The sequence below is a fragment of the Musa acuminata genome, chromosome BXJ3-4 (genome assembly GCF_036884655.1).
Source record: "Musa acuminata AAA Group cultivar baxijiao chromosome BXJ3-4, Cavendish_Baxijiao_AAA, whole genome shotgun sequence".
Taxonomy (NCBI): domain Eukaryota; kingdom Viridiplantae; phylum Streptophyta; class Magnoliopsida; order Zingiberales; family Musaceae; genus Musa; species Musa acuminata.
The window spans coordinates 3,067,802-3,209,208 of NC_088352.1; the positions used below are offsets into that span (position 1 = coordinate 3,067,802).

Sequence of the window (141,407 nt, forward strand, 5' to 3'; positions counted from 1 at the left end):
GCATCAGCCTAGAAAATGTTTATAATGCATTACTAAAATTAACTCGAACCTACAATGTACTAGAGATTAAAATAAAGGTTATAGAAGTCAAAAACCAATATGAACTTACAGCGCTCGTTATCAAGTGGCCGAAGGACCTCCCCAATAATCTGACCCACACTCTGAAGGGACTTCAAATCATCCTCCGTCTTCGTGAACTCTTTTCTGGCAGCCTTCAACTTATCCTTCACTGCACGTCCAACAAATCCCAAAAACGCCATCAATCACCGGAAAAATGATCAGAGAATTTCATGGAATCACGAACCCTAACGAGAACGGTATCACGGGACCAACCTGCGCGAATGCGGGACTCGATCTCCTTGCAGTTGAGCAGCTGCTTGCGGTACTCGCTCAAGGCGTTCCGCCGCCGGACAGCCTCTTCCGCCTCGCTCATTTTCGATTCCCCCTACTCCTCCTGTTGTCGGTCCTCTGCTTCGTGCACCTCGGATCGCCGCGATAGGCTCACGATCCGTACCCCACAAATAGTTTCTAGTCTATGGGCACAGGATGGAGGAGAAGCAGGAAGAAGAGGGACGGCGTCGCGAACCTAAGGCGATCGTCCGGTAGACTTTCCTCGCTTGCTTTCACTCCAAGAAAACCGATTAAATATACGTAAGAGAAGGGGAGGAAGGTGCAACTCGTCGGACTCGACCCGAGTTTCGACTCGGTGAGCACGACCCGCGTTACGATTTGTCAACACAGACTCTGATTTTTCGGTGGGAACCCGTTAGCACGACGTACCGAACCACCCAGGAAAACTTGAGAGGCCGACGTCAGCACCCGCGGGCACTGGGAGTGCGGCATGTATGCGGGTCCCACAAACCAGGGTGCCATATCGCCCGTGGAACTTTCACAAGGTGAATAATTCCCAAATCGATGAAAATTAACACCGAGAAGAGATCACATCAAAGAACTTAGCGAGTGAGATTCGATCAGGACCGTCTCTCACGCAACACCAGGTGGATCAGCTCGGTCAAAGCAGGACGAGTTCACCTGCTAAGAATCTGTCATCCTCATCCGAGTTAGATGTTTCGTAGGCTATTCAGAGGCATTAAGGGAGTCTTAATGCGTGTTTGAAGATAGATTATTCTCCTGGGAGTGGTAGGTACAGTGGAGGCAAATCTTGGAAGGACAAACATCATCTTCTGAGGCTTGTTTGTTGTCATTCATGTCTCCTTTCTTTGACCGCACATTCCCACATCTGACATGAACAGCGTTGCCGACGCACATCAACAACAGCCAACAAGAACGGTGACTCAAACGGAGGAAACAAGTTTGCCGTCTTGTCTCTCTTTCTCTCTCTTTGGAGTGTCTGGATTCTCCGGGAAGCATGTTTAGGACGAGAACGAAGTCTTTCCCAATTCTCTTCTTTTCCGTCGACCTCTCAAAAATGAAGTTTGACACCGATTGCCGTGTTCACATCTTTATAAGTCTAAGGTTGTCTTAATTAATGTTCATGAAAGGATAAAAATTACTGTGATTAGGATTCAAATTCATGGAAACAAAGTCATTGTACTTTTTTGCGAAAAATATCCTTTATTTTTAAAATTCTTAAATAATACTTTTTTTACTATCTGAAATACTTTTAGTTTTTTTTTTCTCTTCCTTTATCTTTTTTTTTTTATTATGAACTGAACCGATGAGTCGATCCGATTATAATATTTTTACATTACGTTATAGTTTTTTCAATAATACTAGTAAAATGCTATGTTATATTATTTCTATATTATGTTATAGTATTTTTCTAGTATTGTTGAAAATATTATAACATAGTCTAAAAGCATTATAAACATAATATTTTATTTTAAAAAAAAATACTATTTTTAAAATTCTCAAATAATATATTTTTTACTATCTGAAATACTTCTAGGCATTTTTTTATCTCTCCCTTTATTTTTTTATTAGTACGGACTGATCCGATGAGTCGATCCGATTATAATATTTTTTATATATTATATTATAGTTTTTCAATAATACTAATAAAATGCTATGTTATATTATTTTTATATTATGTTATAGTATTTTTCTAGTATTGTTGAAAATATTATAACATAGTGTAAAAGCATTATAAATATAATATTTTTTAAAAAAAATACTATATAACAGTAATTTTATACTATGTTTAATATATTACTGAAAATACTGTAACACAGTGTACAAATATTGAAACTAGCATATAGTTCACCTTATGGACATGTCTATAGAAAAAGAGAAAAAAAAAAAGAAAAGATGATTATGTTTGATAATTCTACAAATGGGTAAATTCAAAAAGAGAAGTTTTTTCTAAAAATTCACCATAAAGTCTATACATATTAATAAATAAAATAATATTACCTTAGGATGCTGACAAAATGTACTTTGTGAAATCATATAGAAAAGCAAACCTCTTCTACGTTTTATTACTATTTGGCAACCTGTAATGATCTTATGATATTTAGTTTATTGTAAGCCTTTTCTTTTTTTCTTTTTTTTCTTTTTGGTATTTTCGATAAGGTGCTATCTGATAAGGGTAATAAATGCGATAAAACTCGTGTGACATCAGTTGCCCAAATGACGCCTCACACCTCTGTTGACCTGACAAGACACCTGGTGAACGCGGACCGAAACGTCTGCCAAGGCATATTAAGCCCTTTTTTTTTTTAGGAGGTGGGGGTATTTTCGGTAAAGTACTCTCATCCTTTTATATATTTCTAACAACTCTCTCTTCTTTATATGATTCTGAACATACTCTTCCTTGTTGTCGATTGTCGTTGCTTTCATCATCACCAACCTTCATTTTTCTACCAATTCCCTTCTTGCTCACCTCCTCTCTCCTAATTCTCCTTTCTCTGTGTATCTTTTTTTCTGTTCTCTCTTCCTTTCTTTTTAAAGATTATGACGGGATGGAGAAAACAGAGGTGACGACGGGGAAAGATATAATCGAAAACAACCCAAAAAGAATTTTTATCGTGACTCCAATTATTTATTATACTCTCTTCATTGGATTTGAAATTACTTAATTTTAAATATCTGTTGTCACTTTCATCATTAATTTGAATCCTTGGTTTTGAATTTTACATTTAGGAAGATAATTATCAACAATATTATTTCAAAAGCAAATATATGTGTAATATTTTTAAAAGATATTAATGCCGCTATGCCAATAATCAACGGATCGACATACTTTATAGTGACATATATACATAAGATATATATATATATATATATATATAACTTAAATTTGAAGAGATAAATAAAAAATATTACCTTTTTTTGTTTTTTTATTTGTCTCCAAGTCAAAATGTGAGTCTACTTACTATTTGGGCCCGCGGAAATCGGAGACGGCAGTTTTCACTGTGTATGACAGCCAAGCAGTCGACATACAAAGCGGCGGTCACGCACGCACACACGCACGCACGCGCCGAGAGATGGAGGAGGAAACGCTGTTAACGAGGGAGAGCGGAGAAGGAGAGACGGACGAGGCGAGCAGACACGTGTGGGGCTACGCAGGCAGCGAACTCTTGGAGGAGGCGCGGCGGCTGGGCTGCGTCGCGGCCCCCATGGTGGCCGTGACTCTGTCGCAGTTCCTGGTGCAGGTGATCTCCAGCATGATGGTGGGCCACCTGGGCGAGGTTGAACTCGCCGGAGCCGCCATCGCCACTTCCCTCGCAAGCGTCACCGGCTTCAGCCTCCTCGTAAGTCCACTTCCTCCCCTCCCCCACCCACCTTTAGTTTTCCCTTCTGCCTGAAGTATATACGGTAAGTGCACCTCCCGGTAAAGCGGAGTGATGGGAAGACCGAACCCCTCTGTGGTCTTCAAAGTGCCGAGGGTTTGCTTCAGATTAGTCTCACGACCGGTGGAAACAAGTTATCTGCGATCTTATGGTAAATGCTTGATAAGGTGCATGAAGATCTCCATACAATTTTGGACGAACCGATTCCACTTTCTACAGGATGGCTGTATGCATGTTTCGTCTGTTTTCTTAATTGGCTTGCATGATGGAGTATGAGCAAAATGTGTCCTTCCGGTTGGACAACTAAAATGGTACACTCACTAATGTTTATTTAACGAAGGAGATTACGTTGCTACCAATGCCTACGGGTCAGTGGACGGGAAGTAATGTCATGGTTGGTTTTGTTGTAGCACAATTCTGTATTGTATTGCAGAAAATACTTTCATGGGAAGAAGGAAGAAGGATTCAATCTGGTTTCAGAATTTTATGCTTCTTGTGAGAGTGGAACTTGTGTAATGTCATCATGCAGCTATCAAATATTGTGTATCAAGGAAACATTTCAGGTTAGGAAGTACTAGGGTGGGTACCCAAGCATGGTTAGTAAACAAATTATGTGCAATTATTTGTTTACAATTGGGTTAAGGGTGATTGGATGTTAACGAGGGATGGTTTGCTGCAGTGTTTGGATTGATGGATTGAAGAGGTTGGATTTGTTATAAATTTCTCGGATTGTATTGTTGAAAAAGTTTACAGGTGATAGGACCTCATTCTTTTCCATTCAGTAAGAACATGCATCAAGAATTTGAAAGAGATTATAGTTTGGTGTTGGAATATATGCCTCTTGTTGCCAAGTTTTTGTCCATGATAAGAGTTGTTCATGGACAAACAGATGTTCATCCTCAACTCAGTGTGATTACTCGTTTCTAAATCATATAATGTGTCACAACCCTCAACTGGCAAGTGCATCATTATCTAAAGTGGTAACCATCTGTCAGAATGAAGAACTTCCTTTCCGAGAGAGGGGTAGATCAGAGGAAATAAAGTTTGTGGCACGCAAGAAGTCGCCAAAATCATGAATGCTAAAATATATTTAATCTTATTCTTCCTTAATGATTAAAAAGAAAATGCCATCTAGGGAGTGCACATAGGTTGGAACAGTTAGCTTTGCAGGATTTTTGGGTCATGATTGAACTTCTGTTAATTTTTTAGAAATTGAAAATAGTCAAATTGAACTGTAGCTAGAAACCTAAATGAATTTGTATGAAATTACTAACCTTGATTGGGTTTTTTTTCTTTTCCAGTTTGTATTGTATAAGGAACCTATATTGTAAAATATATAATAAATTCATGTGAAATATGTCACATTCATTAGGTTGATGTATATGATACTTACGTTGTATATTACGTCATATGTGATTGCAGAAAAATGTATATCATGTATTTTTGTGTATAATATATGTAGACTATGTACAGTTTCACAAATATAACTTTTTTTTTGCTTTTCTGTGACAAACAGAAATAATCATTAGTGAAAAATCAAACTGAAACATTCATTTAAGAATAAATTCAAACCAGACCAAACACATCAATTTGCTTTCGTTTCTTGGTTATTGCAACACTTCTACACTTGTAGTTCCAACCACTCAATGTGTTTTCTCTTGTTTTACATTGTTTTGGAAAAAAAATGATAAAACAATTAACAAGGTTCTACTGAGTTTTTAAAGGAGGCAAATATGGCAGAAAATTTTGGTGTAGCAAATGACTAAAAGATTTTTGTTTAGGCCTAAAAGATAAGGTGTACATTTTGGGTATTTTCAACTTTGCATTATGTTAAATATTCACAGTATCGATATTATCTTATAGTCTGAATTATGTTTTGTTCAATTATTTGAATATGTGGATGTTGTGCTTATCACCTCAGTATAGGCTTTCTATTTCAATTTACCTACAGGTAGGAATGGCAAGTGGTCTGGAAACCTTATGCGGCCAAGCCTATGGAGCAGAACAGTACCAGATGTTAGGAGTCCACACCTGGAGAGCCATACTCTCTCTTTTAGTGGTCTGCTTTCCAGTCTCTCTCATATGGGTGTCAATGGAAAAGCTTCTTCTCTTAATGGGTCAAGACCCCTTAATATCTCAAGTAGCTGGAAGATATGCTATGTGGATGATTCCTGGCCTGTTTGCCTATGCCTTTGCTCAACCTCTAATGAAGTTCCTTCAGTCTCAAAGCCTCCTTCTTCCTATGCTCCTAAGCTCTCTGCTGACATTGTGCCTTCATATCCCTCTATGCTGGATGCTTGTGTTCAAGTCAGGCTTACGTAATGTTGGAGCTGCACTCTCGATAAATATATCATACTGGTTGAATGTATTTATACTGGTGATGTACATAAGGTACTCGGCTTCCTGCAGAGCGACTCGCGCACCAATCTCAAAGGAGGCATTTCGAGGCATTAATGAGTTCTTACGTCTGGCACTACCATCAGCACTGATGATATGGTAATTAGTGCTGCTTGTTGCAATAGTATGTTTTCTTATTCCTTCTATCATCTTTGGTTAATGGTTTAACACTTTAACCAATGTTTATTGCAGTCTTGAGTGGTGGTCTTTTGAGATTCTTGTCTTGCTTTCGGGTCTCTTGCCAAATGCAAAGCTCGAAACTTCTGTCCTTTCCATTTGGTGAGGAGAATTCACAGCTCAGTTATTGATCTGGTACATAATCATTGTATTAATGTTGGCTTTTCATTTCCCAACAGCCTCAATAGCATCTCATTGCTTTACTGCATACCGTATGGGCTTAGTTGTGCTGCAAGGTATTTCTGAAACCCATACCAGAAAGATGCTTCTTCACAGTATCATATGTAGATCATGATGTGTTGATTGTCATATAGTACTCGAGTCTCGAATGAATTAGGAGCTTGGAATCCGAAAGGAGCTCAGTTAGCAGTATGTGTCTCAATGTTTCTTGCTGTTTCTGAGGCTGTGCTTGTGAGTGTGACTCTGCTAGCTGCACGCCACATCCTTGGTTATGCTTACAGCGAGGAGGAGGAGGTGGTAAATTATGTTACTGAAATGGTTCCTCTGTTTTGCTTCTCGGTAGTTTCTGACAATCTACAAGGGGTGCTCTCAGGTCATCTGTAACCCCCTCTTACTGTTCTTTCTATTTGGAATGAAGCTCAATTGTGGCACTACACAAAGCATGAAAGTTATCGTAATATGTTCGAACCATGTCCTGCTTCAGGCATTGCTAGAGGATGTGGATGGCAGCACTTGGGTGCTTATGTCAACCTTGGAGCCTTTTATTTGGTTGGTATTCCGGCAGCTGTTGTTTTGGGTTTCCTATTGCATGGAGGAGGAAAAGGCCTTTGGATTGGTATACTGTGCGGATCGACAACACAGACTGTCCTCCTTGTGCTGATAACATGCTTCACAAACTGGCGACGTCAGGTATGTTCTTTGCTGTGGCTTATGAACTGGCTTCAACCTACATGTCTTGCAATTTTTTTGATCTTGATGATGAAGAGCAGTAGTAGAAACTTCAATCTCTAATGTTTACATGAACTTGGATGATAAGTTCCATCAAGGAATTCGTCTAATCTGATCTTTCAGGCAATCATCGCGAGAGAGCGAATATTCTACGAAAGGTTACCCTTGCAGAATGGATTGCAGTGAGGCAGCTACCGAGTATTATTTCAACTTGTGAGGAAACAAATGACTGACTTAGCTACTCTGCACCTAACTTCATATGATTGCTGTAATCAATTTGTGAGGAAGCAATACACCTTTGGTCTGTTTGTATGATAAATGCACAGTGTTTGCTATTTAATCAAATAACTATTGCAACAGTAGAAGTTGAAGAGATCTTTATCAATAAAAGTTTTAGGTACCTTTCTCAAACTCTGTTTCAACATATGATACTCGTTCTACTTTTTGATTTATCTATTGACTTAAGCATTTAAGAGATCTTTATCGTCTCCGATGTAGTTCTTATCGGAGACCTTGTCAAAACAAAAGGTCAAACATATCACCTACTTTAACCTTGGATTAATTCAGAACCATCTATCAGATCACATATTGTAATCAATCTATGCTAACAATTCTAAACAGCCTAAATTAAGGAAAGCTTAAATAGAATATAGTTAAGATTCACTGTAAGACAGGAGGGCACATCTTGAAAGCTAACAGAAGAAGGTGAATTCTTCTTTACTTGGGTAAGCAACGTTAGCGGAAGCAGTATTTATTCTTACCATTTCATTTCCTATGGCATCACGGAAACTACACCACCAAAGAAGGACCAAAGCGCACGTATTAAGGCTCGGTTCTACAGGTTCTCAAGCATGATGAAGCTATCTTCTCCCACCATCATCTTTCTTGTCTTCGGACTTCTCTTCGCTTCCATGACCACCACGAGCCCCCGGGAGACACCCGCCGAAGGCGTAGGAGAGAGAGGTTGGTCTCTTTCTCAATCTGCAACATGCATTACTCATTATGGTTCTTTACATGCATATGGCTATATCCTCCACGTATTTGATGGAAGTCCGTTCTCCTCAAAACGTTGATGTTGTTCATGTGTTCAGGTAGAGATGGGGCTACGGTGCAACACGAAGGTGGTGTCTTCGGCCTTGCAAGGGTGTCTACTTTTGCACCGCCAGCACCAAAGGCCAATCATCACCCTGACCCTCCCTTCAATAATCCCTGAAGCCATGCTATGCTGCCCATCGATCCTGTTCTTCACCAATCAGTCAAGCCTTGTTGAAGACTACACCGTTCTCCTAATGCTTCTTCTGTCTCTCTCTCTCTCTCTCTCTCTCTCTCTCTCTCTCTCTCTCTCTCTCTAAAGTCTTTCAGGTTTACACATAAAAGGGTGTATTGATTGTAATGTTTTACGTTCAGTGATTCTAGTAATTGTTTAACTTACTCTAATATCACTTTGTCACATTCTTAGTTGAAATTACCTAATACGTGTGGTACCCAAGTGATAAGAACTTACACAGAGATGAGATACTTATAGCATCGTCGTGGTTGAAATGAGCAAGATAATTGGGATCACAAAGAAACTAACACCATAAGATACCAAGGCACATCTTAAAAGCTAACAGAAGAAGGTGAATTCTTTTTTATTAATTGGGTAAGCATGGTTAATAGAAGTAGTATTTATTCTTAACATTTCATTTCTAATGGCATCACGGAAACTACACCATAAAAGGGTCAATGCATTTGGATCACCAAAAGCACACAAATTAAGCTCGGTTCCACAAGTTCTGAATCATGAAGCTTTGCTCTCCCACCATCATCTTTCTTGTCCTTGGGCCTCTCTTCGGTTCCATGACCACCGGGAGCTCCCACGAGACGCTCGCCCATGGCGTGCAAGAGAAAGGTTGGTATTTTTCTACAACATGCATTACTCATTATATGCATATGCATGGTGATATCCTTCGTTAGTTTGGCAAGTCTCATAGTCCAACATCGGGAAAATCAGACTTATTGTCTCGTCTTGGAACTATAAATAAGGACTTAGACTTTGAAGTCAGATGCACCACATACATCACTAGTGGCACCACAAGAAAAACCTAAGTGTTTGTTTTGGTTTAAGTCCATACTCATTTAACTTATAGTTTGATTTTTCTTGTTTAGTATTTTCGGGTGTTTTATGACTTAGGAACATCTTCCTAAGGCATTTGTAATTGTCCCTCTTTTGCAGTAGTAATTTGTTCCTCTTTCGTCCGTGGATGTAGGTCAAAATCAATTGACCGAACCACGTATATCTGGTGTTCTTGTCTTCGACAGAAATGTCAACTTCGGCTTGTGGCAACTCAAGATGGAGGCCATTCTAGTTCAAGACGGAGTTGATTTGGTACTACAGGGAGCCGAGAGCATTCCAGATGATATGTCAAAAGAAGAGCTTGCGGGTATGGATAAGAAGGCCCGATCAAGCATCATTCTAAATCTCTCTGACGAGGTTTTACGGGAGGTAGCTATGGAGACTACGGCTAAGAGCATGTGGGACAAGCTTAAAGCCTTGTACATGAAGAGGACAGTGGAGAATCGTCTCTACTTGAAACAGAGTCTGTATATGCTTCGGATGATTGAAGGTACATCTATACTCTCGCATCTTGATAAGTTTGATTCTTTGGTTATGGATTTGGAGAATATAGATGCAAAAATTGATGATGAGGATAAGGCTTTATTACTCTTGTGTTCTGTTCCCAAATCTTTTAAGCATTTCCGTGATACTTTGATTTATGGAAAAGAAACAGTTTTGTATCAAAAAATTAAATATGCACTGAAATCTAAGGAGCAGATAGACAGGAATATCACTGGGGAAAATAGAGAGAATCAGGTTGAGGGTCTGGTTGTCAGGGGGAGAATGGATAAAAGAAAATTTGATAGTAGTAGATCTAAATCTAGATCTAAATCTAGATCTAAATCCAGACATCAAATATTGTCATAAAATGGGACACATTAAATCTGATTGCTTTAAATTGAAAAATAAATTAAAGCAAAAGGAAAAATTTGTTGAAAAAACTATTGAATTTGCTGAAGTTAGTGTAGCAACTGATGAGAATGTTGGAAATATTTTCTCTGCTATTGATGACAGGATGATGTCTAAAAATGAATGGATTTTAGATTCAGATTGTTCTTATCATATGTGTCCCAATAGGGATTTGTTTTCCACATATGAATCTTGTAATGGTGGAATTGTTTTGATGAGCAATAATACTTCATGTGATGTTGTTGGTAGAGGTACAATCCGAATTAAAATGCATGATGGTATTGTGAGGACGCTCACTAATGTTAGACATGTTCCTGATTTAAAAAAGAATCTCATCTCTTTAGGTACCCTAGAGGCCCTTAGGTGTAAATACACAACTGAAGGTGGAGTTATGAAAGTTTCTAGAAGTGCCCTTATTGTTATGAAAGCTTGTAGGTCTGGTAGTTTGTATATTCTGTAGGGAACTACTGTCACAGGTTCGGTTACAGTTTTGTCATCATCATTGTCTGATTCTGACATCACCAAATTATGACATATGCGTTTGGGTCATATGAGCGAAAAAGGTTTGAGCATATTGAGCAAAATGGGTCTACTTTACGGACAGAGTATTGGGCCACTTGATTTTTGTGAACACTGCATTTTTGGAAAGTAGAAAAGAGTCAGCTTCACTTCTCCGGCAGTTCACAAAACGAAAGGTACTCTTGACTATATTCATTCAGACCTTTGGGGTCCAGCTCATGTTCAATCTAAGAGTGGTGCCAGGTATATGTTGACTTTCATTGACGATTATTCCAGGAAAGTTTAGGTTTATTTTCTGAAGCATAAAAATGATGTTTTTCTAACATTTAAACAATGGAAGGCTTTGATTGAGAAGCAAACAGGTAAACAGATTAAGTGGCTTCAAACAGATAATGGCATGAAATTTTGTGAAGGTGATTTTGAAGAATTCTACAAAAATGAAGGAATCGTTCGGCATCGCACTGTTAGGATGACGCCTCAGCAAAATGGTGTGGCCGAACGTATGAACAGAACACTCTTGGAGAGAGCGAGGTGTATGATCTCAAATGCAGGGTTGACAAAGGACTTTTGAGCAGAGGCGATTAATATGGCCTGTTACGTTGTCAACCGCGCTCCTTCTGCAGCACTTAACTTTAAAACTCCGGAGGAAGTTTGGTCAGAAGCAGGTGGAGCTTGAGATTGTGAGTTCTAATTCTTTTAAGTCGAACTCTTCTACTCAAAGAATGCCAGTAGGTGGTCCCGAGTCTACTGACGCAGATGATCCAGAGGAAGAGCAATATTCCATAGCTAAGGATAGACCACGGAGAAATATTCGACCACCACAAAGATATACAAATTTGGTTGCATATGCTTTGTCTGTTGCAGAAGAGACAAGTGAAGTTGGTGAGCCTACTTCCTACTTAGATGCAGTTTCTTGTGATAATTCCGCTAAGTGGTTGATTGCGATGAATGAGGAAAGTGAATCTCTCCATCAGAATAGAACTTGGGATCTTGTGAAGCCGCCTTCGAGTAAGAAAATTGTTGGATGCAAATGGGATACCATTGTTGAGGGAAAGGTCATTGTTTAGAAAATTCATACGAAGGACAATCCAGCTAATATGCTTACGAAGTCTCTTCCGGTTTACAAGTTCAAGCAATGCTTAGACTTGGTTGGTGTTTATTGTTGGTGATTGCCCGTTAGGGCTTTTATGAAGAAGGTGGAGCAAGTTTTGTTGGAACATGCCAAGGTGGAGATTTGTTAGTTTGGCAAGTCCCATAGTCCCACATCGAGAAAATCAGACTTGTTGTCTCGTCTTGGAACTATAAATAAGGGTCTGGGCTTTGAAGTCAGATGTACCACATACACCACAAGTGGCACCACAAGAAAAACCTAAGTGTTTGCTTTGGTTTAAGTCCATACTCATTTAAATAGTTTGGACTTATAGTTTGGTTTTTCTTGTTTAGTATTTTCGGGTGTTTTATGGCCTAGGAACATCTTCCTAAGGCATTTGTAATTATCCCTCTTTTGCAGTAGTAATTTGTTTCTCTTTCATCCGTGGATGTAGGTCAAAGTCAATTGACCGAACCACGTATATCTGGTATTCTGGTGTTTTTGTCTCGCTTTTATTCTTTCCGTTTTATTGTCTTGTTGGGTTACCAAAATTACCTTATGGTAAATTTCCTAGGGCTAGCTCTAACAACACATTCGATGGAAGTCCTCAAAATGTTGATGTTATAGATCATAAATATGACTTGAAAAAAACAGAGATGCCTAAAATGATGCAATTGATGACATTAACAATACTAAAATAATATAGGAAGTGTTCTTATATTGTAAAAAGATTATTACTCACCCAAGGTAAGAAAATTCATCTTAGTGTAAGAAAATTTTTTATTCTTGATGTAATATTAATAGCAAAGTCTGTGCATTGATTATAGACAATAGAAGCTATGCTAATATTGTATCCAAAGCACTGGCAAAACATATAAAATTGCATATGAAAGCTTATCCAACACCGTAGTGAATTAAAGAAAGGTCAATTGCCATTGTAGCTAGATCTATAGAGTTCTTCTCTCAATTGGAAAAAATTATAATAAGAAAGTTATCTGTGAGATAGTTGATATGGATGCATGCGTGCTACTTAGAAAGTCATAAAAGTATGATATAAATAAAACCCATCTTGGACGAAAGAAGATTATCATTCTATCGACTAATAAAAAGGGAGATGAATCCAAAAACTTGAGAGGAAGTCTTTCTTATCCATTTCCAACTTTGAGCAAGAATTTATTTCTAACGATAAAAAAATAAGAGTATGCTATAATCTAATTGTGAAAGGAGAAAAGTCATCCAAAGTAAAGATTCTAAATGAATTAAAATCGATATTGGAAGAATTCATATAGATCACCCAATAAAAAATTACCAAATGATAGTGAAAGATTTCTTATAAGCACTTACAACAAATTAAAGCTAAAAATATATGGCCTCTGTAGGGTCTTAAATAAAATCGATAATAATACCTATGTGATTGATTTACCAAATAATTGGAGGATCTCAAAGACCTTAAATATTATAGACTTGTATGACTATTTTTCAAATGAGAATTCAATGTATCTAGACATAAACTCGAGAATGAGTTTTTCTCAAGAGGAGGGGATTAATGTGGAACAAGCAAAAAATAATAATTTTTAAAGATCCTATCCATTTATTAATTTTGTATTTCTTTTATCCCACATTGCTAGTTAACTAATTTTTAAGGTCTAAAACTAGTATAAATAAGGGCCCATCTAAGTCTATGATTCATGTCTTCTCCTCGTCCTCCCTTATAAGGTTAGTTTACTAGAATCCTTTTTAGTAATATTTTTTTAATTTTATTTTTATTTTACATCATATATAAATAAATAAATAATATATATACACACATATATATACATATATATATATACATATATATATATATATTATAATAGTAATAATAAATACTGATGAAACATGAACAACATGATCTTTAATTCAAATTGTCTTCTTTTTTGAAATTAAAAACCTAGTATTCGCTAGAGTTGCTTGCGTCCTATAAAATAACATCTTTCGGGTGCAACCTCAATAGTCCTTTCCCATCCATGCCAAGCACTCATTGATAGCCTATATTATTCCTAGACATTTTGTCATATTTTTTATAATTAAATATTTAGTAAATAATAAGTAAGTATATTTTTTTATTCTTCCTTTTTCTTATTTCTGAAACACTTGTTATTCTTAAATTTTCTCTCTTGTTCTAGATCCACAAATATAAATGTAAATTGTTGCACAAATATGTTTAATTCAATGTTTAAAGAGGGTGCTGAATATGTTTAATTGTCATATATTTTTATAAAATAGTAAATATATATGTTTTTTAAAACAAATTTTGAGAAAAAAAAACCTCATTGTTCTTTTTTTTTGGATTGGTATTCTCATTTTTATTTTTCCCCATCAATGCCCATCATTCGCTTCCAAAATGCCGATGGTAAGACTGACCAAAAAAACTTGTGTTTTTTATTGAATCAGTTCACTGCAATACTAGTTGTATTATTTTTTAATAATATTATAGTATTTTTTGGTATCTCCATCAAAAAATTAATGTTTTACATGCCATTGTTTATAAGAATACCTGTTTGAAACATTACAAATGTTGATAAAGTAGTTTGTATTGAATTTTATGTCTCTTATAGACTGGTTTTGCAAAAATTTATCATGTAGTCTGATATATCTTATTCATCGATCTAACCTGAGAAATTATTTTATTATCCTTTCAAGAGTATTTTGAAGGAGAAAATACATCAAAAAGTCCAAAAAGACATCTTTACCATTGAAGTAGATTTTGATTATAAATACTATAGTGGTAAGGAATAGAAGAGTGAAGGGATGAGAAGTTGGAGCATGATACTGTCCTTCATAAAATACCTTTTATAAGAATATATTCTTCTAAGGAAATGAGATTAGGGGACGATGTTTTTATGTAATTTATAAGCACATTGACTAATATTTTATAAGTAACATTGTATAAAATTTTTCATTATGATCCACCATTTAATATTAACAAGCTTAAAAAATTTTAAATTTAAAAAAAGAAGAAAAATATATTCCTTTCTTAATTATTTTATTTTATTTTATTTTATTTTGTATTGGAGTATCTATCACATGGATAATCTAATACCACATTTAAGTCACGTCGAATGTTTCATTGATCTAACATGTCAATCGACCATCATGTCTTACGAACATCAACAACAACTAGATGGGTTCCCAATCCAACACATGCTCCTGCACTTCACCTCATTAATGCAAGTCACATTAAGGATAACAATAGCACATTAATTTATCTATTGATTTAAACATTATATATTTTTTTTTATTATGTAGTTTTTGTCGAGCCACTTCAATCTTGACACTAGAGTTTTTTCTTTTTGTAGGTTCAAATATTGAACTCGGATTAATTTTGAACTGTCTTCTACCGCATCACATAATTATAATCTATCGTAACAATTCCGAACTTCCTTAATTTAGAAAAACATAAACAAAATAAAAGTTAAAATTCACCATTAGATCAGACACCAAGGCACAACTTCTTAAAAGCTAAAATAAGAAGGTAGATTCTTCTTTAATTGGGCAAGTAACGTTAGCAGAAGCAGTATTTAATCTTTCCATTTCATTTGCTGGGCGTTTCCATCACCAAAGCGCACAAACTAAGCTCGGTTCCACAGGTTCTCCAGAATGAAGCTTTCTTCTTCCACCATTATCTTTCTTGTCCTCGGGCTTCTCTTCGCTTCCATGGCCACCACGAGCTCCCGGGAGACGCCTGCCCATGGCGTGCTAGAGAAAGGTTGGTCTCTTTCGCAATACGTAACATGCATTGCTTATCATGGAAGTCCTCCTCAAAATGTTGATGTTGTTCATGTGTTCAGGTAGAGATAGGGCTATGGTGCAACCCGAAGGCGTCATCTACGGCCTTGCAAGGGTGTCTCCTTTGACACCGCCGGCGCCAGAGGCCAACCATCCCCCTGACCCTCCCTTCAACAATCCCTGAAGCCGTGCTGCTGCCCATCGATCATGTACTGCACCAATATATTTCATGCTTTGTTGAAGACTACACCGTCGTGTCGATGTTGCTTCTCTCTTTCTCCAAAAGGGTGTATCGATTGTAGTGTTTCATGTTCGGTGATCCTAATAAATGTTTCTTGATGTGTTATCATTTCTCAAAGGATGTTCCTCTAGGAAAATAAAAATGATTCTGCTAAATGAGTCGAGTGCATCAGATCATACATATATGGAACAGTTGAGTGCGTGCATTTCATTCCAAATACAAGGAGTTCCTCGATAGAGTCGCTTGAAAGCTAAGGCTATCATATATATATACAGATTGCTTGATGAAACATGAAGAACATGATCTTTTAATTTCAAATTAAAACCTAGCATTCACCAGAGTTGTTGAATGTCTCAATGGTCGTTGTCTATCGATACGAGGCACTCGTTGATAGCCTATATTATATGTAGATATTTTATCATATTATTTATTATTAAACATGTAGTAAATAATAAATAAGTATATATATATATATATATATATATATATTGTTTATTCTTCCTTTTTCGCTTTTGTATGCCACTTGTTTTCTTAAATATTTTTTCTCTTGTTCTTAGTACACATGTATGGAATATAAAAAGTCAATAATTGTTTCACAAATACATGTAATTCAATGTTTAAAGAGGGTGCTGAATTATGTTTAACTATCATTTATTTTATATAAAATATTAATCAATGCCCCATCATTCTCTGTGTTTCCAAAATATGCCCAACAGACCAAAAAACTTGTGCCTTTCTATTTGATCAGTTCATCAAGTGAACCAGTTTATATTATTTATGAATAGTATTACAGTATTTTTTTGGTACCTCTATCAAAACACCATAACCCTATTTAAAATATTATAACAGAGGTAGGTGAATTCTTCTTTAATTGGGCAAGCAACGTTAGCGAAAGTAGTATGTATATATTCGTAACATGTCAAATCCTGGGGCATCACCGAAACCATAGCGTTTCCAGTTTCTCAAGCATGAAGCTTTCTTCTCCCACCATCATCTTTCTTGTTCTCGGGCTTCTCTTCGCTTCCATGGCCACCACGAGCTCCCGGGAGACGCCCACCCATGGCGTGCGAGAGAAAGGTTGGTCTCTTTCTCAATCTGCAACATGCATCGCTCATCATGGTTCATTATATGCATGGGGATATCGATACTCCACGTATTCGATGGAAGTCCTGCTCAAAATGTTGATGTTGTTCATGTGTTCAGGCAGAGATGGGGCTACGGTGCAATCCCAAGGCGTCGTCTTCGGCCTTGCAAGGGCTTCTACTTTTACACCACCGGCGCCAAAAGCCAACCATCACCCTGACCCTCCCTTCAACAATCCCTGAAGCCATGCTGCTGCCCATCGATCATGTACTGCACCAATATATTTCATGCTTTGTTGAAGACTACACCGTCGTGTTGATGTTGCTTCTCTCTCTCTCCAAAAGGGTGTATCGATTGTAGTGTTTCATGTTCGGTGATCCTAATAAACGTTTCTTGATGTGTTATCATTTCTCAAAGGATGTTCCTCTAGGAAAATAAAAATGATTCTGCTAAATGAGTCGAGTGCATCAGATCATACATATATGGAACAGTTGAGTGCACGCATCTAATTCCAAATACAAGGAGTTCCTCGATACAGTCGCTTGAAAGCAAAGGCTATCAAAAGCTATCAATTTATGTACGTTTTAGTAATACCAGATTGCACTGCATGCAATATAATTTTCAATAAAACATTATATATTTATATATACGTAAAATTAAAAAAAAAAAAAAAGCTTGATGAAACATGAACAACATGATCTTCTAATTCAATTATCTTCTCCCTTCAAATTTAAAACCTAGCATTCGTCAGAATTGTCTATATGTCTTCGAAATAAATTGTATCTTTTGCCTATCACCTCAGTCCATTTATACCAAACACTCGTTGATAGTCTTTATTATACCTTGATATTTTTATCATTTTTTATTATTAAAAAATTTGTAAAATAATAAATAGGTATATATTTTTTATTCTTTCGTTTTCTTATTTATTTACCACTTGTTAGATTTTGATGACGAAACCAATTAATAAAGTTATGATCTAATCAGTATTTTGATTGATGTAGGACTAACCTCGATCAAGGAAAGATAAATTGATTGATGCAGGAAGAATCAAATGTTGGATCGGAGTGAAACATATCAGGAGATTGGACGTCGAGTTGAATGATTGGTCGATGTACCAGTAGAAGGATTTCGTGCCATAGGTTCGGACATCGGACCGAAGGATCGAACATTACGTCAAGGAGATTGGAAGTTGTAGGAGCTAATATATCGATTGGATAATACACTGAAGGAGAGGACGATGCACCGAAGGATCGAATGAAGCATCAGATGAACAAATAACATGTCGGACTATATAGGATTCGTGTTTGTAATCAATTGTGTCTAGATCGAGTTAGTTTATGTCTAATTGAGTCGGTATTGAGATGAAACAATTCTAACTACCCATTGGGCCTAAGTTGGGGCTATTTTGGGCCAAGTGAGGCCCATGCAGCAACCCTTAGTAGGCCTAGGCGATGGCATCGCCTAGGACTCGGCCTCCCAAGTTATCTCGACGGTGGTATTGCCCAAACAGTTTTCAAGACTATGCCAAACGATGGTATCATCAAACTGACAAGCGGTGGTACTACTAGTTGTCAATCTATCAGGAGGTGGTACCACCCAGTAATGATGGTGGTACCGTTAGGACCTAAGAAACCTAGGATGAGATCTTTTTTTGTTCTATTTTTAAAGTCATTTATGGTCTATAAATACCCCAGCTATTCCTGCATGGATAAGTAAAGAAATAGAGCAAAAATGTGTTGTTATTCTTAGTTGAAAAGTACTAAGTATCATCTCCTCTTTAAGTTTTAGGTTTAGTATACGAGAGGTGTGAGGCTTGTAAAGGTTATCTTCTAAACCTATGAAAAGGAGAAAAAGTTATAAGAGGGTAGTTGATCTTCGCCCGTTGAAAGAAGACCGTTAGTGAACGTCGGTGGCCTCAACAGAGGAGAAATCGAGAGTGGACGTAGGTCACGACGATTGAATCACTATAAATCCGGTTTGCACTTTTTTTCTATAATTCATTGCTATTACATTCTAAGTTAATTACTTAGTTCATTTACTCTAAGTCAATCATGCTTTCATTATTATTTTCATCGAACAAATATTTTCTAAAACCGATGTTTTTATCAAAAGTACTAATTTATCCATTTTAGTACCGACTTAATCCTAACATAAAAGTGGGTGCTGAATATATTTAATTATCATATTTTTTTTATAAAGTATGTTTTGAGACAATTTTTTGAGAAAAAAAAAGATACTTTTTCTAGATTGGTACCCTCAATTTTATTTTTCCCCATCAATGCCTCATCATTCCATGTGTTTCCAAAATGCCCATGATAAGATAAAGTGAACTAGTTTATTGCAATACAACTTATATTATTTTTGAATCGTATGAAAATATTTTTTGGTACCTCCATCAAAACACCATAACCTTATTTAAAATATTATAATGGTATAAAAATTAATTTTTTTACATGTCATTATTTGTAAAAATACCTGAAACTTCACCAAGGTTGGTAAGGTAGTTTGTGTTGGAACCTTTTTGGCAAAGATATGCCATGTAGACTGATACATACTATGCATCTATCTAATCCGAGAAATTCTTTTAGTATCTTATCAAGAGAATTTTGAAAAAAGAAAATCATAAAAGCCCAAAAAGACAAACCTTTCCCATGAAATTGATTCCATTATAAATAAATACTATGGTTGTAAGGAATAGTAAGAGTGAAGGTATGAGAAGTTCGAGTACTGAGAAATTTTATGAGTTATACCTTCTATAAGAATATATTATTCTAAGGCAATGAGACTAGGCAATAATGTTTTTATGTAATTTACAAGCACATTGACTAACATTTTATAAGTGATATTGCATAAAATATTTTCTCCTACACATAATAATCAACTTATTATAATATTTTCACATTACGATAACCTTCATTTATTTACTTAGTTTTGATGGTGATCCACTATTTAATATTAATCGGCCAAAAAAGGCTTGAAATTTGTTGTAAAATTAAGAAAGTTATATTTCTTCCTCGATCTGATAAGGTTGTCTAATATATTGATGATCTAGTATCATGTCGTGTCATGTTAGATACTTTGTTAGTATAATACGTTAATCGATCATCATGGTACCATCTCGAGTATCCAGTCCAATATCCGGATTGTATTCTCTATCTTATTAACGTAAGTCACAATGATGATAATCATAATGTCTAGCGGTTCATCGAACCTTCCCACATTTTAAATTATTACAAAAAAACCCACTTTAAAAGTTTGAAGTGTCATTCTCAATGTAGTTTTAACATACACACTCATTCTATTGACATACATTTCAGAGATTTTAATTTAGTTTTGTTGGAGAACTTGTTGAACCAATTTTATATTAACCCTTTGGTTTGCTATAGGTTCAAACATCCATATCAGACAATTATAATATATCATAACAATTCCAAATTTCCTTAATTAGAGATACAATCAAATTTCCCCATTAGACACCAAGGGACATCCTAAAAGCTCACAGAAGAAGGTGAATAATGGCAAGTAGAAGATCTCATAGATCCAAAATTTGATGGACAGTGATGCAAACTTTTATCTAGTATTGGATTGTTGAATATATTTCCTCATGTAACACCTTGGTTTACTCCCATGATAAAAGTGGATAAAAAGCGTAGACCCAAGCATTTTGGCCAAATAGCTTAATTAGTTAATTATCTTATCAAATTGGGTTATGATAATTAGTATCAGAGTGGACCAATGCAACAAATGAAATTAAAAATAAGTAATAATTAATTTACAATTATTTTTTTCAAGTGAAAATGTATTCATATTTTTGGTGAAAACTTTAACCTATATGCAGTAATATTTAAATGCTAAAAAATACTTTTAGCAAAGATCAATTACCCTTACAATTCCTTTTCCTTTTCACATGCTCATGAGAGAACTTCTACACCTTTCTCTTTTAGACCTCACTCCTCCCTTAGAAACCTTCTAACTCTAGGAGGAAGATACTCACTAACTTTAGATAGATTAAAACAATTTTTTTCTCAAGTATATTTTTCCATCTTTTCTACTTAAATTCGTTACTACTCCAAGAAAGAATAGTTGGAGTATTTATAGACCCTAAATGACTTAAAAAATGAAGCTAAAAAATATCTTATCTTGGGTTTTTCGAGTCCTGACAGTACCACTGCCTGCAGCACTGACACTATATAGTACCACCGCTCAGTCTGATTATACCACTGCCTGATATAGTCTGAGAGATTGTGTTTGGGCGGTACCATCGCCTAGTTTGGCGATACTACCGCCCGACAACTAGAAAAAGTGCGCTCTTAACTTTTCTAGCTCAGAGGTAGTTTCACATAATCTTGGATGACCGAATGAGCCTTCGACTTTGGCCCAAAACAATCTCAACTCAAGCCCAATGAGCCCCAATTGAGTTGGTATGGTTACACCCCAAAACTGACTCAATTAGACTCTAAACTAACTTGATTTAGACATAATTGATTACAAGCATGAATCCTATATTATTCGACATGTCATTGGTTCATCCGATGCTTTATCCGATCCTTCGACGTATTATCCAATTGGCATGTTGACCCCCGCAACTTCCGATCTCCTTGCCGCAATGTCCGATCCTTCGGCCCAATGCCCGAACTCACAACATGAAGTCCTTTTGTTGACACATCGATCGATCCTCCGATCGATGTCTAATCTTCTGACATGTTCACTCCGACGCAACGATAAATTCTTCCTACTTTAATCGATTTATGTTTTCTGATCGAAGATAGTCTTGTGTCACTTAAAACATAGATTATATCGTAAATTCATTAATTGATTTCATCATCAAAATCCAAGATTCTAATATATTTAAAAGACTTTCAAAAGTGTGTCATGAGATTCAGCATCAAACAACCACTGATCCTCGTATTCTCATAAACTTTTAAAAATTTTATTTTATATCATAATTTAATAATCAGAATACTAAGGTAAGGATAAAAGATCTCCTTATCTAGTCCATTCACTATTTTTTTTCATAAAAATCAAGGTTCCACATTAATAAAACAAACCATAACAATACAAGAAAGTATGTTATAAGCCTTTTCCAAACGTTCATATAAGGGTTTTTTATATTTAGAATCAAATAAAGACTCAGAAATCTCCTCAATTAGAGGATATTGTCCTTAATACTATTACCTTTTATAAGAATATATTATTCTAAGGTAATGAGACTTGCCAACAATTTTTTTATATAATTTACAAGCACCTTGACTAACATTTAATAATTAAGATTACATAATTTTTTTCCACGTACACATAATAATCAACTTATTATACTATTTCACGTTTTAAACTATCGTCTTGCTTTATTCATTTAGTTTTGATGGTCATCCCTCGTTTTAAACTTATTAGGTGTCTTTCTCGAGCTAATTTCAACATACAATAATCGTTTTACTTTTTAAAATTTTAGATTTATCTATCGATTTAAGCATCAGAATAATCTTTAAGTCTTTGCTGGAGACTTTATCGAACCACTTCATTCTTGACATTAGAGTTCTCTATCAGTTCAAAAATCGATATCTGATTAATTTCGAGCTGTCTAACATATCACACAATCATAACGTATAACTTCCTAAATTAGAAAAAGTGTAAACAGAATAAAGTTAAAATTCACCATTAGACACCAAAGCACATCTTAAAAGCTAATAGAAGAAGGTGAAGAATTCTTCTTCTTTAATTGGGCAGGAAAAGTAGTATTTATTCTTACCATTTCATTTCCTAGCGCATCACGGAAACCACACCACCAGAAAAAGGGCCAAAGCGTTTCCATCACCAAAGCACACAAATTAAGCGCGGTTCCACAGGTTCTCAAGCATGAAGCTTTCTTCTCCCACCATCTTATTTCTTGTCCTCGGGCTTCTCTTCGCTTCCATGACCACCACGACCTCCCGGGAGACGCCCACCCATGGCGTGCGAGAGAAAGGTTGGTATCTTTCTCAATCTGCAACATGCATCGCGTATCATGGTCCATCATATTCATGGCGATATCCTCCACGTATTCGATGGAAGTCCTGCTCAAAATGTTGATGTTGCTCATGTGTTCAGGTCGAGATGGGGCTACGGTGCAACCCGAAGGTGTCATCTACGGCCTTGCAAGGGTGTCTCCTTTTACACCGCCGGCGCCAGACGCCAACCATCACCCTGACCCTCCCTTCAACAATCCCTGAAGCCATGCTGCTGCCCATCGATCATGTACTGCACCAATATTTCATGCTTTGTTGAAGACTACACCGTCGTGTTGATGTTGCTTCTATCTCTCTAAAAGAGTGTATCGATTGTAGTGTTTCATGTTCGGTGATTCTAATAAATGTTTCCTGATGTGTTATCAATTCACAAAGGATGTTCTCCTAGGAAAATAAAAATGATTCTGCTAAATGAGTTGAGCGCATCAGATCATACATATATGGAACAGTTGAGTGCATGCTTTTGATTCCAAATACAAGGAGTTCCTCGATAGAGTCGCTTGAAACCTAAGGCTATCGAAAGCTTTTAATTAATGGCGTCCTGATTTAAGACTTCAAAAGCTCACAATTTATGTATGTTTTAGTAGAACCACATTTTAAGGCGGGCAATATAATGTAATATTTCAAAAAACACTTTATATATATATATATATATATATATATATATATATATATATATATATTCACTTGATTTTTAATATATATCTTTCTTAATTTTAAGTATAATTTAAGTCTCCTCTTCTTAAGTATACCTATTTTTATTTGCTCATTCACTCTCCTTCTGAGTATCCATTTCTGACTTTTACGGTTTCAATCTCTTCTCTTTTTTTCTTTTTCTCCTTTTCTTTCCCTTTTGTTCTCTCATTCTCTTGTTGTTGTAGTAGGGTTGCCACAACCAAGGTCTGTCATATCGAATCATACCGTCCGATATGAGTGGTACGTATCGATCCGATAGGTTATCAGTACATGGACCATCCACTACTGAACGGATTATACTACAGTATTATATCGGTACGGTACGTGTGATACCATATCATACCGAGTCAATCTCGAAACATCGATATAATATGATATTACATACCTTGGTCACAACTATGATGCAGAGAATAAACGATGATCGATGAGAGAAGGAAACAAAGATAATTAACAACAAGTGTTCTCTACTGCAGTTTGTCCACACTTCGTGATGTGAAAACTTCCGAGCAATCGTCTTTTTATTTGAACTTTTCATTTTAGATACTTTAAATTTACAATAAAAAATATATTAATTTTTTTTAAATTATGTTTATCATAGAAAAAAAATCATAATTCTTCCATCAGATTGTTGGATCATCGAACCTAAACTCCATACGAATTAATTAATATATAGTAAATAATATATAAATTTTTTAATTCTTTCTTTCTCTTATTTCTGTCCCACTTATTTTTTAAATTTTTTTTCTTGTTCTTGGTATGAAATGTAAAAGTAATTTCTTACATAAATATGTTTAATTGTGATGGAGGGTGCTGAATAAGTTTAATTATCAATTATTTTTAGAATTTTTAGTAAATAATAAATATATATTTATTAGATAAATTCTTAAGAAAAACCTCTCATTTTAGACTTTTCTCGATTGTTACTCTCATTTTTATTTTTCTCCACCAATGATTCATCTTTCCATGCGTTCCCAAAATCTCTTTATAAGATAGATCAAAAAATTTCTGTCTTGGTATTGGTCTTGATCCAGTCTATAAGGCCAACTGGTTGACTACTATATAAGTTATATTATTTTTTAATAAGATTATAATATGCTTAATACCTCCATAAAAATACTATTTGAAAATATTATAATGATACATAATTTAATTTTTGTATATCATTGTTCATAAGAATATTGTTTGAAATACGGTAAAAATATTAATAATATTAATATCATTGTTCAGAAGTTGGAGTACGGTAAAAATCAAATATTAATAATATTTGGATGGAAGGATTAATTAAAAAAATAAAAATAAATTCCTCATCTGGGCCGGCTTAGGGGGGAGTGTAGTGAGTGGTCGCCACCACCGTCGGGCGAGGGCGGAGGACGTGCGCACCGATCCCCACCGCCCATCGACGCGAGCGCCCACGCGCCGCTCCATGTCGCCCCCGCGGCACGGCACCCCGCAACACGTGGCGCGCTTCCAAAGGCCTCCTCCTCCGGTTGGGGCCCCCTGTCAATACCCAATGATCGACTACATTACACATTTCCCCCACCCCTTCTTCCTTATCTTTCATCACTACTTCTTCTCGACTCCATTTTTGACGTGAACGATGCGTGCCCATGACGTGAAGGGTGGGCAAAGGTGTATTAAAAGGGGCGACACCATACCATGCCATGCCATGCCATGCATGAGATTGTGGTGGTGGAGACCATCGAACAAGTTGGACTTGGTAAGAGGGATGTGTTGGATTTAACAAAGGGAGGGGGAGAATCTCTCAATTCGACCACTAGTCCAAGTCTTTTTGTCCTCAGATAGGGACTTATCCTTCCAGCCACAGTGCTACGGCTTGTATGCATACACTCCTAGGACTGCATGCTTTATGTGCAGAAGAGACCAGGGTGGGCCTCACAGTGAACATAAGATTGTATCTCTTGTCTTACATCTGTTTGATTAGATGCTGAATCTTTGGCCTTTTTCTTTTTTGTTTTCCTTTTCTTGCTTTTTGTTGCCTTGTTTAGCATTTAAATTTTCAGGATAAGGTCTTCTTGCATGGCAATTATGCAGAGTCCAGGTCACAAAATCTTACTGCATTTCTTCTCTTCTGCAAATAAGGTATATAATAATAGACACCGGAGTTGTCATGCAACTCTGAAGGGACAGTTGTGTGGCACTCACTCGAGTAGAATCTCAAGTTTCTCTGTCGTACTACTATAGCATCACATAATTAACAACTCATTGCCCATAATTACACTGGAGATTGTTCTGAAAGGGAAAAGGCAACTCATCGCCCGAGATTAGCTATCACCATACTGAGCCATGCATGAAGCAAATCAACAGCCTGAGCAGAATGGAAAGGTGGGTGAATCTTAGCTGTTCAGTCAACACAAGTCCCATTATGTCTTCCCTTTCATGGTTTAGTTTAGTTCCTTTTAAGATACTATTTCCCACATACATATGATCTCTCTCTCTCTCTCTCTCTCTCCTCTTCTACCAACGTGCTTTGGAAGCCGAGCAAGTGCGTTTGCATTCCCCACAGACATGCTCCCCACCCCCAACCCAAGAATCCTTAAAAATCCACACACTATGGTCCAAAACAAAGCCTAACACCATTCCTCTCTCTCTCTCATTCATTCCTTTATATATCTTCTTTACTTTGTCTCCTGCCTAACACCGTTCCTCCTCTTGCTCTTTAGCTGAACTTGAGCTGTGCTACTTCCTCCTCTTAGTTCAGCTGCCTCTCCTCCTCATGGAGGCTAAGGTTTACTGGCCAAAGTTTGGTGATCCTGGTGGTGGATACAGATGCTGCATAAAGCATCATCTCGTATCCATATGAAGAAATCAAGCTCGTGAAGACAAACGAAGTGGTGGTTCGAAAGCTGTGCAGCTGCCGTCTCCTTTGCTCTACTTCCCACCCTAGCAGGGCTCTTGGGAGATTCACGTTGCACTGTGGGGAATTGAGGTTCGTGGTCCGATATCTCTAGGTGGCATATATTTTCTGTGTGTTTCTATCTCTCAATGTCTGTAGTTTTCTTTCCCTCTGGGTGAAGATGGATGTAAGGGACGCATTCTAAGTCTAAAGGAAGGATTTGATGCTAAGAATGCATCACTTACACTCGTCATGTAGTAGCTAAGACTTCGATAACTGCTGTAACATTAGCAATGGCTGCCTTCGACAATTTGCATTGCTCTTAACTCTCCTCACAGGGGAGAATATTCACGAGTTGAGATGGATTTGCACCTGTCAAACTTAGAGCTCATTTGTGTCTTCCTTTATGTCGCTTTAAAGAAGAGAGCTACAGTTGGAGAGACCGTACCTTGACCTCGCAATAGGGGAGGATGTCTTATCCCTGTCTCCATGAGTCTGCGTCAGTTGTGGACTCTGACATGCAGTACTATTACTAGCAGATGGATTCATGTGCATGTTGAGAGCTTTGGTCTTGAGCTAGAATTGATGCTGATGATGATGATGATGATGGAAAACTTGCTCTAAAAAGTTACGCTTGCAGAATCTAAGATATAAGAATGGATGATCCATAGTTAAAGACAACAGAACTAACAAGTATCAGCAGCTCAGCAAACAGGTAGGTGCTTTGTGTTGTCCCTTTGAAGAACTAATCCCAAGCAAAGCTACCCTTCTGTGATGGAAACTGTGTCGTGAGAGAGAAAGAGATAATTTGGCTAGACAGCGAAACAAATAATTTCATGTTCTATGAAAAAGAAAGACATCATTGCCACAGTTCTTCTGCCTCCAATTACACTACTGTCATAACATTATATGGTAGCATTGTCATGTTGCAATTGATGATGACAATAAAAGGAGAAGATGAAAACATTGGATCTGTTCATCTTTAGACCACAAGAAACACCATGATTCGGTTCTGTTCCCTGCCTTTTTCATCCCAAGGATCCTCTGCACCGTGAAAGAAAAAAGAATCCTCTGTTCCCAAATCCAAGGGAACAACATTCCAAGAATTTTCAGATCTACACTAGATTTGGGGTTCCACTTAATCGGAAGACTTCTCAAGTCAACTCGTTGAATGGATCAAACCTCCATGACTTCCGCCCTGCTAGACAAGTTATTTGCGACCGTTGACTCTTTGAGAAAGAAGTAAAGGAAGAAGCTGAACCCAAGAGAAGAAGAAAACAATCGAGAATCTAGCAATCGTTGACACAAACGGAGATGGAGTTCAAAGATGGCCGCAGATTTTTTATTGGGAAGAAGCTGAACCCGAGTGAGGAAGAAAACAATCAAGAAAGCAAGCTATCGTTTCCACGAATGGAGATGGAGTTCAAAGAAGGCTGCAGATTTTTTATTGGACTCGGGTCCTACCAAAGACTTGAGTGCGCCACCGTGTGGCCACCGTTGCTTGATGGATATCCATCATCTTCCACTATGTCGACTCCCATCCATCCTTCGGAACACACCCAATTCAATTGAATCATATGTGCATGTTTTTTCCTCAAATTTCATACTTAAGATGGAGTTTTATAAGATAATAAGTGTATTTTAACCAACATATTCACTAAGAAAAAAAATAAAAAACCATTTGAGTAATGTAAATATGGTTATTTGAACTTGGAACACGTAATTATGTACAAGTTTCATTATCATTGCACAAACAATTCTGAAACACAGACAATTATTAGATATGTACACATATATACCATGAAGAAGAATACTGTTCTCAAAAGCTCGCCAAGTCAAAGAGTCTGGTCACCCCCGGCCCCCTTATCTGTGGCACAAAAGTATAACAGCAAATCACCCTTTAAAGGAGAACCAAACGCTTGCACTGCTCTCGCGCGATCATGGCGATCGGCGATCTCTTCCACACCATGTCGGCTCTCATGGAGACGTGCAAGAAGCAGGTGTCGCATGTGGCGAGGAGGCTTCGGTCGCACCCAAGCCTCTCGAAGCTAACCGCCGTCGGCACGAGGAAGGATGGTGGGCGTGGCGGTGCGCCCTTCCTCCACCGCGGAGTCAGCTTGATCCCCTTCCTCAGCAACAAGAGAATCACTGACGACAAGAAGAGACATGTCGGCGGCGAAGAGGAAGAGGAGGCGGGCGGCGTGTGGCAGAAGACGATACTCATGGGGGAGAAGTGTCAGCCGCTCGACTTCTCAGGGGCGATACACTACGACAGTTCCGGGAGGCAGCTGTCGTCGCCGCGGACGCCGCTCCGTACCCCGATGACTTCCTTCGCCTTCCACGAAGAAGAAGACGAAGAAGTCTCTCTTCCATGAACATCCAGATGCATCTCTTCTGATTCATCCCTCTATGTTATGCTGACTTCCTTTTTCTTTCGTCTCTGCTTGCGGTGTGATTGGTTCTTTGTTTGGAAGTATGTTTGACTGTGCAAATGATCGAAGGAGCGCGTAGGTTTTCATCGAGTTCGTCTTTTTGTGCCTTATTCTCTATTAGAGACTGTACCGCAGAGATAGCTGTAAGGAAGAAACCATGGTGAAGTGAAGAGAGGCGTGGTTGATGACCGATGGATTACAGCAATCGCGTGTACCTGTGAATATGAAAGGGTTGACCAAATCCCTTTGCAATGTTAGCATCGATGGGGACTTTATTCTTTATAATACAATGTCACATTGAGGTTGTGCTTAAACATTTAAATATATGTGCTTACATATACAAACATCAATTTGATTGCTCAAAATTAGATCATGAACATGAGTCATCAGGATGGATCTTCGATACTCCTCATTTTGATTAGAAAATAGTTCATGAAAACTTTACTTTTTCTGTTACAGGTGTCATTTAATAACATCAAAAAAGATATTTTATATTATTATTAGACAACTCGATTATAGAATTAGCGTGAAAGAAAAATGATTGAAAATAATATTTAAATGTACAATCAAATTACTCGATAAATATTCAGTAATAATTCAATTAGCTCAAACCGTTATTGTTACATGTCAGAAAAATAGTACACGTCCAGCTGCGATCGTCGTGGCAACGGTTTGTGTAACGGCTGTTATTTATAACCTAATTCCTTTTTCGAACCTCCGAGGAATCTCCCTCCTCCTCCTCCGTCCGTCTGCTCCGGCAGCGGCGACTACTCGGACGGTGACGATGGCCGTGGCTGAGCGAATGGAGCCAAACAGAATGACAGCTCCCCGTCGTTCACTACCTTCGAGCTGGAGGAGCTCGACGGCGACCCTTTTCACGCTCTCCTCTTGAACCCGTTGTTCTGCTTGAAGGTAAAGAAAGAGTTCGACTGCTAATTGCTTTTTCCTTCGCAGGATTAGCGTGATTGTTCATCATGGGTGCGCATTTTTTTGGTTGCCGTTCTTGTTAGGTTTTTCTTGTCCTTTGTTGTTTATCAGTTTGATTATTTACATTCTTCTATACATTATTGATGATTTATGCTTTTATTCGTTCGGCATAAGTGTTATTTGATATTTTATTGAGTTTAAATTTAGCGAAAACTATTAGCAGAAGTCTTTCGATCTAATGTATTGAGGGTTTGGAGAAATATTGCACATGAAGTTTTCATAGTGTCGATGAAGAAAATCTTATTATTAGGTAATTAAAACCTAAGGGACTAGACTGTAGAGTCTGGATGCTTTATGATTTGATCTTTCTTTCAAAAAGAGATATACCATTTACAGCTTCATATGTGATCTTCTTATTAGGTAGATTTGGTAGATTAAAGGAGAAGTAAAATGTCTCATACGAAAGAGAAAGATTATCTATTTTTAATTGTTAAATTAGTAGATCCACCTGTTGGCAACATATACATTATTCTGAAAAGAATTGAGAAAACCTTATATATTCTGTTGTATTTTCCAGCAGCAGATGCAGCACCCTTGATAAACTCTTACTTTTTTTGTTGTGAAAATGTGGGTTCTACATCACGTCCTGACCTCAGTGTTTAATTTGTAGTTTTGTCAGAAGGCCCCTTTGGAACCTTCAATATCAAAGGTAGAAACCCATTAAACATGGCTAATATAAAAATTCATATGGTGAAATTAATCTACATAATTCTTCTCCTAGTTACCTGTGTTTGATCTGAGACATTTGTCATTGTTTTTTGTTCCTTTGTCCATGATTTCACTTTTATCGGAGGAGATCGCTGCCTCTGTGTGCAGCAGTCTACAACCCTATAATGATTGTCTCTTGGATATTTCTCTTCTCCATGGAAGCTAGCGCTTCTTTTAAAATCCAATTTTCATTTGACCTGATCATGCAGCTCTTGTTTGTTCCTTAGTAAAAAGAAATGTAATGTCATCATCAAAATTCTTCTGCAAAATCATCCAAGAAATCTAGTGACCTGAAACAGCAAAGGTAAAACTAAAATTTCCATGCATCCTTTTCCATAGAACAGACGGGTCACAAGCAAAGAAAGAACCTTTTTAAAATTTAATACTGTCTATTGATCTATTCTACAGCTTTGGGATCAGTAAGTTGTGAGCAAAGATCGTATATCAAATGAGAAACTTATAGATAAATGAATATATTGCTTGATACAACGAACAAGAAATATCATTGTTATATGCTGATCACGAATGAATAGTCCTATGATTAGTGATACCAGGTAAATTACATTAACATATATAGACATGTTTAGGACATATATAAGGTACTGCATATTATACTGCATAATGGAAGATGCAGGCTCCACATCTGAGACCTATGATGAATGGGAGTATCCTTATTTACTCTTTAAGTGGAGAGATTTGGAGACAAGGCTACAAATTTAAAAAGTCCAATTTAACTCCCTTTAAGGAACCTTATCTTTATTTCCATTTGGAGGAAGCACATGTAGAGAGAGACAATAGCTCTCAAAATTAAGTGAGTAGCTTGGTTTATGGTACTCATGTAAGAAGGAAGGGAGATGCTCATGGCTAGTGGCTTTGGAAAAGATGGGTGAGGTCAACGCACCTTTCGTGGGTAGGTGGGACAATTCTTTTGGAATTGGCTTTGACCTTGAAATTCTCAGTCTGATTTTACTTTGAAAACAAATTTGGTGTCGGACCAAATCATCCGTAATTTTCTTTTTCAGTTATATATCTAATTCGTGGTTCATATGATATTATCTAGTTTGTTAGTTCATAGATGATATAAATATCAAGCATTTTGTTGATTCGTGATATGAATTAGTTGTCATAACCATTCTTGATTAATTGGGCAATGACGCAAAAATAATTGATCATTTTCTTACTTTTTTACTTTATGACTTTTTATCCAAACCATGCCTCCTTTTAGTACCAAATGCCATTTTTTTCTTGTATATTATGAATTTTAACTTATTATACAATGTTTCAAACATTTACAATTTTGAAAGAATCATATAAATTTGTTCAGATCTTTATCTTTATTATATGGCTATACTATGTCACAAGATTACATAACAAGTAGATAAAGCATGATATACAATTTGATGAATCAGAGTTTTGCCCACACAAACTAGAAAGGGGAAGAATCTGGGTAAACCAAATGATGCTTGCAATTTTAGGAAAAAATTAAATCGGATGTGCATTATAGTAATTTAGCCCTTTTAATTAGTAATTTAACCAAAACCACTGATATTTACGAACTGGGAATGTAAATCATTGTAATTAGTTTTTCTTCAGTCTTAGCTGTGTTACCTACCCGAAAATGAACCCTTTTAAACACCATTTGACTCGTATTTAGGACTTGCAAATTAAGATGGCAACTAATAACTTACAAGATTGAATTTGTCTGGGATCTGCAATGATATAAATATCAGCCAAGCTAAAGCCATCTATATATCCCTTTTTATCTTCTTGATCTCTCCTATGGCAGCACTGGCAATCTCCGTGTATCTGCCGAGCCACCACTTCTGTTCTTGATGACTTATTCTCACAGCTCCATCCAAGTTGGGACATGCAAAGGCTGGAACGATTATCTTGTTAAAGAATAGTTTTTTCTTTTCTTTTCTGTTTTAGATTCTCACATATAACAAAGGTTTCTTCCTTTTTTATTTTTCCCCTGCTTTGGCAAGTTCCTATTTGTGTTTTCTCTTTATGTTTTTGGTGTATCAAGTGTTGGCATAATATGGAACTAAGACAGTACTAACATAAGCAGACCAATATATGGTTCTGTAGAGATTTAATTACTTTCTATTTGTTTTTGAATAAGATAATTCTTGCAAGATGTTCCCAAAATTAACAACCACAACTTATCCAATTAAAACATTAAAAAGCAATTCAAACTGAATGTCATTATATAATTAACTTAGGACTTATAATCGATTTGAATCTAGACCCACACTTGACTCTGTTTTTGGTATTGCATTTACTTCCTTTCACCACATACAGACAACTTCAAAGACGGTGTTCATGATTCTGTCTTAAGGTGAAAATTTTCACTAAAACATATCAAGTCTAAGATTTGATGATGAAGCCTGATGATATATTATTTTGTTGCCTAGATCTGATTTCGCTAATCTTCTCATCTGTTGAATATGATGTTAAATAAGGGAAGCAAGTTCAGGAATATTGCTGAGGACTCGTTACTACTACTACTACTACCATGAACTTGATTTGGCTTGATTACTTTCTCACAGGTTGGTAAATATGAGAGAACCAAGTAAAGATGCTGGATTATCAAATATACAAACTTTCAGATTCATTAGACTGCAGAATGATAGCTTGACCAAAAATTAACATCTGGAGGCAATTCTCTGTTGATGTTGTGAACTTGAACATAACCATATGCAGTATTGAACTTTAAATGATTAGTGTCCTGAGACATGGGTTGTGAGCATTTTTATGTGGACTAATGATTCACACTTGTCTTGCAGGGACACAACTATTAGGATCCAGAAAGATTTTATTGGAGAAGTTATTGGCCTTCAACACTGTGATTGGGTAAATATGTTTCTGAGGTGATTTATATAGGAGGTGACATATTACTCCATCTGGGCCCAGTGGTAGACTTTTATAATCTGGAACATTTCTTAACAACTCATCTATCACTGTCATCTCTTGCAGAATTGATAAATATATTCCTATACCTCATGCCAACATAGTGGTGGCAAGGAAGTAGCAGTAGATAATTCCCCCTGTTAAAACATGGTTACCACTAATGCCATACATCAATGCCTATACTTGATATTGGTGTATAAGAAGCATAAGCCATAAATAATTAAACATCATATGTTACAGTTATACCATTCTCCCTAGAAATTCTAGTGGTGCTAACATCACATAAGTGACACAGTTTCCTCATTAGTTGCCCCATTAGGGTAAGGGCTAAAAATACGTTTTTCTTTATCAGGGCTACAAATTATTCAGCCAAAAATTAGATTACCTTCATGGATTGAAGTCAAGCAAATTTTAATATAACAGTAAGATTACTTCATTATGACCTATAGATGATTAAGTTCTAAATCATGAATCTTCTTAAATCTCATATTGACAGGAGACTTGTGTACTACATTCATGAGTGAATGTTTAAATATATACGCTTTATTTTTTTTTTTTTAATTTATAATTAAATGTATCAAAATGCAAAGTTTATTGTCTAATTTTCTAGAATCTTAAACACACAATCTTAACAACAAAATAACTTATTTTCAATCAATAAATTAGTTAGTTAATTAAATAAGCGTTAAAGTGATGCATACCATGTGTCAAATTTTTGAGATAAATGTAAAAAATGAGATTTTGGGGGAAATGCATGTGAAAGTTTCACGCCAAAATTCATCCACCCTTTACTTATTGGCGAGTAAGATTTAAGATTAAAAAATATAGAGAAAATTAATGAATGTAAAAGAAAATTCACGTCGGTATCAGCTATTCTGATGCCATGGAATGGGTTTTTGGAAAATGGAAGTGATCCAAACAAAAAAACTTTAACAATGTTAATTTTTGGCTTTCAATTAAGTAATATTTAAGCAAAGTCTCCAATTCCAATGAGTTTGTAAGTTTTTATGTATCCTCCTAAATTTTAGTTTAACATTCTTTAAAAACTCATCATAATGTTAGGATTTTAAAATTATTTTACATATTGTATATTTAACTTAACCAAATTACCATGGTTAGTATCGGTTAACTTGGGGTTTTCTATATATACGTTAATAAACTAAGGATAAATATCGTATTGAATATTTGTAAAAATAAATATGTTATTTACAGACTGCTCAAGGATAATATATATATATATATATATATATATATATATATATATATATATATATATATATATATATATATATATATATATATATATATATATATATATATATATATATATATATATATATATATATATATATATCACAGTGGAGGTGAGTAGTTGTAAGTTTCATGTCCTAGCGGTGGGATTTCTCGTCTTCTCTCGCCCGCGGGGGCGGGAGAGAGTAAAGCCGGCGATGCCGCGTTGGCCGCCCACGTTCCCTCGTACCAGCAGCTGCGGTACCGTCGCCTTTATATGGGGAGATGGCGCCCCGTGGATAGACTCCGTCGCTTGTTTACGCGCCATTTCCGCCGCGTCGTCAGTTTCTCATCTTTAACGAAAGAACGCGATCCGATAGTCGAGGAGGAGGAGCTGTTTGTAGGTAAGTAGGAGTTTGGGTTCTTTGGCCTCAGGTTCATCGTTGTTGCCCAGAGGAGAGAAGAAGTCGCCATGGAACCTCAAAGGAAGGTCTGTTAATTTGTCCCCTTTTCTAATTTAGCTGTAAAGTTAAAATCTTCTTCCATATAATCGATAACAAATTCGTTATTTTTTCTTAAGTAATTGCTTCTGTTCTTCAGTATACCGCCATCCATCTCCTTGTTTTTCAATGCACTTTTTTGAATGCAGATCTTCCCTTTTTCCGTTATTAAGAACATGAAGAAGTTTGGATTGAATTTTATTTAGTTTTCTATTGCTTTAGGTTCTCTCGTTCAAGAATATTTTCCTCTGTTACAGCTGAACATGTTTCTTTCAAGAATGTAGTTCTTGACCTGTTTGTGAAGATATTATAGGTGGGATGGATTGAACATTTTTGGGCTCTCTTTCTCTTTCCAGATTACTGTATTCACGAATATCTTATGTGTTTTCTATTACGATTCAATTAACCTGTAATTGTTTGACATCTGCCAAATGCCTTGCAAAGATTGATTTTGTTTTATATTCTTTCTTCGTTTTTTATTCAATTAACCTGTAAATTGTTTTATATTAACTTGTTGGCAGTTCACAACTAAACTGCCCTTTTCTTTTACAATCTTCTTTTGCAATTATTCTAGTTATGCCTTTTATCTCTCTTCATTCAATTTCTCTTATCAAGTTTAGCCTTTCAATCCATACGATTCATTTAGGGCATGCTAGAGAATGAATTCTTTACGGAGTATGGTGAAGCAAGCCGTTACCATATACAAGAGGTCATTGGAAAAGGAAGCTATGGGGTAGTCGGCGCTGCAATCGACACCCATACTGGAGAGAAGGTGGCAATAAAGAAGATCAACGATGTCTTTGAACATATTTCTGATGCCACTCGCATTTTAAGAGAGATCAAGCTGCTGAGGCTGCTCCGCCACCCTGACATTGTAGAAATCAAACATATAATGCTCCCTCCATCTCGAAGGGAATTCAAAGATATTTATGTCGTTTTCGAGTTGATGGAGTCAGACCTTCATCAGGTTATAAAGGCAAATGATGATCTCACACCTGAACATCATCAGTTCTTCTTATACCAACTTCTTCGAGCTCTTAAGTATATCCATGCAGGTTAAAACCATTGCTGATTTCATTTATTGTCACCCTACATTTGGGTTATAGTTCAAACATCATTCTTATCTTCTTTCTTCTTTTTTCTTAATATGCAGCAAATGTTTTTCATCGAGATCTGAAGCCAAAAAACATCCTTGCCAATGCAGATTGCAAGCTGAAAATATGTGATTTTGGCCTTGCCCGAGTAGCTTTCAATGATGCTCCATCTGCTATATTTTGGACTGTATGTACATTTTTTTTTTCTAATCCAAAACTGTCAGGGCGGTAATGTTGTTTAATCACTCTTGTTATGCTGATAATTTTGTTTCTTTCTTTTCCTTAGGACTATGTAGCAACAAGGTGGTATCGTGCTCCTGAATTATGTGGCTCATTTTTCTCTAAAGTATGATGTTTTGCTATTTCTGATCTCATATCTGAAATCTATGTTGTATTATTCTTTTCATCGAACCTATGATGCATAATGTGTAGCTTCCAGAGTTAGTCACTGAAAGCTTAAAGATGCGAAATGACTGTCCTCAATCAGACATGTTTTGTAGACAACTGATGCGTCAAGTTGATTCACTTTAACATCTGAGGACCACTAAATGTGAAGGCCCGCCAAGGAAAAAGTGACTTTATAATGTGTAAAGCCAATGCCACTTTGAAATCAAGAAAATACCAGAAGCGTCTGAAAAGATTTTGTTGTTCTGATGCGAAATTTTGTACTGCTATATGATTGATCCTATTCCATGTCATCTAAATCTGATATTAATTGTAAGAAGGCAAAGTTGATAATGTTGGTCTACTTAAAATTAAAAATATGTTCTCATTCTGCAAAAGTTTCAGTCTTTCAGAAATTTATGTTAACTTTGTTATATAAGCAGTTATAGTTTTTAAACCCTCTTGCTAAAGTGCAACCAAGTTTATGAGGTCTATTAACCCTCCTGCTACCTCGTTTAGTCGAAGAATTGAAATGAAAACTATCCAGATCAGCCATCAATCATAAAGCTGAGATTAAAATTTATCACTTATTAATCTGGAATTTTTGTTTGAGCTAACTTTCCATGGTTATTTCCACTTTATGCTAAAGCCTCTTTAGATGTCATCCGAACAATTGCTAGGTTTCTTCTACATATCCTTTTGCCGTTGGCTTTGAAGTTTTCTTTTACTAAAGCATGCCTTTGTCATCTGAAAACCTTTGATGGAACTTAAGTATATATGCTTTATTATTTAGATTTTAGAAAATATCATCCCGTTCAGAGCTGAGTCATCAAGACCTTGTAATTTGTGACAATGGATTAGATGACCTTGGTAGAACAAAGAATGCTGTGACATCCACCACAAGATGGACCTATCTAAGCAAAATAATTTAGTGGATATACTTACTAGTGAAGCTGGACATTGCTAGTACAGTGTTCATAATGTGCTTCTTGTACTTCAATCCACAAATATAAGGTTGGTGTTTAGTTATATTATATTTTAGGTTTAGTATGAAGGGATTTTCACCTTGTTTCTTAGCTGAAATTGAACTCAGCTTGTCGGTAAGTAACTTTTTGATTCCTGCAACATCACCTTCTTGGTTTGTAAAAAATATTTCACCACTACAAAGTGTTACTTTTATGATTATCCAAATGAATTATACTTTCTCGTTACTGATTATGATCTACAATTTTTAATATCTGCAGTACACACCCGCGATTGATATTTGGAGCATAGGATGCATATTTGCAGAAATGCTAACAGGGAAACCTATATTTCCAGGAAAGAATGTCGTGCATCAGTTGGATCTCATGACTGATTTGTTCGGCACACCTTCAGCTGAATCTATTGCGAGGGTTTGTCCTTTCTTTATCTTGGTGTTATCAGGCATCAACTAGATTTCCTGGAAAACCTACAATTCTTGCTTTTATTGTTACCATATTCTACATTATTCTTCTCCATCAGTTTCCTTTTCTTTAAGGATCCCATACCTTTGGTAGAAAATTTAAAGTATATAAGAAAATAGTTTGTTAACAAATTGGCTTGCAAAATAACTCATTCATCTAATAGAGACTAAATAAGAAAAATGTTTTATTCTCAGCATTTATATATTGTCAATGAAAGTAATGTACATGGAAATGTGGTGCGTATATATGTTGTGTAACTACTTTATTGCATTGCAGAGCTTCTTATTATATACTATCGTGCCCTTTCATTTTTATTGAATATGTTGATAAAGAGTTCATACAGTCTTATCATATTTTTTTCTTTCTAATGAAGCATACGGATATCTTAATAAGTAAGCTTCTGAAGATAGTGATCCTGCCTGACGTCTAGTCTACCGCATGTTAATAGTCTAAGCTCAAAGTGTCTTTCATGAACTTGGATTCCATAAACCAGCTACATGATTCCCTAATTCACTTCCTAGGCATGACATTGCTGTGAACTATCTAGTTGTATTACAAATAGGTCAGATGCTAGAGTCCCTGCCAATCTGAACTTTTTTAGACACATGTTCAGCACATTTTAGCCATTGAATGATCTTGGTGATCCCAAAGAGATGCATTTACTTCTGTAAATTGATTCGGAAGTCTTCTATTGATAGAATTACCTAATGGGATGTACTCCATATTTAAAATAAAGATGATAATTTAAAGTTCTTATGGTATTCAAGGAGTATTGCTACGCATGACAAGGTTATCTCATTTACCTTAATTCTGAAGAAGGAATTTGTTATATGCTTTTAAAATCATATTTAATATATTCTTTTTGTTATCTTCTTAAACCAAATTGGTTATCATCAGCTTGATATTTTCACCACTAACTTTATATGTTAATGTGATTCTATCTCAAAACATGTTCTTGTATGTGAATACGTGGATTATACTAATTATGAGGTTATTCTTGGTTCTTAAACATTCCAAATATTTATGGAACCACCTATTAGTCTAGTTGATCCTTGAACAAATATCAATTTGAAAGATAAGAGGAGCTCCATCTTCTTTGTGTTAAAAATAATTATGTGAACAAAGGATGTGTCTAGTAAATTTTCAGGTGGGGGGTACATAAACTTTGTTTGCTGGTTGTGATATATTTGTTCCAGGTATATATGAGATGAAGATCCAGGTAAGTTAAATCTAAGATGTAGATCAAATATATTTTGAAATGCTTATAGTATACGTCATAGAGGCATGTGGAAGTTGAATATTAACAAGCCTGCTACAATTAACAAGCCTGTTTGCTGCTTAGCTAGGAGTGAGCTAATAATTCATTAGGCTGAAATGATCTCATATAAGGTAAGCAGTTATGATGATTGTATGGATATGAACATATCTTTGTAAGGCTATAAGCCAGAGGAAATTGTTATGAACAAGCCTGTTTAATGATTAGCTAGGAGTCAGCTAATCAATTATGAGGCTGAAATGATCTGATATAAGGTAAACAGTTATGATGATTATATGGATATGAACATATTTTTTTATGGCTTTAAGCCAAAGCAAATTGTTATTAGTTATTTAATTTATAGTGGTCTGCTTTCAAATTTTAATTCCCAACAGAATTTTAGAACGATAGCAAATAAGGACCAAGACAAAATATGCTATTACTTTTTACGAGTATTGAAATTTATTACATTGCATTGACCCTATATAATCCAGCATTGACGGGATCCTTGTACACTTGGCCATCTGTTTTTAATCGTCCCAAATGAAATTAGCATTTTAAAACTTAAAGCCTTTCATATATAAGGGTTGCTCTTGCCCAGAATTCTATGTACACATTCTCATTCTGTGGGGAAAGATATAGATCTGCTTTTTGGATCTCTAATTGTTATTGTTGTTTAACAATGCAGATCCGAAATGAGAAGGCTAGAAGATATTTAAGTAATATGCGGAAGAAACCACCCATCCCGTTCACTCAGAAGTTTCCTGGTGTAGATCCTTTGGCTCTCCGTCTACTTGAGCGCCTACTTGCATTTGATCCTAAAGATCGGCCTACTGCTGAAGAGATAGGATTCAGTAACCTTGATGACCTATTTCCAAATAAGTTCACAATTGTTCTTATGGTTTGAATGGAACTTTATAGAAGTATTCTGATTCTTCTTTGTTTTAATCTATTCAGACACTAAGTGATCCTTATTTTCGAGGTTTGGCAAATGTTGACCGTGAACCTTCAACACAACCTATCTCAAAACTTGAGTTTGAGTTTGAAAGGAGGAAATTGACAAAAGATGATGTTCGAGAGTTAATTTATCGAGAGGTACAACTGCAAAAATGTAGCTCTGTTAGTGACATGAATTATTGTTCCACTAACAGTGAATTGTTTTTACATCAAACAGATCTTGGAGTATCATCCTCAGATGCTGCAGGAGTATTTACGTGGTGGAGATCAAGCTAGCTTTATGTATCCTAGGTTAGTTATTATGAATCTAAAATTTTACGAATTGCATATGCTGAATATATCTAATGATCATTATGATGCTCAAAGTAATTTTGTTGTTCCATGAAAAAAAAAACATTATTTAATGACAATGCTTCTCTACTCAATATGTTCTACGTTCAGATGGTTTCATTGTAGGTATGCTTTTTGTGCATCCATTATTAGATTTCTTGGAACAAGGATCTGGCACTTGGACATGCACACAAGGCTGCTACTGCACTAGTTTGCATTGTGATAGGAGAGGCAAGGATCTGTGGTTTCTTTTTTGATTTCAGCTTACACATATTTTACATTGGCCAAAGCAGTTAAGATATATTTCAATTTTGAATTTGCCTTCTTATATAACATCGAGTTCCAAGTGACAGATGCACATCCAAATGTGTGTTTGCATGCCTTATCAACAGTTGTTTGTGCCATGGTGTCCAAATTGTTGTGGTTTCTTTTTTTATTTCGCCTTTTACATATTTTAATTTGGCCGAAGCAGTTAAGATATATTCAATCTTAAATCTGCCTGTCTTATATAACATTGAGTTTTAAGTGACTGATGCACATTCAAATGTTTGTGTTCATGCGCTATCAACAGTTGTGTGTGCCATAGTGTCCGAATTTTGCCATGAGCATATCGGTGGTTTCCATGTAACATAAACTGTATGGTTATTGCTAGTTCTATATTTTAATTTGGAAAAACAAAACTCTAAATGTAGTCATGTAAGTATGTTTCACTGTTTTCAGATAAAACATTTTTTCCTTGAGAATACTCATGTCGTAACTAATAATGATGGAGATGTTTTGGATCATTTTGAATTTACCTAAACCAATTACTTTTCTATCAGTGGAGTTGACCGCTTCAAGCGCCAATTTGCTCATCTGGAAGAGCACTCTAGTAAAGGTGAGCGAAGCACTCCACTCCTACGGCAACATGCTTCTTTGCCAAGGTAACCAGGTTAAGAAAATCATTCTATTGGCTCTTCCTCTGAATTTCTTTGAAGTATAATAATATGGTGACATGTAAATTTTGACTTTTTTGCATGTTTTTTATGCATGCTTTTTCATTTTTCTAGGGAGAGGATTGGTGCAAATAAAGATAGCAATCCTGACCAACAGAATGAATTTGAAGGGCGTAGTGTTGAATCTCTTGTTCGCAGTGCCCTTGAAAGCCCTACTAGGTCACAGCAAGGTGAGGGGCCAGATCATGCATCGGTCACTGATGGACTAAGCAAGTCAAAATACAGTGCACGTAGCTTGTTGAAGAGTGAAAGCATCAGTGCTTCCAAGTGTGTTGTTGTCAAGCAGAAGAAGGATCAAGAAGTAAGTGCACAATGACATTTATTACTGCATCTACTTATTGGCAGAATTAGTAGAAGTCTTTAGATAACGTTTATTAAATGAATGTGGTTTTAGTTTCATCAGGGATTCTACTGTTCCAAACAGGTCTAACCAAACAACTTTTCCTAGTCAGTGCAGGAATAGAAATGCCTTTTTATTTTCTCCTGCTCATTAATTAGATATGTGATCCAAATATTTTACTTTATCTGAGGTTCACAAAAGGTCTCTTCTGCTCCCTAACCTCTTAAATGATATTATCTGATGGGTTGGAACAAATAGAGAGAGATGATGGCAAAGGGTTTGCATCATGAGGGAATTTTTTGACTGTCTACATTGTTACCGTGAAAATGAAAATACATGGATTGGTTGGAAGACTGGGCTTTCTCTAAGCCCACCTCCTCCATCGGATCAGGCAGTCATGACACTCGAAGGAGTCTGGCATCCTTAAATGTACTCGAGTAGCTTAGTGTTCATTTCTTAACAATATTAGGCTCTTTTCATGTTTTGACGACTTATCTTGTATTGTGTAGTTCCGTGGATCACATCCCTAAAACTACATACCATTATATATGTCACCAGACTGCATACTGGAGAGGTGGCTATTTAAATTTGATTGTCTTGTTTACTTCCAACAGCATCATTATGTTCATCTTAGAGTTTAGAGCTTTTAAATTTCATAAAGATGCTAGCAAAATTAGTGTTGACATGTGAGCTGGAAGCTAAATTTCTCAGAGAAAGCCGATTCAACATTTTTTTTTTTTGGGCAAGAAAGCTGATTCAACATTAACTGCATTCACTAGGAAGCTAGATTCATGTTGACATGTGCACCGAAAGAGAAGGCTTATTCAAGAGTAATGAGATTAGCATGTGGTTTACTGCTATTATAAGAAATTATTTGCATAATGAATCTACATTTTCAGGAGGAATCAGCTACTGAAACAATGGATCGGGCGGTTGATGGTTTGTCCCACAAATTCACCCAGTTACATTCTTGAAAAATCTTCTTTGGAGAATTGCAAGAATGCTGTCGACATGTGCCGCACAAGCTCAAAGTTCAGATCGGATCAGAGCACAGTGTTGATGACAAACACCCTGCTATTATCTCTTACAGGGCTGAGTCAGCCAGCCCAGAATCTGATTTTTCAACTGTATTCACCCACTTATTTTTTCAACTGTATTCTGTTAACATTATTGCTGGAAATCAGCATTTCTATTATGATCTAAACCGCTTGTAGCACTCAGAAAAAATATGTTATAAGGCTTTCAATTAATTTGATTTGATTGACTGGTCCGTTTGATTCCTCCTAAGCTCAGTAGTAGGCTGATTTAAATTTTTGATGCAATGTTGATTTGGAGGTTGTGATTCTCCAAAAATAAAGTTCTAAATAAAGCTGTGATGAGACCAATTATGGTTGTTTTATATTAATCACTCCAACCTTTTAATACATAGTTTGCTCGCTGTGAATTTCTTTACTTCTCATTTGTGACATCTGAGCTATTTCTTTTTTTTCCATTTTTGAAGTACCTTTTTTTTTAGTTCAAGACAGCGGCATCAGTTAACAGCAAATTTTTATTAGATTTAGGCACTATTTAGCTGACCAAATTGTATTAACCATGCAATAATACATCTGCTAAATGTCATCTCAAGAAAACTGCTTCTTGGATGACCAAACTGTTCATTAAGGAATTAATAATACTTATATAGAGTGATTAATTTCGCGTAAAACAGCTTCAAATCAGGATTAATGAACTGCACCATCTGTAGTTGACACACCCAAAAAAAATAAACATTTTCTAAAGATGGCTTCAAAACATATTTAGTACTCTCTCTTCATCAGTTCAAATCGCTGCAAGAGGTGTGTTAAGATAGATCATCGCTTATATGCTCTGAGATTGGCGCATTTGGCAATCCTAATAGTGTGTGCTAAAAGAGGCTTTTTCCTGTATTCAGTTAGAAATGGTAAATGATCAATAGAAATGGCAATTCTAGTTATGGTTATTGATCATTTACCATAAGTTGAACTTTATTTCTATTGATCAATAACCATAACTAGAATTCTTTATTAAATTTCTCTGCCGGAAGCGCCATGGATTCTTTCACTGCTTTCTTCGCAATCAATTTATGGGGATTATTATTGTTATTATGATGGGGGAGTTTCTACACACGCCGATCTCATCACACGGGAACCCTCCGCCGGCGGTGGTAGACGTCGGGAGTCCGACACTATTCTTTCTCGAGGTTTGCAAGGTCTTCGCCGACCACCGGTTTCGCTCGAGTCTCTCGTGGAGGAGCACGTCGGCATGCATGCGCACCTGCATGCCTCCTCTGCGACATGGGGCTCCCGCTCGAAAACGTCGACCTCAATGAGCTCGAAGCCTTCTTCTTCACCCTCGAGGATCATGCACCTGCTCTGTCGTCCGAGGAATCCCCGCCTCCTGGCCCACCGGCCGCACGTTCGAGCTGGGCACCTACTCCCTGTTCCCCTGTGCCACTTGTCCACCAAAGGCGTCATCTTTTCAGCCAAGACTGTGATCTAATTATATGGATTGATCGGTGAAGGAAAAATGGCTTCTCTTGAAAGATTTAATAAGATTTATAAAAAAAAATATAAATTTATTTAGTCAAAAATACTACCTTATATGAGCTCAATAATAAAAATTTCCTAGCCGTCAGATCTGTAGACCCCAACCCCATCCACCATTCGATGCAGGTAACCCCATCCATCCCCCTCACAAGAGCACGTGGCAAACAAACAAGGGTCGTTGTTATGACAGCGTGTCAAGATCATGGTCCTTCGTTGTGCTCGGACTCCCAAGATCGGACGGTACAGATGAGACGCTGCAAAAACGACTGCAAATCTAGACCGACGGTCCGCTCCTGGTAACGTATACCGCCGGTTTAACGTAAGCAAGGCGGGACACGATGGGCCCGTTCGGAACCCCGAGTCGCCCTCGCTCCTTTCTCTTAATCTGAGGCCCGACGATTTGGGAGTTTAGGGCATGGGATTCTCGTGGGTTGGATGTAGGAACGGTGAGGAGGTCTGTCCGATCCGGGTTGGGAGATGGGAGCAGTGTAGGCTGTGATCCGAGACATGGGTCTCGCGAGCTGGACGAAATTGGCAGGAGAAATGGAGATTTTGGAGTCGTACGTCCGATGGATTGCATCGATCTGCATGTTGCGGATTGGGTTTTTGGGATATTTGGGGTTTTAGAGCTCTGTTCTTGGGTAGTGAACGTTGGAAAGCCGGAAAGTTGAGATCTTTGGTGCTGAAAGCGTGGAAGCCTTGTGTAATAGTCGGTTAATTCTCTGCAATCATCTATAGGTTCACGGAAATAGTTTCCTTGACTGAGGTAACCGTTGTATCTGCTTCTGATAGATCTCATTATATAATCCTGATCATTCGATTCTGAATTTTGGATCTTTGATTCTTGGTTTTTTCCTGCATTTTTCCTACTTTGGCTTCTGTCATTTCGGTCTCAAGTTTTGTGAGCCTGTTGAACTATATGTTTCATTTTCAGGATGTTATGGTATCAATGAAGATTCTTTGAAAGGTCATTGAACTAGTAATGTTACAATTGTATTGGTCTTTAATGATGATGCTGCCTTGAAAGCCATATTCTCTGTTGTCCTATTCAATTCAAAAGTTTGCTCTATTAGATAACTCCCATCTAGGTTTTCTTAAACTTGTTATTTTGGGAAATGTACGATCTTGATGTCAAAAAAAAAAAGGCCTTCCTTGCTTTTGTTTTCTATCAGATTTGCTTTCTTAATCTTCTTCTAGTAAATTTAGAAACTTTCCGAATGCTGAACTTTATGTTGCAGTTTCGTTTGTTGTTTTTCTTTATAGGAAATGGCTATGCTGGTTGATCCTCCCAATGGTGTGGGAAATCAAGGAAAACACTACTTCTCAATGTGGCAAACCTTGTTTGAGATCGACACAAAGTATGTTCCCATCAAGCCCATTGGGAGAGGAGCATATGGGATTGTCTGCTCATCAATCAACCATGAGACAAATGAAAAGGTTGCTATAAAAAAAATTCACAATGTCTTTGGTAACCGTGTGGATGCGCTTAGAACTTTGCGTGAACTGAAGCTTCTTCGGCACATTCGACATGAAAATGTTGTTGCTTTGAAGGATGTTATGATGCCAGCCCAAAGGAGGACATTTAGGGATGTGTACCTTGTTTATGAACTTATGGATACTGATCTGCATCAGATTATCAAATCGTCACAAGCACTTTCCAATGACCACTGTCAGTACTTTCTTTTTCAGGTATAAGTAAAATTATACATACTACTAAAAAAGAATCAAGTGCACTATTTATTGTCCAATCTCTCATGACTTGGCTTGTTGGCAATAGCTTTTATTCCTAAGCCAGCCTCTCATTGTTTGGGTTCTCATGCCTGAGCCTCTTACTAAAAAAGAATCATTAGATTTTTTCCCCTCAACCATGATAGTATTATAAAGCCAATTTCTTATTGCTTGATGACTTTGCTTTTTATTCATGAGCTGTTGTGTTATGTCTTGGCTTCTTCTAGACTAAAAGTTTCTTGGCTTCTTCTCCACTAAAAGTGTCTTGGCTTCTCACGTATTCATATGCCAGTTACTTATGCTTAGCTTCCTCTTGAGAAAGCTCTTATGGTTCATCTTCCTCATAAATCAACCTCTTATGTCTCGACTTGATATCTTAGCTTTTTATGCATAAGTCAATCTCCTATGACTTGGATCCATAAATTGCCTCCTCCTCAACGAGTTGATTTTTTATAGTTTGTCTTTGTCATTAGAAAAAATTGTATTTGCTTCTTTATGCATAAGTCAACCTCTTCTGATTTGGATCTTTTATATCTTGGCTTTTTTTTCTCTAACAATAAAACCTGTATGGTACTATTCAGTATTCATAAGCTTCATGTTTATTACTTTTCTTCTTTTTTCTTGAACTGCCTTGAGAGTCTTTATTTTTTATTTTTGTGAGATAAAGTTACGGAAGTACTAATCACAAGCTAATATCTTCTGGCTTGGCTTCTTTCTTTGAATTGATATGGACCGATTGATTTTCTTTCTTTCCAGGACGACACTACCTGAAATCCAACTCCATGATGTTTTGACTGTTTTGGGGGATAATTAGGCGTATTTATTTATTATTCTCTTTTATAGGTTATTTAAGTCATGTATAGCCAATCTTGCTTGTAACTCCTAATAATATTTTAGTCCCACAAATATTGTACCAATTAATTGGGTGCTTTGATATTAGTGTTGTCTCGAGTATCGAAGAACTAAATGTGCCTATGCATTTTACTTTATCGTGAAGCGGAAATCTGAGTTGAAAAGAGTCCTTCGTGTTGTTATTCAGGTAGTTTTTAGTTTTAGAGGGATGTACAAGTAATTCCAACATTTTGTGGCATAACTCCACAATTACCCACTTTTTGAAGGATACAAGTTAAATTTTCCTAATGTATATGTATATATGCTTCATTGTTGTTTGGTTGGAGCTTTGGTGTAGAACCATAAACTAATCTACTGGCGATTAACCCAAGACAACTGGATGTTACTAGTTGGATTTAAGGGGATTTGGGCATGATTATAGAAGTTGCCTGAATGTATTTACTAGAGAGACCATGAACTAAGCATTCTTCCTTGCATTGAAATCTTTAATGTGATTCTAAGCTATGCATTGATATCATGATTGTTGTGTTATCCGAGATGATGGGACCATGATAGCTATTGGTTCTTGTAAGAAGGTTAATAAGATGGTAAGAAATATTTTCATTTTAGAGGTGACTTGGAAAATTTTTCTTTTCTTACAATTCTAAAATGAGGAAAGGAAGAGAGACCTAAGAAGACCTACTAGAAACAACAAATAATGATTTAGTTGATCTTAATTTAACTAAATGTATTGTTTTCTATGAACTCAATGATGACAAAAAATTCATGTAGCCAATCCCAAATAGTCGTGAGTCTCGTGACATTACCGATTGTTCAAAAATCTTGATAATGGATATTTTCTTTGTATTTTGCTAGCTCTGGCCATTGAACATTAGCAGCATTATATGTTTTTTTTCCTTTGCCTATTTAATTAGACTCGTGATCGTGTGATTTAAGAGATTTTTTGGTAAAATTTTATTGACTTTTTCTGAAGTTCCATGCCTGGTCATAGTTAAATTTTCTATACCCTTCAAATCATAATGGCCTTGCTATAGGAATTTTTATACTAGAGCGAATGATGATTTATTAGACAGTTTAAGTGACCACTAACAATACTTGTTTATGACGATCTACCTATTTATGGAATCTATCCAAGTTGATGATGGTATAGAATCAGCACAGAAATTCTCTTTTATAATTATTGGTGCAAGCTTGATAAATATCCCTCTTATAAACTTCATATACTGCTCTTTTACTTAAGTGAGATACTATTGAATTTCAAACATAAGGAAGATTTTTCGTTAATACTGATGAATTCCAACATTTTAGGTTCAAAAAAGAGGAATGTATAAGCTCAATCAAGCATTTTTTGTTGCTATTGAGTTGTTTATGTTTTGTTCAATTTTGACAGTCATTGTTGTGTACTTTTTTTAGTACATCACCTCAAACTTATAGCAGCAAAAGTATCTTTGTTATTTATGTCTGAGTAACAAAATTTAACATGAATGTGTCTACAACTAGAAAGTAGTTAAGAAACAAATGCTCACTATATATGCTCATTAATTTAAAGTTTTACTGAAGCAGCAAAATTGTTGCCTTGGAGAACACTGAGAGTCGTTGGAGTTCAACAGTCTTGGACTCTTGATATAATTATAATGTCAATTCTTTTGTGCAATGGTACATATAAAGAATTTATGGCTAGTTAAAGCCAATTCAAAGTTACAGGTTACTCATGATAAAATGTTTTAGGATTCTAATGATTGCTTATCTCTACTCTGGATTCTAGTTATCATCAAAATTATTATGGACAAAGATTAGACCTTATACCTGAAGATTTAGGTATTACTACTTTGAACCTTGTAATTATCACATGAACCTGTAATGTTATGGCCTTAGGTATAAAACAGCTGTGAAGGAAAAGAAATAACTAAAAGATAATGAAGATATACAAGAAGGATGAGAAGAAGAACCATAACAAGCTGCCTTAACAACATTATTGTCCTTATGCCCACAAGACTTATATACATAGTTTGAGCTTTGAGATCCAGAAAGAACATTGAGTATATTGCAACAAGTCCAATCGTTCTTGCATTCATACATTCCAATTAAGGTTAGGTCTAGAATTTTATCGATTTGTTTCATTTGTGGCTAGAGTCTCATTTATTTCATGATTGAAAAACTAAGCTGATTCTATTATAGGATCAGCTAAAGATATCAATGACCTGATTGAACATTTTGACTTGGCTGATGCAGCAGATAAGATTATCTCGAATTGGCTAAGATCAGACAATTTGAGGCAGATATTTGCCAACTTGACAGTTCCTGATATGTGTGTATATGTATTTATTGATAGAATTGGTGGTATGTATCATATAGGGAATGAGTAACTTTTCATTATGGAATTTCAAAAGGATCATTAATGAGATTAAATGATTAATATTGCTTGATTAGTGTTTTTTTTAGTTTTTTGTATTGTTACAGTCAATACTTTCCCCTTTGATACCACTGCTACTGAAATTTGAGATTGATAAAACCCTTTTGATTGGTCTAACTTCCAGATGAACAGGATTTTTTTATACTAAGTGATGTAGTAATGGAAATGGAGGTCAGAATATGGTGATTGAGAAGTAGGTCAAATACCAGATTTAGGAAATCATGGATGGACAACATTCTTCTAGTTCTTTTTTGTGTTTATAAATTACGGAAAAATATAATCAAGTAAAAGTTGGCAAAACATGGTATGTAGCTAGCTTTGCTGGGAATTATTTAATTAATCTAAAATGAAGGCACAATTGTCAAGTTATAGTTTAGTACATGCTTGTGAGTTCTAAGCAACTACTTTGTTTACAAAAGAAGAAAGGAGCAATATCAAGTATTGTCTCTTGCAGACTTGATTACTGGATAAGCTGAAGAAAGACTTTAAATGTTCATTGACTATAACCTAAACTTATAGACAGTTTTGAGTTTTAGATTATTAAGATTTGATTCTTCTGGCAGCTACCCTTTTCAACATCTTATCAGTATTGTTAATTCTGTAGATTCATTTTTTGGTACAATTTGTGCTCTAAATTCAGGTAGATACAGTCTTATGTTTGATGACAACAAAATATTTGTTTTCCCATTAAGAGAGCATCAGTTCTTTTCTGTTTCAACTTTTTTTGCCAACAAAGAAGTGCATTTGATATGCAGCCTGCATACTTTATCTCTATTTTATAAATGATGGATATGGTTGTCTTTTAATTGAATTGTCTCACTTGTTTATAGTTGCTACGTGGGTTGAAGTATATCCACTCTGCAAACATACTCCACAGAGACCTGAAACCTGGGAATCTTCTTGTTAATGCTAATTGTGATTTGAAGATTTGTGATTTTGGTCTGGCTCGTACAAGTAGTGGGAAGGGCCAGTTCATGACTGAGTATGTTGTTACCCGCTGGTATCGGGCCCCTGAGCTACTTCTCTGCTGTGACTATTATGGTACCTCCATAGATGTTTGGTCAGTTGGATGCATCTTTGCTGAGTTGCTTGGACGAAAACCCATCTTCCCAGGCACGGAATGCCTTAACCAGCTGAAGCTCATTATCAGTGTACTTGGCACCATGAGTGATGCTGATATTGGCTTCATTGATAACCCAAAGGCCCGCAAATATATCAAATTTCTGCCATACACTCCTGGCATCCCTCTTGCCCATCTTTACCCAAAGGCCAATCCTTTAGCCATTGATTTACTTCAGAAGATGCTTGTCTTTGATCCATCTAAGAGGATTAGTGTCACTGAGGCACTGGAGCACCCTTACATGTCATCTCTTTATGACCCCAGTGCCAACCCCCCGGCTGAGGTTCCTATCGATCTTGACATTGATGAAAATCTTGGAGAAGATATGATCAGGGAGATGATCTGGAAGGAGATGGTTTTCTATCATCCAGAAGCTTCTGCTAACTGATAAGAATTTGTGCTTGATCTCAGAGAAGACTCCAAGCTTTCTGAAAATTTATAAAGGCCTCCTATTATTTTGCTGCGGCTGCTCTCTTGTTATGAGACACGCTCAACAGTGTAAATATTAATGTACTGTCTGTTAGGTCTATGCAGTTTGATGTAGCTCATGATATTAATGCTTGTATGACTTGACCTTGTTAGGCATTGAGACTTTCTTGGTAGCTGTGGTTGCCAATCTTGATGATCTTTTTGTGTACACATTGGATGCACATATGCAGATACAAAGTGTCTACGCTTGGGTCAGAACTTACTTTGGATGACCTATGTGGCAGGAATAATACTCTAGTTAAATCAATCTCATACTTTGGCTCAATTTTGCATGACTAGGTTTAGCTTGGTGTTACTATCGGTAATACTTAATCCGATGGTAATGTTATCTAATTTGTGGCATCTTTGGCTGATCTTTTTCTATTCAGTGTCTATTAGGAATACTTGCAGGATTACAACTGGAGGCTTCAAAGGCTGGTTGATGATTCGTGGGTATAAACATGAAGGTAACTACTTTCTTTCTCAAGAGACCCATCTATATAAGTTTTTTCTTAAATAATTATGCACAGGGAATGTATATCATTGACTTCAAATTTATGTTCCTGAATCTATTTAAAGGAGTTGTTGGTTTAGTTAGTTTTCTCTAAATGGTGTCACTAATTTCTCAAGATGTACTATGCCTAAGCATCCAAGTGAAGCTTGATGTTTTCTCTAATTGGAAATCTAAGAGCAAAGACAATCTTAGATTCATGAGGCCATCATGTCTAAAGAGCAAAGACAGTTAAGTTGAATGACACTCTTTTCATTATGGAGTATATGATGAATGGAAATTAAAAGGATGAATGTTAGTATCTATGATTTTGTTTCTTTTCTGTGGCATTGAAAGCAAGGATATGATCAGAATGGTGATTCCAAACCATCATATGCTACATTGCTTCACATGTCCTCAGAAAACCTTCATCACTAAGGTTGTGGTCTCTTCTTCTTTTCTCCCTGGAAAAGGTGAATGGAACACTGTGGCTTCAGAACATATCATGCATGCATGCTTAGCTTCCTTTGGGAGTTGATTCTTGTAGGGTTGGGCAAAGGATAAAGCTGTGGCTGTCACTGCCCCATGCTCTTGCAATATCGGGCACATGATGGTCACTGCATGGAATGGAGTGGAAGATGAGGTGGAGATGGTAGTGGCTGATAAAAGGTAAAAGAAGGCATTGCCCAATGCCTTTAACAAAAGATATTTAGCGAGGTAGGAGATTGGAAGGCCCTTCTTCTTTGAGGTGTGACATCAAACCTTTCAGGTGACAAAGGTCAAGTGAGGAATGATGTTACATAATTGTTCCTTCTGGCCCTTAATGAACAAGTGGCCAAACTTCTCAAGGATTCGGATCATCACCATTGTTGCTAGGAATTGTCCAATCTGCAAAGTCTAGTTTCAATTAGATACCAGTTTGCTGTGGATTATACCACAATTTGTAGGAAAGAGGAATACTTAATTGTCTAAATAAGAGAAGTTTTCATTCACACATTGTCCTAGAAAGTGAAAAGTAAAAGATAGGTACCAGTGAAAGAGGAGAAACTTGTCCTCATCTTTCTCTCCTGGCTTGTTCCTTGTGACAGAAATAGTGGAAAGGATATTATCCCATTGGTCACATCTTTTGCCTTTAAGTTCCTTTGCAATAACAAGATTTTTTTGATCATATCAGACCATCAAATGGATGACCCACATAAAAGAAGATCCATGCTTGTGAGATGCAGGTGCATTGAGCTGGTGCTCATCATCTGTGTGCAGTCTTTTTTCATATGATCACTAGAAATGAACACCCACCAAACAAACAAGCAATTAAGTTCAAGTAAATGGTGATTTTTATGTCTGCCAAATCTTATTTCTTAATTTTATATTTCACATTCTATGGAGTCATAAGCTGTCATTAGTATTTTGTGAATGAGAGGGGTCCAAGGAGGAAGATATTAGTGCTGAATGAGAGGGGTCTAAAAGGCACATTTGGAATCTCTTAGAGGACTGACATATTATATGTTATTAAGCACCAGAAAAGCTGGCATTGCCGACAAGGTTACTCCCAAGAACATGGAACATATTCTCATGGATAATAATAAGGTTCACCAATCTTCCTTCATCAGTGATGATTTGCCAAAACAGTTCTTTTGCTTTAAGCGTAGGCACTAAGAGAACCATATTCTTTGATCAGAGCATCATGTGCTTGTCTTTGTAATAATTTTGTTAGGTGATGATCTTGGATGACTATCCTTGAAACTGTAATGGTTTGAATCTGATGATCAACTTAACCATCTCTCTCTCTCTCTCTCTCTCTCTCTCTCTCTCTCTCTCTAACACAATTTTCCTCCTGCAGCTAATTATCCAATTTTATCAGATTTCCTCCTGCTAAAAGATTACTAATCATTCTTTCCCAGTCTTATGGAAAGATGGAACTTGCTAATTCTATCTCCATATCACTTCTCATTCTGGGGTTCATCATCTTAGTTTGAGGTTGAAAAGGATCAATATTGTTGCACAATTCAGATGTGAGATGAGTAAAATGAGCTTAAGGTTCCAAATCTCCATACAGATAGGTAGGTGATGATTCTTAAATAATTAATATTACTTTGTACTTAAGAAAAAGACAGTAATCTTCTCTTTGGTCTCTAGCATCAGCAACTCATTACTCTTGATATGGTTGGTATCAATCTTCTTAGTCAAGATCTCATATGATGTCTTTACCATCCCAAGTGTCAAACAACTTAAATGATTGTTTTATTTGCAACTTCCATCTACAACATTTTGATGGACTTATCATAAAAAAAAAGATAAGAAGAGCATTTTGTTGGCATGTGTATGATTAATTTTTTTATTCTATCTTTCATGATATCCCCTTCCCTAGCTGTTCCCTTTAGTGGGTGATGTATGCTTTGCATCATGTAGGATAATTTAATGAAGGATTTTGTAATACCAAGGACCAAGGACAAAACTAGTGCAAGATTGCTGCAAATAATAATACTAATAATAAAACATCAAGAGCTGTCTTCTTAATGCTTGAGAAGAATTATTATTCAACATCAACAATTTCATAGGAAATTGTTTGTCTTTTGTTGCCATTGATGCTTTTATTGTCATATCAACAATAAAGGTGTCCTTGAAAATACTTTTCATAGTAACAGTAGTAGTTCTTCAAAAGCTGTCTTCTCAATGCTTGAGAAGAATTCTTCAGTACCAACAGTTTGATAGGAAATTATTTGTCTTTTATAGTCCTTAATGCCTTTATGTAACAATCATACTCTTGAAAGTTCATAATAGAAATTTATTGTGTTCATCACAATAAAATTTCTTGCTCTTAAAGGTCACAGAGTAGTAGTGCCATGGATCTGTAGGCAGCACTTCATCTTGCTTGACAAGAAAACAACAATCTTCTTATAGTAAAAGAACAAATAAAGCCTGTTAGAATCAGATCTCAGTAAAAAAAAAATGTTGCTACAGTTCTCACATGTATTTGCTCCTTAGTATATGATGACCAATTCAAAGAAGTGTGTCTTATGAAAAGATGTCCTTGAAAATACTGTGTTTTATAAAATTAAAAGGAAACTTCACCTCTGAGTTATCAGTATAATCAATAATTAGGATCATCTGATAGTATTTTCCATGATATACTGCAGTCAGCAGTCCACATGCTAAGCAGAAACATTGCCTTCTGCTGTTCATGGTATTCATAAGACTGCATGGCTATGTACTTAATACCTGTAAAAAACCCAGGCTTCAAAGAAATATAGAATGCAAAGAAGCTCCTGTCCTCATCCCAAGTGATACAAGTTGGCAACAGGCCATCCCCATGCCTCTGAGGCACAAGCACATGGTTGTCTTGTGGGGCATAGCCTGGTATCTTTTAACTTGGAAACACCTGACCTTCACACCATCAAGTTTAGATGGTTTGCAGTGAAAAAAGAAAAAATCATGATCAACATATAATTAGAAGATGATGCAGGCTCTCTTGTGAAAATAGAGCTTCAGAAAGGAAAAGAAAAATACCCTGTAAAGTATGCTTTGAAATGCAAAGATTGATAGCTTACATGCAAATTCCAAAGACATATGGATACAGAACCCCCACATGTGAGAGGTTTTTTGAGATGGATAATAAAACAATGTCATCAGCACATGCAAGCTTTTGACAGGTTCTGCACAAGATTAAAAGGATCAGTCTCCATTAATTTGGCTTCTCCAAAAATGTGAGCTTACTAATATTAGCAGTGTTGTCCAAGCACCTTTTTTTTTTTTCTTGTGACAGTGGAGACTTAACCCTTCAGTCTGAATGCTAAATTACATTGTAGATCTACCACTGACACTGCCAATGAACATGATATTGAGCAGCCATCAATCTTAATGCACAACTCAGGCCTCAAACTTGCCAAATCTATGATCATAAATACAAAGAAATGTCATTTAACTGGATCCAATGAAAGTTGAAACTTCTTTTATTTTTCTAGCTGATGTGGTATCTGATGGTTTTCAGACATAATCCAATCCTAATACAGATTAGTCAGCATGTAATGTCCTGATAAAAAAAAAAGGTCAACATGAATTACTCAAATTCACTGATAGAAAAGGATCATATGGTAATAGGTGGTGTACTATATGTTTTCTCAAAAATAATGGACTACTAATTTTCATCTTGCTAGAGCTACAACATAATTTACTTCATAAAATAGAGAAAATAACATATTAACTTTCATTTGTTTAATACCATCAAAAGTAAGGTCATAATTTATATATTTTTATCTTATAACTTGAGATCTTGTATTATTTAGCCAAGTTAAAGGTCTTCCTTCATGTTAGTCCCCCACCACACTACTGTGACTAACTCTATGTCCCCAGCTTTGTGTTTTCTTTTGCAAAGCACTAAATGAATGCATATATTGCTGTCCTTTTTCTCTTGCAAATAGTTGAAGCCAATGTGCAAAGCAACCATGAGCTAAAATTTAGTCTGATTCTGTTTCTGAACTTCCAGTTGTAGCTTTTGGCACATATACTGGGCTATGAAAGCCAAACATCCTTCCAATTACTCCTCTTGAATCCCACATAATCACTGGAACATCTTTAAGAAGCAAGAGTTTTAGTGGTGTAAGCAGGTGCAATTGTGATACCTGCTATGTTTTGAAGCTGTGGGGAATGACTGCAAAGCACCAAAGATGTAAATTAACCAAAAGAGTAAATAGCTACTCTTATATTGGCTTAAATCTACAGGGCAGAGATATTATTCCAACCTCCAACTCATGATCACCATACCATTAAAAATGTCAACAGTATCAGGGAGTAATTAATTCTATGGTCTGAAATGGAAGACAACCAAAGATCTGTCTCTGAATGAATATTTTAGGGGAGAAAGAATATACCAGAGGTTGCTTTATGATGCCTTTATGTGATGCCCACTTGCTTTCCCTGCTGCAAAAGGAGCTTTTGGTAAAAACTGAGGAATCTCACTATTTGTCTATATTGTTTCCCCTTTACCAAGATGTACTGTGGGAGAGGATGAGTCTTAGTGGACATTAACAATCATTTGATTGAAGGATTTGTCATCCTTCTGGTTAAAAGAAAACTATTATCCAGTATGCAGCACTGTTTAAAGCATTGCAAGCATATGGATGGGAGTCCTTTAATTCTATGAAACTCCATTTCTACCCTGTGATTGAATCAGATTGGAAGGACCACATCTCTCAACGACTGCACACAAGATTCCAATCTCTCTCTCTCTCTCTCTCTCTCTCTCTCTCTCTCTCTCTCTGTCTGTCTCTCTCACCAAGTTTTCTTATTGGATTTTTGTCTATATATTCTACCCTTCCCCTGAGCTCCAATTCCCTTTCCCCCTCTCCTCCTTTTCCTTGCTTGGCGATCTTGAGGTTCTGCTGCTCTGTTCTTCCGTGGCCTGCCTTCTTAAATTTCTCTTGGGTTCTCGATCCAAAATCGAAACTCCAAGAGCTGAATACTTTGTTCTTGCTGCTGTTCCACTTGTGTTGGGCAAAAGTCGAGTCCTTTGCGTCCACTTTGACTAATTTGCTGTCGTTTTGGGATATCTTCTGCTGTTAATTTCAGGGGAGACTCTGCCAAAATTCTCTTCAAAATCTGGCCTTTGGTTGATCCTCGGTGTAAAAATACGACCTTGCTGCTGAAATCTGCAGGGATTCTTCTTCCCAGTTGCAAGCTCTGATCTTTTTCTGTACTGAATCCTCCTCCTCCGCCTCTCCTTTTGTTTTCTTCACATGCAGCATCTGTTTCTCTTGATGTTTCTAATTGATGTCGCCTATCCTAAGTGAGATCCTTCTCTCTGGGTGTATGATAAACTCCACCATTCGACACAGAACCCATCTTGTTCAGTCCTTCTCCGTGGTCTTTCTCTACTGGTTCTACGTCTTCTCCGAGCTTGTTCTGAGATCCGAGCACTCGGGCCCTGTCCATTCTCTCATATAAGTACAATCTTCTTTTGCTAGCGTTGATCTTTCAGCATATCTCCACCCAAGATCTTGTCTTGCCTGAAGCAGCAGCACTTAAATCTATAAAAAAAGACTGCCGAGAAAGATCTCATTTTTACTGTAAAAGACGCAAAAAGCTTCCATGGCTTCTCCCAGTGGGACTTCTTCTGGGTCCAGCCTGCTGCTCCCGACCTCGGGCTCCGAAGAGGATCTGCATGCCCTGATGATGGACCAGAAGAAGCGAAAGCGGATGATATCGAACCGTGAGTCCGCGAGGCGGTCGAGGATGCGCAAGCAGAAGCATTTGGATGATCTGACGGCGCAGGTGAACCAGCTGAGGAAGGAGAACAGCCAGATCCTGTCATCCCTCACCCTCACCACGCAGCAGTGTTTCGCTGTGGAGGCCGACAACTCCGTTCTGCGCACCCAAACCATGGAGCTCACCAACAGGCTGCAATCCCTCAATGAGATCCTTCTCTTCTTGAACGGAAGCAACACCATCGCCCGCAATGGCTTCCTCATCAGTCCATGGAGCTCCACGTGCACGAACCAGCCCATCATGGCTTCAGCAGCAGACAACCTGCTTCAGCATTGATAGATAAGAAGCCATGGATTGCTGTCAAAGGCGGGCTGGTAGCTCTGCTGTTGCTAGCTGTGCTTCTCAGTGAGGACGACTTTTTGTCTATCTTGGTATCTATTGTACTTTTGTGTGTTTGGGTTGAATGCGGTCAAGATATTTAAGCCCTTTGGAGCTTCAAAGTGCCCAAAGTAATGTGACCTTTCGAGTGTCTTTTAACTATTAAGACTCTTAGTTTTATGCCAAGTGTGTCTGATCAGTAACTATAATATATGGTAGTGACTATGGTTTTACTAGATGTGACCATTGATGGCAGCATGAAGACTATAGAAAATGATTTGAATGGTTAGGCCCAGGGCGAAGAAGCTTCAAGAATTCCTTCATGAAGAGAGAGTAGACATCTCAATCAATGAGCTGAAAGAAAAGGTTTTCTTGCATTCCTACCGTGCACATTAATATCAGTCCATCATTGTTGCTCATGTCTGCCCTTCCCCACTCCCTCACTGCACACCTCCATGGTATCCGATGGTACGCTCACAAGCCCATGCACATCGACATGACAACAAATGCAGACAGTAACAGTCGAAATACATGCGGTGAAAGGCCTTTTCTACTGCTGCATAAAGAAGATCGATGCTTCTGCCTTGTTCTGAAAAAGAGAGCATTAGATAAGTGGTGTTTCAGAAAGAAGTAAGAATCTACGCAGCATATAAAACGAAGCAGATCTCATCCGCCATGCACTTTACTAAGATCTGAATGGTACTGTGGTGTTGTTCTTCGGTAGAAGCAAGGCAAAAAGGGTGGTGGATCGACGGGCAACCGTATGGTTGCAGTAGAGCGAGTCGACTGTGATCATATGAAAAGCTCGATGGCGACGATGACCGAGATCGGATGGGAGTCCACAGAACCCCACCACTTGTGGGTGGGCCATGTTCTAATCGAATACTATCGTCTTTCTGGACCGTCAGATCAATCAATTATTCGAGTTCACGCTAAGATCGTCGACGATAGAATTGTTTCAGGCAAGAAAGACGTCTTCGTCTTCCTCCTCGTTATCTAATTTTATATTCTATTCCTTCATTTCAAGCATAAATAATGAACGTATTTTTTGTTAGTATATTTATTTATTTTATCGTATCGATTTTTAAATATACGAATTTTTTATTTATAAGGAACCGTCTGAAATATATAATTAAACACGGCGTCTAGAATCTTCTCAACCATGCAATGCGTGGCCACGTGCCATGACCACTTTGCATGCGTATCCAGACATGGACGTCGTCACCCTCTCCATGCAGCCACCTCTCATACGTGTCAACATCCTGCACCCAACAACCCCGCTGACGCACGTGTGCCCTCGGCTGGTGATCCACGTCGCGCCCGCGGATCCATATATCCCCCGCCCCCGGACACAAGCGCACACGGAAGAAGAGGAACCGAAGCTTACGTCCGACGAGAGAAGATAGGCGAGGAAGGGAATGGAGTATACGAGGGACGAGTACGGCAACCCGATCCGCACGGACGAGTACGGCAACCCGCTGCCGGTGAACCAAGGGTATGGAATTGGCGCCGGCGCCGCCACCAAGGAGCAGCACCACTGTGGCGGCACCGGTGGTCTTCACCGCTCCGGCAGCTCCAGCTCGGTAAGCCCACCTCTTCTCTACATTGATTCTATCGAAGCGGCATGCACCTTTCATTCTAAGGCGGAGAAAGCAGAGTACAGATGAGAAGAATTCCTGCTGTACTTGCATGCATTGGTTGAGGCCGTGGATTAACATGATATTGGCAGTCTGAGGACGATGGGCAAGGGGGTCGGAGAAAGAAGAAGGGATTGAAGGAGAAGGTCGCGGAGAAGCTGCCGGGTGGGCACAAGAGCGAGAAGGGGCACAAGGAGCCGGAGACCGGCACTGGCACTGGAGAACAGCACGAGAAGAAGGGATTGATGGAGAAGATCAAGGAGAAGCTGCCCGGCCACCACAAGGAGTAGATCAGCTGACATTGTGGTCGTAAACTTAGCCGTTTATTCCTTGTGTTGTGTTTATGTTATTGTCTACATCTTGTAAGAAAGTAGAAACTGTTCGTCTCCTTCCTGTTCAGACGTTTGGTCCTCCTGAAGTTTAAATTTAGAGGTTACATCCGTTTCGGTATTAGCTAATGATTTCTCCCGTATAACTGTGTGACTAGGGAGATTGGATTATATCCAGCAAAGATTAATTCCATGTCTAATGACCACAAAGTCGGATCATATTTGTTGATGTTAGCGCATAACTTGAACAGCTTGAGTTGAATGGATAGCAGAGAAGTTGATGAGAGTAATACAACTGCCATATTTAGAAGAATCTGACAGATACTTGTAAGAATTAATGGTTTCTTTCATGAAAGAATTTGGAAGAACAAGTAGGACTTACATTGATCACTACCACTACATAGTCGCACGAAGACGAGTATCACACTTGTATTCTGGAGTCTCACGCCCAATTGATCCACATACTATGGCAGATCCAGATGCTGTTGCTGCTGCTCGAGCCTTCCCCATGTCCAAAGTTCTCTGAAGCATCCAACACACTGCTATGATCCAATAAACCTGAGTTGGCTAAACCTTCATTCTGTCCAAGTAGATTAAAAGTCTGGTGCAATTGGCCGTATATGTCAACGGTATTCCCTACTGAATCCAAGCAATGTCTGTGCTTCCATCAGTGGGAAGGAGTCGAAGACTGGCTTCAAAGGTAACTGCTCAAAAGCAGCACCAGCACACTGAGAAATGTGTTCTTCCGGCCACCGCCACTTGTGCTTCTTCACCTCACTCGGTGGCTTGTGGGTGTTCGGGTCGATTCCCCTTTATCTGAGTTTTGTCTTGAGACATGAGTTTCAAAAGTTCTTGATATCATTATATGTTCTTCCGGGCAATTGTGACGCAATTTTGGAGAACCAGCAATCACATAACATGAGAGAGTTCGGCACTACGAGTTGGTCAAGAGGTCCCCTTCAAGATCGGTAGTCACCCATTGCCCAAAACTTCATGCAGGTTTATAATTGACTCCTCTTCTTGCTGAGAGAAACTGCCTCTCTTGAGGTCTGGTCTCAGGTAATTGACCACCTGAACCTGCAACTCTTCCCACAGCACTCCAGTCCGGTAATAATTAAGAAAAGAAGGCTCTGAACTATATCGAGGAAATCCAAGTGTAGAGAAGGAAAAAGTTCAGCAATAAGGAAGAGCTGAAACAAGTCTGCTCATTTTGGCACAGAACTCCAACAGCCAACTCCACATCTATTGATATGATTATAAAGCTTCTCATCTTCTTCGGGAGACCACAAGCCTTTCCTTGGCTTCTGCTTGAGACTGCAATTAATGCCGTCTCAGTATCTCTGGATGAGCCCCTTGGATGTGGAGAGGTCTGAGGAGGTTGGAGGATTTAAAAGGCTGAAAGCAAAGGATTTAAGTTCATTATGAACACAATATACTTAAGTTTGAAGTTGGATGAAGAGGTGAGAGAGAGAGAGAGAGAGAGAGAGAGAGAGAGAGAGAGAGAATGGAGAACAGAGAGTCACAGGAAGATGAAGCAATCAAGTGACTCTTGTGCAAGTCTCTGATGCTCTTGCATCAAAGTTTATGACACCTTCAGTGGCAGGAACATGGAGAAAAGAAAATTTCAAGAGGCTAGCAAGAGTTAGGAGACTTGAAATAGGAGTGATGGTAGTAAAGACAAAGCTTTAGGCTAGCTGGGAAATGACATTTTCACTAGCTGGGATGATTATGAAGCTTCATTAAACTGTATCACTTTTTTTCAAACAAAAAAAGAAAAAATAATAATAAAGTTGCACCACAAGCTCCTCTGAATCAGTATTTGGTATTTCATTCAACTTAGAAAGTAAATGAACATTCTTTGACAGTCTTGTACAACAATTAGAATAGTATCAGTCTCCACACACTGAGTGCTACAACATCTTCTAGAAATGAAAGGTTCCCTTACCTAAGAATTTTTTCTGTGGATATGAACAGATGCCATGGTCTCAAACTGTCACCCTGTTCTAAACATAGTTGATCATGTCAGGAATGAATGACCTGATCTTGGTGTTTATCTAAGCTCTGGCTAACCACCATAAAATATTTTCTAGTAATTATTGTGCTGGCCTAGATATCATTCTCTAGATATTGTGTCACCTAGTTGCAATTAGTTGGATTTATGGTGGCATAAGAAATCAATGGAAGATTTCTTTGAAAACCACACCCACATACACAATTAAACTAGTTATATTTCCAAAAAAAATTAATTATATGCAAGATCAACATTTTTTATTCTCCACCTTGTTTCAGTACACATAATATGCCAATACCACATCAATTGGCAAATCTGGCTGAGCATGCCAAAGGACCATTTTGTGATTTGATCACATCAAACCTACAGATGTGCCAGAAACAGTTAGTACATATGCTAGTCCATTTTCCCTCAGAAAAGAAAAGTGAAAAAAATCATTATATAGCTGCTTTTGTATGTTCCTTCCTTGTGAGAAGGAACATCATATTAGCTAGCTCCTCTTTGGAGTTACAGAAACCAGAGCTAAAGGAAACTACCATATGAAAACAAAGGCAAGACATTGTTTTATATTGCCTTGGATAGGGCTTGTGGCCTATTTTGAGGTGAAGATATACTTGTCCTATTTCTAAGTTGCATGGTTGTCTACCAACTCACATTGTTAACATCTCATTGATCTTCTATAGCTACTTATGGCCATATCTATATATATGGATTTCTATATTTTTATCCATTGAAGCTGATCTGTTGTAATGCATGTATTCCTCCTGAGTTCAACACTTGCAATGACACTATGATCTAACTTAAGATTGAGACACATATAAGGACAAATACAGGGATGTTGCTAGTTAATGCCTCATGCAGTAGTGAGATCTGCAGCTCTGTTTGTTTGTTTCCTCACTAAGTCACCAAGTTTGAATTGGATTTCCACAAAGCTGTTGAACTCTTACTGTGCATTAAATGTCAACTGAATCATCCTTCATTATGCTGGCTAAGTAATTTTTTGATCTGTTAATCATGGCCAGCACTCTATTCCTTTGATTGCCTCAAGAAATTAATCATGCAGCTCAAGTGTCAAACAGTCAAAACAAGTCTTTCATGACTTATTCAGTCTAGGTCCTCACTGTAACCACTATAGCAGAAGGGAAATAAACATTGTAAACTGTGCTTAAGTGGTGTCTATCATTATTGTGAAGATACACATGGTTATAAGCAGATGGATTAGTTGTTGACCTTAGCTTGCCACCTTAAGATGCCTCTGCAAATCTTATCTTCCATGACCAGAAGTTATTACCATGAAAGAAAGCTGGAAGCTAAAACAAAGAGCAGGAATGATACCTTGATACAAGAGTCATTGAGATAAACAGATCAGGAAGATCTTGTTTGCTAGTTGTTATCCATTATTAACTTTCTACAAGCTTAGAGCATGATTGACTATATTCGAGCTTCGATTTTGCTTTAGTATAAGGATTCTTATTATCTTTTCACTACTTTATTTGATTATATCATACATGAAAGCATGGTTTTTATTGATAACAAAGAAAACTATTAAGCTAGACTAATATGATCATCATGTCATTATTGTTGCTGTTACTTTTGTTGTTTTTGTTATCAATCTAAAACTGATACAACAGTTATTTGTTAAACATGCTGACACTAACGTTTTTAGTGCCATGAACTTTACTAATAATTTGGTAGCAAGTCTTCATTCCTCTGCTGTGCTTAAAGTAGAAGAAGAATCTACGAACCTGCCTGTTGCCTTCCATTCCGTAGTAGTGTCGTCGTCGTCTAGTGGTCCCTGTGACCAACAAGGAGGAGGCTTCCTTTCCAAGAAGAAGAGATCATGATCTGAGAATGACAAGATTAAGTAGAGGCTCTGCTGTGCCACTTGTCTTCCTCCATCCATCAACCCCAGGTCAGTGGTTCTTTTCATGCCTTGTCCCCTTTGTCCCATGGAAAGAGATGCTCTTCTTTGGTCTTTCGTGCCTTCAGCTCCAGGTGGTCCATCACAAGCTGCAACCTCCATCACTGTGTTAATCATCAGAGAAGACCAAGTTGCCCATCCATATACTTGTTATGTAGCAGTGCTTTACTGGATGGAAATAAATAGAAATTTCAAATATGATCCTCATCCATGGCTTTCATTGCTAAAACAATACTATAATCAAGTTTTGTATGGATAGAGACTTGTCATGTTTAAGGCTTGCAGATACTCTTTGCAACTATGGATGCAAGTTCTCTTCAAGAAGTTCAACTCTCAAACATTATGTATTTACCTACCAACAACTGAGAGATAGATGTCATTCAGATCTTGATTAGTTTAACAAGATCACCATATGTAGATCCAATTCCAAGTTTTAAGCATTCAGCTCCTAGTTATATGTTGTGATTGTTGCCCATGGAACTCACACCAAATCCAAGAGAACCAGTATGGCTGACTTTATCACTATCTTATGCAATATTCCTGTGATCATAATGGGGATTACAACTGAATTCTCAGGCTGATGAACTTGGATCAGGAAATGACACTTTTATCAACAATTTAAAGGTTTGTTTAAAGTAGTACAAGAGCTGAAAGCGTACATGGTCAAATAAACAGTCTGCTACTGATCTGAAGTATAGGAAGCAGGGTATAAATTAGTCAATCGATCATGGATTTTTATTCATGTGATTCTGAAACTAAATTTCTTCCAAAATTTTTAGATTATTGGAATGGTGAGGATACACAGGACACCAAACTGTTTTAGATAACCCAAAAGCTTAGGAAGCTGAATCATAGCTTCAAAACACTTGGCACTAACAAGTAGTCAAATATATTTAACAGGTCAAACAGGGAAAAAACAGAGATGGTTCCACTATAGTAGAAACGGCATAATACCTGACAATATTGAGTTGTAATCAATGGGACAAAAAATGCTTAACACGAATACACTCTTCTCTGTATGCCAAAGAGAGCACAATTAGGCAGAAGTTTAGAATCCATTGGTTACATCTGGAAAATAATAATTACCTCTATTAAGGCATTAAGAGACACTATAATACTTTCATGTTCACTCTTGAGGAGTCAAACTAATCGATGAGGCAAATGTAGCCGTAGAGTGTATCTCTTTCTACCAAAATTTGCTTGGCATTCAGGTTTCTTCCAAGGGCTCAAGCTGATTCTGTCATTTATGAAGAGGTAAGACATTAGCTTAGTACAGATGTTATTCCCCTTTAAGCTAAAGTGGTCTTATTTGCAATCAAAAGGGACAGCCCCAATCCCAGATGGCTTCTTCAGGGTTTCGCTTGACCTGCTATTGAGGGCTTCACTAAAGCTATATTCACTGAAGCTACACCAGACTTCCATTAAGATCGCTTCTATATCTACCACATCCCAGTAACTTTTGCAGATTATATGCCCATCACTTGTTTGCTGTAAGTGTACCATAGGGATCATCACAAACAATCTGCAAAAGAACATGGAAGCAGTCAGTAAATGGAGCTCAAGCTGCATTTATAAAGGGTCAAAGCATTTGAACCAATGTCCTCTTGGCACCAAATGTTTTGAGAATCTACCAAAAGCCGGAATATCACCTTGATGCACAGGGCATTGGATTGCCCATGAGGAAGAAATATTTTTGCAGCAAGTACCACATTTCATATTTGATTGCATGCAAGTCACTTGTGGCATGTATATGAGCAACTAAACTCTTTTATGTTACAAGCAAATTTGTGATATAAAATGGTGTATGTCATACTTGCATAGTAGTTTGCAAGTTAAAATTTTGTGCTCAGGTACATCCTACCACTTCTTATACCTCTTCTTCCTTTCCAAGCACCTGCCATCAGCTCCTCTAGCTCCGTTTCAAATGCAAGTAGCAACTGTAATCAGATAGTCATACAACTTCACCTATAAGTGCTAAGTATTTGCCTTTGTCTTAACCGATATATACGGGCATCCAACTTCTAAAACACGGATATCAAGAAGAGATTTTTAATTCATATAGCTAAGAAGAATGAGATGGAGGAAAATAAAAATAATACAGTATGCACACCTAGAAAGGCATTACTTGTGAAATAGATATATTGGAAACCTCAAGAGCTTCAAAAGCAAAACATAGACACACACAAGCATACACGTCTGAGGAGATATCCTAGTGTTTAAGGTGTTTTGTGTGCAGTGAAGAGATCTATGTGTATTATGTAATATCTGAATTGAATGAGTGAGAAAAAAAGTCAGAACTATGATCAAGTACACCAAACTTGTGAGAACCTTTGAAGCCTTCATTATGGTTATGAGTTCATTACAGTCAGGACTTTTATCCATTGCAAGCAGATCAAGGACAGACTATGAATCTTCTAAAACTGGGAAGAATTCCAAGTTCCAACATACTTATCTCTCGGATCTAATAAGTCAATATTAGATTCAATCCTTATCAACCATTCATCTTATGCCTTATACAACACTATCTACACCAATACAGATGACACTGGATTTCTTAGTAGAATTATTTTCCAACAGATAATGCTTTAGAACAAACAATCACTGACATCTCAATCCCTCACTCCTCCAACAAAAGAACAACTGAAAATGACGATTCCGCATATCACATTATCAGCCAGCATAAAAATCCCAACTTTATAGTCTCCACAGGTTGTCTTCGATCCCATTGCCGCCACCATCAATTAAAAGTAGCATAGACATACTATCGACCGTGTCTTGCAATCAACCGATTCCAAAGAAATACGTCAAAGAAACTTCATTTTTCGGATACTTTTTAGTTCCAGATAAGGGCATCGCTGAACCATAAACATACAAAGATGCTAAACAAAAGAAAACGAATTAGAGAGAGGAGACAAACACGCACGCTGCCCACGCTCTGGTGGTTGAGCTCTGTTATGGCAGACAAGTTGGTTCCCTGTGGGGAACAGAAGACACGAAAAGTAAGGATTTTGATCAAGATATACTCAGAACGAAAAGGAAACCAGAAAAAAATCGTAGAGTGCTTCTGGGCAAGAATCCGACGAAAGGTCGAAGAATTCTTGCGGTGACAACAATTGCCTACCGATTCGCTGTGTTATGACGGATAGAGAGAGAGAGAGAGAGAGAGAGAGTATCCAGAGGTGCTTCAAGGGGGCTCGAGCTGTCGAACGAACGGGGTCAGAGACGGGAGAAAGAAACCCCATTTGCCTTTCGCCCCGGTCCGGTTGTCTTGTCTCGACCCGACCGGAAAATTAAGATCCGGTTTGATTCGACATAAATATATATATATATATATATAAGATCGGCTTCTTTTACGATAAGAAGGCCTTCTTTGATATATCTCACTCCTAAGAAAGCTCCCACATAGTTAGGCGAGACAAAACCAAGTTCTCCGTCCTGCAAAGAGGAAGGAGAATCGTCAATGTTAAGTTTAGTCCTGTCCTTCATTTTAGTGCATTTGCCTTGAGGTATAGCTAGTGTAAGGGCCTGAGCTAGATTGCTTCAGAATGACAACCAATAGGAGGGAAGCATAGGCGTTGTGGTAAATCAAACTGGCTTGAAGTAACAGCGGGCTATGAACCATAGACCGTGTGGTAAATAAAACTGGTGCAGTGGCAAGAAATGAGAGGTTTTCTTGTCATCTATCATTTTGTTGCAGACAGTGTGCCACAAAGAGTTTGGTGGAGAAGTTTGAATTAAGTGTAGTAAATAAATGTTGTAGGATCCATACTTGACTTCTCTACTACATGGATAAGGACATTTATTTGGTTTGGAATGGAAATGCAAGTCTAAATCACAAGGAAAAGAATTGAACTGGACGCAGTTGTTTTAAGTGCAGAACTGGTTGTATACTTTCACCTTAACCTTTCTCGGAATTTACAGGCATCTGATACACACTTGTACAGGTGAGAAGGTAAAGAAGAATCATTGGGAAGAAGATATGCTTTCTGGAAAGAACCTAAAAGTTGTAGGTTGACAAAGAGGAACAGCATCGACCCACTCAGGCAAAGAATAAGGAGATCGCTCAAGGGCATCTGATACTTCTTCCTGGTCCTCCAAAGTAAAAGTAGTTTCCCCAGGCGGTGTTGAGCCTCGCCTGCACGTCGTAGCAGTTTGGGTGATCGGCGAGGACTCTGAGGTTGGCCGCCGGGATCAAGCTGTTGTCCCAGTCCACCACCTGCAGGTTGCGGAAGTAAGCAGCTCGTCCGAATCCTTCTTGGGCGTAGTGGCCGCTGCCCATCTGGGTGGAGGAGTGGAACCCCGAAGCGTGGGTGTTAAAGATCTCTCCACCGAACTGCACCATGGTGGCCTGTCCGGCCAGGTGACTGAACAAGGAGGACGGCCAGTAGCCCACCAGCACGCCGGAGCCGAACTCCAGCCACCAGTTTCCATGTTTTGGATCCTGCAGTTTTTGTAGCATGCAAACGTTAAGTCGGAAAAAGAACATAGTATCTCCATGCCAGAAGCTACTCACAAGAATGCTTCGGTCAAAAAGAAGTCGATCATCGTTGAGTTCTGTCATCGAGTGTATTTTAATCTTCTACTTTGCTGAACACATTCAGTCTAATAATTCATGATTCTGCTACATGTTGTGGATGAAATCATTACAATAGAAATGATATGCTGCAGTGAAGATTGCTAGCTAATCTGATAGATACGAAGTCCTCAAAGCAAAAGAAGATTAAGTTTAATGCACGAACAAGTGACATCTGACAGCCACAGACCAATCCCTAAAGGTAAAGGTAGTCAGAAGTGGCTTGTGGAATCCAAAGAGTGCACCGAGGGATGGATCCTTTGTTCCCTCTCGAAGGTCCACCACAATCCCCTGACAGCAGTGTACACCACCAGCTCTCTCTAGAGAGTTAACTTCAAAGTCTTATGGGAAGGGAGATGACTGCAATTATGAGACTCATAAACAAGTGTGGGGATCCACTATTGAAAGTGAGTTCCAATTGGAACCACTTCCAACCTAAATATTCGCAGGATTAGCACATGGGATTGGGCTCCACAAATAATCATGAGCTCCATATTTTGGTAGCAAAATGCATGCATGGATGATGGCACTTCAAATTACTACAAGGTTAAATATTAAAGTAAAACAAAAGTACACCATATTTATTGACTACAATAAAGGACCATGTGTGGAGTTATTGTGTAAGAAAATGACAATTTCAAACATTCTCTATGCATATAAAACTTTTGGATTCTACACACAAAAAACACTTTTAAATTATTATATATATATATTTTTTTTTAAATTTTTGGTCTCGGTATAACGAAATATATATATATATATATATATATATATATATATATATATATATATATTCCATTCATAACCTCACGTTCAAAGTTATTAATCTTCGTATTTATCCCTTGAAGTTTAAATTTTATATATCCTAATGCAAAATTCAAAAACTTACTGTTATGGAATACTAGTTATTGTTCATCAAATAATGACATTAAATCTCATATCGACATTAATATTAGTTTAATTATTCTATGTATACATTCAAAGTTAGTAATCTTCGTATTTATCCCTTTAAGTTTAAATGTTATATATCCAATGCAAAATGCAAAAACTTATGGTTCTGGCATATTAGTTAATATTCATCAATTGATCGATCAAACAATGACATTAAAACTCATATTGACGTGAATATTAGTTTAATTTGGTTTTAAACTTCTTTTATAATGCATCCTATCAGATCTAAGTTTGTAACTTTTAAGATCTAATAATTCTTGGAATACCTTTTTGTTTTAGAGATGCAAACATGCAATGAAACAGAAAAAAGAAAAAGGAAAGGAAAATTCTAATGTAATGAAGGAAATAAGAAAATAAAATGAATGATAAGAATAATAAAAGATATTTTGAATATTTATTTTTTTTTGTAATTTTAACTCAAGTTAGCTATTGGTAACCACAGTTCTAGTAATTGATCAATTTACTGATAAATGTTAACAAGAGTTCCATATGAAAAAGGATCTAAACATCTGAAGAATGTAAATGTCATATTAAATTCTATAGGGACAAATATACTACTTCCAAGATATAAAAGGATAGATATGTAGAGAACCCTTACTTGAAAACCTAATAATCCCACCACCTTTGATGAGGTTTTCAAGAAGATAAAATGAATCATCTTAAGACACCATTTTCCAACAAAAATAAGTCAGAAAATTTCTTTTACAATGGAATAACACATTTATTACTAAATGTAAAGTCAATTGTAAGACTTGTAGAGATATTTCCTTGTCCACTGGGTTAGTCCTACAGTAATTATCTCATCCACCAAATCTTCTCAGCATTAAAGGGAGACAGCCCTTTAACTTTGCTAGTTTTGCATGTCTCTTGCCATGACAACATCGTCACCTTTTGTACTAGTGTGACCTAATCAACTCCCTCAAAAAGATCAGCTGCCATGTGGCTATCCAACTTGTGAGCTACACTCTATCCTTCATCTATACACTCAATCTATCATCTTTACTAAGGTTCCAAGAATTATACATCCAATGAAGGCCTAGCTAGCATATGTAGGACTATGTTTTGGTATAGGGTCTGAGTTCACGCAACATACCTTCCAAATTAGTAGACTGATATCGAACTGCATCCCATTATACCTCGAGGTGGGAGATATTGCAGCTCCAACAGCAATCCTGTTGCTGGTTTGGACGAAGCCCGAGCACAAGAGGTTGTAGCAGCCTGTTGCTTGATACGCATCGGTCTGTAGAACAGAATTCAACTCGTACTGCATAGTTTTGAGTCTAGTGTGTCTCATAGATTCATGGTCAGGAGTGCTTACCGTCCAATAAGTGAAGAATCTTGGAGAACTATCTCCATAGAGCTGCGGGCTGACCTGAGAGAAACAAGAAAAGAAAGAAAATGATGGAATAAAGAAAAAATAACGAGGAAAATAATAGTATATCCATGCAGAAAAAGGCTGTTAAAGCCGAACATCTTTTTGTTGGGTTTGTGGGTTCTTTTCAGTTCCTATGCATCGAAGTGGATGAAAGGGCAACACTTTGACTTGGATAGAAAAGATGGAAGAGTTTGACTCGTTAATAGTACCTGCCATCCAGCTTCGATGGTGTTCAGATCGCTGCCGAATGATCCGGAGATGACCCATATCTGTGATAAGCTGAACTCAGAAGAACTGGCCACCCGCGGTGCCCACACATTCAAGCTGGCTTTTGCACCATAATATTGATCTCCCGCGACATACCCTACAGCATGCTGCAACCACAACAGCCTGTAATCAGCTTGTGATCTCGTGTTGGTGGGTGTGTCATCTTAAGTCAATATCCACAGACAACTGCAGCCGATCCAGTTTCCTTGGTCAAGCTCGGACTGCAAACTGTAACGGCAGTAGAATAATGAACTCAAGTCAACTGGCTTTTCTCTAAACATGTTGGGCCGTGGAAGATGGACATCTAGATCTTATGTTGAGTCGTAGATCTTCTTCTTGTAGTTGTTATCGTTATGGAGGAGTTTGCAGAAATGGTGAAAGAAAATGTTAAGTACTCAGCTTTTAATCAAGTAGGTGAGCTCTTTTCAATGCTCATAAAAGCAAAAAAGAAAATGAAAAGGAGCTAATCGAAGGAGTTGTTGAGTTCATTAATATCTGATTTATGATGTGGCAGCGGATTGGTAGGGAGGACATGATGCGTGTTTGGCCGTCGGTCCGCCGGATGTCCATCTTAGTTGTATTGTTCTACTTCTATTGCTTTCCATCCTAGTAAAAAAGATGTTTACTTTTGAGCATCAAAAGTCCCAAACTCACCTCATGTCCACTGCCCTCGGAATCTCTCCGTGTTCTTGAGACTGGCTTTCTTCCGAATCTTCGTGCAGGGCTGGCTCGCAGGATGTCTTCTTCCTTGGTTCTTCGGATCGGAACCGTTCCTTCTGGGCATGTCTCTCCCGATGTTCTCCATAACTGGATGTTGTCGTCGGTCGGGACACCGGCTTTATGGCCTTTGGGTCTCTCCGGTGGATCCTGCAAACATTTGAACCTATGTATTGAGGAAAACATGATATGCAATCGCTGTGGAAGTGTTCAGAGATATGTATATGTTGGAGAAAATTGCTGGTACCAAAGGTTTCGATCCTTTCAGCATGGGATGATCGAATGCCGGTTGGAGGTGTGAGGGAACACAGTCTATAAGATCGCCATCCGGACTCTGTGCAGCCAGCAAAAGCCAAGCTTATTGTATCCCGCTAAGAAGAAGGAAAGAAGTAGTGGATCAGGGAGTGCCTGAATTGTCTTGAGAGACGGCCTGTTGAGCCTCTTAAGATGCGCTCTTATCCTCCGATACTTGGGAAGCTCTTCGCCAGGACGCAACGTGTTGTTCGCTGCTGACGCCGAGACGACAGGAGCACCGGCAGCAAGCAGCTGAAGGAGCACAAGAACGACGACCACCACATGGATTGAGAAAGGTCCGCGGCCGCTAGAAGCCATCTGTGTGGGATTTTGGAGCACTGAGATCCTTCTTCTATATCAGCTGTCCGTATCTAAGTGAGTTGGTGTGCTTGTCTTCTTCCTGCGCCGTCAGATTGGCCCCCTTCGTGTTGTATCCCCATAGAAACACAGCTTGCACCTCTCCCTCTCCCTCTCCCCCCCCCCCTTCTCTCTCTGAGAGACCAGATTAGGTATTCGCGGAATTTACTACACTGTCTCTGAACAGCTCTCCCTTATTTATATCCTGTCTCCCTCCCCTCTCTTCTGCCGAGCTTCAGGGTGTGGAATGGCCAAGTTCTGATGGGCATATTTCTCCAGCTTGAAGTAATAACAAGGACGGGTTGGTATGCAGCTGTTATTATAGAACTCCATCCATGTGGGTGTAGGCTGGAAGAGTAGTAATCAATAGGTCTGTTCTTTTTCTCTCTCTTTGGTTTTCCTTTGCATCTGACATGATGGATTTTATAGGTGGGCAGAGAAAAGGAGGCCAAGCATTCAATCTTTAGCCCTTCTACTCTTCTTTTCACCCTCGTTTGTGCACCTGTGGTTCCTCTCATTCATTCTGCTGTTCCAGGAGGAGCCAATTCCTTATCTCTCATTCTCCATGTCTCAGTTTCCCAGGTGTTGTGCTTTGATTCCTGATCATTCTCAACAGTAAACTAAAGCCACTTCACTGCAGATGCCCACCATCCTCTATTTACTTTTTGCTCAGAGGAGATTTGAACAAATCAGTTTACAATGTTTTACATATAGATTTGACTGAGCCCATCAGAAATGAATGGAAGAACATGATGTTGGCTAACAGTCGACTGTTGTGAGTGCATCAACTGGGGGACCTCAGCTTGCTGTAGTGGATCCCAGCAATGGAGAGTGCTACTTCCATGAACCCCTCCTTTTTATCTTTGTCTTGAGAATTTCCTTTCGATCATGTGCATGACCCATAAACCACCAATGCAGCATACGAAAAGGTGCATAGATGACTGGAAAAATGGTCCTCACTCATTAGAGGCACAAGTACAAGATTTCATTGCAGTCGCTGCACCTCTCCTCTGTAACATTAGATTCTATACCCACCGAACAGTGAACAAAAAATATTTTATTCTTTTACTTCAGCTTGGAATAGTTGACCAAACAGTCAATTATTATGACCCAGAAATGCTACAACTTGGTAGGATTCTAAGCTATATTGTCCCCTCCTTTTCCTTTCTTTTCGCGCCACACCATACCTGTGATTCACCTGCAAGTATTGCCATTCACAAAGCTTAATAATAGAACAAGTCTTAGTGCATGCAATAGGGATTTTTTTTTTGTTTAAGATAAAAAATCTCAATAATACTGAGAAAACATATTTCTATAGCACTTGCTATATAAATTGCCCTCGACTCTTTGTAGATTGATGTGTTGACATACGGATATCAACCTAGTCAAAATAAATCTTATCGTAAAACTGGACAAAAGGGTTGGGCCGAAGACATATGTGATAACGATCTTTCCGATATTTAAGTTAGTAAAAAAAATTTATTTGAATAAAAAAAATATCCCTACGTAAATAAGGTTTTTATAGATGATTTAGATAATTATTGACATTTACTCGATAGTTATGTCTTAGAGGACAGCTTCATGAAATTATCGGTTGATGATCTGAGTCATCGAGCTTTGTAGACGGTAGTATGGGTTGATGATAAAAAAATTAGAATTGCTTTAATGAGATAACGCATTTATTACTGTAGTATATTCATGATCTGCTTGTATTAGACCAAAGCAAATGCAACAAAGACCACCATTATTCCACACAAAGACACAGGCACAACCATCGGAGAAGAAAGCAGTAGATGAGAAAGGAGTTGCTCCGGTTGCTCAAGGACACACATCGCTCCTTCCCGGGCCTCCAAAGTAGAAGGACATCCCCCAGTCACTGTTGACGCCTTTGGTTATGTTGTAGCAGTTGGGCTTTTCGGCAGTGAGGTTGAGGCTCTGCACCGGGACGAGGGTGTTGGTGGCGTCCACCACTTGTAGGTTACGAATGTAAGCAGCTCTGCCGAAGCCTTCCTCTGGGAAGTAGCCGCTGCCCATCTGGGTGGCGGTGTGGACGCCGGAAGGGCCGTTGTTGACGATCGAGCCGCCGAACTGCACCGTGGTTGCGTTGTCCGCGAGGTGGCTGAACAAGGACGACGGCCAGTAGCCGACCGTGGTGGAGTTCAAATCCAGCCACCAGTTCCCATCATTTTGATCCTATTGCACCATCATCGGGTTTTTTTCTTAATAGCGCTTAACTTAAACCGAAGCCCACATGCATTTTCGTCCATAGCGAACGAATAAACACTGATTTAATCGTCGAAGGGGTTTTATGCGATAAATCTCAGATATAATCTTCGTCTTCAAAAACTTTTCCCTCGTTGAATTTTCAAATACTCAATGATCTTTCTACCTCCGATCAATTTCATCGAAATAAATTTATAATCGTGAGACGAGCCAATATAATTTAATTACCTTATAAACGGATATCTCCACTTCAAATTGATCTCCATCGTAAGTTGATGTTGGAGCGATGGAACTTCCGAGTGTTGGGCTGATGGCCCATATTCAGCCCATGTGGGTTTTATCAGCCCACAGCTCACACCCCCTCTTAACCTAACCCTAATTAAGATTAGGGGGGTGTGGTGGCTGCGTTTTAGAGGCAGATTAAAGCTATAAAAATGCAGCAACGAGGCAGATCTTTGTAGCGACGAGATTCCAAAGAGAAGAAGGAGAACAAGGCAGAAGAGGAAAAGAAAGAAAGGGAAGAAGACAAGGACAACGCAGAGAGACTGTTCACAATCATCTAGCAGTGTTCTCATCTCAGGTTAGATCAAATCTACAGTAGGCTCTTGTTGTGATTACTTGGGAGGTTTTAGATATTGTGGGCAGTAACGTGATCCTTGTATCCCAGTTATTCTCTTGTGGTTGTTGCTTGGGTTTTGGGCAAGAGATTGAGATTTGTATATTCATTATTCTCATAGTGGATTATCTCTAGTTTGCCCCGTGGTTTTTACCCTTCACATTGAAGGGGTTTTCCACGTATATCTTGGTGTTCTGTTTGATTGTGTTTCCATTTTATTCCGCTGCGTATTTTGGTCTTCTAGTATTTGTTCCTATACAAAGGTTATTCCTGTTTATATCCCCATCAACTGGTATCAGAGCGGGGTTTTGGTGATTTAATTTTTGTATTTGAACATGGAGGCCAGTAATATTTCTCGCATGATTAGTTTGAATGGAAATAATTGGATGATATGGAAACCAAGAATGGAAGATCTCTTGTATTGCAAAGATTTGTATGGACCTTTGCAAGGGGATAGTGCAAAACCTACAACTATGATAGATGATGAGTGGAAGAGGTTAGATCGAAAAACAATTGGATTTATTAGACAGTGGCTTGATGATAGTGTATTTCACCATGTTTCTACTGAAATTTCTGCATATTCTCTTTGGAAAAAATTGGAAAGTCTCTATGAAAGAAAAACAGCTGGCAACAAAGCTTTTTTGATCAGAAAACTTGTGAACCTAAAATATAGAGAGGGTGCTTCTATTGCTGAGCATTTGAATGAAATGCAGAGTATTACTAACCAGTTATCCTCTATGAGAATGTCTCTTGATGATGAGTTGCAGGCATTGTTACTTCTCAATTCATTACCAGAAAGTTGGGAGACACTGGTGGTTTCCCTTAGTAATTCTGCGCCAGATGGTATTGTCACTATGAGTCAAGTAACAAGCAGTTTGTTGAATGAGGAGTTGAGAAAAAAGAGTTCGGCAACATCTCAGAATGATTCACAGGCACTTATCTCAGAGAACAGAGGAATGTCAAAGTCTAGAAGCAGTTCACGTATGGGTAGGAGCAAGTCAAGATCAAGAAAAGATATTGTTTGCTATAACTGTGGTGAGAAAGGACATTACAAGAACCAATGTAAGCAACCTAAGAAGAACAAGAAAAAGGGAAAAGAAGTGGAGTCTACAGAGTCAAAGGATAATACTACAGCTACAGTGCAGGGTGGTGATTATTTGATTTTGTCTCCTTCTGATGATATTTTTTCTTGTGTGTGTCAGGATCTTGAGTGGGTGATTGACACAGGTGCTTCTTATCATGCTACACCACGGAGGGAGTTTTTTGCTACATACAGGTCTGGAAACTTTGGTGTTGTCAAGATGGGCAACTATGGCACAGCAGACATCATTGGCATGGGTGATATCCATTTAAAGACCAACCTTGGCTGTAAGTTGGTACTTAAGGATGTGAGGCATGTGGTTGACTTGAGGCTAAATTTAATTTCAGTTGGAAGACTAGATGATGAAGAGTATGAAAGCAGATTTCACAGAGGGCAATGGAAGCTCAGTAAGGGTTCTCTTGTTATAGCTAATGGAAAGAAATGTCATACTTTGTACAGGTTGCAGGCTAAAGCTTATGGTGAGCAGTTAAATGCTACAGAGAAAGACTTCAGTATGGAGTTGTGGCATAGGCGATTGGGACACATGAGCGAGAAGGGGCTGCAAGCTCTTTCCAAGAGAGAGGTATTACCAGATCTCAGAGGTATACATCTGAACCCTTGTATTGATTGTTTGGCTGGTAAACAACATAGAGTTTCATTTGCTAGTGCTGCTTTGTCTAGAAAAATGCATGCCTTAGACCGTGTTTATACAGATGTATGTGGTCCTTTGAGGACAAAAACTCCTGGTGGATCTGTTGATGTTCTTGGTATAAGTGGTGCACTTTATTTTGTCACTTTTATAGATGATTTTTCCAGGAAAGTTTGGGCTTATGCTTTGAAGACCAAAGATCAGGTTATTAATGTCTTCAAAGAGTTTCATGCCAGGGTTGAAAGGGAGACAGAAAGGAAATTGAAATGCATAAGATCAGATAATGGTGGTGAGTATATGGGATTGTTTAATGACTATTGCAGGTCGCATGGGATCCAACATGAGATGACAGTTCCTTGTACACCTCAGCATAATGCAATTGCAGAGAGGATGAACCGCACCATCATGAAAAAGATCAGATGTATGCTTTCACAGGACAAGCTACCCAAAAGGTTTTGGGATGAGGCTTTGAGGACTGCAGTTGATGTGATCAACTTATCACCATGTACAGCCCTAGATGGTGATGTTGCAGAGCATGTATGGTCAGGGAAAGATGTTTCCTACAGGCATTTGAGAGTGTTTGGTTGTCGTGCATTTGCACATGTTCCAGATAATGAGAGGTCCAAGCTAGATGGTAAGTCTAAAGAATGTATTTTTCTTGGTTACTCACATGATCAGTTTGGTTACAGGCTTTGGGATCCAGAAAAGCAGAAGGTGTTCAGGAGTAGAGATGTGGTCTTCTTTGAGGATCAAACCTTTGAGGATTTGAAGAAGAAGGCACCAGCCAAGACTTCTGTAGAAGGATTAGCAGATTGTGACCCAGTTATTCCTCCAGTATATCAGGGTGATGGGGGAGATGTGCAGGAAAATAGTGTAGAGCCTGATATTGATTTACCTGCAGGACATGTTGAGCAAGAAGAAGTAGGAGAGCAAGTTCCCGCAGAACCTCAATTGAGAAGATCTTCTAGACAACGTCAACCTTCCAGAAGATGCTCTACAGATGAGTATGTGATGCTTACTGATGCAGGTGAACCAGAGAGTTACCAGGAAGCAGTTGAGAGTGAGCAGAAAGAGAAGTGGTTAGTTGCTATGCAGGAAGAGATGGATGCTGTTCAGAAGAACCACACTTATGATTTGGTGCTGCTACCAAATGGAATGAAGGCCTTGAAGAACAAGTGGGTTTTTAGGTTGAAGACTCAAGAATATTGTTCTCAACCAAAGTACAAAGCTAGATTGGTTGTGAAAGGCTTTGGTCAAAAGAAAGGTATTGACTTTGAAGAGATATTTTCTCCTGTTGTTAAAATGTCTTCTATTCGTATTGCTCTTGGTATTGCTGCTAGCCAGGACTTGGAGGTTGAGCAGCTAAATGTGAAGATAGCTTTCCTTCATGGTGATTTGGAGGAGGAAATTTATATGGAGCAACCAGAAGGCTTCAAAGTCAAAGGTAAAGATAATTTTGTCTGCAAGTTGAAGAAGAGCTTGTATGGGCTAAAGCAAGCTCCAAGACAGTGGTACAGAAAGTTTGATTCATTTATGACAGAAAATGGATACAAAAGAACGGCTTCAGATCATTGTGTGTACATCAAATGGTTTGGTGAGAATTTTATTATTCTCTTACTTTATGTTGATGACATACTTATTCTTGGAAAAGATATGTCTAAAATTAACAGGTTGAAGAAGGAACTGAGTGAGTCTTTTGCAATGAAGGACATGGGGCCAGCAAAGCAAATACTAGGCATGCAGATTTCTCGTGACAGGAAAAACAAGAAGATTTGGTTGTCACAGGAGAAATACATCGAGAAGGTATTAGAAAGATTTAGTATGAGCAATGCTAAGCCAGTTGGTTCTCCTCTTGCAGGTCACTTCAAGTTGTGCTCAGAATAGAGTCCGTCAAGTGATGAGGAGAAGGAGAAAATGCAAAAGGTTCCTTATGCTTCAGCAGTTGGAAGTTTAATGTATGCAATGGTATGTACGAGGCCGGACATCGCATATGCAGTGGGTGTTACTAGCAGATTTCTTGCAAATCCAGGCAAAGAGCACTGGGCAGCAGTGAAGTGGATTTTTAGATATCTCAGAGGGAGCTCTAAGGTTTGTTTAAGCTTTGGAGGTGGACCACCTGCGTTAACAGGTTACACAGATGCATATATGGCAAGAGATATAGATACGAGGAAGTCTACTTCAGGTTATGTACTTACTTTTGCAGGGGGAGCTGTGTCATGGCAATCCAGGTTACAAAGGTGTATTGCTCTCTCCACCACAGAAGCAGAATATATTGTTGCTACAGAGGTATGCAAAGAAATGTTATGGATGAAAGAATTCTTACAAGAATTGGGGCTGAAACAGGAAAATTATGTGATGCATTGTGACAGCCAGAGTGCCATCCATTTGTGTAAGAACCCAATGTTTCATTCCAAGTCAAAGCATATAGATGTCAGATACCACTGGATTCGAAATGTATTTGAAGAGAAGCAGTTGCAGCTTCAGAAAATTCATACAGATAACAACGGAGCAGACATGTTGACGAAGACCTTAACAAAAGAAAGACAGGAGATATGCCGACAGTTGGTCGGTATGGCTTCACATTGAGGAGTCATGGGACAGCCTCCCTTATGGGCTGAAGGGGGAGGTTGTTGGGCTGATGGCCCATATTCAGCCCATGTGGGCTTTATCAGCCCACAGCTCACACCCCCTCTTAACTTAACCCTAATTAAGATTAGGGGGTGTGGTGGCTGCGTTTTAGAGGCAGATTAAAGCTATAAAAAGGCAGCAACGAGGCAGATCTTTGTAGTGACGAGATTCCAAAGAGAAGAAGGAGAACAAGGCAGAAGAGGAAGAGAAAGAAAGGGAAGAAGACAAGGACAACGCAGAGAGACCGTTCACAATCATCTAGCAGTGTTCTCATCTCAGGTTAGATCAAATCTACAGTAGGCTCTTGTTGTGATTACTTGGGAGGTTTTAGATATTGTGGGCAGTAACGTGATCCTTGTATCCCAGTTATTCTCTTGTGGTTGTTGCTTGGGTTTTGGGCAAGAGATTGAGATTTGTATATTCATTATTCTCATAGTGGATTATCTCTAGTTTGCCCCGTGGTTTTTACCCTTCACATTGAAGGGGTTTTCCACGTATATCTTGGTGTTCTATTTGATTGTGTTTCCATTTTATTCCGCTGCGTATTTTGGTCTTCTAGTATTTGTTCCTATACAAAGGTTATTCCTGTTTATATCCCCATCACTGAGAACGATATCGTTGTTGGTTTGGACGAAACCAGGGCATGTTAGGTCATAGCAACTGGTGGACTGATACGCATCGGCCTACGATATTTGAGGATATAAGGAATCTCTAATTCACTTGGAGGGCAAAGAGGAGGAGGAGGCCATACCGTCCGGTAAATGAAGATTCTTGGATAGCTATTTCCGTATAGAACCTGAGAAAAATTATATGTTGCATCACAAGAATGGATCGAAGAAGACACTACGAATGTAACAATTTTCTTTTCTCATGAAATCCAATACTAAAGTAACATAATAACGTTTACTCTATAGTTTATTTTAACTCTTTTCTAAAACGTTTTTGTTTGTGTGTTTACTCTAAAGCGTCTAATTAAATCTTTTTGTCGTATACAAATAACAAAAAAGATATTAAACTGAAATATTTTATTCATCATCACTCGATCTTTCTCACACAATCTCACCTTATGATCTCTATGCATCACCAGTTCTATGATATACTATATTTGCAAAGCATCATCAAATTTGATTTCACGAGACTTATTTTTATTAAAACGTCTGAAAGTTTAATTTTTTTTATTAATTATCATATTATCCAAAAATATTATATATATATATATGGTTTTTTTTTCAGATGATACCACTTTTCAAAATTCCCAAGCCGTTTAAATATTCTAAAAATACTCTTTAAAAAATGAATCTTTTTTTGTTTAAATCCAAAAAAAAATCACCAATTTTTTACAGTGTTTTGTGGGTTGATTTTTATCCGCAAAATACTTTATAATATTTAAAAAATACTATCTAGTATTTTTTTAAAACAAGATATGGTGTTTTGTTTAAAGAAAAATACTATATAAGGTTTTTGATGTCACGGTATTTTTGAAACAAAAACACTATATTGAAATAATACTTTGTAGTAGTTTTAAAACACTAAATAGTCTTTTATGGATAAAAAATAATTCATAAAATATTGTAAACAGCTTTTGGAGACGTTTTAAAGATTTTTAAAATATATGTGATAGTTTGAGAATTTAGAAAAGGGATTTCATCTGAAATATATATATATATATATATATTTCGAACAATCGCCCTATATATATCATCTAAATTTCTTTAGTGGTGTCAATTCATTTAAATATATGTATATATAGAAGTGGTTTGGCGAAAGTAGGTTACCTGCCACCCGGCTTCGATGGCGTTGAGGTTGGTGGCGTAAGTGCCAGAAGTGAGCCAAAACTGTGATACGCTGAACTCGCCTTCGTTGGCCACCGTAGGCGCCCACACGTTGTAGGTGGCTTCTGCACCGTAGTACAAGTTTTCATCTTCCACCGTTCCAATTGCAAACTGTCACACACACACCCCCACACATAGTAAAGGAATAATAAACATCATGTACAAGTAACCAAATAGTGTGTGTGTATATATATATATATGATTCCTGGAAGATTCCTCCTAATATTAGTTTTTGATAAACGACCAATACACCAACCATTCTAACCTCATGATTAGGGAAGGGATTTTCTGCTGCACCCTCTTCAAGCTTCCTCGCATACTTCCTCACTCGCAGAGCCTCTTCTTCCGTGGTTCTTCTAATCGGAACTGTTCCCTGTGGGCACGTCGCCCCGGAGGCTCTCCACAACTGGGTGATGCCACCAGCCATGGACTTGGCCTTACGGCCTTTGGGTCTCTCCGGCGGCTCCTGTGTAAACGTTCGAGAAGCAGGTAGAGTTGATGAAACCCTAAGGTGCATGCATGTGATTACTATTTACGTGCTTGAATATGCGTGTCGGTTACCAAGGGTTTCAGTCCTTTGAGCTTGGGATGATCGAATGCCGGTTGGAGATGAGAGGGAACGCAGTCGATGATGTCGCCATCTGGACTCTGTGAGAACAGCAGAAACAGGCTTTACTATGCTCCCTACCAAACAAGAAGAAGACGAAGGACAAGAGAATTAAGCACCTGCACTGTCTTCAGAGAAGGTTTGTTCGACTGCTTTGGGTTGTCTGCTGCTGAAGCCGGGAGACAGGAAGCAGCGGCAGCAAGCAGCAGAAGCACGAGAGAGACGATGGCATGGATGGAAAGAGAGGGCCTGCATCCGTTAGAAGCCATGACAGCGCTCGGGTTGCTTATCTTCCTCCTATGGCCATGTTCTTATATAAGAACTGATCACCAAGGCTGCGTCCTTTCTTTCTACTCGTTTTCCACGGCAGATTCATCATTTCTATTCGGACCATGTCAATGCCATTTTCTATTTGGATCACCACTTGAAATAAGTGGTGATCCCTTTTGTATTCTTCTGCAAAATCTACACAAAAGATAGGGTTTCACATGGCCTTCTTTGGCATTTCCAATCACGTAAGTGTCACTTGAAAGGATAAGCCATTACATGCAATGTTGTCGCTAGCAAACCCCTTAGGAGTAGCGCAAGCTATTTGGATCAGCGGTGAGAGATCTCCTTTCTCAGCCGCTACTTTAGAAAGAAAATAAAGATATTTTTTTGGTCTGTATAACTCCTCCCGTATTTTCTCCCTCTAAGACGATGCAATCCTTGCAAGAATCCCTAATCAAAGTTATAATATACTTTAGACGAAGCATCTGATGTCCATCATATTTCTCTCTCTTTTCCTTTTTCCCCTTATAAGTCACTGATTTCGAAATAAAGTTCAAGTCTCTGCAAAACCGATCTTTCACCAGCTGAAGGTTTACTCGTAATGTTTGTTTCTGAAGTATATAACGGAGGGAAAGATTCTAAAGAGCCAGTTAAGTTTGCCTGGTGGCAAGAAAACACAAGCGCTAGGCAAGGCCTCGATGGTTGGTTGAAGGATCTAATCTAGTCGATTCATTCATCTTTCAGAAACAGAGGAGGCTCGTGAGCTGAAAGATGGTCGGTGTGAGATGGTGCATGGAGTTCTTCGACCGTTGTCGATCAAGATTCGACAAGAGTGATGACTAGATCAGATGAATTAGGGACCGTGTTGACCTTTCAAATCTGACTGAATCCAACCAGCCACACTCTCTAAGTATCCATCTAAAAGATCAGGGAAGATAAATTGGGGTCAGTTTGACACAAATTTCTTTTCTGAATAAAAACTTGAGTTTTTAATAAGAAGAAAAAAGTGATGATATAAAGAACGAGAGAAAACTAATATATATTCTCTCAAACACAAAATCAAATACCATGATATTTTTCTTCTTGTGAGTTATACACAAAGAAATAAGTCCAACGATCTAATCACTTGCTCCTCCACGGCAGATGGATCATTTCTTCTTGACCAACACAATTTCCAATTTCTTGTGTGAAAAAGACTAAAGAAGTCATAATTTATTACAGCATATGTGATCAACTCTCCCTCTCTCCCTCCTAATATCTCTTCCATCTCTTTCTTTGTTTTTCTATAGATAGTTGGAGACCCCTCCTTCTACTAAATTTAAATAAAGGCTATATTTCATATGGCTTTCGTTAGCATCTTTTATCACAACAATGGAGAAGAAAGAAGTGATGATGTAAAAAACTGACAGAAAACCAATATATGATCTCTCAAACATAAAATCAGATATCATGACCTCTTATGTCTCATGAGTTTCACATAAAGAAATAAATACAACGAGGATCACCATGGCTATGTTATCTCTCTCAACATGCTCTCGATGGCAAATTGATCATTTCTATATATACCAAGACAATACCAATTCTATATGTGAAAAGACTAGATATGTTATAATTTATTGACTTCTCCATCGTAATATCTTCTTACTTTTCATTGACTCTTGATCAGCTTAAAATCCGATGCCAAGGCCCATACTAGATTCACATAAGAATTTTATAAATAGGTGGAGACTCCTTATGCAATCTTTTGCTAAGCCTAAAGAAAGGCTATGTTTCACATAGTCTTTGTTAGTATCACTAACCATATTAGAGAATAAGAAAAAATGATGATGTAATAAAAGGAAAAAATAATATGTGATCTCCTAAGGACAAAACTAGATACCATGATATTTTCCATCTTATGAGTTTCACACAGAAACAAACACAATAGGACCACCGATGATGCATCCTCTCTCTCTATATATGGACACCATGACATATTGACCATTTCTACTTGGATCAAAACAATACTAATTCCTCAAGTGAAAAGACTAGAGAATTATTAATTTATTGTAGCATATGTGATTATCTCTCTCTCCTAATATATTCTTCCCCTTCATCAACTTTCGATCAACTCAAAATGCGATGATACAGCTCTTCTTGGGTTCACACGGGAATTCTTTAGATGGGTGGAGACCCATTATACATCCTTCTGCTAAACCTAAGCAAAGGCTATGTTCTATATTACCTTCATTAGCATCTCTAACCATATTAATAAACAAGAGAGAAGTGATAATATAAAAAAATGAGAAAAAACCAATATGTGATATCTTAAACACAAAACTAGATATCATGATATTTTTCATCTTGTAAGTTCCACACAAAGAAACAAATACAATAAGGACCATTGAGGATTTGTCCTCTCTTTCTACGTTCACTCCATGACATTTCTACTTAGACTACAATAACGACGATACCATCGATGCTCCTCCACTGTTTAAAATTCTTACACCTATTATTTGAGGAGGAGAATGAGAGAAGATAATAGGATGTGACAACCAAGAAAACTACTAGTTTATGAGCTTTTGGTTTTCACATATTTATAGAGATCTTCTATCAATCCAACCATAATGGATCCTGTCATATTGGGTATTAGGTCTCCATTCAACTATATAAACCTCTTAGATTAGTACATCTCTATCCAATAATCTCCCGTTGGCTCTTATTTGATTTCATCAATAGGATACAATAATTCATAGGCTTATTAGATATCCAATAAGATAGGGGCTTCAATGAATATCTCATATATGAACCTTTACTCATCGCAATACCTACCATATGTGTATGACCCTCTAGGTCCGATATCGAGCTGACCGTGAGTCACACCTATTAGAACTCCTTCTGACTCAGTAAATTATTATCTCCATAATAATTCACTCGACTCATTGACTATGAACGTACTATGCCATAACATTGTAGTTCCTAGACAATACAAAGGAATCTAATCCATTGGACTTATCTATCCTCAATTACTGTGTATTTATAGTCCCTTATCCATTTAATACCATAGAGATCTTATACCAAGCATAGTATTGTCAAGCTCATACAGTTTATACTCGAGTCTCGCTCTAATCATATTGTCCTAAAGAATTTTTTTTCTTTTAATCCAAATGACCATGACTAGGGATTTATCTGAGTAATAATACATGAGATATCCTCTCATGACAACGAGATTGGATGATCCTCTATCGACACTCAATTATCCTCATAAGATTGGATACCACTAATAATAACTGTTGTGCTAGATGTGAAACTTATAGACCTATAAGTCCGGTATTAGAGAGCAAATTACTCATACAAGACATCATTGGTGTCTCAAGTCTAAGAATCAAATACACCATAGAGACAACAGAATTATTATCTAACAATAAGGCATCATCAACAATCCAACATTCTGTGAGCGGATCAATTAGTGAACTTATTCTCCAATGAGCACTTACACTATATCCCTAATATCCCCACATGAGTAATTATGAGACCAACTACCTCTATTTTATGGATGGGTATACAACATACCAATATATCTGGTTATCTCAATATCTCTCTTGAATAACATATGACTAGAATTATTTAAGATCTATGTTTAAAAGTGAATCGGTCTCGTTATCGTAATCTCATCACGATTTGATTTTCATTGCACGTATCACTATATATATATATATATATATATATATATATATATAAAGTGATAAAATATCAAATAATATAATAAGAAAAAAAAAGTATATCATGCCACACGTGTCATCACTCACTTGCATGACACCTATGCCTAATAGATATTGGGCTTAGAGTGTCATATGAGTAGGTGTTGCGACAAGTAGATTTTCGGATATAAGATATCTGCTGTAGTCCTTATCTTATTGGATATCCAATAAGCCATTGAATTATTGGATTCTACGTAAGAGATCCAATAAGAGCTAATGAGAGATTATTGAATAGAGACCCACTAATCTAAGAGGCTTAAATAGTTAGATAAAAATCCAATACATAATATGGCAAGATTCATCAAGGTTAATTTGATAGGGAGCCTCTATAAATAGGAGGAAACCAAATAGCCATAGGCTAGGCTTTTTGTCTGTCACCTTCTATTCTCTTCTCTCCCTCTCCTTCTCAACCTACAGCCCATATTTGGGATGTGTGGACAACAAGAAGGAGAAGCCCCTTCTTAATTGCTTGGTACACCCTGCGGGGAGGATTGTCTAGCGATTTGATGAGTGTCTTTATAGCCCCTACCATATAGATCATCGCTAGAGAGAAGGACATTTGACCTCCTTTATACTCTCCCATAGATCTATAGGAATTCAGGGATATACGATCACTCTAGGTAACACAACTATTTCACACGTAGTTTTCAATTTCACATATTTTTTTGCACCAATATTCGCAAGATAATGAAACTTTTTTATGAAAATCAAAGATTCTTTTTTTATAAAAATCTATTTTGCACCGATATTCGCTCCTAGATTTTTTGCACCAATATTCGCTCCTAGATTTTTCCTATATTTACTTGCACTCCATTGCGACTATGCATGTTGACTATTTCTACCTGACTAGAGCAATGCCAATTCCAAGTAAAAAGACAAGAGAATTCATAATTTATTGTAGCATGTGTGATTAGCTCTCTCGCCTAATATCTTCTTCCCCTTTCTTGACTTCTAGTCAGCTTAGAATGCAATGTCATGTCTCTTATTGGGTTCACACAAGAATTCTATAAATAGGTGGAGACTCCTTCTGCATCCTTCTGCTAAACCTAAACAAAGGCTATGCTCTACATTGCCTTCGTTAGCATCTCCAACCATATTAATAAATAAGAAGTGATGATTAAAAAAAGAGAGGAAATCAATATGTGATTTCTCAAACAGAAAATTAGATATCATGACCTTTTCCTTCCTTTGAGTTCCACACAGAAATAAATACACTGAGGACCACCAAGGATGCATCCAATCTCTTTACATCCACTCCATCATATTTTGACCATTTCTACTTGGACCAAAACAATGCCAATTCCTCGAGTGAAAAGACTAGAGAATTCATAATTTACAACAACATATGTGATCAGCTCTCCCCCTGATATCTTCTTCCCCTTCATTGGCTTCTGGTCAGCTTAGAATGCGATGCTATGATTCTTATTAAGTTTACATAGGAATTTTATAGATAGGTGGAGACCCCTTATGCATCCCTAAACCTACATAAAGGATGTGTTCCACATGATCGTCGTTGGTGTCGCCTAACACATTAATGAAGAAGAAAGAAGTGATGGTGTAAAAAATGGGAAGAAATCAAAATATGATCTCACAAACACAAAACCATATACCATGACCTTTTACTTCTCATGAGTTCTACACAAAGAGACAAATATAATGAGAACCATCAAGGCTGTGTCCTTTCTCTCTCTACATGCTTTTCATGACAGATTGATAATTCTTACTTTGTACTGAGACAATGCTAATTCCTCGAGTGAAAAGAGTAGAAAAGTCATAATTTATTATAGCATACGTGATCAACTCCCTCTCTTAATATCTTTTTCCCCTTCGATGACTTCTAGTCAGTTCAGAATGCGATGTCATGGCTCTTACTAGGTTTATACATAAATTCTATAGATAGGTGGAGACCCCTTATGCATCCTTCTGCTAAACCTAAACAAAAGCTATGTTCCACATAGGGTTCGTTAGTGTCTCCAACTACATTAACGAAGAAAAAAGATGTGATGATGTAAAAAATTTAATCTCTCAAACATAAAACTAGATACAATGATCTTTTCCTTCTTATGAGTTCCACACAAAGAAACAAATACAATGAGGACCACCGAGGCTACGTCCTTTGTCTTTACATGCATTATACGTCAGATTGACCATTTCTACTTAGACCAAGATAATGTCAATTCTTCGTGTGAAAAGACTAGAAAAATCATAATTTATTGCAGTGTACATGATTAGCTCTCCCTCCTAACATATTCTTCCCCTCCAAATGTGATGCCAAGGCTCTTACTGGATTCACACAGGAATTCTATAGATAGGTAGAGACCCCTTTTTTAAACTTCTACTAAACCTAAACAAAGATTGTGTTCCACATGGTCTTCGTTAGCTTCTCCAATCACATTATTAAAGAAGAAAGAATTGATGATGTAAAGAATGAGAGGAGACTCATATGTGATCTCCTAAACACAATCATATACCATGACCTTTTCCTTCTTGTGAGTTCCACACAAAGAAACAAATATAATGAGGACCATCGAGTATATGTCCTCTCTCTCTCTCTCTACATGCACTCCATGATATATCGACCATTTCTACTTGGACCAAAATAATGCCAATTCCTCGAGTGAAAAGACTAGATAATTTGTAATTTATTGCAGCATATGTGATCATATCTCCCTCCTAATATCTTCTTCTTCCCCTTCATCCACTTCCGATCAGAATGCGATTCCATGACTCTTATTGGGTTCACACATGAATTCTGTAGATAGGTGAAGACCCCTTATGCATCTTTCTGCTAAACATAACCAAAGGTTGTGTTCTACGTTGTCTTCCTTAGCTCTTTCTACCTCCGATCAATTTCATCGAAATAAATTTATAATCGTGAGACTGTTGGGCTGGCAGCCCAAAGTGGGTTCAGCCCATGGTGGGCTTTATCAGCCCACAACCCACACCCCTTTGACCTAACCCTAGATCAATATAAGGGGGGTGTGGGGGCTGCGTTTTAGAAGCAGAAAAGAGGCAGAAAAAGACATCCTCGTAGCAACAAAGAGAGAAGAACAAGGCAGAAGAGGAAGAGAAAGAAAGGAAAGAAGACAAGGACAACGCAGAGAGACTGTTCACAATCATCTAGCAGTGTTCTCATCTCAGGTTAGATCAAATCTACAGTAGGCTCTTGTTGTGATTACTTGGGAGGTTTTAGATATTGTGGGCAGTAACGTGATCCTTGTATCCCAGTTATTCTCTTGTGGTTGTTGCTTGGGTTTTGGGCAAGAGATTGAGATTTGTATATTCATTATTCTCATAGTGGATTATCTCTAGTTTGCCCCGTGGTTTTTACCCTTCACATTGAAGGGGTTTTCCACGTATATCTTGGTGTTCTGTTTGATTGTGTTTCCATTTTATTCCGCTGCGTATTTTGGTCTTCTAGTATTTGTTCCTATACAAAGGTTATTCCTCTTTATATCCCCATCAACTGGTATCAGAGCGGGGTTTTGGTGATTTAATTTTTGTATTTGAACATGGAGGCCAGTAATATTTCTCGCATGATTAGTTTGAATGGAAATAATTGGATGATATGGAAACCAAGAATGGAAGATCTCTTGTATTGCAAAGATTTGTATGGACCTTTGCAAGGGGATAGTGCAAAACCTACAACTATGATAGATGATGAGTGGAAGAGGTTAGATCGAAAAACAATTGGATTTATTAGACAGTGGCTTGATGATAGTGTATTTCACCATGTTTCTACTGAAATTTCTGCATATTCTCTTTGGAAAAAATTGGAAAGTCTCTATGAAAGAAAAACAGCTGGCAACAAAGCTTTTTTGATCAGAAAACTTGTGAACCTAAAATATAGAGAGGGTGCTTCTATTGCTGAGCATTTGAATGAAATGCAGAGTATTACTAACCAGTTATCCTCTATGAGAATGTCTCTTGATGATGAGTTGCAGGCATTGTTACTTCTCAGTTCATTACCAGAAAGTTGGGAGACACTGGTGGTTTCCCTTAGTAATTCTGCGCCAGATGGTATTGTCACTATGAGTCAAGTAACAAGCAGTTTGTTGAATGAGGAGTTGAGAAAAAAGAGTTCGGCAACATCTCAGAATGATTCACAGGCACTTATCTCAGAGAACAGAGGAAGGTCAAAGTCTAGAAGCAGTTCACGTATGGGTAGGAGCAAGTCAAGATCAAGAAAAGATATTGTTTGCTATAACTGTGGTGAGAAAGGACATTACAAGAACCAATGTAAGCAACCTAAGAAGAACAAGAAAAAGGGAAAAGAAGTGGAGTCTACAGAGTCAAAGGATAATACTACAGCTACAGTGCAGGGTGGTGATTATTTGATTTTGTCTCCTTCTGATGATATTTTTTCTTGTGTGTGTCAGGATCTTGAGTGGGTGATTGACATAGGTGCTTCTTATCATGCTACACCACGGAGGGAGTTTTTTGCTACATACAAGTCTGGAAACTTTGGTGTTGTCAAGATGGGCAACTATGGCACAGCAGACATCATTGGCATGGGTGATATCCATTTAAAGACCAACCTTGGCTGTAAGTTGGTACTTAAGGATGTGAGGCATGTGGTTGACTTGAGGCTAAATTTAATTTCAGTTGGAAGACTAGATGATGAAGAGTATGAAAGCAGATTTCACAGAGGGCAATGGAAGCTCAGTAAGGGTTCTCTTGTTATAACTAGTGGAAAGAAATGTCATACTTTGTACAGGTTGCAGGCTAAAACTTATGGTGAGCAGTTAAATGCTACAGAGAAAGACTTCAGTATGGAGTTGTGGCATAGGCGATTGGGACACATGAGCGAGAAGAGGCTGCAAGCTCTTTCCAAGAGAGAGGTATTGCCAGATCTCAGAGGTATACATCTGAACCCTTGTATTGATTGTTTGGCTGGTAAACAATATAGAGTTTCATTTGCTAGTGCTGCTTTGTCTAGAAAAATGCATACCTTAGACCCTGTTTATACAGATGTATGTGGTCCTTTGAGGACAAAAACTCCTGGTGGATCTGTTGATGTTCTTGGTATAAGTGGTGTACTTTATTTTGTCACTTTTATAGATGGTTTTTTCAGGAAAGTTTGGGCTTATGCTTTGAAGACCAAAGATCAGGTTATTAATGTCTTCAAAGAGTTTCATGCCAGGGTTGAAAGGGAGACAGAAAGGAAATTGAAATGCATAAGATCAGATAATGGTGGTGAGTATACGGGATTGTTTAATGACTATTGCAGGTCACATGAGATCCAACATGAGATGACAGTTCCTGGTACACCTCAGCATAATGCAATTGCAGAGAGGATGAACCGCACCATCATGGAAAAGATCAGATGTATGCTTTCACAGGCCAAGCTACCCAAAAGGTTTTGGGATGAGGCTTTGAGGACTGCAGTTGATGTGATCAACTTATCACCATGTACAGCCCTAGATGGTGATGTTGCAGAGCATGTATGGTCAGGGAAAGATGTTTCTTACAGGCATTTGAGAGTGTTTGGTTGTCGTGCATTTGCACATGTTCCAGATAATGAGAGGTCCAAGCTAGATGATAAGTCTAAAGAATGTATTTTTCTTGGTTACTCACATAATCAGTTTGGTTACAGGCTTTGGGATCCAGAAAAGCAGAAGGTGTTCAGGAGCAGAGATGTGGTCTTCTTTGAGAATCAAACCTTTGAGGATTTGAAGAAGAAGGCACCAGCCAAAACTTTTGTAGAAGGATTAGCAGATTGTGACCCAGTTATTCCTCCAGTATATCAGGGTGATGGGGGAGATGTGCAGGAAAATAGTGTAGAGCCTGATGTTGATTTACCTGCATGATATGTTGAGCAAGAAGAAGTAGGAGAGTAAGTTCCCGCAGAACCTCAGTTAAGATGATCTTCTAGACAACGTCAACCTTCCAGAAGATACTCTACAGATGAGTATGTGATGCTTACTGATGCAGGTGAACCAGAGAGTTACCAGGAAGCAGTTGAGAGTGAGCAGAAATAGAAGTGGTTAGTTGCTATACAGGAAGAGATGGATGCTCTTCAGAAGAACTACACTTATGATTTGGTGCTGCTACCAAATGGAATGAAGGCCTTGAAGAACAAGTGGGTTTTTAGGTTGAAGACTCAAGAATATTGTTCTAAACCAAAGTACAAAGCTAGATTGGTTGTGAAAGGCTTTGGTCAAAAGAAAGGTATTGACTTTGAAGAGATATTTTCTCATGTTGTTAAAATGTCTTCTATTCGTGTTGCTCTTGGTATTGCTGCTAGTCAGGACTTGGAGGTTGAACAGTTAGATGTGAAGACAGCTTTCCTTCATGGTGATTTGGAGAAGGAAATTTATATGGAGCAACCAGAAGGCTTCAAAGTCAAAGGTAAAGATAATTTTGTCTGCAAATTGAAGAAGAGCTTGTATGGGCTAAAGCAAGCTCCAAGACAGTGGTACAGAAAGTTTGATTCATTTATGATAGAAAATGGATACAAAAGAATGGCTTCAGATCATTGTGTACAATGAACATCAAATGGTTTTGTGAGGATTTTATTATTCTCTTACTTTATGTTGATGACATGCTTATTCTTGGGAAAGATATGTCTAAAATTGACAGGTTGAAGAAGGAACTGAGTGAGTCTTTTGCAATGAAGGACATGGGGCCAGCAAAGCAAATACTAGGCATGCAGATTTCTCGTGACAGGAAAAACAAGAAGATTTGGTTATCACAGAAGAAATACATCGAGAAGGTATTGGAAAGATTCAGTATGAGCAATGCAAAACCAGTTGGTTCTCCTCTTGCAGGTCACTTCAAGTTGTGCTCAGAATAGAGTCCGTCAAGTGATGAGGAGAAGGAGAAAATGCAAAAGGTTCCTTATGCTTCAGCAGTTGGAAGTTTAATGTATGCAATGGTATGTACGAGGCCAGACATCGCATATGCAGTGGGTGTTACTAGCAGATTTCTTGCAAATCCAGGCAAAGAGCACTGGGCAGCAGTGAAGTGGATTTTTAGATATCTCAGAGGGAGTTCTAAGGTTTGTTTAAGCTTTGGAGGTGGACCACCTATGTTGACAGGTTACACAGCTGCAGATATGGCAAGAGATATAGATACGAGGAAGTCCACTTCAGGTTATGTACTTACTTTTGCAGGGGGAGCTGTGTCATGGCAATCCAGGTTACAAAGGTGTATTGCTCTTTCCACCACAGAAGCAGAATATATTGCTGCTACAGAGGTATGCAGAGAAATGTTATGGATGAAAGAATTCTTACAAGAATTACGGCTGAAACAGGAAAATTATATGGTGCATTATGACAGCCAGAGTGTCATCCATTTGTGTAAGAACCCAATGTTTCATTCCAAGTCAAAGCATATAGATGTCAGATACCACTGGATTCGAAATGTATTTGAAGAGAAGCAGTTGTAGCTTCAGAAAATTCATACAGATGACAACGGAGCAGACATGTTGACGAAGACCTTACCAAAAGAAAGACAGGAGATAAGCCAATAGTTGGTCGACATGACTTCACATTGAGGAGTTATGGGACAGCCTCCCTTATGGGCTGAAGGGGGAGGTTGTTGGGCTGGCAGCCCAAAGTGGGTTCAGCCCACAACCCACACCCCTTTGACCTAACCCTAGATCAATATAAGGGGGGTGTGGGGGCTGCGTTTTAGAAGCAGAAAAAGGCAGCAACGTGGGCAGCAACATTGACATCCTCGTAGTAACAAAGAGAGAAGAACAAGGTAGAAAAACAAGAGAAAGAAAGGGAAGAAGACAAGGACAACGCAGAGAGACTGTTCTCAATCATCTAGCAGTGTTCTCATCTCAGGTTAGATCAAATCTACAGTAGACTCTTACTATGATTACTTGGGGAGGTTTTAGATATTGTGGGCAGTGACGTAATCCTTATATCCCAGTTATTCTCTCGTGGTTGTTGCTAGGGTTTTGGGCAAGAGATTGAGATTTGTATATTCATTATTCTTATAGTGGATTATCTCTAGTTTGCCCCGTGGTTTTTACCCTTTACATTGAAGGAGTTTTCCACGTATATCTTGATATTTTGTTTGATTGTGTTTCCATTTTATTCCGCTGCGTATTATGGTCTTCTAGTATTTGTTCATATACAAAGGTTATTCCTCTTTATATCCCCGTCAAAGACGAGTCAATATAATTTAATTACCTTCCGAACTAGTATCTCCACTTCCATTTGCTTTCCGTTGTAAGTTGATGATGGATTGATAGAGCCTCCGAGAACGATATTGGTGTCGGTTTGGACGAAACCAGCGCACTCTATGTTATAGCAACCCGTGGACTTATATGCATCGGCCTACAATATTTGAGGACATGGCATACACAATAAGACATCTCTAAATTGATCTCAGTTTCACTTGGGAGGGCATGGAGGAGTTCATACCGTCCAATAAATGAGAATCTTGGATAGCTCTGTCCGTATAGAACCTGAGAAAAATAAAACGAGGGAAATATTATAGGTTGCGTCACAAAATGGATCGAAGAAGAAGACACAATTAATATAACAATTTCTTTTCTCATGAAATCCAACATTAAAGTAACAAAATAACATTTATTTTAACTCGTACGTTTTCTCTAAAGCACTTTTGTCTGTGTGTTTACTCGACCAAAGTGTATTCTAATTAAACTGAAAAGAGAGCATTAAATTGAAATATTTTTATTCATCATCACTCGACCTTATGATCTCTATATCTCACCATCTTCTATGATACATTACCTGCCACCCGGCTTCGATGGTGTTGAGGTTGGTGGCGTAAGTGCCAGAAGTGAGCCAAAACTGTGATAAGCTGAACTCGCCGTTGTTGGCCACTGCCGGCGCCCACACGTTGTAGGTGGCTTCTGCACCGTAGTACAGGTTTTCATCTTTCACCGTCCCAATTGCATACTGTCACACAAATATAGTATATGAATAATAAACACCATATATATATATATATATATATGTTTTTGATTCCTCAAAGATTCCTCCTAATATTAGTTTTTGATTAACGACCAACACACCAACCATCCTAACCTCATGATTAGGGAAGGGACTTTCTGCTGCACCCTCTAAAAGCTTCCTCTCATACTTCCTCACTCGCAGAGCCTCTTCTTCCGTGGTTCTTCTAATCGGAACTGTTCCCTGTGGGCACGTCTCCCGTGAGGCTCTCCACAACTCGGTGATGCCACCGGCCATGGACTTGCCTTGCGGCCTTTGGGTCTCTCCGGCGTCTCCTGTGTAAACGTTTGAGAAGCAGGAAGAGTTGATGAAACCCAAAGGTGCATGCATGTGATTGTTGATGTTAATAAGAAGAGAAGATAGAGATATCAAATAGAGGAAGAGTATGACAAGCTTTCAATCTTCTATATTCTTCTCTCAAAAAAACATTTTTACAATTTCAGAAACTCTATTACCCTCATGACCCAATATATGGGGTTTATATAGTCCCCAAAGATACATTATAATAATTATATTTAAGATGAATCATTCTCTTTCAAGAAATCCTTTCAAGAACCAATAACCAATTTGACTTATTCTTCTATAGACTTTTAATCCATTTTTTCTTCTTCATGTAATGAATCTCCCTCTTGATGCAATGAACCTCTTTATGACATTTGAACAAGTTTAATTCCAGCATTCTCCCCCCTTAAACTTGTTTCATCTAGCATGCCAAGTTTTTCTTCGAAGTTGTTGAATATATGCCTCTTCTTCAAGAACTCCATTAAGAAATACTGATTTGATATCCATTTGTAAAATCTTCCATTTCATTTGAGCTGCTAGAGAGATAAGTAATCTTACTGTCTCTAATCGAGCAACTGGCGTAAATACTTCTTCATAATCAATCCCATAATGTTGTTTATATCCCTTCACGACCAATCTAGCCTTGTATTTCTCCACCTCTCCTTTTGCATTTCTTTTTGTTTTGAAGATCCACTTAACACCGATAGCTTGGTGGTCTTCTGGAAGTGTAGTAAGCTCCCATGTATTATTTTTGTTAATTGCATGAATCTCTTCATTCATAATTTGTCGCCATTTTTCATCTCTATAAGCTTCTTCAAAGGTTAATGGATCATATCCTGCAAAAAGACAAAATAAAGAAAGTTCATCATTGTTAGTATCAATCCTTCGAGTCACATCATATAGGTCCTGAATCGGTCTTGTCCTTCTTATAATTGGACTTCTTGAATCATGTAACCTAGCTGATCTAGGTGATGATTCCGGCACAGCCACTTCGGTGCTTGCTTGTATTATATCATCTTCTTCTGAAGCTACAGCTTTCTTATGCTGCTCATCACTTTTCCAGTTCCAAATCTGTTGTTCATCAAACTAACATATCTTGACATCACAACTTTATTTGTGATAGGATTGTAGAGTTTGTAACCACTGGAATTTTCTGGATAACCTAGCAAAATACATTTTTGACTTTTATCCTCCAATTTTGTTCTCTTCTCTTCTGGTATCTTGGCAAATGCAACACTTCCAAAAATCCTCAAATGATCAACTCTTGGTTTTTGTAAGCTCCATGCTTCTTCTGGTGTAACATTACCAATTCGCTTTGTCGGAAACCTGTTAAGCAAATAAACTGCACAAGCAACAGCATCACCCCAAAATTCTTTCGGAATTTTTCTTTCCTTTAACATACATCGGACCATATTAAGGATAGTCCTATTTTTTCTTTCTGAGACACCATTTTGTTGAGGTGTGTATGACATAGTGAATTGATGTAGAATTCCATTATTTCTACAAAAACTTTCAAATTCATTTGATATATATTCACCACCTCTATTTGTTCTTAAACATTTAATCTTACAACAACTTTGTCTTTCAACCAAATTCTTAAATTCTTTGAATTTGCTTAAAACTTCTTTCTTTTCTTTTAACATGTAAACCCAAGTTTTGCCACTATGATCATCAGTAAATGTAAGAAAATACCTGCTTCCTCCAAGTGTTACTGGATTGATAGGGCCACAAACATCCGAGTGCACCAGATCGAGTCGATGCCATGCTCTTTTTGTTCTTCTCACTTTGAAAGGCTTTCTTTCTTGTTTACCCATGACACATACTTCACACAATTTTGTTGGGCGATCAATTTTTGGCATTCCTGTCACCATATTATACTTTTCTAGAAGTTTCAAAGCCTCAAAATTTAAATGAGCATATCTAAGATGCCAAAGTGTAGAAATATCCTCAATATCAGCTTTAAAATAATTTGATTGATCAAAAATACTCAAATGTAGAGGAAACATTCTATTCCTTGCCATTTTCATATGTGATATCAATGTTTTATTCTTGTCACGAATTGAGAGAGCCATATCTTTCATCTCAATATCATAACCTTTTTAAAGTAATTGTCCCAAGCTTAGAATATTATTTTTCATATCAGGAACATAATAAACATCTGAAATGCATAATTCCTTGCCATTATTAAGTTCAAGGAGAATTTTACCTTTGCCTCTTACTGGTCTTTGAGACAAATCACCAAATGTAATATTCCCGAAATAACTTGTATCCATTTCTGAAAATAGCTCTTTGATGCCACACATGTGATTTGAGGCTCCTGTATCTAGATACCATGTCATAGACTGATCATTTTTCAAATTTTCATAACTCATTAGCAAAACTTGATTTTCCTTCTTTTCTTCCTCAACAAAATTTGCCTTATCACCTTGATTATTAGGATTATAATAACATTCATAAGAGTAATGTCCATACCTTTTGCAAACATAGCATTGTATTTCAGACCTTTTAGAGTTTCTGCCATGTCCATGGCCTCGGCCACGTCCTCGACCATAACCTCGGCCTCTTTGGTTATAATTTTCTCCAACATCTTCACTGTTTGGAGATTCTTGATTGGTCTGATTTCTGCCTCCTCTTCCTCTTTGTCCTCGTCCTCTTCCTCTTTGAGAATTTGATTCTCTTTTATTTTCAAGAGCAAACTTAGCTTGTAGTGCTTGCTCCATAGTTTTCTCTTCTCCTCTTTTTGTAATCCTTTGTTCATGAACTTGAAGGGAACCCATAAGTTCTTCTAAAGACATTTTTTCCAAATCTTTAGATTCTTCAATCGCAACAGCAATAAAATCAAATTTCGGATCTAGAGATCTCAATATTTTTTCTATTACTCTCTGATCATTTACTTGTTCACCATTTCGTCTCATTTGATGAACAATAGAAATGATTTTTGAGAAGTAATCAAAAATAGTTTCAGAAGTACCTTGTTGTAATTTCTCAAACTCGGCTCGTAAAACTTGTAGACGAAGTTTCTTTACCTTATCAACACCACCGAATGCTCTTTGAAGCATTTCCCAAGCCTCCTTTGAAGTATTTGCTGGAGCGATGATCTCGAACATTGTATCATCAAGGCCTTGGTAGATTGTGAACAAAGCCTTTTTCTCCTTCTTCCTTCTTTCTTTGAGTTGTTTTCTTCCTTCTGCATTCATTGCTCCTTCTTCTGCTGGACTTGGTTCAGCAAATCCATCTTCTACAAACTCCCATACATCTTGGGAGCCTAGAAGAACCTTCATTTGGATGCACCATATGTCATAATTTTCTTTTGTCAATCTGGGGATCTGGAGTTGGATGGCACTTGAGGAAGAAGACATAGCTTAACCTATGCTCTGATACCAAATGTTGATGTTGATAGGAAGAGAAGATAGAGATATCAAATAGAGGAAGAGTATGACAAGCTTTCAATCTTCTATATTCTTCTCTCAAAAAAATACTTTTACAATTTCAGAAACTCTATTACCCTCATGACCCAACATATGAGGTTTATATAGTCCCCAAAGATACATTATAATAATTGTATTCAAGATGAATCATTCTCTTTCAAGAAATCCTTTCAAAAACCAATAACCAATCTGACTTATTCTTCTATAGACTTTTAATCCATTTTTTCTTCTTCATGTAATGAATCTCCCTCTTGATGCAATGAATCTCTTTATGACATTTGAACAAGTTTAATTCCAGCAGTGATTACTATTTACGTGCTTGAATATGCGTGTCGATTACCAAGGGTTTCAGTCCTTTGAGCTTGGGATGATCGAATGCCGGTTGGAGATGAGAGGGAACGCAGTCGATGATATCGCCATCTGGACTCTGTGAGAACAGAAGAAACAGGCTTTACTACGCTCCCTACCAAACAAGAAGAAGAAGAAGACGAAGACGAAGGACGAGAGGACTAAGTACCTGCACTGTCTTCAGAGAAGGCCTGTTCGACTGCTTTGGGCTGTTTGCTGCTGAAGCCGGGAGACAGGTAGCAGCGGCAGCAAGCATCAGAAGCACGAGAGAGACGATGGCATGGATGGGAAGAGAGGGCCTGCATCCGTTAGAAGCCATGACAGCTCTCGGGTTGCTCGTCTTCCTCCTGTGGCCATGTTCTTATATAAGAACCGATCACCAAGGCTGCCTCCTCTCTTTCTACACGTTTTCCACAGCAGATTCACCATTTCTATTTGGACGATGTCAATGCCAATTTCTATTTGGCCCACGACTTCAGCTAAGTGGAGATCCTTCTTGCATTCTTCTGCTAAATCTACACAAAGGTTGTGAATCACATGGCCTTCTTTGGCATTTCCAATCGCTCAAGTGTCACTTGAAAGGATAAGCCATTACATATAATGTTGTCGCTATCAAAACCACTAAGAGTAGCGCATGTTATTTGGTTAGGCGGTGATACATCTCCTTTCTCATCTGCTACTTTAGAAAGAAAATAAAGATCTTAGCGTGTTCGTGAAAGGTTGACGCCAGAGAAAATTTTCTAACCTACGCTTTTAGGCTCATGCTTCCTTTTCTGTCTGTTTAGCTGCTCCCGTATTTTCTCGCTCTAAGACGATGCATCCTTGTAAGAATCCCTAAACAAAGTTATAATACATAATCTTTCTTTGTTTTACTTTTTTATTTTCTTCCTCTTTATATTTTTTTAGATTTTTTTGGTTAAAAATCACATAGTTTTAGGACCTCGATCTCACAATCTGCTTGTCGGGAAGGTTACGTATCCGATACCGTCGACCGATTATTCTTGGCCACTTCCCCTGCTTCCTCTCCGCCCCCCTCCCCCTGCCGCCGACGACAGTTTTCCAACGTCTATCCATGCCCGAAACCAGCATGTTGCGCTTCTGTGGTATCTTCCTACTGCTGAGCCAAATAAAGGTGAAAAACGTCAGCTCACCACGGTTCTCACTTGTTGCTTTTTCTGCAATGAACACTCAGCTACCGACGATTACGAACATGGCATCTGATGTCCATCTTGTGACGGAAGATTCTTCGATCCATTCTTATGCAAACTGATCATGTTTCTCTCTCTTTTTCTTTTCTTTTCCTTTTAAGTCATTGATTTCGAAATAAAGTTCAAGTCTCTGCAAAACCGATCGTTCAACAGCTGAAGGGTTACTCGTAATATTTGTTCCTGAAGTATATATAACAGAGGGAAAGATTCTAAAGAACCAGTTAGATAATGCATTTATTACTGTAGTATACGCATGATCTGCGTGTATTAGACCAAAGCAAATACAACAAAGACCACCATTATTCCACACAAAGACACAGGCGCAACCATCGGAGAAGAGAGCAGTAGATGAGAGAGGAGATGCTCCGATTGCTCAAGGGCACACATCGCTCCTTCCCGGGCCTCCAAAGAAGAAGTGCGTTCCCCAGTCACTGTTGACGCCTTTGGTTATGTTGTAGCAGTTGGGCTTTCCGGCAGTGAGGCTGAGGCTCTGCACCGGGAAGAGGGTGTTGGTGGCGTCCACCACTTGTAGGTTACGAGTGTAAGCAGCTCTGCGGTAGCCTTCCTCCGGGAAGTATCCGCTGCCCATCTGGGTGGCGGTGTGGACGCCGGAAGGGCCGTTGTTGACGATCTCGCCGCCGAACTGCACCGAGGTTGCGTTGTCCGCGAGGTGGCTGAACAAGGACGACGGCCAGTAGCCGACCACGGTGGAGTCCCACTCCAGCCACCAGTTCCCATCCTTGTGATCCTGTTGCACCATCAAAGCATATACGATTTTCTTCTTAATAGCGATTAAGCCTGAACCCTCATGCATTTCGTCTATAGCGAACGAATAAACACTGATTTGATCGGCGAAGGGGGGTTCATGCGACGAGTCAATATAATTCAATTACCTTCCAAACCAGTAGCTTCATTTCGGATTGCTGGCCATCGTAAGTCGATGTTGGATTGATGGAACCTCCGACAACGATATCGTTGTTGGTTTGGACGAAACCAGCGCACTCTAGGTCATAGCAACCCGTGTTCTGATACCCATCGGCCTACGATATTCGAGGATATAAGGAATCTCTAATTCACTTGGAGGGCAAAGAGGAGGAGGAGGCCATACCGTCCAGTAAATGAAGAATCTTGGATAGCTATTCCCGTATAGAACCTGAGAAAAATTATATGTTGCATCACAAAAATGGATCGAAGAAGACACACTACGAGTGTAACAATCACCCTATATATATCATCTACTTTTTTTTAGTGGTGTCAATTCATTTAAATATATGTATACATAGAAGTGGTTTGGAGGAAATAGTTACCTGCCACCCGGCTTCGATGGTGTTGAGGTTGGTGGCGTAAGTGCCAGACGTGAGCCAAAACTGTGATAAGCTGAACTCGCCGTTGTTGGCCACCGCCGGCGCCCACACGTTGTAGGTGGCTTCTGCACCGTAGTACAAGTTTTCATCTTCCACCGTCCCAATTGCATACTGTCACACACACATTGTATATGAATAATAAACACCACATCTATACATACATATATATATATATATATATATATATATATATATATATATATATATATATATATATATATATATATATATATATATATATACATGTTTTTGATTCCTCAAAGATTCCTCCTAATATTAGTTTTTGATGAACGACCAATACAGCAACCATTCTAACCTCATGATTAGTGGAGGGACTTTCTCCTGCACCCTCTACAAGCTTCCTCTCATACTTCCTCACTCGCAGAGCCTCTTCTTCCGTGGTTCTTCTAATCGGAACTGTTCCCTGTGGGCACGTCTCCCCGGAGGCTCTCCACAACTGGGTTATGCCACCGGCCATGGACTTGGCCTTGCGGCCTTGGGGTCTCATAGGCGGTTCCTGTGTAAACGTTTGAGAAGAAGGAAGAGTTGATGAAACCCTAAGGTGAATGCATGTGATTACTATTTACGTGCTTGAATATGCGTGTCGGTTACCAAGGGTTTCAGTCCTTTGAGCTTGGGATGATCGAATGCCGGTTGGAGATGAGAGGGAACGCAGTCGATGATGTCGCCATCTGGACTCTGTGAGAACAGCAGAAACAGGCTTACTATGCTCCCTACCAAACGAAGAAGAAGAAGAAGAAGACGAAGGACGAGAGAACTAAGTACCTGCACTGTCTTCAGAGAAGGCTTGTTCGACTGCTTTGGGCTGTTTGCTGCTGAAGCCGGGAGACAGGTAGCAGCGGCAGCAAGCAACATAAGCACGAGAGAGACGATGGCGTGGATGGAAAGAGAGTGCCTGCATCCATTAGAAGCCATGACAACTCTCGGGTTGCTTGTCTTCCTCCTGTGGCCATGTTCTTATATAAAAACTGATCGCCGAGGCTGCGTCCTCTCTCTCTCGACATGCTCTCCACGGCAGATTGACCATTTCTACTTGGACCAAGACAATGTCAATTCCTGTTGTGAAAAGACTCGAGAAGTCGTAATTTATTGCAGCGTACGTGATCAGCGCTCCCTCCTAATACTTTCTTCCCCTTCGGAGACGTCCTGGTCAGCTCAGAATATGGGATGCCACGACTCTTACTGGGTTCACACCGGAATTCTATAGATGGGTGGAAACCCCTTCTGCTAAACCTAAACAAAGGCTGTGTTCGACATGGCCTTCGTTAGCATCTCCAATCACATTAAGTGTACGTGAAAGATAAATTGTCAACAAACAATACTCGATGTTATCACAACATCAAGACCATTTATTAGTATTAGCGCAAGTTGTTTGGGCCAACTCAGCTACTAATTAATTCAACCGGCAAAAAGAAAGAAAAGAAAGATCTTAGCGTTGTCGTGGAAGGAAGATGTCATGACCGTCAATGATAATTTCGGTCAACGGTGGGAACTCCCCTTTCTCAACAACTGATTTAGTCAGCAAACTTCTCGGAATATTCATCTTTTCCTGTGTCTTGTAAAGATCTTAGTGCTTTCGTTCAAATTTCGTAGCAACTGTCTCCTGATTAATTTAAGCTCGTTATTTCTGAATTAGTGAACGAAGAATCGATTCAAATATGTTTTATGACCTCGTAGAGGAAAGAGGATTCGGACTTTAACAGACTATCGAGATGCGAGGAATTGGAATTCAACATGCCAAAGAACTCAAAAGAACATCGCAGAGGCGCGTATTTTCCCAGCAACGCATAAAGAAACTTGCGATGGTAAAAAGACAATCCCTTGCACGAGAAATGTGTTCCTCGAAAGATGAAGACACCATTAATAGTCCATGCGTAATAGCAAGGGCGTTTTACATTACCTAGGGCCACCTTCGACATCCTAGGTGTTGGTAGCTTCGTTACTGGTTGGTCACAAGTTACATGTCACTGCCATTGCCATCGTGTTGGTAAACCAAAGGCTACAGCGTGCAACCATTCAGTCGTCCTCGTATCTTTCTCTGCAATTGACAGCCATGTCATTGTTGTAATTAGCTTCGTGCTGGTTCCCGCCGTTCTTCCGGTTCATTCTCGATCACGGTCGACGGGTTGGCCATGTGAGAACTGGTGCTTGGCCTCTTCTGCAAAACAAGATGCCGCAATGGGGCTCAAAGCAGTAATGTAACCAGCATCAATCTACTTTGTTATCAACCTTTAGAAAGCTTTAAAGATGCACAGAGGAAATATGATTAACCTGTAAAATAAAATTGGACTTTTGACATGTTCAGAATCACATGGAAAATTGAACAGAAGGATGGAATTGAGAATTTACCTCTCACAATCAGATGCATCTACTAGCCTTGCAATTGCATCCATCAATGCCTGTTCGTGCTCCTGCACGCAAACGAAATGCCTTGATTAGTTTTTCATGAGACAGATAACTGCTCATTACTAGTAAAGTTCTCTTTTATAATTATAACCACATACTTTCAACATTTTCTTGGCTTTGTCAATCTCGAGAGTATCAATATGACTTTCACCAAGAAGTTTCTCTACCTGGGATGCACAAGAATGACATGAAGAAAAATATATCAGATGTGTTCTCCCTGACAAGATCAACAATCCCAGTCAGTTTCTAAGCACATACTTCCTTTATTAGAGTTTCAGTGTGGAGTATTTCAATATCACCAGTGCTCTTCTTCGCATTGCCATTTTGGGATGGGGGAAAATCTCTCTTCGTCTGACTCTTCAGGGATCCTCTTCCCCTTCCTGCACCTGGAATTCCACCACCGTGGCCTGTGGTCCTCTTAACCCCATGATGTGGTGGACCTTGACCAGACTGATGAGTGATACCTGGATCCTCACCCTCCCATCTTACATCTTCTGGACAAATCTGCAACAATCAAAACTGTCATTATCTGTGTTAATATCATAAACTATGGTAATACGATTACTAGCTCACCTCTTTGAGATTGACCCATTTCCATGTCTCATTGTCCGTGCCAATATCATAAACTAAAGCATGCAGACCCTGGCAACAATCCCGAAAAAAGATGAGGACGACTATTACAATATCATATAAAACAAAATGTATACAACTAATAAACACACCTCAAGTGGATTATAATCAGTTATAACAGCTTCATAAAAATTATCATCTTCGGGCCATCTAGTCATGACTTTCCGCCCAATTAGTGGATCAAGTGATGCTGGCTCAGGAGTTTCACCTGCTGCAAAAGCAACAGAATATTTCCTATTGGAAATTTGGACCCTTCCACTAGGACCTGCAGAAGGGTACTGCATGGATTTCACCGAAGATGCACCAGATAATGTCCAACCCTAAAACTTAGAGATTATTAATAGAAGAACATTGAAACAAAAAAAGATGATTAAAGAAATAACTTACTATTACAACTCAAAAACTTACTGATTTAGGCTTCTTGGATTTGGTTCCTGCAGCAGCTCCCCTTTTTGCAATTGATGATGAAGGCTGCATGGAAGCAGCAAGTTGTGAGTGCAGTGCAGGAGATGGTGCACCTACTGAGACAGTAGATATAGGCTGAGATATCTTCTGCCTCTTTTGAGATGCTGAAACATCAGGCGCTGCTACATCTGGTTGAGCATTACCAAGCATTCCAGTTTTGAGTCCACCTGCCTGCCTCCATTCTCTAGTCGAAGTTGGCAAACAACATGCACAAGAAATGAGGATGGCATAAAGAAAGTTAAAAACATGTTTTAATTAGATAGTTGTAAATATAGACTCAGAACACATTCAGTTACAGACCTTATTCTCTGAATAATGTCATCAGCATTAACCCTGCTTAATAGTTCTCTGTGTTCCTCATCTGATACTCTCAGCTCCTTTCTGAGCTCAGTTATAAGATCTTCCTTCTCCTGAACACATACTTTTCATGACACATCAATAAAAAAGAAACAAGAGTAAATTAATGGGCAGCAACAGAGTTACATTAATGTGGAATCTAGGTTATCTACTACCCAAGTAATGGCATCAGATTGAGCCTTAAACGCTCGAAGAACTGAACTATATGCATCTTGCTCAAGCCGATGTATTTGAACTTCCATATCATTTGGTATGTTAGCATATGGAATAGCACCAATCATCGCTCTTCCATTCCCATTCACACATACTCCTCTTGCACTCCTATTATAATGAGATGGTGGAAGATCATCATCAGTTCCTGCAGTCAATGGAGCACTAATAAAATCAATAACCATATTGAGAATTCAACAAAAGAAAATTTAAAGGAAGCATGACAATTAGCTTTATTTATAGATAAGGTGCTTGGTCATGGAAAAATGGCCTCTATAGATTTGCACGACTGTGTAGAAAGCACAGATATTATTGCAACTTATGCAATAATGTCAACTTCCAAAGGACTTAAGAAAGTATCTACAGATTTCATCTAAGCTCTTCTACGATACTAAGGATGAGCACACTTCTTAGTTAAGTATTTTATCTTGGTTAATCAACATTCTATTCACTTATGCCACTCTAAATGTTCTTAATGCCTATTAATATTAAGTTGAACTACTCTTCATATTGTTGGAGTCCTACTTAACAGCCATCTTCCAACACTTGAAAGGACCAGTTTGCTATGTAACACATTGTTTGATGTTATAGCCTCATTGTCATCAACACCAAGCTCGACCCATTTTACCTCCTGAAATACTATATGTGCTTCCTCTATATAATTATACTTGACCTCATGATTCAAGATTTCAAGTTAAATAAGAACCGATGAAAACATAATTTGGTTTAAGGGACTAAACCGAAGCTAGAATTTTTTATAATTTTCTCTCCTAGGATAAAATCAGGTCAAGATCAAATATATGTCCATAATCATATCTATTATAGGGACTGACTTCCACTTTGGAAATGTTCTAAAACTTGGATAAATTGGATGGCCAACCATCCTACAATTCACTTATCATTTCTTTCACTCAGGCATATACCCAAAAATGAAGAAAAAAATAATTTGTGATAAATGATTGTGAAACCTAATCTCTTGCCTCCTTTCTTGTTTTATAATTATTCGCTAAACAGTTGAGCTTCACTATTCTTATCATTATAAAAAACTTGTACAACAGTGAACTAAATTATCATATTGGATCAGAACATAAACATTGGAAGTTTTTAAACAAAGATATCGTGGAAGCTTATTGCAAATTTAGGAAAGTTTTAAAAAATATTCTTTTAGATTTCGATGCCTTTGGAGTGCAACATGCTTGGGTGAAGAAACAGCTTTAACATGATGATTTAATAGTCTGCACAGCTTATTATTCAGAGGCCTAACTCCCTAATGACGATACATCCAAACAACTTCAATTGTTCAACGTCCACGAAGAACTTGAATTTACTCCACACCAAGGGGAAGTTGGATCCTCATTCAGCATAAGAGGCACAGAAATATACGGAAGCTAAGTGCCAACCTTATCCCATTCGAAGATGAAGCCTACTCCATTCTGGCTTCACAACGAAGCATTTAAACTAGCAGAGACACATAAAAAACAGAACTTCCATGTGAAACGAAAGAATTCAATCTATAATGCGGTTAATCAAGCTAGAAACCTAATTTCTCAATCTTGTATCACTTACTAACTATCCGAGCTAATCAAGCAAGCCTCCACACCCAACTCCCCCAAGTAATGAACACCTTTATAAGAAGATGGATCCAAATTACACTAAAAACCGAGAATCAGCATAAGAAATCGCCATCGCAAGATGAGCAACCTCAATGCCACTTACCGCTACTATCATAAGGGCCATACTCCATGGATCACCTTTCTCAGGCAAGAAAATGCTCTCACGAAATGAAATATGTTCGGACGCACTGAAACCACCTCAAAGGTAAAGAGAGACTCTTTTCGCCAGCTAGAACAAATCCAGGCCGAAAACGAGAGATCCGCCACTTCCACGCCCACTTTGGTCGAACCATTGAAGAAAGCGATCCATCTTGGGACGGAAGACCAAATTGGACCGAGAAATCGAGTCGCGCCGGAGGAAATCGGTGAGTGCTCGGAAGATCCGGAGGGAGGGAGAGGAGGGAAGACGAAGGGGAAAGGGGGGTACCCGTCGGACGCCAAATGCGATTTAAAAAGGAGCTTTTTACAGTAAAATCCGTTTTGAGTTCCGACCGCATCGAGTGGGCTGCGGGAGTCTCAGCGCGTTATCGGATCATATCTAAGTGGGGCTCCGAAAGGCCAAAAATCCGATAATTTCGGACTCGGGCCGGCGTTGCTTAGCCCGTACCCGCAATAGAATAAATTAATTGATAAGTATGGGCGAATCATTCATTGTTCTCATTATCAACACATTTACGTATGACTTCTTTTTTAGGTACACGAGACTGTGAGATTAATCAGTGAATCCAAATTTTTTATGAAAGCCTTCATGATATGGAAAGGAGACTGTGGAATGCAGCTATTCTTCTGTACCAAAAGAAATAAAGTGAGGTGTGTGTGCTGATGTTTCTTTCAGTCAGGTCAGGTGAGCTCTTCTTCTTCATGCATGGAATTTGGCACCTTCTCCACATGCAGATACAGGTGAGGGAGGCGGCTTTGGTCCACAGCTGACATTGCCCAAGCTTTGTGCAAGCTTTCCATGGAAGCTGATGCCCTCCTTGGATTTCTCTTCTGCCCATGTGAACTCGGAAACATCTCCATCAAACTAAATTAACACTGTTGTTCCTGCTGCTGAATACAAATCACAGAGTTGTCACAAAGATGAAGAGCTTCACATAATGCCAAGGCTACAAACAAGTTACTTAACTTGCCTCTCAAGAGAAGCAAAAGCTTAGTACAGAAGGACTTCTATCAGTGCTCAGAAATCAGTCTTTTTTCTCACCAGAATATGCAGGTGGTGACCAATATAAGTTGATTTGATGGAGAAGATGTTTATCTAACTCAAATGAATCAACCACTTTGAATCAATCCTTCGATATTCATGGCAAAAAGAGAGATTTCTTGAGACCAGGAATAGTAGTCTCTTCAGGGTTGAGAATGTGAAATTTTGGATTGGATACTGAAACTTGACTATAAATAATAGACATGTATCTACAGAGTATGAATGAGAATAGTAAAATGGATACACTACTTTGGCATTGATCCTTCTTTAGTCACACTTAAAAGAGAATTCTTGAGATGAGGGAGTGCTCTTTTCAGGTGTTTACTACTGCTCACATACATGTGTTATTAGTGTTTCCTATACAAACTTCAAATCTCATAAAATTTGCATATAGATTTGGGTATTAATAATAGAACTTAAAGAGATAATGTCAAATCTCATAAACTTCAAATCTCATAAACTTCAAATCTCAAGTTGGTGGTTTTGCATGGGCATTGATGCAACACAAAAAATTAACAAGAAAAAATTTTCTTCTGGGACGCAAATACAGGACAAGTTCATTAAGATTAACAAGAAAAAAATTACTTTTGTCAAACACAAATAGTTGCAATTTTCATTGGCAACTTTCTAAGTCTTCTCCGTTATTGGTCTAAATCAAATTAAATTAAGAAAAAATTGATTTAGTATGCTCTGAATTTTAAGATAAAACAATTTGTCTTAATACATTAAAAAGAAAAATAGAGTTATCTATTTTTACATTTGATGTCTACAGTGAACCAAATAATCCCAATAATAAAAATAAGATGTACCTTCTTAAGATATGGAGAAATATGGAGAAGCTTCCGATTCACCGGGTAGAAGAAGATCCTGATAAAGAATATTTTGGTTACACCCCATAGCGACAACCGACAATCAACTCAGAATCAACATAGTGTCTCAAAGTCGACGTGGCATATACACATGATAAGATCTCGAAGGGAAGCAGGACTATGTCCAAGATCGTACAAAGCAGGCCCACACGGTGCAGAACTGAAATAATTGGCTTGTGTCATCCGGAGTAGATTAACCGATCGCCTGGAGTACGACGGTCATTGACAACTTGCGTATAATCGACCCTTGGGGAGAGGTATAAATGTCGACCCACCGACAACGAATCTAGGACACTTAACGCTACCAAAAAAATTAATTTAAGTTTTGATAGGGTCAAGCCAAAAATCTTCCTCCCGAGATATCGATCTATTGTGTAAGGGCTCCCAATATCGATCTATTGTTTAAGGGCTCAACGTCAGAGACAATCCCATCTTCCGGGATTGGCCTAGGAGACACCCATCATCGCCCTTACCTCGCACTCATCGGAACCAAACCATATTGTCTCCCGAGCATGGCATAAATCCAAAAATGATTCTGTATTGTGGCCTCCTCGGTGTCATCTTGTATTTGCGTGAGGTTGGAAATTGCGGATCATTTATAAGTCAACAACATCCATCCTCACCGAGCACCACAAACCCCATGAAGTCGTTCCATTGCAGCTCACCTTCCAAGATTTAGCTGAATCCAGACCAGTATCATCGATCGATTGATCGATTATAAATTTGATTATAAATTTGATTTCTTTTAACAAAACGAAAGAAAAAATATTGCATTAAGCTATTGGCATTCAAGATGCCAAAGAATACATTGGAGTCCTAATAGTTCAAAGAATTGAAAACATTGTGGATTATAGCATAATGAGCATCCTTGTTTTGGGTTCAATATAAAAAAAAACATAGTTTTACATTGTTTATTTGATTGTCAACCAACAAACTATTAAAAGGATAGTGTCTTCACGTTTGTTCAAAAATTTGATAGCTTTAAATAATCAACCCATAAATTACAATATCCAATCCTAGTTGTCATTTTAAGTCCGAACAATATTACTTGAAATTCTCCTTCAAGAGCTACTCTGCATCATGCCTAAAGAATTTTTCCATCTACATCTCTTAAAATGAAACTCTCTATTTGTCATTATAATTAAATATTTCCGAGATGTTGCAAGTATAAACACTTTGGGTTACAATAATACATAAAGGATGAAAAGATCAAATCCAAAGATCATAATTAGTTCTTAAAAGGAATATATATTTTTAATCAAGTTAATAATGTTGAATTGAAACCAATTGATATGTGTTTATGTTTTAATCTACGTTTTGAGTGACGCATGATACTTCGATCAAGATGAGACAATTAAAACAGGAAAAATCATGTTGGGCCGGAGGAACATGTCAGAAGATTGAACGTCGGGCCGGTGAATCGACTGACGTATCGATAAAAGGCTTTGGGTCATAGATTCGAGAATCGGGCCAAGAAGAGTGGATATTACGCTAAGGATATCAGAGTTGCGGAGTCAACTGGTCGATTGGACAATAGGCCGCAAGAGAGGACGATGCACCGAAGAATCGAACAAAGCGTCGAGGGACCAATGACATGCCGGACAATTTGATTAATGCTTAGTATTAATTATCTAAATCAAAGTATGTTTTTACGTGTGCAGGATTAACTACGAGAGCAAAGCATGAAGCAAAATGAAGTCTCGGAGTCAAGGACGTGACATCGTTGGGAGTTTGAGAGTTTGTCGGAAGTCCGAACTTCGTCAGAAGTTCTAGCGGAACCAACCGAGAAGTCGTGGAGCTTGCCAAGAAGTTCGTTGGAACTTGCCAAGAAGATCGTCGTGAAGTCTAGGAGCTTGCCGAGAGTTCGTTGGAACATTGTCGAGAGATCATCGAAAGTTCGTCGGAAGATCGCTAGAAGAACCAAGACTTACGGACGTGTTTAGCTTAGAATATGTCTTAGGAATCGTAGTTTGCACGTAATTAGACTTGGATTTGGGCCAACCCAATTAAGGGTCAGCTAGGCCCATATAAGAACTGTGTTGGGCCTAATAAGAAGCCCAAATAGTGTCCCAAGAATTCTCATCGTGGCATAGTCTTCGAGACTATGTCAAGCGGTGGTACCGCTAGTCTGGACGGTTGTACCGCCACTAACAGGGTGCCAGGCGATGGTATGCCAGTCTGGGCAGTGGTACCACCCAGCACAGCCTCCCAGGCGATGGTACCGCCAGACTAGGACAATGTCAACTAAATTGACACTAGGTGGTGGTACCGCCCATGCCCGGGGAACCCGGGATGAGATTTTTAGGCTCCAAGTTTGATTAAAGCCTATAAATACCCCTCTCATCAATGGTTAAAAACTACAAGTATTGAGAGTAAAAAAGTATAGAAACGCTGCTGTAATCTTGTGTGAGCTCCTCTCATAGTTCTAAGTGTTAGAATAATTTGAAAGAGGAGTGAATGGGGTGTAAGGGTTATCTCCTAAACCCGGTAAAAGAAGAATTGAGTTGTAAAAGGTGCTTAGCCTTTGCCTATTGAAGGAAGGCCTTTAGTGGATGCCAGTGGTCTCGATGGAAGAGAAATCGGAGGAGTGGATGTAGGTCACGATTGATCGAACCACTATAAATTGTCGTCTTCTCTAGTTTGCATTTATTCTTGCTATTACCTTACTACAAACCTCTTTAAGTGCTTACTGCATTCTAGCTATCTTTATGAATACACTTTCAAAATTATTATCTTTACGAAATGACTTTTCGTCGGAAACAGTTATTATCGTACGAAAGTTTTTAAACTGACGTTATTTTACCACTGCACTAATTCACCCCCCCTCTTAGTGCCGATTGTTTTCCTAACAAATAAGTGAAGGATGAAAAAGGTTCAAGGAACTCAAAGATTCCAATGACCCTTCCAAAAGCTCAGATAGTATCTCGTATTCCATTATATCATACACATTTATAAAGATTGACCATTTATCGAGGAATATATGTAAACAAATGATTATTCTAAATATTAATATGAAAGCTGGACTCTACTAGTTTTTTGAAACCTCAATTGAGAGCTTTAAAGACAAATATAATACTTCTCAACTACCAAGATGATGATCGAGAAGGATGAGGAGAATACAATAATACCAAGGATAAATATTATCACATTTAGCTTGCAAACGCTTAGCCTAAAGAATCTTAGAATTGCCAAGGATGGATAGAACCCTTTTACAATTACTATGTAACTAACACGATAAAATCTCTAATACCTAAGCCTGTATAAGATTTGGGTCTAGTGCTGCACTCACAAGCTTTATTAATACCGTTGATAAATTTGATGTTGACTATTATGGTTTTGGTTTTGAAACGAATGAAAATTTCTAAGCTACTTTTATTTAAAATTTTGTTGCTAGGAGCTGAAACAGACGTTTTTTTAAAAATGTTATGTAATATGTATCTAAGAAAGAGAAAAGAGAAAGGACCAAGAGTATATATATATATATATATATATATATATATATATAGAGAGAGAGAGATAGAGAGAGAGAGAGAGAGAGAGAGAGAGAGAGAGTTCTATGATATCCATCCCTCCAAACAAAAAACACACACAAAAAACATAAAATGGATGGGGCGGTGGTCAGAAAGCAGATATGAAAGGTCAATGATAAAGGCTGTTTGGTCTAAAAGAGTATCAACAACATCATGACAGAGAGAATCCTCCTCTTTGCCTGCACACCATCCTCCTCCCACTCAGTTTCTTTTCTCCACCTTTTAATGTCTCATTCTGTGTGAATGAACTGAGGGTTGTTTCATGGCAGCTTTCCCTCTTTCACTTCTACCACTCAGTGACCCCAATGACACAGACAAGATTCCTCCCCATGCAGCTGTGAACATGGTGAGAGCAGCCTGGTCAGCATTGACCATGTGCTATATTGTATTGATACTACTAATTTGATTCTTAACGTAGGGTAACTTACTACCTATTTGCTTCTTAACGTAGGGTAACTCCGTCTTCGGACGAAACCCTATAACTACCATGCGACCGTAAAGCATAACCACTAATTATTCAAGTCAAAACAATCATTCTGCAAGTGGAACCATTCCTTCTTAGAGCAACCATGCGCCAAACCCACTCGTTCTAGAGCTAGAGCAATGTTGATTAGGGTCAACGTCGACGTCAATGAACGTAAACACACCTACCACGGCAAGTCGAACAACAACGAACAAGTAACGTATAATGTGACGCGGTAGTCCCATTTATTTAATTATTCTTAGTAATAGTGTTGGTTTCAAAGCAAGCAGTGTCAGGCTTATAAGCAAGTAAAGCAAGGCTAGAAGCAAGGTATAGCATACTTTGAGTTAGTAATCAAAGAACGAGACCAAGGAAGCAAGAAAGCAGTACAAGAGTTTTTACCATTTTACGTATTAGTGTTATTATACCTATGGAAATATTAGCCAAGAATTAAAATCAGTTTGACTGAATTTGACTACATAAGAAAAATTTCTACAGTGACAAGTTTCTACGCAAACCGGATGACTCAGCTTTAAACAGGTTGTGCATCCGACTTATGAAGCAACTCCAAGATCCAAACGGGTGTGTTGTATGGTATAGAATAATTCTGATCAAGTTTCGATCTAGTTGCATTTTATTTCATGAAAGCGAGAAGCATCTGATCAAGATGATTGTGGATGATTGGTGGTTGAAAGGATCTGAGACAAATTTTGGGTCACAAAAAAATGAACTATTAATTTAGGGAAAGATTAAGGTCTTACTGGATCCTAGTGACGAATAGTTGAAGTTCGATAAAAACCAATTGTTTGAGGAGCCAACGATAAAATGGTTTCTAGATGGTTTCTAGATGTTTGAGGAGCAAAGCAGAAACAGCACACAGGCCAAAAAACAGAATTTATAATCAATTCAAAAGCTGTGTTGCCTTAAAACTATGACGAGATATGTGGTATATGCACTATTCTCTCATCTCATTTATACTTCTTCAACCTCACATTTTGTTAATTTTGTGATCAGACAATGTCCCTTTATTAGACCAAAAGATTTATAGATCAAGCTGATCAAGAGTCCAATTCTTGATTCTTATAGAACCAACCAACCAATTTGGCCTAAATTTTATAAGTATGAATTTGATATGTTTATAAATGATGATGATTTAATAAGTAAATTGATTCGGTCAAAAGTAATTTTTTCGTCCGGCCACGCAATCCCTATGATTTTTAAACTAACATTGTAACATGTTTTTTTATCACTATTTCAGCATGAAAAAACTCCTAACATGTTGATGGTGAACATAAGGTAAACAATAGTTACCAAGGATTTTTTCAGCAAAATCCACAAAACAAAAAAGTTTTAAACCGACAAGTAAATAATAATACTCGCACCAAACTTTTCAAAAAGTTGTCATCACAACATTCCTAAAAAAGAAAAAACACGGGAAAAAGCACATGTAAATAGAGAACAAGAATAGTAGATATCAATCAGGCATGAAATGGGTAAAGGTAAAAGAAAGAACAATTAAACAATTACAAATGGGAGGCTCGGATTAATCTTGTCAACCGTAAAAAGAAAGGTTAATCATACTCGGATAACTTTAGAGTTTGGTTTTTTTTGGGGTGATAGTGGAAAAGTTAACAAATAAGGTAATCAATTTCCAAGAATTTCATATAAACTTCCATCCCCCGCAAACAACAGACCAACGACAATGTGCAAGATCAAGCCGATGCTCATATCTCTTCTAAAACGCCACCCTTGCGCACCTCTAACTGTATTGCGGACGACAGACCAATGATGACATCGATGGGCCGTGGGGCTGACACCTGGATCTCTCTAGAACGCTAGCCTTGCGCGCCTACAGGCGACCAACCAACGATGGTATCAATGGTGCATAAGACTAATGCTTGGATCTCTTCTAGAATGCCACCCTCGTGCATCACCAACACCACCATTGGTCTGCCATCCACAACACAACCAGAAGCACACGACATGGCATTCCAAAGGAGATCCGAGCATCGACCTCATACGCCACCGACATTGTCGTTAGTGTGTCGTCTGCTGCGCAACTGAAGGCACACGAGAGTAGCATTTCAAAGGAGATTCAGACATTAGACTCTCATGCCACCAACGTCGTCGACCTCACACCCCACCGATGCCACTGCTATCCATATGGAGGAAAGCTTAAATGAAAATTTCCTTTTACCCTTTCCATTCACGACAAAATTGATGACATAAAGAGAATTAAGGTTTAAATGTTTTACTTTCATAAGTAAAAATCTCAATGTTATTATTTAAAATATAAAGATCGAGATGCTAATCTTAATCAACTAAAGGGGATAATATGCAATTATCCGTGACAAATCTAAGACTCCCCACACCACCTTTCATCCAAATAACTGTTATTATTTAAAGTTATCTAGGCTCTTTCATCCAAATAACATTTCATTCAATACTATAGTCAATGCGTAACTTCTATATAAGGCCAAATCAATATCAAAGTATAGCACACAACAAACTCCATACTAAGTTCTAACAGTATTAGGGTAGCACAAAAATTCTCACCGAGAAATTGACGAGCCCGACTAATATCAAACATGTGCACATAACATAACTAATTGTAAAATAAGACCTCTATTGTCACACAATATGCCCAGACGTCATTTCAACAAAATGCACAAAATAATATTTCTTGAGATCCTAAGTACAACCAGTAGCACAATGGCAAACAAAAGAAACAAAATATCTAAAATAGCAATAACAATCCCAACATCTACATGCGCTCTCCATTAAATGCCTCTTTGCTTCAAACAATAATGATGTACTAAACATGATTTTTAAGTACAACCTCAGTGCTATTTTTTTTTCTCAAAATGATTTTTAATAGTGTGATCATAATCCTTAAAAGTATTAAAATTAACATAAAGTAGAAGATAACATGTAAACTTCTCATACAAGCTTAAAGTGATGCAAATCTCAGAGAACAAAAAAAACTGGAAACAAAATTATGAAAGCACACAAAACATGTAAACATTTAAGAATGTCATATGAATACTGAAACAAAAATCAAATTAACATAACATTTTGGTTAACAAATAACTTTTTTTTTCTATATTGACTCCATCCAATCCTCATAAAAAATAACACAACTTAACAAATATGCCATGAATACGTTAAAAATAATTGATCCTAGAAAAGAAAGAAATGGAGAAAACAAGTGTAGTAAACCTTGATCAGGCATTAAATGATTTTAAACATTCAAATGGTCAAAATAATCAAAAGAATCATTACGAAATAAGAAATAGGAAGCTCAGATTTATCTTTGTCAATCACAAGAACAGACCACAGATATTCCCTCTTTTTGCCCAAATCCCATCCTAAGATATAGGCATGGCTGCAGCGGTTGCCATGAAGGCCATCCAAACTGCCCTGCCATTATCCTCTTAAAGATTAAAAAAGTGAGCATTGAAGAGAGATGCTTGGTCTACATGGTGATTGCTCAATCCATTATTGACTTTTATTTATCATCATAGCCTTTCATAATTCAAAAACAAGATAGTGAGAAGCAAAGAAGAAAATAATACAGCAAAATTTTTGAAAAAAAGAGTAAATCATCAAAACTATGAAAGAAGAAAAAAAAAGGTTGGGAGAAAAGAAGGAATCCTCTTGAATGTATTATTTCTTTCCCCACAGAAAATGAACTGTATATCCCCTAAATGCCTCAATTAAATAAGAACCCTAAATTGGAATAAAAAACTAAAGAATGATTTGATGTTTCATCAGACAATGATCATTTTATATCCTCAAGCTTAACCGATGCTTAACCAATGGAAGGGCAACAATGTCATCAATACAATAGCATTCCCTACTACCTAAATAAGCATTTGTATAAATAGTACAAAGAATCATTTGTTGCATAGGACATAGCATTTAAGTTCTGAATAACAAACAAGTACAAACAGTAGCTCGACAATAAAAAAAAGAAATAAACTATCTGAAATAACAAGAATAACTACAAAACCACATAGTTCACCCTCAGATGTCTCGTTGCTTCAAACAATAAAGATGTACCCCAGGACAATGTGAGTAAAAAGGACTTCCCATGGCAGGTTCATTTTAAAAAGAAAACCGAAAAAAGAGCTGATAACGCACCCCAAAATTGTACCCACACTAAGTTCTCACCATAGATGGTTTGCTGAATGTAAACTCAGACTTACTCTTATCGGATCAACTGTCTGATTGCCATTTTTTTCCTCAAATGATTTTTAACAGTGTGATAATAATTCTTAAAATACCAAATATTAAAATAGTGTGAAAGATAACATGTAAACGTCTCATAAAAGAGTGATTCAAATAAGAGGTAACAATTTATCTGACATGGCAAGAACAACCCCAATAACCACATACGCACTCCCCTAGATGCTTCATTGCTTCAAACAATAATGATTTACCTAGACATGAAAGTGTTTTGCAAGCATAAATCCATGACAATGTGAGCAAATAGGATCTGTTCATTTTAAAAAGAAAACCTTCTAAGTTTTGAACCCCCAATTGTACCCATACAAAGTTCCCAACAAATACAGTTTGCTGTAGCAAAACTCAAAGACTTTCTTTAACTGGACCAATTATCACATTGCCATATTTTTTTCCTCAATTGATTTTTAACATCTGATAATAATTCTTAAAAGTACCAAAATTAACATAAGGTTGAAGATAACATGTAAACTTCTCGTAGAAGCTTAAAGTGATCCAAATCTCAGATGAACAAAAATAAACTTTGAAACAAAATTATGAAAGCACACCAAACTTGTTAATATTTAAAAATATCATTTTGGTTGAAAAATCATTTTTCTATGATGTCTACATCAAAACAATTCTCAGAAAAATTAACACCACTTAAGCAAATATACCATGAGTACATTTAAAATAATTGAAACAAGAAAAGAGAAAAAAGGAGAAACATATATAAGATCAGGCATGAAATGATTTTAAACATTTAAATAGTAAATATAATCAAAAGATCCTTTACAAAATAAGATATAGGAGGCTCAGATTCATCTTTTGTCAATCACAAGAACAGACCATAGGTCTTCCCTCTTCTTGCCCAAATCCCATCCTAAGAGATAGACATGGCTGCAGTGGTAGCCATGAAGGCCATCCAAACTGCCTCGCCATCATCCTATTAAGATTGGAAAACTGAGCATTGAAAGAGACCATAAAGCCTTTATGTTTCATACTAATGCATAAGAATCTGTGACTTGCCAACACCATGGAAAAATAATCTTGCGTTTAAAAGCCCAAATGGTGATTGGTCAAATTGACTTTTATTTATCATCATAGCCTCTTCGTAATTCAAAAGCAAGATAACGAGAAGCAAACATGAAAACAATACAGTGAAATTTACACAAAAAAAAATATATAAATCATCAAAGCTATGAAAGGATAAAAAGAAAAAGGTTGGAAGAAAAGAAGCAATCCTCTTTAATGTATTATTTCTTTTCCCACACCAAAACAAGCTCCATATCCCCTAAATACCTCAGATAAATAAGAACCCCAATTGAGAATAAAAAACTAACTATTTGTTGTTTGCAGCGACAATGATCATTTATGATCATTTTACATCATCTAGCTTAATCAATGCTTAACCAATGCAGGGCAACAATGTCATCAACACAATTGCAACCCCTACTACCTGAACAAACAATTGCAGAAACGGTACAAAGAATCATACGTATTATAGGGCATAAGATTTAAGCCCGGAATAACAAACAAGTACAAGCAATAGTACGACAACAAACATAGGAAAAAATTTATTTGACATAGCAAGAACAGCCCCAATAACCACATACGCACTCCCCTAGATGCTTCATTGCTTCAAACAATAACGATTTACCTAGACATGTAAGTGTTTTGCAAGCATAAATCCATGACAATGGGAGCAAAAAGGATCTGTTCATTTAAAAAAGAAAACCTTCTAAGTTTCAAACCCCAAATTGTACCCATACAAAGTTCCCAACAAATACAATTTGCTGTAGCAAAACTCAATGACTTTCTTTAATTGGACCAATTATCACATTGCCATATTTTTTTCCTCAATTGATTTTTAACATCTGATAATAATTCTTAAAAGTACTAAAATTAACATAATGTTGAAGATAACATGTAAGCTTCTCAGAGAAGCTTAAAGTGAACCAAATCTCAGATGAATAAAAAAAAACTTGAAACAAATTTATGAAAGCACACCAAACTTGTAAAGATTTAAAAATGTCATTTTGGTTGAAAAATAATTTTTCTGTAATGTCTACATCAAAACAATTCTCAGAAAAATTAACATCACTTAAGCAAATATACCATTAGTACATTTAAAATAATTGAACCAAGAAAAGAGAAAAAAGGAGAAACATGTATAGTAACCCTAGATCAGGCATGAAATGATTTTAAACATTTAAATAGTAAAAATAATCAAAATTTCCTTTACAAAATAAGAAATAGGAGGCTCAGATTTATCTTTTGTCAATCACAAGAACAGACCATAGGTCTTCCCTCTTCTTGCCCAAATCCCATCCTAAGAGATAGACAATAGCTGCAGTGGTTGCCATGAAGGCCATCCAAACTGCCTCGCCATCATCCTATTAGGATTGGAAAACCGAACATTGAAAGAGACCATAAAGCCTTTATGCTTCATACAAATGCATAAGAATCTGTGACTTGCCAACACCATGGAGAAACAATCTTGCGTTTAAAGGCCCAAATGGTGATTGGTCAAATCCATCATTGACTTTTATTTATCATCATAGCCTCTTTGTAATTGAAAAGCAAAATACCGAGAAACAAAAATGAAAACAATACAATGAAATTTATATAAATAAATCATCAAAGCTATTAAAGGATAAAAAGAAAAAGGTTGGAAGAAAAGAAGCAATCATCTTGAATGTATTATTTCTTTCCCCACACCGAAACAAGCTCCATATCCCCTAAATACCTCAGTTAAATTAGAAACCTAATTGAGAAAAAAAAACTAGAGAACTATTTGTTGTTTGCGACAGACAATGATCATTTATGATTATTTTACATCATCTAGCTTAATCAATGCTTAACCAATGCAGGGGCAACAATGTCATCAACACAATTGCAACCCCTACTACCTGAACAAGCATTTGCACAAACGGTACAAAGAATCATATGCATTATGGGGCATAGGATTTAAGCCCTGAATAACAAACAAGTACATACAATAGCACGACAACAAACATAGGAAACCATTTATTTGACATGGCATGAACAGCCCCAATAACCACATGTGCACTCCCCTAGATGCTTCAATACTTCAAACAATAACAATTTACCTGGACATGAAAGTGTTTTGCAAGCATAAATCCATGACAAAGTGAGCAAAAAGGTTCTGTTCATTTAAAAAATAAATCCTTCCAAGTTTCTAACCCCAAATTGCACCCATACAAAGTTCCCACCAAATACAGTTTGTTGTAGCAAAACTCAAAGACTTTTTTTAACAGGACCAATTATCACATTGCCATATTTTTTCCTCAATTGATTTTTAACATCCGAAAAATAATTTTTCAAAGTACTAAAATTAACATAATGTTGAAGATAACATGCAAACTTCTCATAGAAGCTTAAAGTGATCCAAATCTCAGATGAACAAAAAATAAACTTGAAACAAAATTATGAAAGCATACCAAATTTATAAATATTTAAAAATATCATTTTGGTTGAAAAATAATTTTTCTGTAATGTCTACATCAAAACAATTCTCAGAAAAAGTGAACCAAATCTTAGATGAATAAAAAAAAACTTGAAACAAAATTATGAAAGCAGACCAAACTTGTAAAGATTTAAAAATGTCATTTTGGTTGAAAAATAATTTTTTTGTAATGTCTACATCAAAACAATTCTCAGAAAAATTAACACCACTTAAGCAAATATACCATGAGTACATTTAAAATAATTGAAACGAGAAAAGAGAAAAAAGGAGAAACATATATAATAACCCTTGATCATGCATGAAATGATTTTAAACATTTAAATAGTAAATATAATCAAAAGATCCTTTACAAAATAAGATATAGGAGGCTCAGATTCATCTTTTGTCAATCACAAGAACAGACCATAGGTCTTTCCTCTTCTTGCCCAAATCCCATCCTAAGAGATAGACATGGCTGTAGTGGTTGCCATGAAGGCCATCCAAACTGCCTCGCCATCATCCTATTAAGATTGGAAAACCGAGCATTGAAAGAGACCATAAAGCCTTTATGCTTCATACTAATGCATAAGAATCTGTGACTTGCCAACACCATGGAGAAATAATCTTGCGTTTAAAAGCCCAAATGGTGATTGGTCAAATCCATCATTGACTTTTATTTATCATCATAGCCTCTTCGTAATTCAAAAGCAAGATAACGAGAAGCAAAGATGAAAACAATACAGTGAAATTGACAAAAAAAAATATATAAATCATCAAAGCTATGAAAGGATAAAAAGAAAAAGGTTGGAAGAAATGAAGCAATCCTCTTGAATGTATTATTTCTTTCCCCACACCAAACCAAGCTCCATATCCCCTAAATACCTCAGTTAAATAAGAACCCTAATTGAGAATAAAAAACTAAGAACTATTTGTTGTTTGCAGCAGACAATGATCATTTATGATCAGTTTACATAATCTAGCTTAATCAATGCTTAACAAATGTAGGGGCAACAATATCATCAACACAATTGCAACACCTACTACCTGAACAAGCATTTGCACAAACGGTACAAAGAATCATATGCATAATCGGGCATAGGATTTAAGCCCTGAATAACAAACCATTACAAACAATAGCACGACAACAAGCATAGGAAACAATTTATCTGACATGGCAACAACAGCCCCAATAACCACATGTGAACTCCCCTAGATGCTTAATTGCTTCAAACAATAACGATTTACCTGAACATGAAAGTGTTTCGCAAGCATAAATCCATGACAATGTGAGCAAAAAAGGATCTTATTTAAAAAAGAAAACCTTCCAAGTTTCTAACCCCAAATTGTAACCATACAAAGTTACCACCAAATATAATTTGTTGTAGCAAAACTTAAAGACTTTCTTTAACGACCAATTATCACATTGCCATATTTTTTCCTCAATTAAATTTTAACATCCTGATAATAATTATTAAAAGTATTAAAATTAACAAAATGCAGAAGATAACATGTAAACTTCTCATCGAAGTTTAAAATGATCCAAATCTCATATGAACAAAAAAAAAGCTTGAAACAAAATTATGAAAGCACACCAATCTTGTAAATATCTAAAAATATCATTTTGGGTGTAAAATATTTTTTCTGTAATGTCTACATCAAAACAATTCTCAGAAAAATTAACGCCACTTATGCAAATATACCATGAGTACATTTAAAATAATTGAACCAAGAAAATAGAAAAATGGAGAAACATTTATAGTAACCCTTGATTAGTCATGAAATGATTTTAAACATTAAAATAGTAAAAATAAACATAAGATCCTTTAAAATATAAGAAATAGGAGGCTCAGATTCATCTTTTGTCAATCACAAGAACAGACCATAGGACTTCCCTCTTCTTGCCCAAATCCCATCCTAAGAGAGAGACATGGCTGCAGTGGTTGCCATGAAGGCCATCCAAACTGCCTCGCCATCATCCTATTAAGATTGGAAAACCGAGCATTGAAAGAGACTATAAAGCCTTTATGCTTCATACTAATGCATAAGAATCTGTGACTTGCCAACACCATGGAGAAACAATCTTGCGTTTAAAAGCCCAAATGGTGATTGGTCAAATCCATCATTGACTTTTATTTATCATCATAGCCTCTTCGTAATTCAAAAGCAAGATACCAAGAAGCAAAGATGAAACCAATAAAGTGAAATTGACAAAAAAAAATATATAAATCATCAAAGCTATGAAAGGATAAAAAGAAAAAAGTTGGAAGAAAAGAAGCAATCCTCTTGAATGTATTATTTCTTTCCCCACACCAAAACAAGCTCCATATCCCCTAAACACCTCAGTTAAATAAGAACCCTAATTGAAAATAAAAAACTAAGAACTATTTGTTGTTTAGAAAATGATCATTTATGATCAGTTTACATCATCTAGCTTAATCAATGCTAAACAAATGCAGGGGCAACAATATCATCAACACAATTGCAACCCCTACTACCTGAACAAGCATTTGCACAAACGGTACAAAGAATCATATGCATAACCGGGCATAGGATTTAAACCCTGAATAACAAACCATTACAAACAATAGCACGACAACAAACATAGGAAACAATTTATCTGACATGACAACAACAGCCCCAATAATCACATGTGAACTCCCCTAGATGCTTAATTGCTTCAAACAATAACGATTTACCTGGACATGAAAGTGTTTTGCAAGCATAAATCCATGACAATGTGAGCAAAAAGGATCTGTTCATTTTAAAAAGAAAACCTTCTAAGTTTCGAACCCCAAATTGTACCCATACAAAGTTCCAACAAATACAGTTTGTTGTAGCAAAACTCAAAGACTTTCTTTAACTGGACCAATTATCACATTGCCATATTTTTTTCCTCAATTGATTTTTAACATCTGATAATAATTCTTAAAAGTACCAAAATTAACATAATGTTGAAGATAACATGTAAACTTCTCATAGAAGCTGAAAGTGATCCAAATCAACAAAAAAAAAACTTGAAACAAAATTATGAATGCACACCAAACTTGTTAATATTTAAAAATGTCATTTTGTTTGAAAAATAATTTTTCTGTGATGTCTACATCAAAACAATTCTCAGAAAAATTAACACCACTTAAGCAAATACAGCATGAGTACATTTAAAATATTTGAAAAAAGAAAAGAGAAAAAAGGAGAAACATATATAATAACCCTTGATCAGGCATGAAATGATTTTAAACATTTAAATAGTAAATATAATCAAAAGATCTTTTACAAAATAAGATATAGGAGGCTCAGATTCATCTTTTGTCAATAACAAGAACAGACCATAGGTCTTCCCTCTTCTTGCCCAAATCCCATCCTAAGAGATAGATATGGCTGCAGTGGTTGCCATGAAGGCCATCCAAATTGCCTCGCCATCATCCTATTAAGATTGGAAAACCGAGCATTAAAAGAGACCATAAAGCCTTTATGCTTCATACTAATGCATAAGAATCTGTGACTTGCCAACACCACGGAGAAATAATCTTGCGTTTAAAAGCCCAAATGGTGATTGGTCAAATCCATCATTGACTTTTATTTATCATCATAGCCTCTTCGTAATTCAAAAGCAAGATAACGAGAAGCTAAGATGAAAACAATACAGTGAAATTGACAAAAAAAAAAAATATCATCAAAGCTGTGAAAGGATAAAAAGAAAAAGGTTGGAAGAAAAGAAGCAATCCTCTTGAATGCATTATTTCTTACCCCACACCAAAACAAGCTCTATATCCCCTAAATACCACAGTTAAATAAGAACCCTAATTGAAAATAAAAAACTAAGAACTATTTGTTGTTTACAGCAAACAATGATCATTTATGATCAGTTTACCTGGACAATATACCTCAGTTAAACGGTACAAAGAATCATATGCATAATCGAGCATAGGATTTAAGCCCTGAATAACAAACCATTACAAACAATAGCACGATAACAACCATAGGAAACAATTTTTCTGATATGGCAACAACAGCCCCAATAACCACATGTGAACTCCCCTAGATGCTTAATTACTTCAAACAATAACGATTTACCTGGACATGAAAATGTTTCGCAAGCATAAATCCATGACAATGTGAGCAAAAAAGGATCTTATTTAAAAAAGTAAACCTTCTAAATTTCTAACCCCAAATTGTACCCATACAAAGTTACCACCAAATACAGTTTGTTGTAGCAAAACTTAAAGACTTTCTTTAACGACCAATTATCACATTGCCATATTTTTTCCTCAATTAATTTTTAACATCCTGTTAATAATTATTAAAAGTACTAAAATTAACATAATGCAGAAGATAACATGTAAACATCTCATCGAAGTTTAAAATGATCCAAATCTTATATGAACAAAAAAAAAGCTTGAAACAAAATTATGAAAGCACACCAATCTTTTAAATATTTAAAAATATCATTTTGGTTGAAAAATAATTTTTATGTAATGTCTACATCAAAACAATTCTCAGAAAAATTAACACCACTTATGCAAATATACCATGATTACATTTAAAATAATTGAACCACGAAAAGAGAAAAAAGGAGAAAAATTTATAGTAACCCTTGATCAGGCATGAAATGATTTTAAACATTAAAATAGTAAAAATAATCATAAGATCCTTTAAAAAATAAGAAATAGGAGGCTCAGATTCATCTTTTGTCAATCACAAGAACAGACCATAGGACTTCCCTCTTCTTGCCCAAATCCCATCCTAAGAGAGAGACATGGCTGCAGTGGTTGCCATGAAGGCCATCCAAACTGCCTCGCCATCATCCTATTAAGATTGAAAACCGAGCATTAAAAGAGACCATAAAGCCTTTATGCTTCATACTAATGCACAAGAATCTGGGACTTGCCAACACCATGGAGAAACAATCTTGCGTTTAAAAGCCCAAATGGTGATTGGTCAAATCCATCATTGACTTTTATTTATCATCATAGCCTCTTCGTAATTCAAAAGCAAGATACCAAGAAGCAAAGATGAAACCAATAAAGTGAAATTGACAAAAAAAAATATATAAATCATCAAAGCTATGAAAGGATAAAAAGAAAAAGGTTGGAAGAAAAGAAGCAATCCTTTTGAATGTATTATTTCTTTCCCCACACCAAAACAAGCTCCATATCCCCTAAATACCTCAGTTAAATAAGAACCCTAATTGAAAATAAAAAACTAAGAACTATTTGTTGTTTACAGCAGACAATGATCATTTATGATCAGTTTACATCATCTAGCTTAATCAATGCTAAACAAATGCAGGGGCAACAATATCATCAACACAATTGCAACCCCTACTACCTGAACAAGCATTTGCACAAACGGTACAAAGAATCATATGCATAACCGGGCATAGGATTTAAACCCTGAATAACAAACCATTACAAACAATAGCACGACAACAAACATAGGAAACAATTTATCTGACATGGCAACAACAGCCCCAATAATCACATGTGAACTCCCCTAGATGCTTAATTGCTTCAAACAATAACGATTTACCTGGACATGAAAGTGTTTTGCAAGCATAAATCCATGACAATGTGAGCAAAAAGGATCTGTTCATTTTAAAAAGAAAACCTTCTAAGTTTCGAACCCCAAATTGTACCCATAAAAAGTTCCCAACAAATACAGTTTGCTGTAGCAAAACTCAAAGACTTTCTTTAACTAGACCAATTATCACATTGCCATATTTTTTTCCTCAATTGATTTTTAACATCTGATAATAATTCTTAAAAGTACCAAAATTAACATAATGTTGAAGATAACATGTAAACTTCTCATAGAAGCTTAAAGTGATCCAAATCAACAAAAAATAAACTTGAAACAAAATTATGAAAGCACACCAAACTTGTTAATATTTAAAAATGTCATTTTGTTTGAAAAATAATTTTTTTGTGATGTCTACATCAAAACAATTCTCAGAAAAATTAACACCACTTAAGCAAATATACCATGAGTACATTTAAAATAATTGAAACTAGAAAAGAGAAAAAAGGAGAAACATATATAATAACCCTTGATCAGGCATGAAATGATTTTAAACATTTAAATAGTAAATACAATCAAAATATCCTTGACAAAATAAGATATAGGAGGCTCAGATTCATCTTTTGTCAATCACAAGAACAGACCATAGGTCTTCCCTCTTCTTGCCCAAATCTCATCCTAAGAGATAGACATGGCTGCAGTGGTTGCCATGAAGGCCATCCAAACTGCCTCGCCATCATCCTATTAAGATTGGAAAACCGAGCATTGAAAGAGACCATAAAGCCTTTATGCTTCATACTAATGCATAAGAATCTGTGACTTGCCAACACCATGGAGAAATAATCTTGTGTTTAAAAGCCCAAATGGTGATTGGTCAAATCCATCATTGACTTTTATTTATCATCATAGCCTCTTCGTAATTCAAAAGCAAGATAACGAGAAGCAAAGATGAAAACAATACAGTGAAATTTACAACAACAAAAAATATAAATCATCAAAGCTATAAAAGGATAAAAAGAAAAAGGTTGGAAGAAAAGAAGCAATCCTCTTGAATGTATTATTTCTTTCCCCACACCAAAACAAGCTCCATATCCCTAAATACCTCAGTTAAATACGAACCCCAATTGAGAATAAAAAACTAACTATTTGTTGTTTGCAGCAAACAATGATCATTTATGATCATTTTACATCATCTAGCTTAATCAATGCTTAACCAATGCAGGGGCAACAATGTCATCAACACAATTGCAACCCCTACTATCTAAACAAGCATTTGCACAAACGGTACAAAGAATCATACGCATTATGGGGCATAGGATTTAAGCCCGGAATAAGAAACAAGTACAAGCAATAGTACGACAACAAACATAGGAAACAATTTATCTGACATGGCAAGAACAGCCCCAATAACGACATACGCACTCCCCTAGATGCTTATGCTTCAAACAATATCGATTTACCTAGACATGAAAGTGTTTTGCAAGCATAAATCCATGACAATGTGAGCAAAAAGGATCTGTTCATTTAAAAAAGAAAACCTTCTAAGTTTCGAACCCCAAATTGTACCAATACAAATCCCCAACAAATAAAGTTTGCTGTAGCAAAACTCAATGACTTTCTTTAACTGGACCAATTATCACATTACCATATTTTTTTCCTCAATTGATTTTTAACATATGATAATAATTCTTAAAAGTACTAAAATTAACATAATGTTGAAGATAACATGTAAGCTTCTCATAAAAGCATAAAGGGAACCAAATCTCAGATGAATAAAAAAAAACTTGAAACAAAATTATGAAAGTAGACCAAACTTGTAAAGATTTAAAAATGTCATTTTGGTTGAAAAATAATTTTTATGTAATGTCTACATCAAAACAATTCTCAGAAAAATTAACACCACTTATGCAAATATACCATGAGTACACATAAAATAATTGAAACAAGAAAAGAGAAAAAAGGAGAAACATATTTAATAACCCTTGATCAGGCATGAAATGATTTTAAACATTTAAACAGTAAATATAATCAAAAGATCCTTTACAAAATAAGATATGGGAGGCTCAGATTCATCTTTTGTCAATCACAAGAACAGACCATAGGTCTTCCCTCTTCTTGCCCAAATCCCATCCTAAGAGATAGACATGGCTGCAGTGGTTGCCATGAAGGCCATCCAAACTGCCTCGCCATCATCTTATTAAGATTGGAAAACCGAGCATTGAAAGAGACCATAAAGCCTTTATGCTTCATACAAATGCATAAGAATCTGTGACTTGCCAACACCATGGAGAAATAATCTTGCGTTTAAAAGCCCAAATGGTGATTGGTCAAATCCATCATTGGCTTTTATTTATCATCATAGCCTCTTCGTAATTCAAAAGCAAGATAACGAGAAGCAAAGATGAAAACAATACATTGAAATTTATAACAAAAAAAAATATAAATCATCAAAGCTATGAAAGGATAAAAAGAAAAAGGTTGGAAGAAAAGAAGCAATCCTCTTGAATGTATTATTTCTTTCCACACACCAAAACAAGCTCTATATCCCTAAATACCTCGGTTAAATAAGAACCCCGATTGAGAATAAAAAACTAACTATTTGTTGTTTGCAGCAAACAATGATCATTTGTGATCATTTTACATCATCTAGCTTAATCAATGCTTAACCAATGCAGAGGCAACAATGTCATCAATACAATTGCAACCCCTACTACCTGAACAAGCATTTGCACAAACGGTACAAAGAATCATACGCATTATGGGGCATAGGATTTAAGCCCGGAATAACAAACAAGTACAAGCAATAGTACGACAACAAACATAGGAAACAATTTATCTGACATGGCAAAAACAGCCCCAATAACGACATACGCACTCCCCTAGATGCTTCATTGCTTCAAAAAATAACGATTTACCTAGACATGAAAGTGTTTTGCAAGCATAAATCCATGACAATGTGAGCAAAAAGGATCTATTCATTTAAAAAAGAAAACCTTCCAAGTTTTGAACCCCAAATTGTACCCATACAAAGTTCCCAACAAATACAGTTTGCTGTAGCAAAACTCAATGACTTTCTTTAACTGGACCAATTATCACATTGCCATATTTTTTTCCTCAATTGATTTTTAACATCTGATAATAATTCTTAAAAGTACTAAAATTAACATAATGTTGAAGATAACATGTAAGCTTCTCATAGAAGCTTAAAGTGAAACAAATCTCAAATGAATAAAAAAAAACTTGAAACAAAATTATGAAAGCAGACCAAACTTGTAAAGATTTAAAAATGTCATTTTGGTTGAAAAATAATTTTTCTGTAATGTCTACATCAAAACATTTCTCAGAAAAATTAACACCACTTAAGCAAATATACCATTAGTACATTTAAAATAATTGAACCAAGAAAAGAGAAAAAAGGAGAAACATGTATAGTAACCCTGGATAAGGCATGAAATGATTTTAAACATTTAAATAGTAAAAATAATCAAAAGTTCCTTTACGAAATAAGAAATAGGAGGCTCAGATTCATCTTTTGTCAATCACAAGAACAGACCATAGGTCTTCCCTCTTCTTGCCCAAATCCCATCCTAAGAGATAGACAATGGCTGCAGTGGTTGCCATGAAGGCCATCCAAACTGCCTCGCCATCATCCTATTAAGATTGGAAAACCGAGCATTGAAAGAGACCATAAAGCCTTTATGCTTCATACAAATGCATAAGAATCTGTGACTTGCCAACACCATGGAGAAACAATCTTGCGTTTAAAGGCCCAAATGGTGATTGGTCAAATCCATCATTGACTTTTATTTATCATCATAGCCTCTTCGTAATTGAAAAGCAAGATACCGAGAAACAAAGATGAAAACAATACAGTGAAATTTATATAAATAAATCATCAAAGCTATTAAAGGATAAAAAGAAAAAGGTTGGAAGAAAAGAAGCAATCATCTTGAATGTATTATTTCTTTCCCCGCACCGAAACAAGCTCCATATCCCCTAAATACCTTAGTTAAATTAGAAACCTAATTGAGAATAAAAAACTAGAGAACTATTTGTTGTTTGCGGCAGACAATGATCATTTATGATTATTTTACATCATCTAGCTTAATCAATGCTTAACCAATGCAGGGGCAACAATGTCATCAACACAATTGCAACCCCTACTACCTAAACAAGCATTTGCACAAACGGTACAAAGAATCATATGCATTATGGGGTATAGAATTTAAGCCCTGAATAACAAACAAGTACAAACAATAGCACGACAACAAACATAGGAAACCATTTATTTGACATGGCATGAACAGCCCCAATAACCACATGTGCACTCCCCTAGATGCTTCAATGCTTCAAACAATAACAATTTACCTGGACATGAAAATGTTTTGCAAGCATAAATCCATGACAATGTGAGCAAAAAGGATCTGTTCATTTAAAAAAGAAATCCTTCCAAGTTTCTAACCCCAAATTGCACCCATACAAAGTTCCCACCAAATACAGTTTATTGTAGCAAAACTCAAAGACTTTCTTTAACTGGACCAATTATCACATTGCCATATTTTTTTCCTCAATTGATTTTTAACATCTGATAATATTTCTTAAAAGTACTAAAATTAACATAATGTTGAAGATAACATGTAAGCTTCTCATAGAAGCATAAAGTGAACCAAATCTCAGATGAATAAAAAAAAACTTGAAACAAAATTATGAAAGTAGACCAAACTTGTAAAGATTTAAAAATGACATTTTGGTTGAAAAATAATTTTTCTGTAATGTCTACATCAAAACAATTCTCAGAAAAAATAACACCACTTAAGCAAATATACCATGAGTACATTTAAAATAATTGAAACAAGAAAAGAGAAAAAAGGAGAAACATATATAATAACCCTTGATCAGGCATGAAATGATTTTAAACATTTAAATAGTAAATATAATCAAAAGATCCTTTACAAAATAAGATATAGGAGGCTCAGATTCATCTTTTGTCAATCACAAGAACAGACCATAGGTCTTCCCTCTTCTTGCCCAAATCCCATCCTAAGAGATAGACATGGCTGTAGTGGTTGCCATGAAGGCCATCCAAACTGCCTCGCCATCATCCTATTAAGATTGGAAAACCGAGCATTGAAAGAGACCATAAAGCCTTTATGCTTCATACAAATGCATAAGAATCTGTGACTTGCCAACACCATGGAGAAATAATCTTGCATTTAAAAGCCCAAATGGTGATTGGTCAAATCCATCATTGACTTTTATTTATCATCATAGCCTCTTCGTAATTCAAAAGCAAGATAACGAGAAGCAAAGATGAAAACAATACAGTGAAATTGACAAAAAAATATATATAAATCATCAAAGCTATGAAAGGATAAAAAGAAAAAGGTTGGAAGAAATGAAGCAATCCTCTTGAATGTATTATTTCTTTCCCCACCCCAAAACAAACTTCATATCCCCTAAATACCTCTATCAAATAAAAACCCTGAATGCGAATAAAAAAAACTAGAGAACGATTTGTTGTTAGCAGCAGACATTGATCATTTCACATCATCTAGCTTAATGGATGCTTAATAAATGGATTAAAGAGGGCTACAACATCATCAACACAAGCACAATCCCGACTACCTGAAAAAGCAATTATGCAAACGGTACAAAGAATCATTTGCTATATGGGACATATAATTCAAACAAGTATAAGCAGTAGCATGACAGTGAACAACTATCATGCATTCTCCCCTGGATGTCTCATTGTTTCAAACATTAACAATGTACTTGGACATGGAAGTGCATCGCAAGCATAACTCCATGATAACATGAGAAAAAAGGACCTCTCAAGGTAGGTTCATTCAAACAAGAAATCCTACTAAAGAGCTTATAATGAGCCCCAAATTCTAGAACTATCCCTTTATGGATGAGGCAAATGCAAAAGACAATAAATACTGTAAAACATCCAAACTTAACACGGTGATAGTTTGTACCATCTTTGATGCAGCATAACTGTACATGAACTTTCAAACAAAAAACATTCCTAGAGAATATCCATAAAAATGTCAAAATCTTACACAGCAAGAGATCACCATTTTAACGTAGACACAAACCTTTAGAATATGTTATACAACATTGCAAGCCTTAAGTACAGCAAGTGACAACCTCATATATGCTCAAAACAAATAATGATGATTGTTCAATGAAAAATGAACAAATAATTAGAAAATAAACATGGATAATAATAAAAATCTACAAAGAAATAATAAATTACAAAATCTATACCTATATTATTCATTTTTAACTTGCAGCAGACCATACAAATCTAAAATCTGGAATCCAAATTATTTTAGTTTCCTATAAAAGCAAGCAACTAAATGCTTTGGAAAAGTATACACAACACTACAAAGTCCATATTTCCAGCAACTAGTACACCTTTTGCAAACAGATTCTTGGAACACACAGTCTTCCGCTATTGTCATCATTCTGTTTAGGATTGCAATATCAGACAACAAAGAGTCGGATGACACCGCAACATCAAGACATGGGAATAAGGTTATGAAGAAAATAAGATGTAACTACATTCAGATACACCTGCTAAGGGTATGAGTATAATCTCTACTAAGAATTTTCCAGATCACGTCACTCAAAATTACAGGTACATGAATGTAAAAAAAAATGAATGCTAATCAAAACCAAGAAACTAATAACATTGTGACCTGAGATCATTTAAGGTATTAATGACGAACATCATTATTTCTAACTAGGGTTTCATTCAGGATTAATTACTGCAATATATACATTGCAATCTCCGCCAACAAGATAGAATGCACGCCCCCAAGAATCGTGATATCAGTGACTCGGGAAGTATACGATATGCTACTCCGAAACTTACCTTCAGATGAGCTCCACATCTGTAAATACTATACTCAAATACATCTTCCAAAGGAATACTGGAAAATGCCCGACATCACCATTTAGAATTGGTAAAGCGAGCCTCGAAGAAAGTAGAAGGAGTTTAGGGTTAGGATCAAGGTTATACATATGCATTGATAATCTGCGATTCGCCGTCACCATGATCGATCCAAACGCGCCAAAATGACAGACGATCTAATCCGTCAATAAGCTTCATGTCGCATCATCGCCGCCTCTTAGATCGAAGGCAAGAGAGAAAAGTGAAAACAAAGAAGTAGAAATGCGAGGTAGATCAGGAAAAACAAATCATCGGCATTGGAGAGGAGAAAGAGAGAAGGGAGAGGAGGCGTACCTATCTCGTTCCCCCCATTGTGCCTCGAACTAACTGGGACGGAAGTCTCTCGATCCCGGGAATTTATAGGCGAGCCGCACCAATTTTAAACGACTTGGGTCGGGTTTAAAGGCCCTCGACTTGTCTTGGTCCGTTTACCTGGCCCGGTCTATTTGCCTGCCCGTTAGCCTGTTATACTATTCGTTTTGCTGATGTGGATGTCTTTTAGTTTTATATTTTAAAAATTACAACATTATCTCTACCCACCACCCCATCCCCATCGGGTGGGTCCCACGTGTTCCCTTGCCTCGCTACCATCTCTGCACGGGTGTGATGGACGGCAAGGCTGAGGACTTCCCTTTCTTTTTCTTCATCCCTCCTCTCGAATAATTCGTTTTCCCTTTTTATCCCCATCTTATTAACGGCCTTTGATACATCTGCTTTTATTAAGCATTTATCATAACAAAAGTTTCAGTTTTACGGCACAGTTTTTATTTGATTTCTGCAAATCTACAATTTGATGCTTTAAAATTAACTCAAAGTTAATTTCTTTTTTACTTCCATTTAGGACCAGTTTCTGATTTAGTGTTTGATTTTCTACTTATCTGTCATCCAGAAAAAAAAAAAAAAAAAAAAAAAAAAAAAAAAAAAACTAATTTCTCACCAAAATATCAGTCAAGATGGAGGTATAAGAATCCCACCCCAAAAATAATTTGGCTACTAGTGGTAGAAGCTACCATATTTTGTTTCTGAAAACAAGAATTCTCACCCTCAAACTAGGTGACAAGTTGAATAAGATGCCATCCTATAGACTCTTCTGAAATGTCAATTCATTCTGAAACCGCAAAAAGGAGGTTAATACAGTTCAAATATTGATTTATAATTGCGCTGAAAGAGAGTGTAGGAAAAATTTTGTTGAATGAGAGGATCAAGACAAACAACTGTGTGCACAGTTCTTTTCTGTCCAATAGTCACTACAAATAGGCCATCAAGCAGATGGCTCAAAATTATTAGTGATTATGTCATCCAGCCAGGTCAACTTGTTGAAGTCTTGATACCAACCCTACCTGTAGTAAGCCTGTTGATAGCCTGGTGCCACTCCATTGTTGTATCCTCCCAAGGGATTGTAATTTCCATAGACTGGATAACTCATAGGTGGTGAGTGGTATGGCGCACCAAGTGCGACAGGGCCTACTTCGGCTGGATATCCATAGGAGTCCCTGAGGGCTCTTGCTACCATAGACACCGTGTCCTGCTGGACTATCATAAGGATAAGGTGCTGCCGCAGGGTATGTGGTATGGGCAGATGGTGACCGTACAAAGGCAGGAGCAGCAGGGGAGGAGACGTGCACAGTGTTTGTTAGCCGACCAGCCTTGGCAGGAGGCATTGGTCCCCCATTATTAGCTCGTGTTCGCTTGTTGGCAGGAGCTTCAGGACCACCACCAGAAGGTTTTTTCTTCTCCACCTTGGCCTTCTCCAATTGTTCAAGTCGCTTCTGAAGGCTCCCTAATGGAAACTCGGCTTCAAGCTTGTGTTCTTGAATACATTTTATAGCAGCCCGAATAATTAATTGACTGTTCCTCGCGGCACGTGTAATTCTGCAATAGAACAGAATGAGCACCATCGACTTCTACATACATGTCAAACATTAGACAAACTACAGAATCACATGAAGCATTTCAAATCATTACCAAGATTAGGGATCCAAAAATGTCAGTGTAAGTTATACGATGTGACAAATTAAAAAGTAAAAAAAATCAGGAATGAGTAGGTTACCGTGGTTTGCCCACCACCGTTGTGATCCTCAAAGGTTGAAGTTGCTTTATTTGAGTCTTTCAGGAAGGATTTTAGCAGTGAAACAGGAGTAAACTTGTCCTGAAGGCCAGCCTCATAGGCAAAGTTTATTGCATCCAGCTGATGTCCCTTACTAATTAGTTCCTCAATAACATCTGCAAATGCAAAAAGTCCTTAAGTGAAACAATAACCTTGTACAAGTGACAATAGCACTGATCCACCATAAGCAGCATTTTCTTTTCATGCAGACATTAAACAGAAAGAAAGCACAAATAGCACAGATAATGAGCAAAAACAGGAAAAGACAAAAAGTATGTGGATTTGTACAAATAAATTTTCATATAAAATATCAAAAACAAGAGGATACACGTTTCTATGTGATAACCATCAATCAAAGTCATACCAGAAAATGATGCAGAAGATAAGTATGATTATGGTCACAATATGATAAATCTGTTGAATATAGGGTCGATCCACCGACAAGAGTGCCAAGCTGAGCTAACATGACTTTCCAAGCTAGTTCATATTGTTTATAATTGTTGCTCTGCAAAAATAGCATTGGAAGTAATAACCCGTATGTAATTGTGAAAGAACAAAACCTTTTTTATCCTTTTCTTCAGAACAAAATAACATGAAAGATCAACTAACCTTTTCCCCTTTACCTTTTCTTTGACAGTCCCCCATTTCAATAGAAGCAATAGTGCAACAGATGGAGCTTAAAAAATATATAAAGTCTTGCAATGTCTAGCCATTAAATCACCACTTGGAAATAATATATAAATGGTTTGACTAAAATTTATGCTACCAATGCCAGAAATGAAATGGAGCTTCTAATAATTAAAATCCAAAAATGAACATTGCAATCTATCCACGATAAACTTAATTAACACTTTCAAACATGATTTGAAATATCGTTCAGTCTGCACCATAGTTGTCCAGTATTTATTGCTCCAAGCAAAGACTAATGTTGAACCATATGAGACAATAGTGGTCGATATTAATTTTTCAATATTTTTATCCATACTGGATGGTGTGGATCGATATGCTTGGTATACTGGTACCATATCATTACAGTAGAGCATAGCATTTTACCAGACTATTAATATCATTGTTCTTCTAATTGACTACATAAAATTTTTACATAGAGAAAATAATCGTGGAAAGATGATAGTGTTAGTTTATAGTCTCAATTATAAGAGAAGTCCTAAGATACACTATATTGATTGATTATAAATTTGATTATAAATGGTTATAAATTTGATTTCTTTTAACAAAACGAAAGAAAAAATATTGCATTAAGCTATTGGCATTCAAGATGCCAAAGAATACATTATAGTTGGAGTCCTAATAGTTCAAAGAATTGAAAACATTGTGGATTATAGCATAATGAGCATCCTTGTTTTGGGTTCAATATAAAAAAAAAACATCGTTTTACATTGTTTATTTGATTGTCAACCAACAAACTATTAAAAGGATAGTGTCTTCACGTTTGTTCAAAAATTTGATAGCTTTAAATAATCAACCCATAAATTACAATATCCAATCCTAGTTGTCATTTTAACCAGTACAGAGGATCCCCCGTGTCTGCCACCAGAAGAGGTCAGCAGACAAACCCAAAGCCTCATGCAATCTGAAAGCTCACTCCAAAAGATTCTCCAGCAGTCAGAATCCAACCTGCCCAGCACTCAATTATCATGTCAATCCTTTTCTCAGCACACTTGCGCATCCCTCAAGGGCTCAGCTCAGCTGCAACCTGTACGAAAAGCAGATAGAACTCGATGACAATATTGCTGTTAATACGACGTGTTACGAACAAAGAACTCACTGGCTGTTTCATGAAGATTTCAGACATCACCATAAGTCCCAGCAAGAAGACAACAACAATTGCCAGTACTGTTTGATGATACGAGAACTTGTTAACGTCACATCGCTGTTTGTCTCTCTTCTGTGACATGACAGGCCATGGGGAGTTGCCTGTTGGCTTCTTTATACCAGGCGGGGAGAGAAGGCACTGGGAGTCTTCAGCAAGAGATGAATCCGAACTGCTCAAACGTTGCTTCCAGTGCCTGTGGCTCCAGCGATTCCACCCAGGGGCTCAAGATTGGAAGGAAGACGTACTTCGAGGATTTCTCTGTCTCATCCTCTTCGTTCCCGGTCGCACTGCCAGCACCTCAGAAGAAGGGGAAGGGGGTGGCGCAGGTGGGGAAACAGCAGCAGCCACCCAGGTGCCAGGTCGAAGGGTGTAGTGTGGATCTCACCGGGGCCAAGGCGTACCACTGCAGGCACAAGGTGTGTGGGGTGCATTCCAAGTCCCCCAAGGTGCTGGTGGCAGGGATGGAGCAGCGATTCTGTCAGCAGTGCAGCAGGTCAATCACTTTGCCCCCTTCGCCTGCTCTTCTTGTTCTTCCTCTGCTTCACCTTTTCATTTAGTACGTCAACCACTCTTTTAATTTGTTGTGTATGATATTAATCCTCATAAATTAGTTATAATCCTTATGAATTCATGTATAATCTCACTCATTGATGTGAGACTAAATCCAAATCTTACAGGTTCCACCAATTGCCTGAGTTTGACCAAGGGAAACGCAGTTGCAGGAGACGTCTGGCCTGCCACAACGAGCGGCGAAGGAGGCGACCTCTATCAGCGCACGTCGCATGCATGCCATCAGTCTTCCATGGTTAGGCCCTGAGCTCATCCCCAAAACTTCTTCTGCACCTTTCTAGATGTTCTTCTCTGCCTTCAGCCTTTGTTTCTTCTAACCCACATTGTAATCTCGAAGCAGAAGGCAACAACAGGTTCAGAGGGTTTCTTGTAGACTTCACTCACCCCAAACTCCCTTCAATCCTGCAAAATGCATGGCAAATAAATCAAAGTGGCTTAGGAGCTGCATCAGCTCCAGGAATTCCACATCTTACAGCAGGTTCAGATTCAAGCCGTGCTCTCTCTCTTCTGTCAGCTCAACCATGGGGTAGCACACTAGTTGCAGACTACATGACCAGTTCTCGGGGTTGCAGCACCTCATTCGAAGTGAGATTGAATCAGGTTGGAGAACCTGATGACGGCCATTTTGCAGGTGAGATCGAGCTGGTGCCTCAGGGTAAGAGACAATGCATGGGTGTTGATCCCAGTGTGAGATGCAGGTTTTCTGATGATGCCATCCACTGGACTCTGTAGTCCCAATTCTTTTTGGGTGGTGGTCTGTTTTAGCTCTCTATCAAGCTTCCCATGGGTGTTCCAGTGTTTTGTTAGCATGAACTTTCTTCTTTCTTTTCTTTCCTTTTTCTTTTTTTTCCTTGTCAGATCACCCTAAACCTGAAATTTTCTGATAGATGCATTAATCCCTTTTAGAACATGTCCCTATAATAATTATTTTTTTTATTGAAAAAATATTATTCTTATATACGTCTCACTGAGAATAAAAAAAAGAAAAAAAAAGATCTTTCTGATATAAAAGTGGATTAATGCGTGAGGATATTCCTATCATTTTAATTATTGGGTAATTTATGGAAAATAAAAAAGCTTCTATCCCTGGTATTGAGTTTTTATGGAATGCTACCTTTATATTTGGTTTTTATCATGAGGTGTATTTTTATGATTTAATTAAAATACTTTTTTTTATATAAATATTAATTTCAAAATAAAATATTATTAATTTATAAATAAAATTTAAAAAATTATGTTAAAAATATTATTATTTTTTATAGGAAAAATATCTTAAATCATCTAAAAAAGTATACACTTAATTATAAAATATATTAATGTTTATATAAAAAATAATGCTATATATCTTAGAATCATGTTAATACTTTTAGAGATATTGGGATTGGTTTGATAAAAATTAATATGAATTATACTTGAATGATCACTGATAGATTCAATAAAAAAAATATTATTTTAAAAATTAATTATTTTTTTAATTTTTATAAGAAAAGGATACTAAATATATTAACATCTCACCAGAAGTTTTGGATGAGTTTGGGTGAAAATTCAAAAAGTGATACTTGTGTTACACATGATCACAAATTGAATTTAAAAATATATTTTTTAAAAAACTAATTATAATAACTATATAAAAATAAATAAAAATAATAATATTAAATATATTATCATTTTTTAAAGAAGTTTGGATAGATTTAGTAAAAATTTAATTAGTTATATTTGTCATAGATTTAATCCAAAAATATTTTATTTAAAATTTATTTATCTCTAAAATTATATTAAATTAAAAAAATATATTAAATATCTTGTGTTAATAGTTTAAAAAAAAATTTGATGAAAATGTTTTGGTTACATCAAACTCGATTCACGGTAACTTAGAATAATATTATTTTTTTACTCATCAATCTCATAGTAATAACTTTCTGTTGGATTGAAAATATTAAAAATTGATTTATTTTTCAAAAACAATTAGAAGCTTTTGGTTTATCTTAAATTATTTATTTTTAATTGTTATATTCCTTTATGTTAAATATATCTACTATTTTCTTTTTGTAAATATTTTATTAATTATTTGATTAAACCACTGTCGTTACTAAACGCAATTGACCGTCTCTTCCAACCGGCCTAAGAGTCCTCCGAGGACTTGGATCTCTTCCAAACACACTTGTACTTAGAATAATTCGATCCCACATGTCCACCGTGAACGTATCTGAGCTGTCGTTTTACTGGTGATTTGGACGAATCATAAAGGTTTTTTATACGGTTGACGCGAGTGCTTCTTGGAGCAGATCCTCATCGTTCTTTACCTCGTCACATGCGCAGCAGCAGATAGAAGTTGGACTTAATCGGCCCCACCCGGTCTCCTCGACAGAAAAATGCTAAATCACCCCTAATTCATCGTACCCAGAAGTGGCCCCTAGTGTTTACCAATGAAAAGACAGGCATGTGAGACGAGTAAAACGCGGATAAACTTTTGGGGTGAGAAAACTGGGTAGGAAAGGACCCGGTCCCGGCTGCTTCTCCTCTTGCCTTGTCCTTTGTTTCCCTCTCCCTCGGCTTCGCTGTCTTCGCACTATCCGAGTACGAGAAGGCGCAGAAACCCTAGAGCTCTGCCGCTCTTCAGGTAATAGCCTCTCGCTTCCTCTCTCGATCGCGTTCCTTGTGACTTGCAGCCGGCCCGCATACGGTGAATTCTCGGGAAATGCCACTCTTCGGGCCTCGAACGGTCTCGATTTGTTGGAGATCGAGATGCATTGGTCTCGGGGGTTTGCTGAGGGCGGTGGCACAGTGACTACTAGTTTTCGTCGATGGACTTCCTCTGATGCAGTCCAGGGTTCTTGGTCTTGCGCCACTTGGTTGGAGTGAGATTATGGGTAAAGATATGTCATTTGATTGTCTCACTTGGATTTTGTCTTGAATGTGGGAAGGTGTTTAGGTCTTTATGGGTTATCGATTTGGGATCTCTTCGCCATTTGTGTGTTTTTGTTCTTGAAACATAATTTTCTCTTACCATTTAAAGAGGTTAGATTATGAGATTTTTTACCCC

At 37.3% G+C, this 141,407-nt stretch overlaps 15 protein-coding genes and 2 long non-coding RNA genes across 35 annotated transcripts in view; 10 read left to right on the plus strand and 7 right to left on the minus strand.

Moving 5' to 3' along the window:
* The window catches only part of LOC135637130 (26S proteasome regulatory subunit 10B homolog A-like), a 5,017-nt gene extending 4,391 nt beyond the window's left edge, over window positions 1–626 (minus strand). The window contains exons 1-2 of the mRNA XM_065149577.1: window positions 334–626; window positions 110–229 (exon numbers count right to left, since the gene is read on the minus strand). Coding sequence (XP_065005649.1) covers window positions 110–229; window positions 334–433 — 220 coding nt within the window. The 5' untranslated portion in view covers window positions 434–626. The remainder of the gene's footprint in view (window positions 1–109; window positions 230–333) is intronic.
* Window positions 627–3,455: 2,829 nt separating this feature from the next.
* LOC103980146 (protein DETOXIFICATION 12-like) lies at window positions 3,456–7,484 on the plus strand. Its single transcript, XM_009396428.3, has 7 exons — window positions 3,456–3,713; window positions 5,704–6,248; window positions 6,342–6,428; window positions 6,506–6,562; window positions 6,641–6,879; window positions 6,991–7,196; window positions 7,359–7,484. Exons 1-7 carry the CDS (start codon window positions 3,579–3,581, stop codon window positions 7,419–7,421), a joined length of 1,332 nt encoding a protein of 443 aa, XP_009394703.2. The 5' UTR covers window positions 3,456–3,578; the 3' UTR covers window positions 7,422–7,484.
* A 6,062-nt stretch (window positions 7,485–13,546) lies between these two features.
* LOC108952637 (uncharacterized) lies at window positions 13,547–15,965 on the plus strand. Its single transcript, XR_001977689.2, has 3 exons — window positions 13,547–13,567; window positions 15,481–15,599; window positions 15,682–15,965. It is a non-coding gene; the product is annotated as an uncharacterized LOC108952637 (long non-coding RNA).
* A 12,347-nt stretch (window positions 15,966–28,312) lies between these two features.
* Window positions 28,313–29,020, plus strand: LOC135634554 (uncharacterized). Its single transcript, XM_065144922.1, has one exon. The coding sequence runs from the start codon at window positions 28,439–28,441 to the stop codon at window positions 28,871–28,873; it is 435 nt and encodes a 144-aa protein (XP_065000994.1). The 5' UTR covers window positions 28,313–28,438; the 3' UTR covers window positions 28,874–29,020.
* Window positions 29,021–29,626: 606 nt separating this feature from the next.
* LOC135635713 (uncharacterized) lies at window positions 29,627–33,623 on the plus strand. Its single transcript, XR_010495716.1, has 2 exons — window positions 29,627–29,842; window positions 33,412–33,623. It is a non-coding gene; the product is annotated as an uncharacterized LOC135635713 (long non-coding RNA).
* Window positions 33,624–34,913: 1,290 nt separating this feature from the next.
* LOC135634553 (mitogen-activated protein kinase 9-like) lies at window positions 34,914–43,335 on the plus strand. Its single transcript, XM_065144921.1, has 11 exons — window positions 34,914–35,255; window positions 35,912–36,320; window positions 36,419–36,546; window positions 36,646–36,705; window positions 37,988–38,137; window positions 40,132–40,285; window positions 40,399–40,538; window positions 40,618–40,691; window positions 41,552–41,653; window positions 41,780–42,026; window positions 42,965–43,335. The coding sequence occupies exons 1-11, from the start codon at window positions 35,238–35,240 to the stop codon at window positions 43,037–43,039; spliced, it is 1,557 nt and encodes a 518-aa protein (XP_065000993.1). The 5' UTR covers window positions 34,914–35,237; the 3' UTR covers window positions 43,040–43,335.
* Window positions 43,336–44,997: 1,662 nt separating this feature from the next.
* On the plus strand, window positions 44,998–51,367 carry LOC135636701 (mitogen-activated protein kinase 4-like). Of its 2 annotated transcripts, none has more exons than XM_065148615.1 (3): window positions 44,998–45,395; window positions 45,868–46,318; window positions 50,453–51,367. In XM_065148615.1, the coding sequence occupies exons 2-3, from the start codon at window positions 45,896–45,898 to the stop codon at window positions 51,128–51,130; spliced, it is 1,101 nt and encodes a 366-aa protein (XP_065004687.1). In that variant the 5' UTR covers window positions 44,998–45,395; window positions 45,868–45,895; the 3' UTR covers window positions 51,131–51,367. The 2 variants fall into 2 exon arrangements, with proteins under 2 accessions (XP_065004687.1, XP_065004686.1); XM_065148614.1 differs by having other exon boundaries at window positions 44,999–45,395; window positions 45,893–46,318.
* A 5,653-nt stretch (window positions 51,368–57,020) lies between these two features.
* On the plus strand, window positions 57,021–58,459 carry LOC103980140 (bZIP transcription factor 11). Its single transcript, XM_009396423.3, has one exon. It carries the CDS (start codon window positions 57,785–57,787, stop codon window positions 58,235–58,237), a length of 453 nt encoding a protein of 150 aa, XP_009394698.2. The 5' UTR covers window positions 57,021–57,784; the 3' UTR covers window positions 58,238–58,459.
* A 1,178-nt stretch (window positions 58,460–59,637) lies between these two features.
* Window positions 59,638–60,369, plus strand: LOC135635598 (dehydrin Xero 1-like). The gene is made up of 2 exons (XM_065146787.1): window positions 59,638–59,862; window positions 60,009–60,369. Exons 1-2 carry the CDS (start codon window positions 59,698–59,700, stop codon window positions 60,204–60,206), a joined length of 363 nt encoding a protein of 120 aa, XP_065002859.1. The 5' UTR covers window positions 59,638–59,697; the 3' UTR covers window positions 60,207–60,369.
* A 162-nt stretch (window positions 60,370–60,531) lies between these two features.
* On the minus strand, window positions 60,532–67,433 carry LOC103980139 (uncharacterized). Of its 12 annotated transcripts, none has more exons than XM_065146785.1 (4): window positions 67,299–67,433; window positions 67,101–67,151; window positions 64,002–64,281; window positions 60,532–61,640 (listed from the first exon to the last, which is right to left on the minus strand). In XM_065146785.1, exons 1-4 carry the CDS (start codon window positions 67,417–67,419, stop codon window positions 61,577–61,579), a joined length of 516 nt encoding a protein of 171 aa, XP_065002857.1. In that variant the 5' UTR covers window positions 67,420–67,433; the 3' UTR covers window positions 60,532–61,576. The 12 variants fall into 12 exon arrangements, 2 of the variants coding, with proteins under 2 accessions (XP_065002857.1, XP_065002858.1); XM_065146786.1 differs by lacking the exon at window positions 60,532–61,640 and adding an exon at window positions 61,647–62,619; XR_010495668.1 differs by lacking the exons at window positions 60,532–61,640; window positions 64,002–64,281 and adding exons at window positions 65,171–65,699; window positions 66,051–66,114.
* A 564-nt stretch (window positions 67,434–67,997) lies between these two features.
* On the minus strand, window positions 67,998–72,850 carry LOC103980138 (protein neprosin-like). Its single transcript, XM_009396421.3, has 7 exons — window positions 72,469–72,850; window positions 72,308–72,394; window positions 71,998–72,210; window positions 71,286–71,450; window positions 71,020–71,073; window positions 70,795–70,941; window positions 67,998–68,618 (listed from the first exon to the last, which is right to left on the minus strand). The coding sequence occupies exons 1-7, from the start codon at window positions 72,670–72,672 to the stop codon at window positions 68,241–68,243; spliced, it is 1,248 nt and encodes a 415-aa protein (XP_009394696.2). The 5' UTR covers window positions 72,673–72,850; the 3' UTR covers window positions 67,998–68,240.
* Window positions 72,851–73,649: 799 nt separating this feature from the next.
* LOC135636555 (protein neprosin-like) lies at window positions 73,650–82,733 on the minus strand. Of its 2 annotated transcripts, none has more exons than XM_065148319.1 (6): window positions 82,467–82,733; window positions 82,302–82,388; window positions 82,006–82,206; window positions 81,684–81,851; window positions 80,660–80,704; window positions 73,650–73,909 (listed from the first exon to the last, which is right to left on the minus strand). In XM_065148319.1, exons 1-6 carry the CDS (start codon window positions 82,614–82,616, stop codon window positions 73,808–73,810), a joined length of 753 nt encoding a protein of 250 aa, XP_065004391.1. In that variant the 5' UTR covers window positions 82,617–82,733; the 3' UTR covers window positions 73,650–73,807. The 2 variants fall into 2 exon arrangements, with proteins under 2 accessions (XP_065004391.1, XP_065004390.1); XM_065148318.1 differs by lacking the exon at window positions 73,650–73,909 and adding an exon at window positions 74,369–74,904 and having other exon boundaries at window positions 82,467–82,731.
* Window positions 82,734–93,758: 11,025 nt separating this feature from the next.
* On the minus strand, window positions 93,759–98,159 carry LOC135635027 (protein neprosin-like). The gene is made up of 5 exons (XM_065145825.1): window positions 98,045–98,159; window positions 95,357–95,565; window positions 95,069–95,236; window positions 94,502–94,648; window positions 93,759–93,797 (listed from the first exon to the last, which is right to left on the minus strand). The coding sequence occupies exons 1-5, from the start codon at window positions 98,157–98,159 to the stop codon at window positions 93,759–93,761; spliced, it is 678 nt and encodes a 225-aa protein (XP_065001897.1).
* Window positions 98,160–100,763: 2,604 nt separating this feature from the next.
* On the minus strand, window positions 100,764–102,862 carry LOC103980474 (protein neprosin). The gene is made up of 7 exons (XM_065145586.1): window positions 102,707–102,862; window positions 102,533–102,619; window positions 102,237–102,437; window positions 101,864–102,031; window positions 101,665–101,709; window positions 101,450–101,596; window positions 100,764–101,304 (listed from the first exon to the last, which is right to left on the minus strand). The coding sequence occupies exons 1-7, from the start codon at window positions 102,854–102,856 to the stop codon at window positions 100,930–100,932; spliced, it is 1,173 nt and encodes a 390-aa protein (XP_065001658.1). The 5' UTR covers window positions 102,857–102,862; the 3' UTR covers window positions 100,764–100,929.
* A 914-nt stretch (window positions 102,863–103,776) lies between these two features.
* On the minus strand, window positions 103,777–108,086 carry LOC103975120 (protein EMSY-LIKE 3). 4 transcript variants are annotated; one of them, XM_065146093.1, is made up of 11 exons: window positions 107,726–108,085; window positions 107,576–107,633; window positions 105,955–106,157; window positions 105,743–105,852; window positions 105,386–105,626; window positions 105,070–105,297; window positions 104,921–104,989; window positions 104,606–104,851; window positions 104,446–104,514; window positions 104,291–104,352; window positions 103,777–104,125 (listed from the first exon to the last, which is right to left on the minus strand). In XM_065146093.1, the coding sequence occupies exons 3-11, from the start codon at window positions 106,078–106,080 to the stop codon at window positions 104,044–104,046; spliced, it is 1,233 nt and encodes a 410-aa protein (XP_065002165.1). In that variant the 5' UTR covers window positions 106,081–106,157; window positions 107,576–107,633; window positions 107,726–108,085; the 3' UTR covers window positions 103,777–104,043. The 4 variants fall into 4 exon arrangements, with proteins under 4 accessions (XP_065002165.1, XP_065002164.1, XP_065002162.1 ...); XM_065146092.1 differs by lacking the exon at window positions 107,576–107,633 and having other exon boundaries at window positions 105,070–105,255; window positions 107,726–108,086; XM_065146090.1 differs by lacking the exon at window positions 107,576–107,633.
* A 29,799-nt stretch (window positions 108,087–137,885) lies between these two features.
* LOC103980472 (squamosa promoter-binding-like protein 17) lies at window positions 137,886–139,170 on the plus strand. 2 transcript variants are annotated; one of them, XM_018824645.2, is made up of 3 exons: window positions 137,886–138,287; window positions 138,472–138,599; window positions 138,702–139,170. In XM_018824645.2, the coding sequence occupies exons 1-3, from the start codon at window positions 137,953–137,955 to the stop codon at window positions 139,094–139,096; spliced, it is 858 nt and encodes a 285-aa protein (XP_018680190.2). In that variant the 5' UTR covers window positions 137,886–137,952; the 3' UTR covers window positions 139,097–139,170. The 2 variants fall into 2 exon arrangements, with proteins under 2 accessions (XP_018680190.2, XP_065002570.1); XM_065146498.1 differs by having other exon boundaries at window positions 138,705–139,170.
* Window positions 139,171–140,897: 1,727 nt separating this feature from the next.
* The window catches only part of LOC135637012 (65-kDa microtubule-associated protein 1-like), a 7,832-nt gene continuing 7,322 nt past the window's right edge, over window positions 140,898–141,407 (plus strand). Inside the window, exon 1 of one of the 2 annotated variants that reach the window (XM_065149334.1) lies at window positions 140,898–140,984. The gene's annotated coding sequence lies outside the window, so the exon portion shown is untranslated. Of the gene's footprint in view, window positions 140,985–141,008; window positions 141,235–141,407 lie in introns of those variants that run through there. The other variant, XM_065149335.1, reaches the window with a different exon arrangement.

What these genes read in the sequence shown, in the direction of transcription:
- LOC103980146 (XM_009396428.3), top strand. Translation starts at nt 3,579, where the DNA reads ATGGTGGCCGTGACTCTGTCGCAGTTCCTGGTGCAGGTGATCTCCAGC. An exon ending in ACTTCTGTCCTTTCCATTTG is followed by an intron (nt 6,429 to 6,505) that starts GTGAGGAGAATT and finishes ATTTCCCAACAG; the next exon opens with CCTCAATAGCATCTCATTGC. An exon ending in TCACAAACTGGCGACGTCAG is followed by an intron (nt 7,197 to 7,358) that starts GTATGTTCTTTG and finishes CTGATCTTTCAG; the next exon opens with GCAATCATCGCGAGAGAGCG.
- LOC135634554 (XM_065144922.1), top strand. Translation starts at nt 28,439, where the DNA reads ATGGCGATCGGCGATCTCTTCCACACCATGTCGGCTCTCATGGAGACG.
- LOC135634553 (XM_065144921.1), top strand. An exon ending in GAGAGTTAATTTATCGAGAG is followed by an intron (nt 40,539 to 40,617) that starts GTACAACTGCAA and finishes TACATCAAACAG; the next exon opens with ATCTTGGAGTATCATCCTCA. An exon ending in CAACATGCTTCTTTGCCAAG is followed by an intron (nt 41,654 to 41,779) that starts GTAACCAGGTTA and finishes TCATTTTTCTAG; the next exon opens with GGAGAGGATTGGTGCAAATA.
- LOC135636701 (XM_065148615.1), top strand. Translation starts at nt 45,896, where the DNA reads ATGGCTATGCTGGTTGATCCTCCCAATGGTGTGGGAAATCAAGGAAAA. An exon ending in GTCAGTACTTTCTTTTTCAG is followed by an intron (nt 46,319 to 50,452) that starts GTATAAGTAAAA and finishes ACTTGTTTATAG; the next exon opens with TTGCTACGTGGGTTGAAGTA.
- LOC103980140 (XM_009396423.3), top strand. Translation starts at nt 57,785, where the DNA reads ATGGCTTCTCCCAGTGGGACTTCTTCTGGGTCCAGCCTGCTGCTCCCG.
- LOC135635598 (XM_065146787.1), top strand. Translation starts at nt 59,698, where the DNA reads ATGGAGTATACGAGGGACGAGTACGGCAACCCGATCCGCACGGACGAG. An exon ending in GCTCCGGCAGCTCCAGCTCG is followed by an intron (nt 59,863 to 60,008) that starts GTAAGCCCACCT and finishes TGATATTGGCAG; the next exon opens with TCTGAGGACGATGGGCAAGG.
- LOC103980139 (XM_065146785.1), bottom strand. Translation starts at nt 67,419, where the DNA reads ATGGGGTTTCTTTCTCCCGTCTCTGACCCCGTTCGTTCGACAGCTCGA. An exon ending in CGTCATAACACAGCGAATCG is followed by an intron (nt 67,152 to 67,298) that starts GTAGGCAATTGT and finishes TGTTCCCCACAG; the next exon opens with GGAACCAACTTGTCTGCCAT. An exon ending in ACCACCAGAGCGTGGGCAGC is followed by an intron (nt 64,282 to 67,100) that starts GTGCGTGTTTGT and finishes TGATTAACACAG; the next exon opens with TGATGGAGGTTGCAGCTTGT.
- LOC103980138 (XM_009396421.3), bottom strand. Translation starts at nt 72,672, where the DNA reads ATGGCTTCTAGCGGCCGCGGACCTTTCTCAATCCATGTGGTGGTCGTC. An exon ending in CCATCGAAGCTGGATGGCAG is followed by an intron (nt 71,074 to 71,285) that starts GTACTATTAACG and finishes TGTTTCTCTCAG; the next exon opens with GTCAGCCCGCAGCTCTATGG. An exon ending in GATTCTTCACTTATTGGACG is followed by an intron (nt 70,942 to 71,019) that starts GTAAGCACTCCT and finishes TCTGTTCTACAG; the next exon opens with ACCGATGCGTATCAAGCAAC.
- LOC135636555 (XM_065148318.1), bottom strand. Translation starts at nt 82,616, where the DNA reads ATGGCTTCTAACGGATGCAGGCCCTCTCTTTCCATCCATGCCATCGTC. An exon ending in TCAAAGGACTGAAACCCTTG is followed by an intron (nt 82,207 to 82,301) that starts GTAACCGACACG and finishes ACGTTTACACAG; the next exon opens with GAGCCGCCGGAGAGACCCAA. An exon ending in GAATCTTCATTTACCGGACG is followed by an intron (nt 74,905 to 80,659) that starts GTATGGCCTCCT and finishes ATGGTGCAATAG; the next exon opens with GATCAAAATGATGGGAACTG.
- LOC135635027 (XM_065145825.1), bottom strand. Translation starts at nt 98,159, where the DNA reads ATGTTGGAGAAAATTATAACCAAAGAGGCCGAGGTTATGGTCGAGGAC. An exon ending in CAATGCTATGTTTGCAAAAG is followed by an intron (nt 95,566 to 98,044) that starts GTATGGACATTA and finishes ACGTTTACACAG; the next exon opens with GAGACGCCGGAGAGACCCAA. An exon ending in TGGAGATACTAGTTCGGAAG is followed by an intron (nt 93,798 to 94,501) that starts GTAATTAAATTA and finishes TCTTTTGGTAAG; the next exon opens with GTCTTCGTCAACATGTCTGC.
- LOC103980474 (XM_065145586.1), bottom strand. Translation starts at nt 102,856, where the DNA reads ATGGCTTCTAATGGATGCAGGCACTCTCTTTCCATCCACGCCATCGTC. An exon ending in TCAAAGGACTGAAACCCTTG is followed by an intron (nt 102,438 to 102,532) that starts GTAACCGACACG and finishes ACGTTTACACAG; the next exon opens with GAACCGCCTATGAGACCCCA. An exon ending in GATTCTTCATTTACTGGACG is followed by an intron (nt 101,597 to 101,664) that starts GTATGGCCTCCT and finishes CGAATATCGTAG; the next exon opens with GCCGATGGGTATCAGAACAC.
- LOC103975120 (XM_065146090.1), bottom strand. Translation starts at nt 107,753, where the DNA reads ATGGAGTATGGCCCTTATGATAGTAGCG. An exon ending in TGGCCCTTATGATAGTAGCG is followed by an intron (nt 106,158 to 107,725) that starts GTAAGTGGCATT and finishes CATTGACTGCAG; the next exon opens with GAACTGATGATGATCTTCCA. An exon ending in AATCTGATGCCATTACTTGG is followed by an intron (nt 105,853 to 105,954) that starts GTAGTAGATAAC and finishes GTATGTGTTCAG; the next exon opens with GAGAAGGAAGATCTTATAAC.
- LOC103980472 (XM_018824645.2), top strand. Translation starts at nt 137,953, where the DNA reads ATGAATCCGAACTGCTCAAACGTTGCTTCCAGTGCCTGTGGCTCCAGC. An exon ending in TTCTGTCAGCAGTGCAGCAG is followed by an intron (nt 138,288 to 138,471) that starts GTCAATCACTTT and finishes CAAATCTTACAG; the next exon opens with GTTCCACCAATTGCCTGAGT. An exon ending in CATGCCATCAGTCTTCCATG is followed by an intron (nt 138,600 to 138,701) that starts GTTAGGCCCTGA and finishes GTAATCTCGAAG; the next exon opens with CAGAAGGCAACAACAGGTTC.